Raw genomic sequence first — 142,785 nt, forward strand, 5'->3', positions numbered from 1 at the left:
CACGGTTTCGGGAGATCTGCCAGGTTCGAGAGAACGAAGAAGAAGGTCTGGCGAACCGGATACTGCAAGGGACCCGGCAGACGGCAGCTATGAAGAGGGGGCTCGAATTGGAGGCAGATGCAATTTGGGAATATTGCCAAATGAAAAGGGTCAACCACTACCCCTGTGGATTGGTAATTCACCCTGATGCTCCTTGGCTGGGTGCATCACCAGACGGGTTAATCTTTGACCCTTCAGAGCAATGTCAGTTTGGGCTGGTTGAGATTAAATGCCCAAATGTTAAAAGCTATGTCGACTGCCCACATCTGAAAATGAAGGCAGGCAAATTGGAGCTAAAACCAACACATGCTTACTACTGGCAAATACAGGGGCAGATGTTATTAACAGGGATGATTTGGTGTGATTTTGTTGTTTCAGCCGAGGAAGACATACTCATCCAAAGAATTTACAGAGACAATGATGTCTTGGATGTGATCAGAGAGAAAGTAGACAGGTTTTATTTCTATGTCTACATACAGAAATGTCTGCTTCAGGAGTAGGACTTCAACTAATGTTTTTTTTTGTTTAGTGTTTCCTTTTAAATGTTTTATGCTTTGTGTTATTATTAAAATTTAAAATTAAAGATGTTTTTATGATTAATAAAAGTATGTTAACACTGAGCACCCCAAGAAAAAGACTAGTCATTTATCACCATTGTACTAAAGGCAGATGTCTCTGGCACTACAACCGTCTTTAACAGCAAATGATTGTAAATGATTACATGACCATGCCTGTGATTTTTAGGTGTTTATTATGTTCCACCTTCAAGGTAATATGAAAGTTTACAAAAATATTTACAAATTATATCTGAGAAAACTTACAAAATGAGTTATTCTTATGAATTTGTTAAACAAATAGTTAATATAAATCTCTTTAAAATATGGCAACAGTATCTCACAAATGTATAAACATATTTACTAATTATATCAGAGGCAATTTACAAAATGATAAAATTATTATTTTGTGAACACAAGTAGTTAACATCAACCTCTTTAGAAAATGGCTACAGTATCTCACTTCATAATCTCCATTTCTTGACCAAAGGTCCATTTTGGTAGTTTGAGAGGAGACAAGCAACTGTAAAGATTTGATTTATGCTCCCTGCAATAGAGAGAGGGATAGTAGTGTCAAAGAGTTTTTTCTCTTTAACTCTTCTGATTAACCTTTCGAGGTGTACTCTCAAACGGGCAATGGACTGCGTCTTCAGAACATCAACCTCAGACATTTGGGCCTTCTTGGAGAGGAAGGCAGGACGATGAACAGGCCCAGGTACAAGGTCATCCACCAAGAATCCCTTGTCCACCATGATGGCCATGTCAGGTGTTAAGAGTGATGTAATCCCTGACTGACGAAACACCTCTCTGTCACTCATGGAACCCTCAAAGAGTGCTGACACAAAAGTCAGGGCTCCGTGAGGGGGACATGCCCACCATAGCCTTAAAGGTGCAATGGGACTTGTAGTTTGAAAAAACTTCGCTCTGAAGGAGCAGGGATGAAGGTGTTTGACACCGTAGCTCTGCACAATCAAGCACTACTTGTGTGTTGCTGTAGCTGCCATCAAAGTCCCGAGGAAGACTGGCCTTCACAGCTGCAGGAGACATCCATATACAGACTGAGCCCAGTAAGCTGTAGAGGAAGTTGGCCCAGGTCACAATGATTCGGCTGACTGTTGCTCTGTGGATGTTAAATCTGTGAGCCAACTCTCTCTGAGTACAGCCAGTGGACAGGTATGTGAGGAAAAGGAAAAGCTCATCTATCGGCAGCAGTTTCTGGGAAGAGATGAGTTTAATGAGTAGGGGTGTACAAAGATAATGCAATACAAACATGTAACAATATGTATCATGGATGGTAACAATCTTTATTGTGTATAATACAGATTGTCACCCAAAAAGAAAATTACTGTGATAGAAAAAAAAAGTTTACAGAGTGAACTTAATTTTAGTGTCAGTACTACATGTATCTCTCATATTGGTGTGTGTGTGTGTGTGTGTGTGTGTGTGTGTGTGTGTGTGTGTGTGTGTGTGTGTGTGTGTGTGTGTGTGTGTGTGTGTGTGTGTGTGTGTGTGTGTGTGATTGAGAGAGAGAGAGAGAGAAAACTTACAGTTGGTCTGGATGTAGGGCTTTCAATTGATGTGCTAGTGGCATAGGGTTTCTTTGCCCTGGTGACCCTAACCATTTTTGCTGTTGCTGTCTCGATCAGGTTCCAGAACGCCATCAGATGCTCGTATGAGGGGAATCTAAAATACAGTATTACAATCAAAATTAGTTGTTGTCGTCATACAAGCTCAAGAATATGATTAAGATGACAGTGAAAAACAATTACTTGGTCAGTTAGTCAATCAGTAAAATGTTATGAGATGATGTTGATATTACAACTGTCTTACCTGGTGTAAAATCTGATGTCTTCGGGCGACGAAGCAAACCGTTTAAGTCCAAATGAGTGATGAAGGTGAACTGTTTGGAGCTTCTCCCTCAGTGCCTCGATTTCCCTCAACGCATCTTCATACTGCTTTCGGTCTACACATACAGTACGACTGGTAGCGTAGTCGTGGTCTACAACCATCGGAACCATGGCGGGATGCTCAATGTCTTCCTCAGGTCTCGGCGGGTCAGGTTCTGGACTTGGTGGTCGAGATCGGCGCTCCCAAACACCGGCCCGTGACACCTTTGTATAGTTATTCCACTCGAATAACGATGGAACAGAACCTGCTGCTAAAACCCGTCTACCCTTAGCAGAAGTGCGGATTTCATTCTCGGTGAAATGTCGACTGCATACCTTGGTATGGGTGGTAACCGAAAATCGCGCCCTCCTTATTTTGTGCAACCACTGCGCATGAAGGTTGGTGTCCTTCGGGAAGCGGTGGAAGCTCAAATGGCTGTTGTACCGACTTGAAGCCGAGCAAAGTGGCACACAGCAATGCTCCTTAGACCCACTCATGGTACTTTGAAATCTAGATGTGTCTCGCACATTATATTTCTTATTCCGTACAACAGCAGCAGCACACATCTTGTTTGTTTATAGCGGATGAAGACAGGAAGTAAACCGGAAACTGATATGCCGACTTCTGACAATAGCGGAAGTTCGTCACTGCGCTTGTGCACGTAGGCTATAGAGTGCCGAAGTCATGACGTCACTTTGTAGGCCAACCCGGAAGTTAAAGGCCCATGGGTTCCCCTCGATCAAAAGCCTATTTTCCCCATAGACTTTTGGACAATCGCAAAAAATAAGATCTGTGTTCAACAAAGAGTTATGACCCTTACATGTTTTGTCTATCAAGATAATCTTTACAAGTGAATCCAAAATGTATACCGTTTGCACAGTCGCGGATCTACGTCATCATCAAGCTTCCTCAAACTTTATTTAAAAAACACGTTTGCTCATTATGATCTGCGCTCTGTATGATCACTTATCCACTTTTTCATGAGAAATATTGACCATTCGTTTTTTCCAAAAATGTTAGAAACTAATTGAGTTTATGCGTGCCTCTCTGAGATTTGTTTTCTCGTTTGTTAATGTTTTATTTATTCGTTTATTATTTTGTTAGTATATATAAACCTTAATATTATTTTTTTGTGAGTAAGATTAGGCTATTACGCCTGATCATCGTGCGCCAAATAGAGTTTAAAGATTATCTTTCACTGTATTATGTTTGATTGTATGTTTGCTAATTCGCCAGAAAAAAACGTGTTTTTACCACCTCAGAAGCACTAACGATGTAAGCTATAACTTAGCCGTATCAATTTACAATCGTATGTCATTTTCCTTAGACGATTGATCATAATCGAGGAGAGAACCACTATAAATCTGGACATGTAGAACCATCTCGGGACAAAACAAAACACTACAGTCTCTCCACAGAAATGAAGAACTGGTAATCGGTTACCTTAATATCACAGATTTCTCTGTACAACAATATTTGGAAACACTACTATTTGAAAGGACTAAATATATAACTTTATGTATATTAACTGAAAGGTAAACGTATATTATATTAACTGAAAAATAACGTGAGGCTGAAACGCAGGCTAGTTTTTTTATTTTTTATTAAACATTTACTTACAGAATTCAAAAGTGAATGAAATGCGGGCTGGTGAGATTTCCCGCTTGTCACGATGACGTCTAAAGTGCTGGCCAAAGGATGTAGTCCCTTCTAGCAACTTGTTAGCAACCGCCGTTTTTAAGACACAATAAAGTTTAAAAAAATCACAAGCAGGTTAGAACTAGTGTGTTTTATGTCATAGATCAAAACGTGAAAATATGTAGAGGCTTTGTTAACCACAGACCTTATTTCAGGCGATTTAGCAAAAACCCATTCAAAAAACCCTTAGACTTTAGAGCGAGGGAACCGGAAGTGCTAAAATGCTAACTCACTTCCGCGTTTTGGCCTACAAAGTGACGTCATGACTTCGGCACTCTATTGGAAAAGAGCTACAACCAACCAGAGCAACAAAGGGGAAGCGGAGCTAGCTGATAGATCAAACTTTTGCTGTATCCGGTCGGCAAAACTCCGAACACATCTTCCCTTCTTAAGAATGACTTCAGTGCCTTCTTTTCTCAAAGAAAAGCTTAACTCCAAGTCTTCCAGAGTCGCGGTCAAAGCTGATTCGAAAGACCGCCGTTCGCCAGCTTCTGTGTTTACTAGAAGCACGCAAGCATTATGTTAAGCCCCGCCCACCAACTCTATACACGATGTGATTGGCCTGAGAACTATGAGGGGTGGCAACACTGAATCTTGTGGAGTCAAGTAATAATATACATATTCAGTGTATTCACACAGGGGCAAAAAATGCTTGAAAAGGCACACTGAACACAACATACCATGCGGACACCTGACACATAGGGTACTGGTGTCAAACTCTAGCTCTATCTCTCTCTTCTCTTTCAATGTCTTAGCACTCTTCCTCCCTTAGCCCTCTCTCTTCTGTTCTTCTATTCACCTCTATCTAGCTCTTTGTCATCCATTTCTATATTTCTTTCTTCCACCACTCACCTCTGCTGCCTTCCACAACTTATTTTTTTTTTCTTCTGTCTTATCTGTACCTTCCACTCCCACATTATCTGACTCTGATTTTCTTTTTCTTTTTGGTAAAAAAAAACAAAACAAAAAAATGATTGGTCTCCCAGCCTTTCGTTTCATAGTATCCTGCAAGACGTAAAAATAAGTACAAAGTTCTAGCTTTCTGTAGCTTTCTTAATGTACACTACACTAAATAATTTTAAAGTTAAAGTTTTTAAATAGTTAGTAAAACATTACGCCTGTTTCAAACATAGCCTACTCTGTCTGCAGTCCGTATGTGATGCAGGAGGCACGTGCGCTGTTGTGCTTTCACATATGCCGCGTTTGCAGTCTGCAACGGTTGTATAGCCTACCACAAACACAACCTTTATTCATTATTTTTATTTCCAATCCAAAAGTTGTTACTGAACATGATGGCTTGTCAGCATTACAATACACCCTTTTATAGATTAAACAATGTTTTATTTAATTAATTAGTTTATATTTATATTTCTATAGCCTATACTTTATATTTATATGTTGCTCACACAAGTGGCAAAACATTTAAACATAGACCAATGTTAAAAATCAAAAACATTTTACATTAAAAATTAATCAAGCAGGGACGGACTGGGGCTAAAAAACATCCCTGGATTTTCTCCCAAATAGGCTCACCATCCGACCATTCGCCGTGCACAACAGACACTGTACTATGGTGTACCATGTACTAACTACACTGTAGCCTACTTGGCCCTCTTTTCTTTAACTTTTTCCCATCCACCCCTCTCCTTATGTTTTCTGCTAGCCATTCTGCTGCAATTTGATTCCGGATTGTATTATTGCCCCTGTTGATGGCTGTTCATATTGTGTTATTAGTAGGGCTGTCAATTGATTCAAATATTTGAATTAATTTAATCACACATTTTTATCTTAATGTATCTTAAATTAATATGTTTCAAGTTTTTAATACTCTAATCAACATGGGTATGGACAAATATGCATGCTTTATGCAAATGTACGTTTATTATTAGTGAAACCATACTCCGAGCATTGTAGACTAGACATGTTGCAAAGGTCACAGATGTTTTTCAAATAACTTGTTCACTTGTTTGTGTGAAACAGGCGATAGAGGTGATCACACTATAGTTGCGTTGCGGATCACTAATAGTAGTGGGAAGTTCGGATCATTTTACTGACTCGGATCTTTGAGTCTCGTTCAGCGAAATGAACGAATCTTTTTTCGAGTCATTTCGGTCATTTCACCAAAATGACATGTTAAATAGCCCAACACATCTAGTACTTATGAAAATGTTGATTACATTTTAAAACTACATACAAATAAACTATAGGGTACAGCAACCAAAGCCAAATTATAAGAAACTGAAATGTTTAATTAATTGATTAGTTGTTGGGTCAGGCTATTGCAGTTTCTCTGTTAGTTCACCTCACGTCCTGATCCAAAACATTCTTTCTCTTGCAACTTCATATTTATCACGTTTGTTCTCCGCCTCTCGTGTCTTCGAGCTCCTCGAGACGTTAGCTGTCGACTCGTCTGTGTCTGACTCTGATCAGATCTGGGGGCTGGGCCGCCCGGACCGTGCGTGACACAGGTCCGGAAACAAAAATGATTAGTTCTTACGAGTCTTTCGGGTTTGAGTCTTTCGTCCTTCCTGTTAGTCCCATAGAGTCTATGCTTTCAATAACGGAAACAGAAAAGATTAGTTCTTTTGATCGAGTCTCGGGTTTGAGTCGTTCGTTCTTTTGTCACGTGACTTGTCACCGTATAGAACACAAGTTCACAACCTTTTTAGTAAAAAGCACGTAGTTATTTATTTTATTTTTTATATTATTCTCAGTTAATATCAGACATATACAAATATGGGAAATATATTGACTATTCAAGTCTAACATCACAAATTCAATTAGACTAATTTTGAATCAACTGTGTGTGTGTGTATATATATATATATATATATATATATATATATATATATATATATATATATATATATATATACACATATATATACATATATATATATATATATATACACATTACACACACACACACACACACACACACACACACACACACACACACACACACACACACACACACACACACACACACACACACACACAGCATGTGACTGACAGCAAGAACGAAAGACTCAAACTCGAGACTCAAAAGAACTAATCTTTTCTGTTTCCGTTACTGACAGCATAGACTCTATGGGACTAACAGGAAGAACGAAAGACTCAAACCCGAGACTAAACTCGGTAGTCCCGAGTCATAATAAAGATTCGTTCAAAATGAACGAATCGTTCATGAACGACACATCACTAATCACTAAGCAGTTCATTGAGTAATTTTTTTGGACTACACATGTTACGACCCTGCATTTTACTTGCTCACCTGCTGGTGGCGGAGTTCTTCCAGGAGATTGTGGGAGATCGCACACCCCTGTTATCTGTTTACAACTTAATTATGGAGAGGATAAAACATTGGATTCAAACACTCCTCTTCACTTCGTCAAGGGGATCGACAGCCTCTGGGGAAGTCACTAGTTTTACGAACCTTTATTTGTTTACAGCCCATACCAACCTTTTCTGCTCCAACAACTGGATTTTGATTTCTCCCCTTTGATTTTGAACCCTAGACTTCGTTATATTAAATTATTGGTATTTTTGAAGACTAATAAAATCTTGCGAGTCATTATTTCGTTGTACTTGTATACTTTATGTACGGTTGAAACAAGCTGGCCGTAACAACACAATAATAGAAAGACTTGTTTTCTTGCTATTATCTCATCACGTTGAAGCCCCGCTGATATAAATCGGTAGAGGAAAAAGCTACTGCTTAAACCTCAGGCAACATATTGATGTTCCCACACATATCAAGGGGAATATTCTTGACCTGGTCATTACTGAGTCTGCCTCACTAAGTGCACTATTTGTGTATGATCTGGGTGTATCTGACCATAGGTAATTTCCATGGAGCTGTCTTTTCTGTCTTCCTACATCAAGGACAAACGTGAAATATGTTTCAGAAACCTGAAAAATATTAACAAAGAAAACCTGAGCTTAAGCCTTCAACAACTCGATTCTACAAATATCCCATCAGTTACTGAGTCTGTGGAATTCTACAATAAGACACTGAGCAGCATTTTGGATTTCCATGCACCCATTAAAGTCAGAACAGTCACGTTTTCCCGCTCAGCTCCCTGGTTCACAAGTGACTTGTGGAAATTAAAGGCAACTGGACGTGCCCTTGAGCGATGGCATAAAAACTCAGAACTAACTGTTCACAAGCTGGCCTACCGAAACCACCAAAAAGCTTATTTGAATTCCATCAAAGAAGCACAATCACGGTATTATTCAAATATTATTCAAGATAGTCCTGGCAATTCTAAACGGCTGTTCGCCACAATGAATCAATTCCTCAAACCTCAAATTTCTCCACTCATTGGGTCAACAGAAGAACAATGTAACAATTTCATGACCTTCTTCAGAAAATGTATCATCCCTCTCCATTTTCTCCACAACATCTGTTCCAACTGCCAATCTGCAGCTTGGTATATCAAGGCTATTATGCTGCTTCCCAGAAGTTACTCAACTTGAGGTTGAGGCAACCATCAGTCGGATGTGTTCCTCCACCTGCTCCCTTGTCCCCTTCCCTACAGCTCTGGTGAAATAAAATATTACTGCCATCAGTCCCCTCATCACCATGATAATAAACCAATCCCTTCAGGTACCGTCTGTCCTGAAAACGGCTATAATTAGACCGTTACTCAAGAAACCCTCCCTCGATCCTCAAACTCTTGCTAATTATAGGCCTATATCCAACTTGCCATTTATTTCTAAGGTTTTGGAGAAGGTAGTTGCCAGGCACCTCAGGGACCATCTCAACAACAACAACATTTTTGAAAAGTTCCAATCTGGCTTCCGTTCTGGCCACAGCATGGACACTGATGCCGGGTCACCATCACTCCTTGTCCTCCTGGATCTTTCTGCAGCATTCAACATGGTTGACCATGGGATACTTCTCAAACGACTGTCTCATTCTACTGGACTTGATAACACTGTCTTGCAATGATTTGAGTCATACCTCACAGACAGATCTGAATTTGTGGCCATGGGTAGCTCAAGGTCCCTTTCACATGCGGTTGGTTGCGGAGTACCTCAGGGCTCAGTTCTAGGACCTCTCTTATTCAATCTCTACATGCTTCCTCTATGTAAAGTCATCATTCCATTGGGAATTTCTTTTAATTACTACGCTGATGATATACAATTATATCTGAAAATTGACACTCATTCATCATTATCGTCATCGTCGTCATCATTATCAACACTTTCTGCCTGTCTGGAAGAAATAATAATGACATGGATGAACTACAACTTTCTCCAGTTGAACAGCTCTAAGACAGAAGCCATCCTCATTGGTTCCCCTCATCAGATCAGATCATCCACCATAACCTGTATTACATTTTCTGGCCAGGACATTCCGCTGTCATCCATAGTCACCAATCTCGGTGTTAGGTTTGATCCACACTTAACCTTTGAGGCCCACATTAAATTTATTTTCAAAACATACTTTTGTCACCTCAGGAATATAGCCAGACTCCGTCCTTCACTTACCCTTCATGATGCTGAGAAACTCGTTCATGCCTTTGTCTCCTCAAGACTGGATTATTGTAACGCTCTTCTCTTTGGGATTCCTAGCAAGAGCATTCCGAAACTCCAGCACATACAGAACAGTGCTGCTAGGATCTTGATAAGAGTGCGTAAATATGAACACTTCACACCAATTCTTCAGTCTCTACATTGGCTTCTAATTTCCGCTCGGATCGAGTATAAAGTTTCCCTCCTCACACATCAGTCCTTCAATGTCAATGCTCCCACCTACCTTAAAGAACTACCACAAATCTCAGCATGTTCTCTTCGCTCCACAAACACACATCGACTCAATCCCCCTTGGACCCGTACCATTAGGGACAGAGCCTTCTGTGCCGCTGCTCCACGCCTGTGGAATGCCCTTCCTGAACATCTGAGGGCTCCACAAACAACTGATATTTTTAAAATGGGACTAAAAACGTACCTGTTTAGAAAGTCTTTCAATGTTTAAATTCATTAATTATTGTTATTTTTATTTTATTTATTTATTTGTTTTCCTCTCTTTGTGGCACTTTGAGATTTTCTTTAAAATGTAAAGTGCTTTATAAATAAAATGTATCACTATTATTATTATTTATTTATTTATTTATATTTTATACATTGGGAAATTGGGATACACTGCTGGGGTGGCACATGGGGTGGCAATGGTTTTTCTTAGGGTGGCAGTTGCCACCCCATGCCATCCTGGTAGATCCGCCCCTGACTCCAGTCCACTCCACAGTTCAAGATATAATTTGGATAACAGGCACAGCCATATTGAAAAGTCAATGGCAGTGTTTGAATTCTACTCACCACTGTCTTTTGCTGAAGGTGAACAGAAACAATCCATATGAAATCATACACATTAAAAGTACAGATTTCTATGACTTTCACTCACCTTCCAAGCAGTTTTAGTACAAAAAGGTTTCATTCTCTGAAGTATCTCAGCTCGTGTTTGACCACGGAAAAAAACATGGACTTGGCAACACAGTGCAGTTGAGTTCTGTTGACGTTTGACAACTAATGTAATGCGTCGCTTCATTGCTCTGATTGGTTGTAGGTCTATCCAATTGAGGTCTTTCCTGGTTTGGTTGAAACACGCCCCATAATCACAGCCCAATGGAGCAGTATCAGACTCATATTCTGACCAGAATTGAGTATGACCACGTCAGGCTATAATCAAGGCCACATACATTTTTTTTGCAAATGATTATTATTTTTTTCACATTTTGATATTGCGTTCTGTGAGCTTGCTCACTCTGTGAGGAAAACAAGTTGGGTGCTTTACAAGAGCATAACTGATTTCGTAAACACAACTCGGGTGGGAAGAAAAGGAAAGTAATTAAAAACAGAGAGGAATTTCAAAAGTCACTGGGACGATCACTGGATAAATTTGTCAATACCAATATTGCGAAGTATAGCCAGCACAACAAATGAGTTGTCCATCTCTGCTTACTGTGCTTTACAGGCCCCATGAAATTTTCTTTTTATAAAGTTTTTCAACATTAATATGAGTTCTTATAGCCTGAATATTGTCCCCAAGTGGCTAGGAATTTTTATCGCTGTAAACCTTAACTCGCTGTAAAGTCTTTCTCTGCCTTTGAGAAAATGAGAAAACGATCTGATCTTGAAAGGTGCCCTAGAATAAAAAATTTAATTAACCTTGCTATAGTGAAATAATGAGAGTTCAGTACATGGACATTACATACTGTGAGTCGACACACCATTGCCTCCTAATTCTTATTTAAATCTCGTGCATGAAAAACACCACAGAAAAATAAGTTATTCTCAATATAAGGCCAACCATGATGCAAGCGTTGTGGATCATTAATATGTACGCCCCCAACATTTGCATCTGTCCAAACATGTTCATTGTCAGGCGGAACTGATGGAGCCAAATCATCGGGACTGCGGGTAAACAAGCTTCACGCGAGGATAGCGAAAACAGCAGCTCATGGACACACGTCATGTTCCAGGCTGTGCAGGAGACGTGAGGACTTTTCTACCCTTCCCACAGATAAAAAATGTCAACAGTCATGGTTGATGTTTATAATCGGATACCAATTTAATTCAAGATTGTTTGTTTGTTCGGCCCATTTCAAGCAAGCTTTCGCTCAGCGTCTTATACTGGAGAAAGGGGCAATTCCAACTGTATTCCTACAAGTAGTAAGTAGCGATTTTATCCACTTATTGACTGTTTAAACAATTTCTGATTAAATTGAAAGTTTCTTAGATAGACAGCATTGTCTAGATAATGCAAGATGCTAGTAAAGTAACAACAGGAAACACCAAGTACCATACAAAACTAATTAACAACCATACGAAACTAACGAAACAAAGGTTAATATTATTTTGTATTAAAAAAACACAACCGTAGATCCGTTGCTTACAGATCGTTCACTCGATCCTTCTCTAGTAAACGTCACCTTTTCCACCATATAAGTTATAACGATAGTCATCTGTTTTTGCATGCTTGTATTTCAGAGTACATCACAGTCACTGCGTAGCCTACATTGTGACTAACGTTATATAAACATGCAATATCGTTGACGAAAAAAGAAGAGTCTAAATTCACTGGTTTTGGTTTTGTCTGAGGGAAGGAAGAGCATTCTTGCTTGCGGTTGCCAGATTTCAGTAATTTAAATCCCCAAATCAGAGCTTTTCTGTGAAAAGAACACGAACGGTGTTTTACCTAATTACCTAAACATCTGGCAACCATATGTACGCGAGCTCTTTCTCGCTCGCGGATGATCTGAAAACACAACAAGTAAGCTGCATTTTAGCAATCTCCATTTGAGATGTTCTGCTTAGTGTCATTCAGTTGTTCTGTGTTCTGTCTGAACACAGAACCTGGCTCATCTGCCCTCCTACGTACTTCCGCTCAATTTTCATTTTCCTTCAGTACTACATCTGGGACTGCGGTGTATTCTTAGTAGCCTAGAAATCTAGACGCACCCTAGTGGCAGCAAATCTAATCTAGAGTGTCGTCTAGCAACTCTCAATACAGTTCTGGGCTGGAAACGCCAAACTCTGGTCAGGCCAATCACATCATTTATAGAGTCGGTGGGCGGGGCTTAACATAATGACAGCAGAATTGCGCTTGCGTGCTTTTAGTAAACACAAAAGCTGGTGAACGGCGGTCTTTCAAATCAGCTTTGACCGCGACTCTGGAAGGCTTGGAGTTAAGCTTTTCTCTGAGAAAAGAACAAAGAACGGCACTGAAGTCATTCTTAAGAAGGGAAGATGTGTTCTGAGTTTCGCCGACCGGATACAGCGAAAGTTTAATCTTTCAACGAGCTCTGCTTCACCTTCATTGCTCTGGCTGGATGTAGCGCTATCCAATTGCGTGCACGCCGTGCAGTGGGAGTTTGAAAGACAACTGTTTATCCCACCCCTCGGACTGAGCCCTGTCAATGGTGAGTTTCAAAGACCAAACATCTTCATCTTCAAACATCTGGCTTGTCAGGCTATATTATTAGGTTATCTGAACAAATTTTTACTGGTCCAATCAGTGAACAGAGGGACAGGCTGAGAACGATGATGTTGATGTCTAGTTTAGTAATGGCAGCGGAGAAAGATGCGAACGATATTGCCATCATTTACAGGGGCTAGTCAGTGATTTTATTGCTGTCTGTTTTCCACCACCCGCGTAAAAATCCCCGGCTGACATACTTACTGCTTTTCACAAACACCAAGGTCGTGTTGTGAGGTAATAGCTGTCAGAATCCACATATCTGAGTTTTTAAGAATATATTACTTCAAGATTCACTGTTAAATTATTATTTTTGACCACTGCAGAGCACCGATCAGTACGGTTGCTCTTTGCTGCTATTTGGATGCATTTCTAGACTTGTATTTCTTTAAAATGCTGGCAAATATTTACAAGAGTAATATATTTTATCACCGCTCAAACTAATTAAAATAAAAGCACGTAAACATTAGAATTGGGACGATATTTATAGCAGCATTCATTATCATACCAAGCATGACATTTTATTTACAGCATACAATAATGTTACGGACCAAATCACGAAACTCTCCACCGTGAAAAAAAAACAATCCGAATGCACGAGTTTTAGGTTTTATCCTATGGTTTTATCACTGAGGTGGCCTGCACATTTATTTTGACAGATTTCCATGTGTGAAACAGGCGAAGGGCGCATGACATACGTCATGACCAAACGTTAGCGATTGGTTATGGCAGATCAAATAGTTTTAAACTTCAACAGAGTGCGGAAGTAAACGCTTGTCAATGGATTTCTAGGTATTCTTTTATAATTTCTAAATTGACATTTTTTGATGTAAACACCATACTAACAATATGTACACCTCAGGAAACATGAAATAAAAAAAAATCCATGCCATGGGACCTTTAAAGTCAGCTGGACAGCGTCGGGGCACCAACAGGTAACTGACACGAAGGCAGTTGATATTTTTATTATGGCCGGGACTCGATTAAAAAAATTAATCTAATTAATTAGAGGCTTTGTAAGTAATTAATCGAAATTACTCGCATTTTAATTGCATATAAATATTTGACCTGAGAACAATGAGAAATAATTTTTCACATGGATTTTTAGTATACCATTGAATAATGACTGAATACATAAGCTTAATCAACAAAATATTGTTTATTTATTTCAGTCCAGCAGACCAGTGCAATGTTTGCCATTAAGTTAAGCAAAAGCATATTTGTGATATTTGAGGCTCAATGTGCTGCGGTGATACGCAAATTCCTTGTTGTATAGCTTGCACACAACCATGCTCTTGTCGACGTTTCCATCCTTTCGTTTTTTAAAACAAAATTTCCCATCCACGGGGCCAAGCAAAGCAGTCTCATCAGCTTCTTCGTTCATGTCATAGGCCCTGTCCACACGAACATGGGCATTTTCAAAACCACAGCTTTTTCTACACGGTTTGGCTCTTCGTCCACACGCAAATGCTGTATCCGGTTACTGAAACCGGACTTTTTTGAAAACTCCGGCCAGGGTGAAGATTTTTAGAAACTCCGGTTACAGCGTTGTCGTGTAGAGGGTGAAACCGGAGAATTCGGCTTTTTAAGCCGAAGTGCGCGCCGTTCTCTCCTTTGTTTGACGTCAGATTTTCCACGTTATCTCCTTTTGATTTACGTAAGTCGAGTCTATGCAGCTATGCAGTGGACTCTACTAACAGCGCTTATCACATGTATATCCTACAGATACATGTTCAGTTATTTCATTGTATTGCAGAACAAAGGCGCCAGAATGCAATAATACAAAATAGTAAAGGAAGGTGTGTGAAGCTATTACAGTCCACTTCGGCCCTGCACCTGTGTAACAGTTACCCGTCACTGAGTCCAAAGTAAAGGAACTTGTAGAAGGGTTTCACTTGAGCCCATGGCATCCCTCAGTCAGTGCAATGTGCATCGGTGCCGTGGATGGGACCCATGTGGAAATCAGGCAGCCAATCATAGCGTAGTTTTGCGTTCTCATGTGGACAGATTTTTTTTAAAAACCGTGCTCGTGTGGACGCGATTGTTTTTTAAAACGGAGGAGGAAAAACTCCGGTAATAAAAATACCCGTGTACGTGTGGACTAGGCCATAGACAGTAAAAGGTTCATGTTCACTATGGTTTGTTGTTGTCGTGACTTGTGAACGCTAGTTGGTGTTCCAGTATAATCGAATTATACTGGAACTATAAAACGTTCCGTGGTGCAAAAATAAGTGTGGTTAAAATTGTTATTTATTTTTCGCGTAATTAATCTTAATTAGCGCGTTAAATTCCCGGCCCTAATTTTTATGAACATAAAGCGAATTCTTCCCATATACATGTGTTGGCAATAGGGGACATCTAGGGAATAAGAAACATTTTTCCAGTTAACCAGGTGTGATCTCTCAAGAATACACGTTTCTAATCAATTCTCATCAAAAAACTTAATGTCACCCTTTTCCAGGTAACCCACAATTAAATATTGCATTAATATTTCTTCAGTTAACATAAAATCAGAAATCAGTGTTGCAATGCATCATGATCTTGGCATCTGTAATAGTAAAAGTTTTTTAAACAACTTATTTCATACACATATTACTCAATATTCACAAATGTCTCAATCATTTAAACCAGAGTGCTAAAACCAGGCTAGAACATGACCTTCTTTGTATAAATGATGACAGGTTTGATGTACATGAAGATACAGAAATACAGCTGAAATTAGTGATTGAAAATGTACAGGGCAAAATATGTATTACAAGACATTAGCAGAATGTTTTCTTATTGTACAGTCCCTGACAAAAGTCTTGTCGCTATTTTCTAGATTTCTAGAGGAAATGCAAAGCTTGAAAGACATTCGCAAGGCCACCATGTCTGTGGAAACTGTCAGTGTTAATGAAAAGACTCAGCTATTTTCTAGAAATACCTGATATTAACCTGACTTTTAATTAACTCACTGGTGTTAGAAATAGCTCAAATGAAAAGCTAAAACCCTCCCAAATGATGTTTAATGCACTGAAATAAATAATTTTCACAGAAAAAATATTTATCATTTAATCAAGACAGAAAGGTCAAATTTTGGCAAGACAAAAGTTTTGTCGCCTATACAGAAATTGAACAAATTTGCTGCAAATACAAAAATATGTCAGCAAATTAAGTTGTGGTGCTGTGAGATCCAAATGTAATATCTTGTATGACTTTCATGAGCTTGAAGGACTGCATCCATGCGGTTTGGCAAGGATTCATACAATTTATTGATGAAGTCATCAGGAATAGCTAAGAAAGCAGTCTTGCATGCCTCCCAGAGTTCATCAATATTCTTTGGTTTCGTCTTCCATGCGTCCTCTTTCATCCTACCCCACATATGCTCAATGATGTTCATGTCTGGTGTCTGGGCTGGCCAATCTTGGAGCATCTTGATCTTCTTCGCCTTGAGGAACTTTGATGTGGAGATGGAAGTATGCGATGGAGCACCGTCCTGCTGCAGAATTTGGCCTCTTTTATGGTTGGGAATATAAGAGGTAGCTAAGATTTCTTGGTATTTTAGACTATTGATGTTGCCTTCCACCCTGCAGATCTCTCGCACACCCCCATACTGGATGTAACCCCAGACCATGATTTTTCCACCACACTTCACTGTTTTCTGGGTGAATCTCGGATCCAGTCGGGCACCAGTAGGTCTCCTGCAATATTTGCGGCGACTGTGGTGTAATTCAACAGAAGATTCATCTGAAAAATCCACCTTCAGCCACTTTTCCTGCGTCCATCCTTTTAGCAGGCTGTGGGCCTTGGTAAATGCCACACGGTTTTTCAATTGTCTTTTGTTTAGTGCTGGCTTCTGGGCACTGATTCGACCATGGAGGCCATTTCGAGACAGAATCCGACAAACTGTTCTGGTTGACACAGGGACTTCAGGTGACCAGGTCTCGTGGAGCTCTGCTGCAGTGGAAAACGGGCTGGCCTTGGATTTTCGAGCCAACAAACGGTCCTCTCGAGCAGTTGTCTTGTGGGGTCTGCCTGACCTGGGCTTGTGTTTCTCAATAAAGAGGAACGCCTGCCCGAAAGATATACCCAAGCTCTCCTGGTCTTCACTTCTGAGTTTCCAACACACATCAGCAGTGGATCTGGTCTTCAGCCTCTTGATAATCAAAACTTTAGTCTCAGGGTGAATCTTAGGCATGTTTGCAGAGGTCTAGTTGCAGTTGATGTGAAGGTCTAGCGTACTGGGGTTCTTTTTATACACACTTGAGACCTAATTGATCCAATATTAGTCACAGGGGAAGCTCATATGACAAGGTGACAACACTTATGTCTTTGCAAAAATTGACTCAATGGGCTTTACCAAGCTGTGAATATTAAAATACTTTTTGAAAGTTTGGTTTTTCACTGAAACATTATCACAAAAGCTGGTGGGATTAAAATGAACCATTTCTTGTAAAAAAATCTTGATTAGAAATATATTTCAGCGGCACTTTAGGTCAATTTGTACACAAGCGACAAGACTTTTGATCTTATTTCCTTTAAAAAGTTAGTGAAGGTGATTTGAATCAGTCCATCTTGAGAAAAACTAGTGCTTACAAGACTTTTGATACAGACAGTGCTTGCTTGAAATAACTAGAAAAGTGAGTGATAAAATTATTATTATATAACTTTCAATGTAAACAGCAATTGAAAATGGACTGTATCTCTAGTAACAAAGCCCCGTTGAGGCTTGTGCTGCCTGTCTTTGAGAGACATTCAGGGAGAAATCAAAACAAATGAGCAGGACTATGTATATGACTGTGTCATTTGCGATATAGGGACATATGACATTTATTACATTTCCGTATGGGGAGGGTGAGTAATTAATGACAGAATTTTCATTTTTGGGAGAACTAACCCTTTAAGGTCATAATTTTAAGTTATTATGTGCAGATCCGCCCTGATGGACAACAATGTCGCACCTTGGAGCCATATTGGGAAGCCAGTGAATCTTTGAGCAAACACCTCAACGAGAGTGAAGAGACACTAGAAGGGGCATGTTTACTGTAAAATCCTAGAAAGGGGTACACAAAAATGAATGATTCAGGCAGTATTTGAGCCTTTAGATTATTTTAATTTCTTATACATTATTTCATTTAATTAAAATTAATTTACTGTTGTGATAATGTTCCTTTTCTGTGTATGAAATGTGCAATTTAAACTTGCCCCTCCTTGCCTTGCCTTGCCTTGCCTAAAGCATTTTCACTGGAAGACAAACTTTCACATAAATGTATTTTGTTAAATGGTGTATTGCTCAACAAGAGGGTAATTACCTGGCTCTGATTACCATCTATAAATCTTTCAGACTACTCCACTCCTGCTTGTGTTGCCTGAGGTTATCTAATCTTGTTTTTCAGAGTCTTATTTGGCCTTGTATTAAAACAAGTTTGGTCAAGTGTGCTATTAGTATACTTTTAAACTAAAAACAAGTATACTTTTTATGCACTTGTGGTAGTTGAGGCCAAGAACAGGCAGGACAGATAGTAGAAAAATTGGAAGTTTATTGCTTCCAACACAAAAAACAAAAATTATATACAGGGGCAGATTCTAGGGATGGCTGACGCGAACCTGACGTTTCGATGCTGTGTCGAGATCCCGAAGTGCAATGTTTCGAAACACTGCTCCTAGCTGTGATTCGACACACCCATGTCACGTGACTACAGCTAAACGAAGCACTGAAGTGTTTCATCAGCTGCTGAAACTACTTTTATTTGATTAAAAGGGGCGGGAACAAACCACACAGTCCCACATCTGAATGAACCTCATTCCCCACAGTTTAAAAGTGAAGTTAATCCATCTTCACCTCATGGGTTTTGTGAGAGAAGATACATTTTGTGATATAAGTGAGATTTATAGTGCACTTTGGTTAGTTATATTTAGGCTAGATTTAAATTAGATATAGGGACTGATAGGTATAGACAGCGACAGATAGTTAGGATAGATATAGGCTAGTGACACATTCATATAGGCTAAGTTATAATTATAGATATATAATATAGAATATATAAATATAGAAGATATTCTTAAGTGATATATATAGATAGATATGGAGGCTCCACATAAGAGATGTCACATAACATCTACATCTGGTGTGGGAGTGTTTCCATTTGGAAACACCACATAAAGTGAGATGTGTGTAGTGTGTATTGTATTGGCCCAGAATGCATGATCCATTAACTTAATTTTCAGTAATTTCCCTCATTTGTATGTACTTGCTAAAAAATATTTATGCATGCCATCAACAAGTGTCCCGCCTTGTGAGAGATTTTTTTCAAAGGCTGGAGAAATTATATATATAGATAAGTCGACTAAGTCCTTCACCAGCAGAGCAATTCATACTTTTGAATAAAAATGTTATGTAACAAATGACGCATTGTGGCTTTATTACTTTTAATAATCTTAATTTTTCATGACAAAAACAAAAACAAAAGACTAAAGTTATTTACAATGAGGAGGCTACAGGTTACAAAACCAAGTAGTTGTGAGCCAGATGTTAAAAACATGTTTTTTGTTTTGTTTTTAACATACAGTAGTAGATCACTGTCAAGGTTATTTCAGATAAATACATGCAAGTGTCCACTAGATGGCGTCATGGAGACGGGTGTCTGGTGTTGTTTTGAAGCTTCGGCACATTTGCTTCAACTGTTTCAGTGCTTCACGAAGCCTCGGTCTGCCCATACTAGCAGATTCCAACAAAAGTCATACAAAATCAAAAACTTGAGATGTATGTAGTGATGTTACGTCTGATACCGATGCTCCGAAGCTTGCTTCAAACTCGAACGGTCCTTGCAATGAACCACTGCTTCGGAGCTTGTATCATTACGTCACTAGTCACGTGAAAATGCCTTCTGAAGCAAACAAACTGCTTCACTCCTGTAGTGAACCACCTGACTGCTTTGACAGCCCAATCAGTGTTGTCAAGTTTGAAACCTGCCGGCTGTATTTCTTATGTGCTTTCACACATGATACCGCCATGCTAAAAAATAAATAAATATATCAATAAACCAGAGCTACCAACTCTCACGCATTGGCCGTGAGACACACGCATTTGATTGGTTTCACACGCTCACACGCCACACTCTTGATTTCTCACGCTGAAGTGTCAACCCTGTCGGTCAAATGCCTGAAAGACAAGTTTATCTATAGATCTACCTGATGAGCCACTCGTAATCGATTATTTATGCTTTCGTTGAGGGGGTTCAAGATAAATGTGCAACTAAATAAGTGTAGTGCAACTAAATAAGTGTAGCGCGACCAAAAGCTACATTCCGTTTTGAGTTCTGACGAGAAGCGAACTTCTCTAGTCTCTAGCTCTAGCTAACTATGGTCGCAAGTTCCATCATTAACGTTAAACGAGTCGGTGTTTCCCGAAACATTGTTCCAACAAACGTTTGCAAACTGCATCATAAAGTTGGTTGGAATGACAGCTCTCGACCTGTGATTAGAAGCAGAGTTTCTTGGTTTCATGACGTGGACTTAAATGTCCATTTTTTAACGAAACAATTCGTAACGAAAATAAATAGTCAAGCAATGCGCACGCGAGCAGCTCATGACTGGAGTCTCAGAGCGGTTATGTTCGCGCTTCATCACTGCATGTGCTGTGAGTAACCTGCATTAGCCTAATCCTGACTCCTGACTATCTCATTTAAGTTGCATACATTTTGTTCTTGGACTGATGTTAAATTTGTAGCCATTTTGCACTTTGACAGCCAGTTTGAGATATAGTCTATATTTCAGAATTTTGTGCAATAATTCTGACAGTTTTTCCCATTGAAATGACTGGGAAAAAGTGTTCCAATAAACCCGAATTCACCCCATGCATACTCTGAAATCATAATTACATTGCATTATGTTGCTTGGAACCCAAATATTACAACATTCTTCATTAACAGTTATTCAGTTATTTGTAACAATCTCATTGTAAAAAAAGAAGAATAAAGTAGTTTCAATATAGCTAGCTAGTTTTTGAAAGTAGTGTAGCTACTTTTTCAAAAGGGTAGCTTGAATGTAACTTAACTACTTAAAGTAGTTTTACTACAAACATTTTTTTTAGATCACCCACAGCAAAAAAAGAGCCGCACAACAGACAGGACAGACAGATTTTTTCCTTTTTCTTCCCAGTATAAAGTATGCTGTAGGTTGATGATGTATAATCAATTTGTTCTATTTAGAGAAAATCATGCCTCTAGTCAGGGGGCGTAACTTCAGTGCAACCCTACCCACATCGCAAACGGGCCACTGGCGACAAAGTGACTCCACATGATATTGTGACACTCACATTTCAAATGAAATGCACTGGTTTCAGATTCGAAAATCACACGGCATTCGCACTCTCCCGCCGCCACGCTTAGGATACGGACCACCTTTTCATCAGAGCATGTGAGCGAAGCAGACTGGTGTGATGCTGCGCTAGATATTCCGTTGTTTGCCAATGCGCTCCACTTACACTTCCCTCTAAAATGTGAATTGTTTGATTTAAAAGTAGCAATTTCAAGCTTTCTTTAGACGTATGTTTCATGTTTATGTCATGTGATAAGTATTCAGTGAGTTTCAGATTCTCTAACAGACAGAAAGTGCACCGTTTTTATTTTACAAAAGCACAAAGTTTTGTTGTTATTGTAAGTTTATTATAAATTATGTCTCACATTTATCTGTATGACCAAAAATGATATCCGCTATCATGACTAGTGAGGGAAAAAAAACATCAGAACTCGCCGGCGCGATTGACGTGCGTAACGAAACCTCTTGCCTGTTTCCGGGGCCTTCCAGTAAAGCTGAAATGATAGGCTAAGTGTCCGTTTTTAATACATTTCTTGAATACATGTTTTAATTAGGCCTATAGATAGTTATTATATGTGTGCCTTTAAAGCAATAGGCTATGCTATATTTTATAAAGTGTAATAGATGTAACTTGTCTGGAGTGCTATATTGCAGAGCTGGTGCAAACGTATCCATATTGATATGATCAGATCAGACGCTTTCTCTTTAAAATGTCGAATTTGTTGTTGTTTTTTTATTGTTGTTTTTTTAATAATAATTGCACAGCACATATTCACATATAGGCGATTCATCTAAACGGTGTCGGGATGTTCATTAACCGTATAACGCTGTGAAGTTAGCCAGTTTTTTTTAACCCCAAAGCAAAGTATGATCAAGAATACGAGCGTGTGTGTTGGAGAGAGATGCACGCAAAAATAACTATACCAAACTAAGCTACTGATTTTAGTTGGTCTAAATCATGGGCGGCCAACTAAAATGGTCTAAATCAATTCCATTTGTAGCCTTAAATTAAATAGCTCAGTATTTTTTTCTGCCTGTATTGGGCATAAGATTAGTAGCCTAATGAATGTGTGCATATTGTGAATTAATTTAATAAACATAATTACCTTTCTCAGTAGCCTTCAATAAATTAACGTGTCTGCGAAAATGATTCATAAAACATAAATATCAGTTAACCAGATTTACTTTCTTCACTGACGAAAATTGTCCCTGACATGGTTTTTAAGCTATTTTTATCTAATTTTTTTGGTCTTCAGAACATATTAAAATGCACATATGTAGATCATAGAAATCAAAATTTTCTCGGGGGTGCATGCCCCCGAACCCCCCTAACTAACTCACATTTGGAATCTCAGTGTTTATAAAACCGTGCCTTTATTATGATTAAGGGATGTAGGTCCTATACAAAATAAGGCCTTAATATTTGATTTATAAGTAGCAATAAACAGCCAATATCGCAATATAGAATTGGACGCTAAAGTGTTACCATTTTTGTCATACCCTCACTGGCCTCACTTGGCCCGTCATTACTAAGTTACGCCACTGTCTCTAGTGCTTTAAAATGTGTGTGTCTATAGGATGTATATACAAACCGTCATATAGATGCAAAAAACAAACAAACAATAGTACCCCATTCAAATGCTGATGCATATATAGAGAGCGCTATTATTAATATTATTTATTTTTGCAATTTATTTTTGCAATTTCTGCTTTGTACGGCAACATTTTGGTTGGCACCACCAAATCTCACTCTAAGTTTTTTTGAAAAGTTGGCAGCTCTGATAAACACTAGGCCTATAGAAACCATTACTGAAATTCTATTGCATTTAATGGTTTTCATGGGAATTGTATTGGTTGTAAATATGTGTTGGGTTCTATTGGTGGGGGCATCACATCCTAATGGAATATGTCCCACACACGAAAAAAATAATAAAAATAAAAATCTGCCGTGGTTTAAATGGTAAAAGCCAACGGTTCCAATTGTTCCTATTTTAATAGAAACCATTAGCATTTCTGTGATGAATTCCAACTTTTTAAAGCTGCTCTGATCTTCTGTCCTTGTCTAAAGAAATAATTACACACACAGATCATGCTTAATGTTTTATTATCAAGGTGAACACATGAAATTCGTCAGTAGCTGTAAAATGCAATGAGTTTCACAGCACTAACACTGTTTCAGCTTTGATCGCCTCGGTAAACACGTAATTAAAGGGGGCGTGAACATAAGCTTATACTTAAATTTTATGGTTGTCAGCTTTGTTGCATTACATTTACTTCACCAGGATATGGTGCTGCAATTTCTATCTGAATGAAGCTTCGAGTAACGAACCATTTTCGACACAATTGTATCAGAAAGCAATAATGCTTCGAAACGCTTCATTTGGCCATCACTAGATGTATGTTAACTGAAACTAACAAAAATCAAACAGGCCTAAAAATAAATTTCCCCTGTAAACAAATCAAAATCAAAAGACAGCAGGTCAGGTCATATATATATATATATATATATATATATATATATATATATATATATATATATATATATATACCCATTTAGCCTCTACCAAACAAAAATAAGGAAAATATCAAAATAATACATTTTCCAAATAAACTCAAAACAAGAAACATTTACAACACAATATCATCACACCTAACATAATACAATCATATAACAATATATATGAAAAGAAAATACTCAAATCAAACCAAAGGATAACTGAATAAAACAAATTCAAAAGATCCCCTCTAAATCAAAATAGAATGGTACAGTCCAATTTCCTCTGGAACAGCATAAGTTTGCAGGCTGATGCCCCGCTTCTTCCTTTGTCTGCTGCCACATGGAATGCGGCCGTCACTCCATGGACCAGAAGGGTTAGCAAAGGGCTAACAAACATTAAATTAAACTCCAAAATAACTCCACATTTTTGGTAAAAGCAAAAATAGGTGAGGTGGGCTACACACCCGTCATAGCATTTCTCAAAAATATACTAAAAAGATTCACATGACACATCAAGATGGATGCCAGAGTAGTTTAGCACCGCTTTTAGCGGCACAGTTTATTTATCCTTTCTTATAATCCTAAAATGCTAACTCAAAAACCTTTTTTTTAAAGAGTTCGAAAGTGTTTCATACAACAGGAAAAATGGATTGTGGGAAGAAAACAGTGCAATCGAGCATAAAAAAAGGCCCTGAGAGTTGGCGATACAACCCCAAATGTCGAGGGAGATGACAGCATAGTAGTTTCTCTGATGGACACTGACAAACCCCTGAAGGGGAATGTTTCAGAGGACATCGCAAGCATCTTTAACACACTAAAACAAATGTCAGAGGAAATGCAAAGCTTGAAAGACATTCGCAAGGCCACCATGTCTGTGGAAACTGTCAGTGTTAATGAAAAGACTCAGCAATGTCAAAGTAAGAGTGGAATATTTGGAGGCAAATCAAATGGATCTGCGATCCAATCTATCCCATCGCCACACTTGGAAGGCCAAAATTGAAACAGACTTATTTGAGATTTGTTGGAATACTAGCCACCTCAGATACTAGATATACTAACTTCATTACAGGGTTGGGAAATTGAACGCACATCAGAGCACTGGCCCCTAGACCCAGACCTGCAAACTGAGAAGTGGTGAAAAAGGTGACATGTTTCCGAATTAAATACTTTTAGGGGGATCTGTCCTGAGCCCAACATTTTTGTGATTTTAACATGTAAACGAAGCATTTTGGTGCACTCTGACAAGAAAATAAAGGTAAAAGATAACATTTGCTTCAAGTAAAAAACATTTACACTATAGCACTGGACATTGTCACAAATTTCGCAATTTGATTTGATTTATTTCAGGCCTATCAGGTATTAATATATTGATTCTGAAGTAATATTCTCATCACTGGTTACCACTCCCTGTCCACATCAAGTTCAGAAATCATGGAGGGGTCTGAAATTGTCATCATAGTTGCATGTCTACTGTGAGAGACATAATCTAAATTAAAAAAAATCCAGAAATCAAAATGTGTGATTTTTTTTTAACTATTTATTTGTTTGATACAGCTGCAAATAAGTATGTGAACATCTGTCTATCAGCTAGAATTCTGACCCTCAAAGACCTCTTGGTCTGCTTTTAAAATGTCCACCTCCAATCCATTTATTATCCTAAATTACATGCACCTGTTTCAGGTCGTTAGCTGCATAAAGACACCTGTCCATCCCATACAATCAGTAAGAATCCAACTTCTAACATGGCCAAGACCAAAGAGCTGTCCAAAGACACTAGAGACAAAATTGTACACCTCTACAAGGCTGGAAAGGGCTACAGGGAAATTGCCAAGCAGCTTGGTGAAAAAAGGTCCACTGTTGGAGCAATCATTAGAAAATGGAAGAAGCTAAACATGACTGTCAAGCTCCCACGGACTGGGGCTCCATGCAAGATCTTACCTCGTGGGGTCTCAATGATCTTAAGAAAGGTAAGAAATCAGCCCAGAAATACACGAGAGGAGCTGGTCAATGACCTGAAAAGAGCTGGGACCACCGTTTCCAAGGTTACTGTTGGTAATACGCTAAGGCCGGGGACACACTGCAAGCGTGCCGTGAGCGGCTCGGCTGCGTGGCGTGTCCGTTTTTATTTCGGCTCCCATGTTAACCGGTTAGAGCTTGCATACTGCCTGCGTCACACACGCGGTCCGAGACGCGCAGAAAACGCGTGCGTGCTTCAAATAGAAGAGACGCCTATTTTTCACGCGACACGCGAGCGTGTTGTAAGCGTTTCTAGGCAAAATAGCATAGGAAAAGATGTTTATATGCCATTTTGACACAAATACATATTAATAAATGACATTTTCATGGTTGAAAGTCTGGAGGTTAACATAAATGCAGATATAGGCCTAATTGTAATAATAAAAAACAACATAATTATCGATTTTGAAATATTAAACCTGTCAATACAGAACAAAATATTCTATAGCCTATTTTGCCGTCAATACCCTAGATATGTATGGCCAATAGGCTACTGCTGACGTTGTACAATAATATAGCAGCAGCAGCCCCGCGTCAGACACGCAACAGAAACGCCACGCTCACACAACGCTTGCAGTGTGTCTTCAGCCTAAGACGTCATGGTTTGAAATCATGCATGGCACGGAAGGTTCCCCTGCTTAAACCAGCACATGTCCAGGCCCGTCTTAAGTTTGCCAATGTCCATTTGGATGATCCAGAGGAGTCATGGGAGAAAGTTATGTGGTCAGATGAGACCAAAATAGAACATTTTGGTCATAATTACACTAAACATGTTTGGAGGAAGAAGAATGATGAGTGCCATCCCAAGAACACCATCCCTACTGTGAAGCATGGGGGTGATATCATCATGCTTTGGGGGTATTTTTCTGCGCATGGGACAGGGCAACTGCACTATATTATGGAGAGGATGACCGGGGCCATGTATTGCGAGATTTTGGGGAACAACCTTCTTCCCTCAGTTAGAGCATTGAAGATGGGTCGAGGCTGGGTCTTCCAACATGACAATGACCCAAAGCACACAGCCAGAATAACCAAGGAGTGGCTCTGTAAGAAGCCTATCAAGGTTCAGGCGTAGCCTAGCCAGTCTCCAGACCTAAACCCAATAGAGAATCTTTGGAGGGAGCTCAAACTTTGTTTCTCAGCGACAGGTTAGAAACCTGACAGATCTAGAGAAGATCTGTGCGGAGGAGTGGGCCAAAATCCCTCCTGCAGTGTGTGCAAATCTGGTAAAAAACTACAGGAAACCTTGACCTCTTTATATATATATATTAGGGATGCAACAATACAGTTAGTCCACGGATCAATACATACCTCAGGGTTTTTTTTTTTGCTATTCTATTCTTAGGCGACAGGAACAGAAAAGTTTTAAGGAGATTTTCTTTATTTAACCTAAAAGAATTAAACCCTTATTTAAACTTAACTTTATTTACAAAACCCTTGTACACATTCCCAGTGTATTGTATCAAGATTTACAGTGGCAGCTCAGAGATGTACAATAGCAATAAAGTATGAAATTAAATGAATAAATGTAGGCTAAAATTAAAACTACATAGTCTTCAATATACAACATTGATTAAAAGCTAATGTATTAAAGGTCTGTTTTTTTTAATCAACATCATTTTAGAGGTGAACTGTCCCTTTTAGGACAAGCGGTTCACTAGGCTGCGCTGATGTCAATTGAAGACCTCCTCACATCTCATAATACAGACACGATTTTACTTTTACTTTAGACATAACCGACTGTGTTTATATGTTAAACTTTTGTGTATTTGACAGTATTAGCGCAGTAAGACTGTCCAGTTATCACGTGTATTTGACAGACGTTTAGTGTGCACGCTCAATCCAAAATAGTGCATAAGCATGCAAATTAAATGTTTAACCTGCAAGGCTTAAAAAAAGATAAACCCCCCTTAACTTTAGTGCATATTATTGGATATATGCTCATATCAGCGTGTAGACTCACAGGCACACTCAGAGAGCCGAAAAGAGGTGAAATAAACTAAGAGAAATATTTAAAACGTAGAGAAATGGAAATAATTAATTAAATGCAAAACCGAGAAAAAAAAACAACGCAATCCACCAGCGCGTATTGAAACTTGAATGTCGTACCGAACATATGGAAGGCCAAAATTGTATTGTGGCATCCCTATTATATATATATATATATATATATATATATATATATATATATATATATATATATATATATATATATATATATATATATATATATATATAATATACACTCACCTAAAAGATTATTAGGAACACCTGTTCAATTTCTTAATGCAATTTACTAATCAACCAATCACATGGCGGTTGCTTCAATGCATTTAGGGGTGTGGTCCTGGTCAAGACAATCTTCTGAACTCCAAACTGAATGTCAGAATGGGAAAGAAAGGTGATTTAAGTAATTTTGAGCGTGGCATGGTTGTTGGTGCCAGACGGGCCGGTCTGAGTATTTTACAATCTGCTCAGTTACTGGGATTTTCACACACAACCATTTCTAGGGTTTACAAAGAATGGTGTGAAAAGGGAGAAACATCCAGTATCTGGCAGTCCTGTGGGCGAAAATGCTCTGTTGATACTACAGGTCAGAGGAGAATGGGCGGCCTGATTCAAGCTGATAGAAGAGCAACTTTGACAGAAATAACCACTCGTTACAACCGAGGTATGCAGCAAAGCATTTGTGAAGCAACAACACGCACAAGCTTGAGGCGGATGGGCTACAACAGCAGAAGAGCCCACCGGGTACCACTCATCTCCACTGCAAATAGGAAAAAGAGACACAAGCTGGACAGCTGAAGACTGGAAAAATTTTGCCTGGTCTGTTGAGTCTCTATTTCTGTTAAGACATTCAGATGGTAGAGTCAGAATTTGGCATAAACAGAATGAGAACATGGATCTATCATACCTTGTTAGCACTGTGCAGGCTGGTGGTGGTGGTGTAATGGTGTGGGGGATGTTTTCTTGGCACACTTTAGGCCCCTTAGTGCCAATTAGGCATCGCTTAAATGCCACGGCCTACTTGAGCATTGTTTCTGACCATGTCCATCCCTTTATGACCACCATGTACCGATTCTCTGATTGCTACTTCCAGCAGGATAATGCACCATGCCACAAAGCTTGAATCATTTCAAATTGGTTTTAAAATAATTTAAAGACATAAATGCACTTAATTTCCAGTCTTTCTGCAGCATGTTCCAAGCAAAACGAGCCGAGTGGAGAAAGGCTTTCTTCCCCAGCTGTACGGGCGAACGGAACAGAGAGCAACAGCTGATCGTCTGATTGCAGGGAGTAAGAGTCAACACTTCTCTGAGTGAGTAAAGCACTGATGTACGAAGGCAATAATCCTAACACAGTCTTGTAAATAAAAGTGTACCAAATATCCCGCCTTCTAGTGGCCAGAGAAGGCCATTGCACACGTGTACAAATCACAGTGATGTGTCATGGCTCTACAGTTAGTAATGAACCTCAGAGAAGCATGATAAACCAAATCCACCATTTGAAGACATGTAGATGAAGCATTCATATAAAAAGATCACCATAATCTAGCACAAATAAAAAAGTAGCAGTGACAAGGCGCTTTTTCACTTCAAAAGAAAAACAATTTATTACGGAAGAAAAAACACAGTTTAGGTTTTAATTTCTTCATAAGTTTTTCTATGTGTGGTTTAAAAGTGAGGGAGTCGTCAATGAAGACTCTGCTCTGATAATCCAAGGCTAAGTAGTCTTTTTTTTTTAAAACAGCATGGTCGATGCCGGTGTCAAAAGCTTTTGACAGATCAATAAAAAGTGATGCACAGTGCTGTTTCCTATCAAGTGCCACAATAATTTAATTTACCACCTTCATAGTATCAGTGATTGTACTGTGCTTTTTCTAAAGTCTGACTGAAATTTGGAGAGGAGGTCATTAGAGTACAAGAATTCTTTCAACTGATCGCAAACAAGAGATTCCAAAATTTTTGAAAGAACACATATATTTGATATTTTGCCTATAATTAGTCAGAACTGCTGGATCACCTCCCTTTAATAAAGGTAAAACAAAAGCTGATTTCCAAACTGATGGGTTTTCTTTAGTTATGACTGAAATATTACAAAGAATTGAAAGTGGCTCTGCTGCAAAATCTGCTGCCAACTTTAAAAAAATAAGGCTCCATAAAATCTGGTCCAGGGGGGTTTCTGTGATCTAATGTTTTTAGAGCCTTACACACTTCATCTACAGTAAAAGGTGTAAAATAAAAAGAGTCTCAAGAAAACATTGTGCATTCTGTGCAGGGATTCATCGAGGCAGTTCGTGAAGAGTCAAAAAAGGAACCAGATGATAAAAAGTGCTCATTAAAGCAATTCAAGACTTCAGTTCTGTCATAAACTGGAACTGAGTCTTTAAAAACAAATGTAAGAAGAGCCTGAGAGATTTTGTTCATAGAAAGAGACTAAATCACTTTCCAGAATTTCTGTGGATCATTGAGGTTCTCACTTGTGATGGGCAGACTGAGGCTTGAAACAGTTGAAGCAAATGTGCCGAAGCTTCGAAACAACACCCGACACCCGTTTCCATGACGCCATCTAGTGGACACTTGCGTGTATTGATCTGAAATAACCTTGACAGTGATCTATGTAAAAAAAAGAAAGAAAAAAAACGCCTTTTAACATCAGTTTTTAACAATAGTTTTTTACTTGATTTTGTAACCTGTAGCCTCCTCGTTGTGAATAACTACGTTTTTTTTGGTCACAGTAGTTACGTAACATTTTTATTAAAAAAATATGAATTGCTCTGCAGTTGAAGGAGTTAACCGCGTGGTGTCTTCGGTGTTTGTTGGTTGTGCAGTATTTGATGTTTTCCGCAGTTTTCCTAGGAGTGGTCCATCTGTCTTGGTGAGCCTGTCCTGTGTCAGGTGCTTCAGTGTCTGTGAAGTGTTATTTTCAAAGGATGTTGAAGGAATTGTTTTTTTTACATGTAGCTTGGCACAGGTATTCATCACTGCTGTGTTGTTCTGCGGTGCCTTATGTTTGGGTACTGCTGGGTTTGGACAGCTTTGTAATTTGATGTTCATCAGTGTAGTGTATTGTCAAAGGTCCTGCCATTATGAGGAATTCTTCAATGTCTTGTGCGTCCATGGTTGTTACGTTGTTTTGCTGAGTTATAAATTTGTGGAGAATGGAATTGGTAATGGACAATCCAATTTCCTTATGGTTGATGCAGACAGTAAGTATGCCGTTGCATTTAGTGAGGTAGCTGGCTGTCTTTCTTAGCATTTTGCAGCTGAGGAATCGGTGGAATGGAGTTTTGAGGTTGAAATCCTTTTGTGGGGTGTGGTATTTTGGGCAGTTTCATGACATTAATTATAGCACCTTCTATCTCTCCAGTCAGATCTGTTGTACTTTTGTCTCCTGTGTTGCTGTTGTTGTTGCATCCGGTGGGTGAAATGAGATTGGCTTGTCTAGAGGAGTTATAGTTGTTTGGCGGGTACTGGTTAATGTAGGCTTGCCTCTCGTAACTAGTTGTGATGTTGGTGAAGGTGTAGGAAAAGTGAGTTTGAACAATATCGATGTGTCTGTCCCAGAGAGGGAGAGAGTTCAATGGTGGATGTGGGGGTCAGTAACAAAGCAGGTTCGGACCTTGCATTCTTTGTATCTGAAGGTCACTGTGGAGCTGGATGGGTCAACTTTGTACACTGCAGCTTCTAATTTGGGGACCTGCAGGGGATAAAATAAGTTCATTAATATGTTGAGATGTGTAGTTATTCTGACTTTAGTATGATGACGTGTAGTTTGTGTAGGATGTCTGTTTCATAAGATACACTTGTTCCAAGTCTTGCAATGCTTGATTATGAGTTAGTGTGATGAGCTGATGAACTGTGTTAGATGAGGGAGGTATTGGAAATGTGCTGTGGTGGTGCAAAGTCAGGACAGCTTTGAGGAGCATTGATCTAGAGGACTGTGTGTCAATTGCAGTCTTGGGGATGTTAGAGTGGTTGCTATAATTGTGTAGGCATTGTAATGGGGTAAGGTGCGTGTATTATTTGTGCTGTCACATAAATTGACTGTGCATACTTCACACCAGGTAGGAGTTATTATGAGTAACATTTCTACTCAACATATGACGGCCCAGCGTCGCTCGGGCTATGAGGCTATATTATTAGCTACTGCTAATTTGATTTTGAAACCCATTTCTGTTATTCATGGTCCTACTGTACATTTGCACAGTTTGCTGATGCAAGGTGAATTTGAGTATGACGAACACGAGTGCCTGGCCAGAATTCAGACATCAAGGTCCTGCAGGCCAGATGTTTCTACATCTGTCCTGGAGGAGGGGCTACATTGGTATATTGACGGGTCCTGGCATCAATATACCAATTGGTTAAATTCAAATTATGCCTCTTCTCTTTTTCCTCTATATTCCCAAACTCGTTGGTCAATAAATTTGAAGTTTTTCCTTCCCTCAGATCTGAGCATGTGTTATTTGCACCCACCAAAGAAGACAATTTGGCAAATCTGTCACCAAGGAAAAAACTATGGAAAATCCCTGCTTCATACCATCGTGTGACGTTAGAAACCACGAAATGGAGATATTCTCTGATTCCTATCTGTGAAGACAAACATCATTTCAAACTACACAATCCTAAGATTAAACTAAAATAGAAAATATAAATATTAAAACATAAAATGACAAAATAAATAAATGATAAATCAAATAGCTATTCAAATGATTATACATTTAATTATTAAAACAAAGAAAATAAATTATTAATTTATTTTACTCTCAATGTGAACTGTATTATTAACTTACCTTTGTGTTAGTTAATGTATTCCACCAATACGTTCAACTCTGAATGTTGTCATTTTTTCTACGTAAATGTCTATGCACATTTGTTATTTTTGACTCAGCAGAAGGGGAACGGGACTTTTATTTTGTTTTTGATATATGATGTCATAAGGCCGCACCGCGCTCCTGCATCTGTTGTGATTCGGCTGAAGGAAGGTTTGTGTTTTAAGCGTTTAAAGTGATAAAACAGCTTAAAGAGACTCATAATGAATAATGCATTGTTAAGTGCAACTTTTATTAGCGTTGTGCGAGAAAAGTAACATCATAAACTCATAACTAACAGAAGGAGTGTCTCGTTTCGCTCTTTATCGTGAATCAGTTCAAACATTAATTCAGTCTCTGGCAAGTGACGAGATAACCGGAGCTTTGGACTCTCCGAGTGAATTGAGCCGATTGATTCATAAATGATTCAGTGATTCTAGCGCTCCATTTCTAAATCTCGATTTCTACAAATCGTTAAATATCTAAACTGAAAATTTTGAATTCAACAACTGACCATGTAATAATATACTCAAACCCAATGTGTGTATTATTCCAAATGAAAAAGGAGTGATGAGAGAAGAAATTTTTAAAAACCAAACGGCGTTATAAGGAATTGCCTGTGAAAATCAGGGCCCGTATTTATCAAGCTTCTCAAAGTGCTATTTTAGTCTTAAGTGCTGAGAATTCATGCAATTTACTCCTACTTTCAAACTTAAGTATAAAAGCAAGTTATTAAATTTCTTAAAGCTAAGAATCACTCTTACTCTCCCAGTTATTTAAGACAGCTCGAGAGGTCTCTCAAGTGGTTAGGGGTAGTCAGTAGGGGCTTGAGATGGCGCTGAGGAGACGTGCGCAAACCTTCAATAGAGGGAGAATGTGTTCGAAATGTTTGACGACAAATAGTTAATCAAACAGTATTGTTTGAACAGAGCAGACATCATCTTTTTCAGCGCTGGTAATGTTGGGTTTTATTAAAAAATAATAATTATAAAAAAATACTGAGTAATTCAGCAAGCAGTGATCGCTTCTTCCTCCTGCCATGTCGGGTTTCTTTTGGAATCCATGGTGGCTGATTATATATATTTAAAAAAATCTAGGCTATATATAGGCAGGTCATTTAACAGCACACCAGTTTAAAAAAATTAATTAAATGGATGAAAACATGTTTATCTTTCATTTAAAATGTGTATATTATAATGTATTCTCTTGAAAACTCTTTATTGTCAAATGTGTATTGGATGTAAACTCCTCTTAGGAATTTCACAATTCAATGTGAATTTATCTGAAGATATTCTTAAATAAGGACATCTATTCAGTGATTGGTTCATGCCTATGACATCATCCAAAATTCCATTTGTGGCACAGCAAAGTGTCATAATTCAACTCTAAGACTGACACTTAAGATTTAGTCCTACAGTTTACTTAAAGTATGATTGGGACGCTTGATAACTAACTTTTAAGCGCAGCTTTGAGCCAAGAATTTTTTTACTCTTAAGTCAATTCTTAGCAGTGTTCTTGTGAGTAATTCTAAGATGTTTAAAAAATACGGGCCCCGATAATCACATAGGTGTTTAGTTCATATCAAAACTGCATCTAAGAAAGAAATTGATATCAGCAAGTTGTTTAAATAAATGGTTAATGAAATATTCTACAGAGCAATTATTTTGAATAATTAAAAGTCTCCAAACTTTTGTTTTTTAGATAAACTTGATTGAATTAATGATAAATGCAGTGACCAATCTATTAGATCTCTTTGTTTAAATCTCCTCTCCTTCATCTAAATTAGTTTGAGTTAATATGTTTCCCTCATTTGAGTGGGAAGATTTTTTCGGTTTTCTCATTGAGTATTGTAACAAATAAAACCAAAAACTAAGTGTCATTTAACATTGTTCACAGAATATATCCTGAGATGTCTCAATTTCTAAGTGTTAAAAGGAATCGAAACCTCGTCTTAAATGTGTTTTACTTCATTCTAATTAATATGACTAGATTTGTTTGTTTTTGTCAACTCAAAACTAATCCTTACCCAGAGTTTGTTAAACTACCATTATGGTACAGGCTCTAGTTTTACTTTATTCGAATGAATATGACTTTTCCCAAATAAAAATAGATATTGATTTGTTTTTGGGAAAAAATTATATTCATCAAACTAAATGGAGTAATTTTAAACCCAGTGTTTGTCATGCCCTTTACATTTTATTTCTAAGTTTTTTTTTTCAATTGTTTTTTCTATTTATACCTACAAAATGTGTCAAGAAACTCATTGTTGAATTCTGTCATTTTTAATGTTCACCAAAGCAAATATTACTCTCTTAAAAGTGTACTAAACTAATGAACTTGGAGAGATTTAGTTTGGAGAGATTTATTTTTCATTTGTTAATTATTCTTATCTTAAACAGGACAAACAGGAAAAACTCTTGGTGAAGCGACTGAGATCCACCACGTGACACTATTATAAAGATGGAGTTTATTAAAGAGGAGAGTGAAGATGTGAAGATTGAAGAAACACTGAGAGTGAAAGATGAAGAAATTGAGGAGCAAACAGGTTGGTTTCATTTTTGCAAAATATTTTGTCATACAGAATACCATTTCTATTCATTTCTCACTGAATTATTAGATCTAAAGGAGCTAAAACATGCACTTAGCTCTCTCTGGGTCTCGTCTTAATGATATGCATCAGATATCAGTCATCAGGCGTTCATTTGCTCACCGAGCTGCCAATAATATGACATGCTCATCACTGTGCTCCGCATGACACTCTTCTGTGTGGACACTTCCTCATTCTGGCTCTTTGAAGAACGACCCTATTCTTCATTTCTACGCGTGAACTAAAGCCGCGTTTCCACCGCAGGAACTTTACCCAGGAACCAGGAACTTTGGGTGGTACTCGGTGTGTTTTGACCACAGGAACCAGGGTCTAAATGAAGTTCCAGGGTACGAAGTTCCAAACGGCCCTGCTCGCGAGGTAGTACTTTTTCAAAGTTCAGGAGCTTTCGAGGGCGGGACTTGGGCCCTGAACATGCTGATTGGTTTAGCATTTTATTTCAACGGGCATTTTTAAAAGTCTTTTGCGAGGTTCGGTCTACGTTCAGTAAATATCAGTCTTGCTCTCTGTCTGATGGTGCGCGTTCGTCTCAGCCATCTCACGTTCAATGTCCGTAATAGCTGATAATAATATACATATTGTCATTTTAAATCTAGCTTTACAAGCTTTCTGAATATGCTGCTGAATCTGCATATTAGTGCTCTTTTCTGTCGTTGGTAATTACCTCTTTAGTAAACCTATACATAACCAGCAAAAGCAGCACAGCTTGAATCTCTTCCATACTCATTATTAATTTTTTTACAGTCTATTTTTCACCATGTAAACAACCTGACCTTACTTTTAAGTGTGCGTCCTTATACTACATCCACATAATATTTTTATACATGAAGAAAAATGTCTAATATTTGAAAAAAAATCATTTTTGTGTTTAAGCCTATATATCTCTATATTAATAACTGTCTGAGTAATTCTGAGTATTCAGCTGTAAACTCTCAAGTGTTGGCTTTCTAAATATATATTGGTTATGTGTATATTCAGAATACTGTACGAGCAGCTGTCTTTATACTATGAGTATGTCTAAATGCTCCATTTGCCAAATCGGGAGATAACAGGTAAGGGGTTAAAAGCAATGCCTAGTAAATACTGCATCGAGACATGGTCTAAGTGGGACAAAGATGTTTTTTTGCTTTTATTCTCAATCTGTGAAAGACTGAGAGTCTCTCAGGTTCAGCCCATCAGAGCTGGTCTTTGGCCATGCTGTGAGAGGACCACTGAAAGTTTAGAAAGAGAGAATGTTGGGCATTGAGGACTCTTAAAAAAACAAAACAAAAAACATGATCTGCTTCAAAAAAAACCTCCCATTGTGATGCCCATGGGAATAGGATCTAGTTGTATGTTGGTTTTGATACTTTACATGTCTAAATGTTTTTTGTCTGTTGCTTTGTACCATTAAACTGGTGTTAATTTGCATTTGTCTCTCTTTGCCTTAGACCTGATGGGGCTAAAAAAGGAGAGTGAAGTACTGAATGAAACGGAAGAGAAAGATCAATTTAAGAATAATTATTTCATAACGAGAGAAAATATGTTCCGTTGCTCACAGGCTGAAAATACTTTATCTAAAAATAAGGGAACTAGAAGTAATTTCACTTGCCAAAAGATTGGAATCGGATTCACTCTAAAAAGATGCCTTAACGGGCACATGAGAGCTGGAGAGAAGCCTTACGCCTGCCAACAGTGTGGAAAGAGATTTACTCAAAAACAACACCTTGTAGACCACATAAGGATTCACACTGGAGAGAAGCCATTCACCTGCCAGCAGTGTGGAAAAAGTTTCAACCGAAAAGGAACCCTTAACAGGCACATGATAACTCACACTGGAGAGAAGCCTTACGCCTGCCCACAGTGTGGAAAGAGATTCACTAAAAAACAACACATTGTTGACCACATAATGATTCACACTGGAGAGAAGCCATTCACCTGCAAACAATGTGGAAAAAGTTTCAACCGAAAATGTAGTCTTAGCAAGCACTGGATGATTCACACTGGAGAGAAGCCTTATGTGTGCCTTCAGTGTGGAAAGAGAATTGCTCTAAAAGGAAATTTTAACCGGCACATCAGAACTCACAATGGAGGGAAGCCTTACACATGCCAACAGTGTGGAAAGACTTTTGCTGTAAAAAAAAGCCTTGATAGGCACATGCAAATTCACACTGGAGAGAAACTGTTTACATGCCAACACTGTGGAATAAGTTTCGCTCAAAAACAACACTTTGAAGTCCACATGAGGATTCACACTGGAGAGCAGACATACACATGCCCTCAGTGTGGAAAAAGTTTCACTCAAAAACAAAACCTTAGCAGACACATAAGAGTTCACACTGGGGAGCAACTCTAAACATGCCCTTAGTGTGGAGAGAGTTTCAACCATAAAGAAAGACTTAATAGACACATGAGATTTCACACTGGATAGAAGCCGTTTACATGTCGTCACTGTGGGAAAAGTTTTAGGTATAAAAAATTGCTGGACTACTGGATTGCTGGGAAATTGCTTTATGTCATCAGTGTGGAATGAATTTCACAGACAGGAAACACCTCATGTTTAAGAGACTAAATAATGTGCTGATTATTGTGACATTAGTAAAGTGTATGAGTGCGTTTACATGCACACCAGTAAGCTGATAGCACACAAATATCAGCTTGTAACCAGTTTTCCCCATTTACATGCATGCAAGTAAACCGTATTTTCATGACTTCATTAATAAACCGGGTTATTTCCTTGTAGTGACGTCAAAAATGAATCTGTTTCAGAGGATTCCTAATGTTATGTCCATTGTGATGTAAAAAAAGAAGAAGCTTGCAACGTGTTAACGGGAGATTTACGGCTCTTATCCCTCATGCAGTTACAAATGCAGCGTTATGACTGAACCTCTTCTACTTCTGCTGCATGAGATGAAAAGACATTGTTCAAATTTTGTGGGTCTTAAAAAGAGTGCGTTTGTGATATGTCCTTCTTTCATGCAAAACACTCTTTCTGTCTGGATGCGTTTAAATCTGCTGTAAGTTTGCGTTTTTGTCACCTATCACACATGCGCACTTCAATAAGCCGACAGAAAGCAGGTTAATGCGTTTACATTGAGCGCAAAATTGGGGTAAGAGGAAAAATACTACCTGTCCCGACCGGTTTATGCTTACGCCGTTTATGACCTTATTCCGATAAAAGAAAACGGGTTTCCGTGTTTACATGACCATGTTCATTGTCGTCTTATTAAGCATACAGGTCCTTCTAAAAAAATTTGCATATTGTGATAAAGTTCATTATTTTCCATAATGTAATGATAAAAATTTAACTTTCATATATTTTAGATTCATTGCACACCAACTGAAATATTTCAGGTCTTTTATTGTTTTAATACTGATAATTTTGGCATACAGCTCATGAAAACCCAAAATTCCTATCTCAAAAAATTTGCATATTTCATCTGACCAATAAAAGAAAAGTGGTTTTTAATACAAAAAAAGTCAACCTTCAAATAATTATGTTCAGTTATGCACTCAATACTCGGTCGGGAATCCTTTTGCAGAAATGACTGCTTCAATGCGGCGTGGCATGGAGGCGATCAGCCTGTGGCACTGCTGAGGTGTTATGGAGGCCCAGGATGCTTCGATAGCGGCCTTAAGCTCATCCAGAGTGTTGGGTCTTGCGTCTCTCAACTTTCTCTTCACAATATCCCACAGATTCTCTATGGGGTTCAGGTCAGGAGAGTTGGCAGGCCAATTGAGCACAGTAATACCATGGTCAGTAAACCATTTAACAGTGGTTTTGGCACTGTGAGCAGGTGCCAGGTCGTGCTGAAAAACGAAATCTTCATCTCCATAAAGCTTTTAAGCAGATGGAAGCATGAAGTGCTCCAAAATCTCCTGATAGCTGCATTGCTCCTGCATTGACCCTGCCCTTGATAAAACACAGTGGACCAACACCAACAGCTGACATAGCACCCCAGACCATCACTGACTGTGGGTACTTGACACTGGACTTCAGGCATTTTGGCATTTCCTTCTCCCCAGTCCCCCTCCAAACTCTGGCACCTTGATTTCGAATTGACATGCAAAATTTGCTTTCATCCGAAAAAATTACTTTGGACCACTGAGCAACAGTGCAGTGCTGCTTCTCTGTAGCCCAAAAGTGGCTTGACCTGGGGAATGCGGCACCTGTAGCCCATTTCCTGCACACGCCTGTGCACGGTGGCTCTGGATGTTTCTACTCCAGACTCAGTCCACTGCTTCCGCAAGTCCCCCAAGGTCTGGAATCGGTCCTTCTCCACAATCTTCCTCAGGGTCCAGTCACCTCTTCTCGTTGTGCAGCGTTTTTTGCCACACTTTTTCCTTCCCACAGACTTCCCACTGAGGTAGGGATGGCTGACGTGAACCTGACGTTTCGACGCTGTGTCGAGATCCCGAAGCGCAGATGCTTCGAAACACTGCTCCGAGCTGTGATTCGACACACCCATGTCACGTGACTACAGCTAACCGAAGCACTGAAGTGTTTCATCAGGTGCACCTGTCGAAACTGCTTTGATTAAAAGGGGCGGGAACAAACCACACAGTCACACATCTGAATGAACCTCAGTCATTCCCCACAGTTTAAAAGTGAATTTAATCCATCTTCACCTCATGGGTTTTGTAAGAGAAGATACATTTTGTGATATAAGTGAGATTTATAGTCCACTTTGGTTAGTTATATTTAGACTTGGCTCCATTTGGAAACACCACATAAAGTGTGTGTATTGTGTTGGCCCAGAATGCATGATCCATTAACTTAATTTTCAGTAATTTTCTCTCATTTGTATGTACTTGCTAAAACATATTTGTGCACGCCAGCAACAAGTGTCCCACCTTGTGAGAGAATTTTTTCAAAGGCTGGAGAAATTATAAGTTGACTAAGTCCTTCACCAGCAGAGCAATTAAAATTTTTGAATAAAAATGTGATGTAACAAATGACACATTGTGGCTTTATTTCTTTTAATAATCTTAATTTTTCATGACAAAGAAACAAAAACAAAAGACTAAAGTTATTTACAATGAGGAGGCTACTGGTTACAAAACCATGTAGTTGTCAGACAGATGATGATAACGTGTTTTTTACACAGTAGATCACTGTCAAGGTTATTTCAGATCAATACACGCAAGTGTCCACTAGATGGCGTCATGGAGACGGGTGTTGAGTGTTGTTTCGAAGCGTCGGCACTGGCAAAGATATAAATTAATTACAAACAGGATACAAATGATAAATGAACAGCATAGAAAATACATAAATAAATAAAAATAAACGAGAAAATAACTATGGTAATCTCAGCCAATCGGAACGAGGGGAGAAAAAGAGAAACGGGAAAAAAGAGATCCAGTGTTGGAATGAGACGCGGCGGGCGAGCTCTGCCGAAACTCCCGAGCTGGACGCGAGAAAAAGTGCACAGACTTTAAACATCATCAGATCCTGGAGTGGAAGCCGGTGAGCACTTTATTGATTAACTTTGCATCTGTAAATGAAGCAAAATAATGCTGGTTTAGCGGCAGATGGCGTTTATAGTGGATGACGCAGCAAACTTATCCGGGCTCGGCGCGGGGAGTTTCGTGACCTAATTTAGCTGTTCAATACATGGATGTTTAAAAGCTAAATGCAGTTTATGTTGTAAAGTTTAATGGTATTGTATTACTATTGTGGTGATTTGTGTATGTGGGTGTATTTTGGCTTAATCACGGGAGAATGTGATGTAAATTATTTCTTCAGTCCACACGTGACGAAACAATTCGCTAAAATAACAAAATAGTGTGAGAAATATAATTTCACATGCACATTGTGATTGTAAGTGATTTAAGTTCATTTTCTGGAATTTACAATGTAGTAATTAAGTTTATTAAGATGATTAATAATATTTGAGAGTGCTTTATGTAAAAAAATTACACAGACTCAATAATGAAACCGTTTAATAAGCTTTATTTTCAATTCATTTACATTTTCTGTATTTTTTGTCTTTGTCAAAGGTTTTTCACCTTTCTTCTGGTTTAATAAAAAGAAAAGATGAGTGGAATCCAGTTGGCCTCCGTTGATGATGTCGTTCTCTCTTTCAAGCGGGGAAATTGTGCACGCACAAAATAAGCTTGACAGTGAAAAACCGGGAAGCCAGTAGCAGCTGGAAACCTGTGGAACTTAAAGAGACAAGAGACACTGATTGAAGAATAATAAATTCTTTTCCCAACATTAACAAAAGTTAAAATGGCAGAGCAAGCGACTGGGAAATCACTCGAACAGCTGAAAGCTGAAAGGACAGTGGAGAAAAGAGCATTCACACGACTAATCAACACCATAACCAGAGCTTATCAAGAGATGACAGAAGAGGATCTTCAGGACAGTTTAAATAAACTCACAAAGCAAGCAGAAAAAGTCATGGAAGCAAATGATGATCTTGAAGCGGGCATCGAATTAGAGGCGGAGCTGGACACGGATGAGTCACCTGTGTTAACAGAACAGCAGAAAGCCGACCTTGATAAAACAGCGAGCGAATGTGAGTTAAAACTGAAAGAAGTTAAATGTCTTCTCCAAGAAACTCTCTGGGCCAAGTTTGGAGATATTGAACTGTCCATAGCATTGCAGGTTGCTGTAGCTGAGAGTGAACGTGTCGCAGCAGTAGTTCCAGATGGCAATCAAGAAGCATACGAGTTCATGCTCAGTCACCTTCAAAATTTGGTAAAGACCGCAAAAGACCTGCACAGCCGGTGGCAGCGGTGCATTCCCCAAGGTGATCAAAATAACTTCCGCCAGGGCCTGAGAAGTCTCGAGCTCAATGTTACCAGATTAGTTTCGAGAAAAGCTGATTTCATTCGTGCAAGACGAGAGGAGGAGGCAGAGAAGTTAACACCGCCACCAACGATCTCTAGCTACCCTGTGGCAACGATTAAGTTAAAGCCAACGTCCCTCCCAAAGTTCACTGGTAACAAACGTGACTTTCACAGATGGAAGAGAGACTGGGAAGCGCTTCAGAAGCAGGGCGAACCTACCGGCTCCAAGGAGGTTAAAAAGATCCAGGTTCTTGACAGTCTCGAAGAGAAGATTGTAAGAGATCTTCGCCTCACTACCTATAATACAGCAGATGACATTTTCCGTGTCTTGGAAAACCGCTATGGAAACGTGACAGCTATTGCTATTGAAATATAATGGAGGACTTGCAAAAGCTCCCTGCTATCAGAAGTCACCAGCCACGGAAAATAGTTGAATTAATCCAAACAGTAGAAAAGGCACTTGGAGATTTATGTGACCTTGGAAACACTGGCGCTATCAAAAATCCTTTAGTAACAAAGTCAATTGAAGGAAAGCTACCTTTCTGACCAGCAGAGCTCCGTTACGCCAGAAAATCGGTTTGATAATCTGTTAGCATTCCTCAAAAAGCAAGAGAGCATTTATGAGCAGCTTGAACAGCTAAGGGATGAGGAACCAAGCAGAAGGGAGTCAAGAACTGAGCCAAGATGGGCAAGAACAAAGTCCACAAAATCAAGCAACGACCAATCAGGGTGTGTAGTCTGTGATGACGTTAAACACAAAAGGAAGCTCTACTTCTGCAAACAGTTTCGTTCACTGAAGCTAACGGACAAAAAGGCCGCAGTAAGAAAACTGGGAGCTTGTAAAAGGTGTCTTGAAGTCCACGAGGACCATTCATTCTGCAAACCCAACTTTCTCTGCAAAATCCAAGCCTGCAAAGAAGAGAACGTTCCTGAGCATCACTATTATTTATGCCCAAATGCTGAAAGGAGAGAGAGCAGTGCTATACAGAAAAAGAGCAAGCTTCATCCTGAAGGAGGAAGAGGCCAGAGGGATTACACAAAAGATCAAGAGGACTTCCTCAGTAAACTCCCATCAGACTTAGCACAGCAATGCCGAAGTGTGTTCTCAAACACAGCATCAAGGGCGTTTAATATGACAAAAGAACACCCAAGTTTGCTAGCAGAAGGTGGGTTGCTGGAACTGCCAGTAATCATGATGCTTCTCAATGTGACCGCTAATGCCGGACAGAAAATTGGGACACTAATTGATTTGGCATCAGACACTAATTACATAACACACAGTGCTGCAAATCGTCTGAACCTGAGAGGTGAGAGAATCACTCTTGTCATCCATGGAGTCGGAGGGATGAAAGTTCGTGTAAGAACCAAACGTTATCTTCTTAAGATCAGAGTAAAAACCTTCCAGGGCACTCTCAGGTCACATCAGTTGGCTTGCTATGGATTAGAAAGCATTGCAGAGATTCAAAAAACAGTGTCACCTGAGCGATTGCAAAATTTCTTTCCCGATGTTCCCTTAACCGAACTGGCAAGGCCTAAAGTAGTTGAAATGCTTATAAGCCACCGAGAAGGTCAGTTAGCCCCGCAGAGGGTCAGAGTGGTTGGAGACCTTGTTCTATGGGATGGACCACTGGGAAAGACGGTTGGAGGAACTCATCCTGAGCTTTTTGAGGAGGTGGCTGTATCGGCTCACAGGTCCAAAACGCATTTCGCAAGGTCGATGAGAATGGCTGCTGTAAAGTATGAGGAAGTAATGGAGTTCTGTCCACCAAACAAGCCAGTAGCCAAATTTCATGAATCAAGCGCATCATCCAGCACCCGAGATTTTCTGGAGTGGTGGAAGTGGGATTCCATCGGCGCAGCGTGTGAGCCTAAATGTGGTGGGTGCCGCTGTGGAAATTGCCAACCAGGTGGGAAGGAAATGACTCTTGCTGAGGAGAGGGAACTCGAAATAGTATGAGAAGGCCTCACTTACGTTATGGAGGACAACCACAGCAAGGAGCCACATTGGCATGCCAAGTATCCATGGTTGGAAGATCCAGCTTCCTTACCAAACAACCGGAAGGCGGTTGAGGCTACTTTCTTGAGGATGGAGAAACAGCTAGCCAAAGAACCTGAATGGAAGGCTCCCTATAGCGCTCAAGTGCAGGATATGCTTGACAGAGGGGCTGCAGTAAAGTTATCTGAAGAGACAATCACAAACTGGACTGGCCCTGTGTGGTATGTAAGCCATCTTATTGCTCCTAACCCTCACTCAGTCACAACACCAGTGAGGCTTGTTTGGAACAGCAGCCAAAGGTTCAAAGGTGTTAGCATGAACGATTTGTTAGTGAAAGGACCAGACTTTCTTAACCAGATACGTGCTGTCCTGCTGAGGTTCAGGAGTGGAGTGTATGCGGCATTAGGAGACATCAGGAAAATGTACAATTCCGTTTGGTTGGAAGACCGTGAAATGAATCTACACAGATTCCTTTGGAGAAACTCTGAAGACGAGGAGCTGGAGGAATACGCGGTCACACGAGTCAACATTGGAGACAAGCCAGCAGGGTGCATCGCGCAGCTGGCAATGCGTGAAACTGCTAATTTACCATCCTTTGCTCACCTCGAGGAAGAGCGAAGAGTGCTCCATCAAGACAGCTATGTTGACGACATTCTCACGTCCCACAATGACTTTAACCAGCTGAAGTCCATCGTAGCAAATGTGGAGCTAATCTTAAAAGCAGGAGGATTTCTTCTTAAACCATGGGTCTTCTCAGATCAAAGTGAGAGGGGTGAGTCTGAATATGAGCCCTCTGGAACCAAAGAAAATATCATGGTTCTACCAAACCAAAAGCATGATGATGAAAACAAAGCACTTGGCCTGGGCTATGATGTGGAAGATGACAAGCTCCGTGTGATGACATCAATTAATTTCTCAAAGAGAAAAAGGAAAATGCGACTTGGTCAGAATCTTTTGCAAGAGCAAGTCAGAACCCAAACACCAAATCCACTGACACGGAGGGAGCTGTTGAGTCAGATATCAGGGGTGTATGATCCAGTAGGCCTAGTGACTCCTGCCAAGCAGAAAGGGGCAATTTTGGTCCGCAGAGCTTTCCAAGAGGCAAAAGATGGAAGGGTTCCAGTCAGTGAAAGTTGGGACACCGCCCTCTCAGATGGTCTTAGGGAAGATGCGGTTAAGCTCTTTGAGGAGTATGTCCAGCTTGGCCAGATTAAGTTCACTAGAGCTTTGACTCCCCCAAATTCCAGTGATAAACCCTGGGCGATAACCTTTTCAGATGGAATTGAAAATGCTTATGGTGCGGTAATGTACCTCAGATGGAATTCTGATCAGGGCTCAATCATCAAGCTTGTGGAGTCCAAAGCAAAACTGACTCGTTAGATCACAAAGGAGACGCTGTCAAAGCAGAAATGTGTGGAGCAGTGTTTGCTTCGCGACTGCGAAAGTACTTTGAGCAGCATAGCCGAATTCGAGTTGGAAAGTGGTATCACTTGGTTGATAGCCAAACTGTCCTTGGTGCTATACAGCGAGAGAGCTATGGCTATAAAACATTTTTCGCTAACAGAATTGGAGAAATCCAAGAAATTACTAAGGCGCAAGAATGGTGGTGGATACCAGGTCCACAGAACATTGCAGATGTGATCACAAGGGGGGCTAATCCTCAAAGTCTTGATGAAAATTCAGAGTGGCAAAATGGGCCAAAGTTCCTTAGCTTACCAGTAGATGAGTGGCCAATAAAGTCAGCAAAGGATATAGCAGCTACAGCCCGAGAAAGCATCAGTAAGCTTCAAAAGAAGGCATTTGCAGCTGCACTGACAAGGTCTAAATCAAAACAACAGGGACCAGCTGAATTGTCAAGGCAAAATGAGGATCTCATCCAAGTCCAAACAGAACCCAGGAGACCACCTGCAGGATCAGCTGTCCAAAACTTATTAATTATGAAGCAGTTCAGTGAGCTATCCAGACTAGTTAACACAGTAGCGTGGGTTTGGAGGGCAGTGAAAAAGTTCCTTGGCAGAAATCGAACTGTAAATAACCCAAAGTGGGAGGCAGTCTCTTCAACAGGAACCATCTCCGTGAGAGAAAGACAAGATGCCCTTAGAGACATTTTTCTAGCTGCGCAAGAAGGTATAACCTTCCCGAACACCACCAGGGACAGGTTAGTTGTGTACGAGGATCCAGACTCTGGGCTGTTGGTTTGTGGTGGAAGAGTGCAGGTCTTTAAAGAAGATCAAGTTAGCGTCCCGATCCTTCCCTACAATGCATGGGTGTCCACATTGCTAGCCCGAGAATCTCACAGAGAAAGCCATGGAGGTTTGGCTGAAACTTTACTTAGGATGAGGAGGAAGGCTTGGGTCATCAGGGGTAGAAGAATAGCCCAAAAGGTTGTGGACAGCTGTGTTCAATGCCGGAGGACCAAAGCAAAGAAGTGTCAACAAGTTATGGGTGATTTGCCACCAGAGAGATCTCAGCCCGCTGTACCTTTCAAGTTTACAACAGTGGATCTCTTTGGGCCCTACCTTGTGAAAGATGATGTTAAGAAGAGAGCTTCCATGAAGGTCTGGGGTGTTGTCTTTTGCTGTATGTCAAGCAGAGCAATCCACGCAGAGTTGGCAAACACCCAATCAACTGAAAGTTTCTTAATGGCCTTCCAAAGATTTGCTGCAATTAGGGGCTTTCCTAAAAAGATCTATTCAGATCCTGGCACCAATTTCATCGGTGCAAGACCGGTTCTACAGGAGCTTTACAAGTTCCTGGAGGGCATCGACAAGTCTGCTCTAGAAGAAACAGCTGCACGAAATGGAACGGAATGGATGTGGAAAATTCATCCAGCCGATTCTCCACACAGGAATGGAGCTGCGGAGGCTGCAGTGCGCATTCTAAAAAGGGCACTCCAAAACTGTGGAGTCGAGTCTAGTCTCACTTACAGTGAATTCCAAACAGTACTTCAAATGGCAGCCAATCTTGCGAACGAGCGGCCTATCGATGCCAGAGCGCAAGCCCAGGAAGACTGTATCCAGTATGTAACTCCAAATGCACTACTGCTGGGGCGAGCATCCCAAAGCGGTGATGTCAAAACATTCGACTTTTCCAGTTACCCATTTAAACGCCTCCAAGCAATGCAGGTGATGGTGGATAAATTCTGGAGACACTGGAGCCAGCTTGCAGGTCCAAATTTATTCTTAAGGACCAAGTGGTATACCATGCATAGGAATGTTGCAATTGGAGACATCGTCTGGATAGCGGATCAAAATGCACTGAGAGGGCAATTTAAACTTGGCAGAGTAATCAGTGTCAATCAGGACAACAAGGGTGTTGTAAGGGACGTCAATGTTCGAACATTCCCGAGTTACCCTGTTCCTATTACAAAGCCCTCAAAAGCAACAACTAAGAACCACCCAGTGTCAAAGGAACGCAAAGAGAAGATCCCAAGTACTGTTCTTCACAGAGATGTGAGACGACTGGTGGTCCTTCTACCAATTGAAGAGCAAGTAACCAAGTAGTTTGGTGGAACATTCTAACTTGTCTGTAATTAGAAGTGTCAAGCAGTTTGCCTTCTAAGCATTGCGATTTCCTCGTGTATCCAAGGAAAATCGAGTGGGAGGTGTCAAGTCAAACTGGCAAAGATATAAATTAATTACAAACAGGATACAAATGATAAATGAACAGCATAGAAAATACATAAATAAATAAAAATAAACGAGAAAATAACTATGGTAATCTCCGCCAATCGGAACGAGGGGAGAAAAAGAGAAACGGGAAAAAAGAGATCCAGTGTTGGAATGAGACGCGGCGGGCGAGCTCTGCCGAAACTCCCGAGCTGGACGCGAGAAAAAGTGCACAGACTTTAAACATCATCAGATCCTGGAGTGGAAGCCGGTGAGCACTTTATTGATTAACTTTGCATCTGTAAATGAAGCAAAATGATGCTGGTTTAGCGGCAGATGGCGTTTATAGTGGATGACGCAGCAAACTTATCCGGGCTCGGCGCGGGGAGTTTCGTGACCTAATTTAGCTGTTCAATACATGGATGTTTAAAAGCTAAATGCAGTTTATGTTGTAAAGTTTAATGGTATTGTGTTACTATTGTGGTGATTTGTGTATGTGGGTGTATTTTGGCTTAATCACGGGAGAATGTGATGTAAATTATTTCTTCAGTCCACACGTGACGAAACAATTCGCTAAAATAACAAAATAGTGTGAGAAATATAATTTCACATGCACATTGTGATTGTAAGTGATTTAAGTTCATTTTCTGGAATTTACAATGTAGTAATTAAGTTTATTAAGATGATTAATAATATTTGAGAGTGCTTTATGTTAAAAAATTACACAGACTCAATAATGAAACCGTTTAATAAGCTTTATTTTCAATTCATTTACATTTTCTGTATTTTTTGTCTTTGTCAAAGGTTTTTCACCTTTCTTCTGGTTTAATAAAAAGAAAAGATGAGTGGAATCCAGTTGGCCTCCGTTGATGATGTCGTTCTCTCTTTCAAGCGGGGAAATTGTGCACGCACAAAATAAGCTTGACAGGCACATTTGCTTCAACTGTTTCAGTGCTTCAAGAAGCCTCGGTCTGCCCATCACTACACTGAGGTGCCTTGATACAACACTCTGGGAACAGCCTATTTGTTCAGAAATTTCTTTCTGTGTCTTACCCTCTCTCTTGAGGGTGTCAATGATGGCCTTCTGGACAGCAGTCAGGTCGGCAGTCTTGCCCATGATTGCGGTTTTGAGTAATGAACCAGACTGGGAGTTTTTAAAAGCCTCAGGAATCTTTTGCAGGTGTTTAGAGCTAATTAGTTGATTAAGATGATTAGGTTAATAGCTTGTTTAGAGAACCTTTTCATGATATGCTAATTGTTTGAGATAGGAATTTGGGGTTTTCATGAGCAGTATGCCAAAATCATCAGTTTTTAAAACAATAAAAGACCTGAAATATTTCAGTTGGGGTGCAATGAATCTAAAATATATGAAAGTTTAATTTTTATCATTACATTATGGAAAATATTAAACTTTATCACAATATGCAAAATTTTTGAGAAGGACCTGAATTTTCTGCTTATTTATCTAGGCAATCGATATTGATTCAAATTAAGATACAATTTCAACAAAACTAAATTCTAGATTAAATTAAAAGTATAACTTTATAATGTTGAAAATAAATGAGTGGAACACGGATTCATAGAGTAGATTATTGCTCTGGTCTCATTTTACCGGTGAACGGTTTATGCGTGAGGCGCGCCTGCATGATTATTGAGCTGAGCGTCACATCGACCCGCTTCACTAGTTAAGCGGTAATTTCAAGTGTAAATAAGTTGATACACGTAAAGCAGTTTTGAAAAGATTTAAATAAAAACAATGCCAATTCAGACATTTATTTATGATATGATGCCATATCAGCGGCAATCAGCAGTATCACTTCAATACATTGTTTACAATAATTTAACAATTTTATCTTAAAAAACAATCACTATACAAAAATCAGGCATACATATCAATAACAACAATAGTCATAGTAACAACAATTACATAGAATCTTTCAATTGAATATTTGACAGAAAAATCTAAAATTACTCCAGGAGAAACCTTTTTAAAAATATCAATTAATATGTTTTCTGAATAAAACCATTGTCTAATATTATTTATAAAAGGACATTCTATTAAAATATGTTTTATACTCGTGAAATTCTTACACAAATCACAAACCGGTTTCTCTTCCCCCTTCAATAAATATGAATGAGTGAGTCTTGAATGTCCAATTCGGCATCTCGTATACAACCTGGTCATATCTATTTTCAAAATAATAACTAATAACTCCTTGATTTAAAACTGGATTCACCTCATATAATTTGTTATTTACACATTCGTTCCATTCCATTTGCCATTTGTTATAAATGTACAGGTATAATATGGGTTTAACGTCAGATGCTGGTATTTTACATTCTGTCATTTCCAACTGAAGTGCTTCCTTTGCTGCTTTATCTGCTTGTTCATTACCAGTCAATCCCATATGACCTGGTATCCAACAAAAACAATATTAACATCTTGTTTCTTTAAAGAGTCCACTTTCCCTATTATGCTAATTATTATAGGATGTTCAATTTTCAAAGAATAAAGTGCTTGTAGACAGGATTTAGAATCTGTGCAAATTAAAAAATTACTTTGTTGTTCCTTTTCAGTTTGTTCAAGAGCTAGAAGTAATGCACAAGCTTCAGCTGTGAAGATTGAACTTTGTCCAGAAATGCATTTTCCATAGCGTTTTGACCCAATCACTACTGCAGCCGATACCCGACTGTCTGATCCATCTGTTTGCACAGGTACATGAGTTGGTAAGCTGTGTCTTATATCCAAGAATTTCTCCTGATAGACATTTGGATGATTTATCGCTTTTTTATACTGAGACAGGTTCATGATAATGATAGGTTTTTTAATATTCCACGGCGGTATAGGACACAGATGCAGCGATGTTAGAATATCCAGATTAATGTCCATATTTTCCAAGTGTGGTTTTATTTGAATTCCCAAAGGGCTTATGTATCTGGGTCTGGCTTCATACAAATGTGAGTACTGAGGATGAAAAACTGAAGGATATGCTGGATTACTTTCATTAGCTTTTAGCTTATCTACATAGTTGAGAGCCAATTTCAGCCTTCTGTTATATAATGATGGTTCTCTTGCTTCTGTATACAAGCTCTGAATTGGGGAAGTCCTAAAAGCTCCTAAAGCAAGTCTCAGTCCTGTATGATGTACTGTGTCCAGCATTTTAATGTATGACTTCCTAGCAGTCCATTTTTGATCGAACAAGTGTCCTATAAAGTCTCAAGAGAACTTCACAACCGGCGCCAATTCAGACATGACGAATAAACCACATAAACACATCAAAAGTACATAATCATGCCTGGTTGAGAGGGAAACATCAAGCAGCACAGAATGCTGCATTTCAAAGCGATATGGAGGAGATTATGATGGTAAACAGTTGTTAGAGGAAACTGGCTTTACCAAACAGAGAAAGGTCCACTCTTGCGCTCTAGTCAACTGGATATTAAAGATACGCTATTGGCTGTTTCAAAAAAGGGGAGGAGCTGCCAACAGCTGAAGCCGTTTCAGGGGAAATTACGTTAACACATTGAATAATGCGGCGTGTTTCAGGGCACTTCAGTGGACCTTTAAGTGCACACACACTGGGCACATGATTACATCTTTTCAACTTTCTGGATTCAAGATTGCTTCTAAAGCTCTGCAATGACATTTCCACTGTTTCTCTGAATTGCACTGTTTGATGAGCATCTGTTCTTAGTCTTGCCAATAAATATCAATCACAGGCTACACATAAATGTGTCTTTATACCAACTCAAAATGGCTTTCCTTTTAAAACTTTCTTTGTGACCAGAGTTTTTATTTTTTAGACAAATTAGACAATTTCTAGTTTAATTGTTATTATTATTTTTATTTTTTATGTTCACAGTGTCCCTGTCCCTGAAAGAGGGCTCAGATCCCTTTTGGTCCCCTTTAGTAGGAATGTGGTCTCAGAACCCTTTGTGTTCATACTGTTCCTTTTTGGATCTAGTCCAGTTCAGTGTTTGATGGCTGACCCTGGCATTCAACATTTGATCTCATTCACTTATATTGTTTGTTCCTCAGTAACCAAGATATTTGTTTGTAAAGATTATTATTACTTTATGACTGTACAAATGCTGTTGTATTAGGTAGTTTATCTTTAAAAGGTTGTTTATATATATATATATATGCACTAGCTATTTTATACATCCACCTTTGTAACTAACATTTGAATTGTTTTCCTTGATTCATGTTTATTTTATTGCAGGAGGCAATGATAACATTAGCATACACAATATAACCAACACAATAAAATAATAAAAGAAAGATGCAAATTAGGCCCTAAATAAACTGCTTTAAATTTTCCAGATAAAGTATAGATATGCCTAAAAGCAGCATTGAATTAAGAAATGGAATAATCACATGAAGAAAAAAAACTGCGTACGGTATTCTTCACTGTATGAAGAACTGCATATTCTCCACTGATTCTTTTATTAGGCTAATAATGCAGATGTTTACATCCACTTAAAGGGGTACTTCAGTGCTGGGAAGATGAATCTGTATTTAAACTGGGTCATTAATGTAGTAGAAAAGTTAAATTATTTTTGAATTTGGTGCTTTCTAGACTGAGAAAAGACAGAAAATGTATTTTTGTCTTATGGGGATGAAAGACTACAATTCCCACCAATGCTTCGCTGTCCTGTGAGGCCATTCCCAAAGCCACAACTACTGAAACGCGTCCGGCAGTAGTTCTCATCGCATGTTCAGTATGGCATGTTTTCAGTTCATGCCTTTGGAAAATTAACTTTCATAGGAATTAACTTGAGAAGATAAAATACTCACTTTGCTCCGCCTGCCGCACCATTTCCATGAATGCCTTAGCCGAGCTGAGCTGTGAGTGCGACCCCATCCCCCATATGTGAGTTGAAAACGTGGAAATAGCTCCCTCTGCTGGCTGTAGTCTTTAGCGTCTGGCCAAACATTTTACAGATGACGCAAATCGACGATATTTGCGGCACTGGAGTAATTTTTATGTGCATGCGCTAGGTGTGTGTGTGCTCTTAAACACCATTTTAAGCTGGCAAGGCGCTCAGCCGCGTCTCACACAGTTCGGAAGCGGTTGAAAGTGCAATAAACAAGGGTATGTTGTGAAACAATAATTTGTAGAGATTTGTCAGAAGAATCAGCGGCGATGAACAGCCAATTTGTACGGAGGCATTTGCTGACCAAACTACGTTGGAATTCGCGAACAGAAAAAACAGTAAGCCCAGAGCGGTTTGTGTTCAGACTGCATGTTTTTAGCGAACCGTAGCATAAGATGAGATCGAACCATACCCAGACCACCTCCCATGATGGTCTCGGCTCGATTCGCTTTAAAGGGGTCTGAGATCGTTAGCAGTGTTCACATATGGGCCAAAAATCATGCAAACCGTGCTCAGACCCCTGGAAAAGGACCAAGTGTGAAAACACCCTAATTAAAGCCAATGTTGTTGCTAATCTTTGACATGCCCAAGACTGTAATAATTTTTTTTTAAATCCAGTCCACAATCACTTTTTATATAGAACATAGTAATTTTGTGTTTTCCCCCCCAAATCCGTGACATCATTTATGTCATAACTCAGTTTTTTTATAATTTGGAAATTAAAGAGTAAAAATCCTGGATTTTTTTAAACATTTAGTAGTTTTGATCAGGACTGAGGTTGATTAATAGATTTATGCACCAAAAAAAAAAGTTGTTTTCATCCATGAGGGTAACGAAAGAGCAGTGAATTTGCCTATGTGGTTGCTAGGGCAGTTGGGGTGGTTTCTTGGGTACTCAGATGGTTGCTATGGTGTTTGCTATGTGGTTGCTAGGGCATGTTGGGTGGTTTCTAGGGTACTTGAGTGGTTGCTATGGTGCTCTGGGTGGTTGCTATGAGAGAGATAGATAGATAGATAGATAGATAGATAGATAGATAGATAGATAGATAGATAGATAGATAGATAGATAGATATCAAATAAATTAGACTCAAATACGACTTATTTAGTATTTTTGTTTAGTCTAAATATCTAATCAATCTTAAATCAAGACACTTTTACTAGAGAAGTAAAATTACATGAGATATTTTTTCTTGTTTTCTTGAAAATAAAATCTAAATGAGGTGATTTTTGCCAATGGGGGATGAAAAATGTTTGAGACAGAAACAAGATTTCAAATAAGAGCCTCATGACGAGTCTCACTGTCACTGATTTATCTTGAGCTCTTATGGGTCAGTCTATTCTGATTCATCCACACAGTTTCATTGATGATCCAGACCCATGAACCCTAAACCCAGGATAGAGAGTGTGAGTGAATGTGGTCTGGACTGTGTGGATGTGGCTCATTGTGTCTCCAGAGACGCTGTAGAAGGACAGAGTTCCTGCTCTGGGATCCACATACAATCCTACTCTATGATCTCTACGGATGATGGGCTCTAGATCAGTGTGCATGTTATTGTGAACGAATGAGTAACTGCTGGGAAAGGGACATGGTTTACTGTTGGAAGAGCAGAGCAAACCCCAGGACTGATCATTACATCCAGACACACACTCAGTACCCCGTCCCTTCCTGCTAATGTTCTTATATGTCACTGATATATGCACACTCTGAATCCACTCAATCTCCCAGTAACAGCGTCCACACACACTCTCTCTACACAACACCTGAGGAAAATGATCAAATCTGTCTGGATGATCAGGATACGGCTGGACTGTGTCAGTGAATGTAATCCCTCTGTTCTCCTCAGACAGATGGAGGTGTTCATTCACCGTGTTAAGATCCAGACTCAACTTTTGGGAATCTGATGAATAGAAAACACATCACAATCAGGAATTATGAATCTGATCTTATAATGAACACTGGAAAACAAATTCTTACAGAAACGTTCTTGAGTTCAGATCTGACAATTTTCACAAATTAATATTCCAGCAATCTGAGCCTGATTTATGATTCTTATCCTGTCTATAATCTCATCTGTAGTTCGATGTTCAACTCTCAGGTCTGTTGCCAAACAACCAAGAATATCAAAATGTTTTACAGAATGGCATTTCTTTTGAAAATATTCATAAATTCATAAATGAGGTTCTGACTGAAATCACCATGGTTACCAAACAGATCAGATAGGATCATAAAGTTAAGTGTGTGTGTGGTGGTGGTGGGGGGGGGATCTGCTTTGTTGGTGGATGTGCCTTGTTGCCGAATTTTTCTCTCTTTTTTAAATTAGGCTACTACAAAACTACTAAAGTTGGATTATTATACTTTTCTTCATAAGCTCACGGTTTTGTTGACAGATTTGAACTAAAATGAAGACAGTTTGCCTTTTTTAATTTAATTTTTCTAAATGCCTTTGCCATCCATCGGGTCCGGAATTAACCCAATATGCTTATGATGAATGAGAACATGCAGCTATTCGGTTTCCTTTATTGGATGGTTTAATTTTTTTTTTATAAGGCAACATGAGGTTTATACACACATTTAACTTCAAGTGAAAACACTGTTTTCATGGCCTTTGGAACTTCGAGTTTCACTGTTTTCTACAACTTAAACGCGGTGTTTCCTTCCACTTGTTCTTGCAGTCTCACTTATTTTTGTGGATCACTTTTCACTTTCGTTCTGTCATTGTCTATAGTTACACTAAATGCCAGGGGCTTAAGACAGCATATTAAACGGAAAGCTTTATTCTTATTTGCTAAACAACATAGGACAGATTTTTGCTTTTCAAGAATTTTCAAGAATCTCAATCGATTCCTGACGATGTGTGTTTTTGGAGGACTCAATGGGGTAACGACATCTGGTGTGCGCATGGATCCGAGTGCTCCGCCGGTGTCGTCACTTTAAAGAACAGATTTAGGGGCGGCAGTGGCTCAGTGGTTCATGTAGGTTGTCTACAAACCAGAAGGTTGGTGGTTCAATCCCCGGTTCCACCTGACCAAGTGTTGAGGTGTCCTTGAGCAAGACACCTAACCCCAGCTGCTCCCGACGAGCTGGATGGTGCCTTACATGGCTGACATCGCCGTCGGTGTATGAATGGGTGAATGTGAGGCAAAAATGTAAAGCGCTTTGGATGGCCATAGGGTCTGTTAAAAGCACTACATAAATGAAAGATGTAGTCAAGAGAACAATATTTCAAAATGAGCTACCCTCTCCTCAAAATCATGTCCAAATAAAGACGAACAAGCAGAGTTAGTCACTCTATAACTGGAGTTGGAACAATTATATAAAAATAAGGCAGAAGAAGCCTTCGTTAGGTCAAGAAAGCGATGGTTGGAGAAAGGGGAACAAAACTCAGCATATTTTTTTGGGTTTGGAGAAATTTCATTTTAGAAATAATACAATTGAACAACTTAAAATAGATGGGGATATTACAGATGACCAAGTTAAACAAGTTTGTACAGAATTTTACAATGGATTATATTCATCCAAATTTTGTGATCAGTCAGCTTCACTATTTCCAAACTCTATTTTGGGAATTAAGTCTGTCGACTTACAGTACAAAAAAAAAGCTCTTTGATAGTTTAATTACGGTTGAAGAAGTTTTAAACGCTATTGCACATATTAAGGTTAACAAATCTCCTGGGGTTGATGGCCTCACAGCCCACTTTTATGAAACCTTTTCTGATCTTATTGCCCCCTTTTTTTTTTTTTTTTTTTTTTTTTTTTTTTATTGAAGGAGTAAATCAACATACAGTAAAACACTGAAAGTTACATTTTTTTTTTTTCTTCTTCCTTCTATTTTTACTTTTACTGTAATAACACCCCCCATCCCACCCCCCACCCCCAGGCAGCGTAGGTATAACAAAATACCATCTGGTTACAAAGGCAAAATAAAACAATTATGTCAATACACCTTTTACAAGCATGGACCCCTGCATATAAATATCTAAATAATGAAGATAATAATAATAATAGTATGATTATAACAGTTATAATATTACAGTATAAATACATATATTTAAAGAGAGGAGGAGAAAGGAAAAAAAAAGAAAAAGAAAAACTTTAGCCATTCCGCCAGACAAAACATCATATACAACATCACAACATGAATGTGAGCAAAACAAAGATACATGTATGAAAAGTTAGCAACTAGGTAATTCTTTCAGATTTTTAAAATATGCCAGAATGGGTTCCCATTTTGAATAAAACCTGTCCACAGATCCCCTTAGTGTAAATTTTATCTTTTCTAATTTTAAGAAAAACATCACATCTTCCAACCAAGCTGCTGCAGAAGGAGAGGTAGGGGATTTCCAACTCAACAAAATTCTTCTGCGGGCCAATAAAGAAGTATAAGCAATAACGTCCGTTTGGGTTGCAGTTAAAGTAATGGTCATGGTGTCACTGGGCGTTCCGAAAATAGCTATTTAAGAACATGGCTGCAATGACACCCCAAGGGTTTCACTGATAGTTTTAAAAACCACTGCCCAGTAGTTATTTAGAGAGGTGCAAGACCAAAACATGTGTGTCAAACTGGCTGGGGAAAAAGAGCATCTATTACAGGTTGCATCTAACCCAGGATATATAACAGCTAACCATGCCTTGCTCAAGTGGACCCTGTGTATCACTTTGAACTGTATGAGCCCTAACCTAACAGAGGAAGATGATGAGTGAACCTTTTTAAGTGCCTCCTTCCAAAAAGCCTCAGAAAATTTTATATCTAGTTCGTCTTCCCATCTGGATTTAATTTTATCCACGTTGTATGCTTTCAAAGACATGAGCTGGGAGTACAATCTTGAAATTAATCCTTTATTATTAAAGTTGAGAGTAAGACTATCTAAGGGCGAAGTAGGAGGAAGGTCAGGGAAGAGTGGAAATTTGTTCTCAACAAAATTGCGAATCTGAAGATATCTAAAAAAGTGGTTTTGTGGAAGGTCATACAGTCTACAGAGGTCCTTGAAGCTGTTAAATAAACCTTCAGTATATAAATCCCTGATGCATATCAACCCGGAAGTTCCCCACTGTCTAAATGATGAGTCCAGTGTAGAGGGGGGGAATAAATGATTTTTGTAAATAGGACCTAAAACCGATGCTGATGTGAATTTATAGTGACAACGGAACTGATTAAAAATCTTGAGGGTGGAAAGTACCACAGGGTTGGATGTAAATCGCGAAGCTTTCAAAGGTAAGGAAGAATACACTAAAGCAGGGAGAGAAGAAGAGTGACATGTTTGTGCTTCAATTAAACACCAATTCGTTTCTGGGCCATGAAGCCAAAATAATATCTTCTGAATATTTGATGCCCAGTAATAGTGAGTAAAACTTGGAAGGCCTAAACCACCTGCATCACGAGTTCTCTGAAGAATATGTTTGTTAACCCTGGGGATCTTATTTTCCCAAATGAAACGGGATATAGATTGATCCATTAAACGGAAAAAGGATTTGGGCAAAAAAACTGGCAAAGACTGAAACAAATAAAGGAACTTGGGAAGAATGGTCATTTTCACTGAATTTATTCTTCCAGCTAAAGTAAGGGGAAGACTACGCCACCGTTCCAACTCTGCCTTTACTTCTGTTAACTTAACTTTATAATTGGCTTCAAACAAAGAAGAGAAGGAGCGCGTCATATGAATTCCAAGATATTTAAAGCCATTTGGAGAGAAACGAAAGGGTAATAATTCTTGACAAATTTGTAAGGCCAAATTATTAATGGGGAAGCATTCACTTTTTTGGAAATTTAATTTATATCCAGAAAAAGTACCAAACCGGCATAATAATGATATAATTAAAGGACAACTAGATATGGGGTCACTGATGTAAAGCAAGAGGTCGTCGGCGTATAAAGACACGCGTTGTTCAATACCCCCTCTCATAATACCCTGAAATGCTGTGGTTGTTCTCAAAGCTATTGAAAGAGGCTCAATCACAATGGCAAAAAGGAGCGGGGACAGTGGGCATCCCTGACGGGTCCCTCGAGTTAATGGGAAAAATTCGGATCGGGAATAATTGGTCCGAATGGACGCCGAAGGGGAATGATATATTAATTTAACCCAAGACAAGAAATTTTGGCCAAAACCAAACCTTTTTAAGACTTCAAACAAATATGGCCATTCAATTCGATCAAACGCCTTTTCCGCATCCAAGGATATGACTACCTCCGGGTGCGGAGAAGGATCAGAAATATACATTATGTTGGCGAGTCTACGAATATTAGAGAAAGATTGGCGCTCTTTAATAAATCCTGTTTGATCATCTGAAATTATTGAGGGAAGGACGTGTTCTAAACGAAATGCTAACACTTTTGCTAAAATTTTAATGTCAGTGTTTAAAAGAGATATAGGACGATAAGATCCACACAGTGTAGGGTCTTTGTCTTTTTTAAGAAGGAGTGAAATGGATGCTTGTGAAAAGGTTGGAGGCAGGGAACCTACGGCCAAACATTCTTTAAAAACTTCAAGAAGAATTGGCGCAAGTTTCTCCTTAAATTTCTTATAAAAATCAATAGGATACCCATCAAGGCCCGGAGACTTGCCACTCTTCATTGCCATAATGGCCCTATTAATTTCTGCAATCTCCAGATCATGTTCTAAATCCATCACTGCATCCAATTGCAATGTAGGAATATCTAAATTATTTAAGAAATGTTCCATATCTGTTGGATCTGGTGGGAATTCCGAAGTATATAATGAGGAGTAAAAGGTTTTGAAAATATTATTAATTTCTTTTGGGTTGCTAGTTAAAATTTGATTTGAGTTTTTTATCTGAGAAATAAGACGGGAGGCAGTTTGGCGTTTTAACTGGTGAGCCAAGAGTCGACTTGATTTGTCTCCATACTCATAGTAAAGACCACGTGTCCTCATTATTAAATGTTCTGCCTGAGTAGTGGTTAAAAAATTAAACTTTGTCTGCAAGTCAACTCTTTTTTTTTTTAATTCAGCAGTAGGTGATTCAGAATATTGTCTGTCTACATCTAATATGGATTGTGAGAGTGCTTGCAATTCCTTCTTACGTTCTTTATTAGCATATGATGTATAAGATAGTATTTGCCCCCTCAAATAAGCCTTTAAAGTCTCCCAAAGTAATGAGTAAGACACTGTATCCGTTTTATTGAATTCCAGAAAATTGTCTATATTAGTTGAAACAAAGTTACAAAATGTATCATTAGATAGCAGTAATGGATTGAATGACCAGAGTGGTCTTTCCCTGATGTTCAAAGGGAAGTGCAGGTCCAAAACCACTGGGGCATGATCGGATACCACTATAGCTGAGTAGTCAACTTTCTTAACCATTGATATAAAAATATTGTCTATAAAAAAATAATCTAGTCTCGAAAAGGAATGATGGACATGAGAATAAAAGGAAAATTGTTTAGTCAATGGGTTTAAGAATCTCCAAGGATCCACACAGCCATTCTGTAACATAAATTGAGAAAAGGCCTTTGCCATATCAGATACATTACTACTAGTGCTAGACCTATCAAGCTGAGGATCGAAAACACAGTTCAAATCGCCAGCAAATAACAGATGATGCGTATTTAACTTAGGAATTATTGATAGGAGACTATTTGCAAAGTGAACATCGTCCCAGTTGGGAGCATAAACGTTAACTAAAACCACCGGGACTTGAAAGAGTGATCCAGAGACAATAATGTAACGACCATTAGGATCGCAGATTGTGTCAGAAGGTATAAACTGTACCCTCTTATTAATTAAAATTGCCACTCCTCTTGATCTGCTATTAAACTTTGAATGAAAAATTTGACTAACCCATATCTTACGGATTCTATTGTGATCATCCAGTCTTAAATGTGTTTCTTGTAAAAACAATAAATCGGGTTTGAATGATTTAAGATGGGAGAAGACTTTAGCTCTTTTAACAGGGCCATTTAATCCTCTGACATTCCATGTCATCAGCCTCACAGGATGACCTTTATCATCATCACCTATAATACCTGTATAATATACAAATTAGAAAATATGCAGGGGTTCCTGAGTAAAATAAATTGTAGCCATAAATTGTGAATGACAAAAATATGGTGAAATGCCAGATTCCAGAGGTAAACAATGCTGCCGACCACCCACCAAGAAAGAAGAGAAAAAACAAAACAAAAAAAAACAAATTAAATAAACAAAACATTACAATTCCTAGATCTAAATCCCCAACAGAGGATGATCGCAGGTAAATCATAACGAAACACTTCCACAGTATGTAAACTAACATCAAAGGAAGTATCATACAATGAGTTTAGCCCCCCTAAAAAGGTGGTTCAGAAACAACAAATGGTGTCAAAAACGGTGTAGGTTATCTGGCTTCTGAAAATCGAGTGTACGGTGGCCAAAAGTCCTGCGCCACCTCGGGTTTCGCACATAGTTACGATATGACAACTTTTTTTTTTTTTTTTTTCCTTACCCGAGGGGGCAAAAGGGACGTCCTTGCACATTATTCTTCACTCCAATTGGAACGGTAAAACTCGTTGGCTTCCTCTGGCGTGTCGAAAAGGTGCGTTTTCCCTTCGTGAAAAACACGGAGCCTTGCAGGGTAGAAGAGACCGAATCTGACTCCCTTTTCGTAGAGCTGAGACTTCACATCCTTAAACGCCGCTCGCTTTTTCCCCAACTCAGCGCTAAAATCCTCGTGGAAAAACACCCTGTGTCCGCGAAAGGATAATTCACGCTGCTGCCTGCTGAATCTGAGGATGCGATGCTTGTCCTGGAAGAAGTGAAAAAGAACCAGAAACACTCTGGGTTTGGTCTGCTTGGCCCTTGCATTGGATGGGATGGGTCCGATTCGATGGGCACGAGAAAGAACAAGAGGACTCGTGAAGAATTCCTTCCCCAGTACTTCCTCAAAAAATTCAGACATAAATTTAATCGGGTCTGATCCTTCCAACTTTTCAGGGATGCCCACCACTCTCATATTAGATCTCCGTGAGCGATTTTCGAGGTCATCCAGCTTTTCCTTCAGAAACACATTCTCTTTCCGTAGCGCATCCATTGAAGCTTCGACATTCACCAGCCTATCACTGTAGTCATTAAGTCCATCTTCAACTTCGCGGAGTCGTTCGTCATGTGCTTCGTAATAGGATTTCACTTGTTCCAATGTCGCATTCACGGGTGAAAGTGCGCCGGCCAGTTCTGTTTTTAAAAGAGAGTGAACTACTTGCGTCATGTCAGAAAGAAGCGCTGACCGGAGTTTTTCGAGATCTTCTGGTAAAGCCGTTATGCCTTCAGGGGCTGGCGCCATGTCATCGGCCTTGGTCGATGCTTCGCCGTCTCTGTCGCCAGTTTTATTTCGAAGTTGTTTTCTACTTGCCATTTTGCTCCACCGTGACTTCAAGTAATAACTGTTGCCAGATAATCGATTGTAGAGAGCGTGTAGTAGAAAGATTAACACCAAATAAACGAATGAGATCGGGAGCTACACTCGTGTGCGTCTACTCACGCCATGCTTAAACCGCTATTGCCCCCTTTTAAAAGTTTTTATAGAAAGTATAGTAAAGCAATGTCTTCCACCTACTTTAACTCAAGGATTAATTACGCTGATTCCAAAACCAAAAAAAGACCCATTGCTGTTAGATAATTGGAGACCAATTTCTCACTTAAACTATGATTATAAGATTTTTGACTTAATCTTTGCAAAGAGAATCAAATCAGTCATGGATCCACTTATAGATGAGGCTCAATCTGGCTTCCTAAAGAGAAGACATATTTCAAATAATATAAGATTAGTAGTCCTAGATGTGTCGGACTATTCGCATTTAAGTACTGATGATGGATTTATCCTTTTTTTTTTTTTTTTTTTATAAAGCATTCGATACGGTGGAGCATGCTTTTATTTTTAGGTCTTTACAAAAATTTGGCTTTGGAGACCTTTTCTGTAAAGCCATAAAAACAATGTATAGGAACGCAAACTGTTCTATTAAACTTAAATGTTGTTCGTCCTCTAGATTTGATTTAAATTATGGTTTAAGGCAAGGTTGCCCCATCTCTCCTTATCTCTTCTTGTTTTGCACTCAGCTTATGAATATTTATATTAAATCAAGCCAATTAAAAGGTATATCCATTGCTGGCAGAAATATTATCAAATCCCAGTTTGCAGACGATACTGCACTATTTCTGAAAGATCAACATCAGGTCCCAGTAGCTCTTAAAGTAATCAATGCCTTTTCTAAAGCTTTTTTTTTTCTAAAGAACTCTTATATGTAAAAGACTGTCAATTACAACAAATTGCTAATATCCCAGTGAAGGAATCAGTGACATATTTGGGAATTGTTATTTCGAAAGACCAAAAATCTAGATGCAAGATAAACTGAACCCATTCTTCAGAAGACTAAAGTAAAGCTGAATCACTGGCTTTTAAGGGATTTATCATCAAAAGGTAGATTCTTGTTAAGTAAAGCTGAGGGACTGTCGAGATTAGTCTACACTGCGACTTTACTCGCTGTTTCTAAAGACGTGTAAAGCTATTGAAACTGCCTTTTTCTTTGAAGAAACAAAACTCATTATATTTGGAAGTCTATAATAATGAATACTTATGAAAAGGTGGTTTGAACTTCCTTGATTTAAGTACTTTAAATACTTTTTTTTTTTTTTAAATAAATTGGATCAGACACTTCTTTTTAAATCCATATTCTCTTTGGAATTTCATTCCAAACCTTGTTTTCTCCAGAGAAGGTAGTCTTGATTTTCTCTTGATTTGCAATTATAAAATTGAGAAAATCCCTCTGAACTTATCTTCTTTTCACAAACAAATGTTGTTTGCTTGGTCCCTGTTATATAAGATGAGAGCCACACGGGTCTTGGCATTATTCAGAGCTAATACCCAAACCAGTATTGCTCCCCTTTCTTCCTTTGATTTATTTGATACTGTAATCGAAAAATTTGTTTTGCCACCGGAGGCGTAAATGTTAATAAAACTATTCGTTCATTATTTCAAAAAAATATTGTCACCAGGCCAAACTGTATTGCTTATTGGAATAGACTGGTCGAAGGTTTGCTATGGAAGGCCATCTGGACCTTACCAAACAAATATTTATTGGTAAATAAAATAAAGGAAGTAAGTTTCAAAATCTTACACAGGTACTACCCAGTAAATAATTTTCTTGTTAAATTTAAAACTGAATATTGATCTGAACTGTTCTTTATGCAATTCATTGGCTGAAACCTTGTTTCATTTATTTTGGCATTGCACTCATGTAAGAAAATTTTGGAAAGATTTGTCCAGATTTATAATTGACCACACAGACCCCACTTTTTCTTTGTGTTTAGAAAACGTTGTTTTTGGTTTTAATAATATTCCAACAAATAAAAGGAAAGAATACTATATTATACATTTAATTACAATTTTTGCTAAATTCCACATCCATAAATGTAAGTACAATAAAACCAAATCTTTATTTTTGGTTCTTGAAAAAGAATGCAGACATATATCAATACTATCCTTCATTCCCACAATAAGAAAGAAATTAAAACGGTCTCTGTTTGTGAATCCTTTGATATTTTTATATTATGTTTAGCCTCCCCCCGCCTGACTGTTTTGTTTTTCTATTTGTATGTTTTGCAGTTCTGACTGTACAATGACTTTGTTTATTTGAAGTGCAATAAAAAAACAAAAACATTTTATATATATATATAAAAGGAGACAGTCGCAAATGAACATGGAGGGCGCTGCCTACGCAAAGTTTCCTGTTACTAACAGATCACACGGCGAGCACATGCTCGCCTCGTACGCGCTCAGTGTTGCCACATTGGGTGTGTTCTGGGTCGCGCTGTATCCATCATTTTTAGCAATGATGAAAAAACCCTCTTCACTAAGACACCGCTAAGCACTGTAAGTTGAAATGTGGTATCTGACTTGTGTTGAACAATGATGGATAACTGCATATTTCTCTTGTTGAATAATTAACCAGTTTTGCTGAAGACACCTACTTTGAGCGTTTCGACAGTGTAGCGTTGTGACGTAGTGTCACCACCATTTCTGTGTTCTGCATTGGAGTTGCTTTTTGACAAATGATGTAACAAAAAGTCATTTTTATACTCTCCCATTTATTGAAAATATATAAATAAAAATGCTCCAGCCAACTGCATGCATGTAAAACATTTTAGTAAAACATGATTTAAGGGAGTAATATTCGCTACATTTTGACATTTTTATTTATTTTATTTTTCCAGCAATTTCATTTGGGGTCAAAAAGACCCAGATAGCTTACATAAATAACATTTTAAGCCAATTAAGCAAAAATTATAAATAAAATTGAAGATAAAACCATCAGTTAGACAAAAACTGGTAAAGGCCTAACACTTGACATTCTGTCCCCCTCACTTCTGAAATGATGGCTGAGCCACTGTTTGTCATAGCTGTCAACCCTCCCGTTTTTCCCGGGTTTCTTACGTATTTTAGCTCTTTTCCCGCTGTCTTCCCGTTTTAGTATTTTCCCGTAAAATATCCCGTTTTTTACGCTCTGATTGTGTTAACTCAGAACACGCAACTACATCTATGTCTGAAGCTTTTAACGGTCTATGCTGTGTGAAGTGGCTTTTGCACTTGGGTTGCTAGACCTCTAGTCAAGCAGGTGGCAGTATACAGACAGTAGCTTACTATCGAAGAAGAAGACAGTTGCAGCGGCGGGCGGGAGAAAGAGGGAAAAGGTAAGTAGTGAGAAAAAAAAATCAGTATTTTTTTTACAATCTAAGGCGGGAAAACTTCAAGTTAGAGTAGTAGAGTGAATAAATGAGTGTGATGATGATGGATCAGGAGGACGCAGACGGCCAAGATCACAGGTTTAACCAACCAAAACCAAAACCGAGGACATTGTGTCGCTATTTAACTAAATGGGAGACCACCTTCCACTACCTGAAAAGCAGCCATATAGGCCCAAACTATGCATTCTGCAAAATTTGTCGTTGCAATTTCAGTGTTAGTCATGGGGGGAAAAATGACGTTTCACAGCACGACAAATCAATAAAACACAAGCGTGCGAGTGAGTCAGCTAGACACACAACGTCGTTATCATCATTCATGGTGAACCGTGCGTCGTCTGAAGCTGACCAAATATTGAAAGCTGAGGTTAAAATGTCGATGCTAATTGCCAAAAATAACGTCGCGTTCAGTTTTTTAGACGACTTCAACCGCAGTGTTGCTGACATGTTCCCGGATTCTGCGATTGAGAAGAAATACGCTCTGGGGAAAACGAAGGCTACACAAATCATTAAAGGTAAGACTAACGTTACATACTTTTCATGGAGTCAATGGATAAGCTCTTCTAACGTTAACTTTACTACGGGCACACCATATGAGGGGTTTTCACAAATCAATCACAACTTCCTTAGGCTGCCCATACATCAGAAGTCTGACAAGATTTCGGAAAGTTTCTTGAAAGATTGCAGTCTTTTAACTAATGTCCCACATTCACGCTTTACTCAAAAGACTACAATATTTCAAGAATCTTTCCCAAATCTTATCAAAGTCTTCTGGTGTAAGGGTGGCTTTAGTTGACATTAAGTCAATGTAAGTTTATGTTAACTTCACATTTTTGCTGCACAGGTGCCATAGCTCTGGACATGGATGAAGATGTGACGTCAATCTGTAAATCCCAGCCTTTCTCAATTTTATGTGATGAGTCCAATAACAGAAACACTGATAAGCAATTTGTCATACTTGCAAGGGTATACAATGAGGAAAACCTGGAAGTAGCTACAAAGTTTCTAGACATGCCCACATGCAATATTGGTAATGCAGAAAACTTGTTCAACAAGCTGGACATAACACTAAGGTCAGTCTCACTCACTCACTCACTCACTCACTCACTCACTCACTCACTCACTCACTCACTCACTCACTCACTCACTCACTCACTCACTCTCTCTCTCACTCACACACTCACTCTCTCACTCTGTTTCTCCCTCACACCCTCAAAGTTTACATACAGTATCAAAGACATTGTGGCTCCATTTTAATTTTCTTTCCTGGTTTTAGGAATCGTGGCATTCCCTGGAAAAATCTGATTGCGTTCAATTCCGATAACGCAAGTGTCATGAAAGGCAGGCACAACTCAGTAATAAGTAGGGTTAAAACAAACCAGCCTAATGTGCAAGATCTCGGCTGCATCTGCCACCTAGTGCAGCTTGCCACTGGTTGTGGCATGAAGGCTGCAAAGCTGCCTGTGGAAGACATACTGGTGGGCATTTACACCCACTTCGACAAAAGGTAAAACTCATACATGTAGACATGCACTTTTTTCTCTCACTCACCTGTATAACTATTATCGTGTTAACTGACACTTTCAGAACTCATATGTGTTTGTTTTCAGTGCAAAGAGATGTGAACTCTACAAGGAATTTGTAGAGTTCACGGATTCTGACAGCCTGAAACTGCTTAGATATTGCAGCAGCAGATGGCTCAGTTTGCTGAGCTGTATAGAGAGGGTTCTCAACCAGTGGGCTGCTCTACAGGTAGAGTTTGTAATAGTATTGTGTATGCCACTCCTATTTTTTTTTTTTTTTACATAACTCTTGTGTGATGATAATGATGATAAACTATGTAAAAAAAAAAAAAGCCATTACAACACTTTTAAATCTCTCTCTCTCTCTCTCTCTCTCTCTCTCTCTCTCTCTCTCTCTCTCTCTCTCTCTCTATATATATATATATATATATATATATATATATATATATATATATATATATATATAATATGTAAACCTAAAATTATATTTTATAATGGTATTTACTTTTACCATATATTCCTATATATAGGCATATTTTAACAGTCACGAGGGGGTGGAGACGAACACCAAAATTAGGGATCTATCAAAACATCTCAACGATCCATTGATTAAGGCGTACTTCAAGTTTCTCAGTGTTGCCCTTAAGCCTCTATCAGACTTTAATATTGCCTTTCAGGTTGGTATAGTCATCATATCCTAGTTGTCACAATAATAAATTGATAACCACAGATCATAATCCTCATCATTTCACTATTATTTACTATCTTACAGTCAGAGCAGGTACAGATACACAAGCTGGACAAAGAGATGACCAGGCTTATCAAGCGGATGCTGGGGTGCCTTGTTCCAGCAAAGGGGATTATGGATGTCCCTCTCAAAGAAGTGAACTTTGGAGAGGGACATCAATTGGCAGACGAGGACCTCTTTATTGGAGAGGACACAAAGGCGTTCATTAGAACTGCAGAGTTCCCTGTTCCAACTAAGAACAAATTCTTTCAGTAAGTGATTTATTTTGTACAATATAATTATAATGTTCATCTTCTGTTCTAACCCACATTGAAATGTCTAAAGGCGGGCGTACACGGTGCGATTTTTGCTGTCGTACGAACTCGCAGACGATTTTTTTTTTCTCGGGAGAAATCGCGTGGACATCGTGGATGCTCGTATGGTCGCGGCTCGCACCGTAAATACGAGACGAGCCGGGCACGTTAAGAGCACCTCCCGACCTTACGATCATTTTTAAACATGTTTAAAAAGTTCGGGGAGTCGGCCCGATTTTTACCAGCATATGGCTGTCGCCAAATCATGCACAAGCACGTCACATACGCTCAATCTATGACTATTATTAGCTCAGTGGCTGCCACCATAGACTGTAGGCTGCCACATACTGCGTACACACACACACACACACACACGTTCTCTCTCTCACGTGCACTCTTCTCTCTCCCTCTGGTTGTTTCGGTTAAAAGGAATGGCTTTTCTCTGCTTTTCAACTAATCATTTTCACACCTTTTTTCTTTATTTTTTGTATCTGAAGCTATAGCAGCAACATTGAAAGCTCCGGTGTCTGTGTTTAACACGAAAGCTCATGTGATCGCGGCCGGCTCGCGGTGCAAACAGTCGTGCCGTGTACCAGCTGATGTGATGCGATAATCAAATTAAAATGACTCGTAGCGTCTGCAATATCTCACGACCTTCCGAGTGTCCGAATTCGCACAGTGTACGCCCGCCTTAACACAAATCCATGTTTTTTTATCCATTTCATGTAGAACCGTGAGAGCTTTCTACGAAGCAGTTTTACACAAGATGTTTGCCTGCTTTCCAATTGATTCCCAGCTACTGAAGGACTTGAGGATACTAGACCCTGGATCTCGAATGGAGATAAGTCCAGACACTGGTAGGGATAACATCAGTGTTTCCCACACATAGACTAATTTGCGGCGGTCCGCCACAGAATCAACACCGGTCGCCACATATTGCTTCGTCATTCATTTTTGTACGCTATTTAAAATACTTTGTTCAACGCATGACCCGTCATTTTCGCCGTCATCACCTGGGTATATTCGCCAGAAGACGCGAATGAGAAGTCTCGCGCGCTGTGAGAAGATCTGTCTCTGTGCACTCATCCCAAAGCGCGCAGACATCACACTCTTTATTTGTACTGCTGCTTGCATTTACGTTATTTGTTCTTATTTTCTTTATTTTTATTTGACAGTAGTCCTTTTTCCCCTGAACATAGCAAATACCAAACCGTACTGAAACCGTGAACCTAAAACAGCGAGACAAAGCGAACCGTGAGCAATCTTTACTGTTACACCCCTAGCGTAACTTATGCGAGGGGGTGCCACAAAATTGATTGATTATCACATCAACCGCATTTAAATAGAGAATTCCAATGCAAAGAGGCAAATTAGAATCATTTTGTGGCCAGAAAATTTATAATTTTCATTTGTAATGCCATTACCCACAAAGTACCTGATATGGCTCTTTAATAAATACTATTTATTAAAGAGCCCCAAACCCCCACCCCCCAAATGACAAATATTTATTAAAGAGCCCCAAACCCCCATATGGCTCTTTAATAAATAATATTTATTAAAGAGCCCCCCCGGCCCGCCCGCACACCCACCACCACCGCCGCACATTGCTTTCGAATCTGTATTTTGTATGGTAAATTTGTGATGAGTGAAGGAAGGACAATTTCTGAATGTTTTTAACTAAGAAATCAGAGAAAGTAAGCTGGCAGGATCTACCTTTAGGGTTATGATAAATTAATTTGTTTTCTTTCTCAGTGTCGAGGCTAGGTGCCCTGTTCCCACAGTTTCTCATGAATGAGGATAGGCTCAGAGAGGAGCTAATTGATTTCCAAGTCACTGATAGCAAAGATCTCCCACAAGAACCAAGAATAGACAGGTTCTGGGGCCTTGTAGGAAAGAATGACAGCTTCACTAAATTGGCGAGACTAGCAAAGACACTGTTATGTATACCATACAGTAACGCAAGCTCAGAAAGGGCGTTTAGCATGGTGAGCAAGATTGTTACAGCCAACCGAATGGCACTGGATTCCAGCACTGTGTGTGCATTGCTATCTTGTAAAATAAATCACACTGGTCAGGTTCACCTATACACTCCCTCACAGAAAGTTTTGAGAAATGCAAAATCAGTCACATATGTTTACAATAGGGCTCATGCTTCACACCAGGAAGGGTGACAAGGTTGTCTTTCCTGTCTCTAATCACATTCATTCATTCTTTCTGTCTCTTTCTTACAGTTGCCCAGTAGTGCAGCCGTACTAAATTAAACCACAACACAACGGAAATGCTCCCGACCACTAGGGGGCTCTCAGAGTGCGGTAAAGTTAGTTTTCCCTGCCATTGTTCTATAGATTGGCCAGTCTTACAAAGATATAAACACTATGATCAGTTTCAAGTGTGTAACCATTGTATATCGACATGAAATATCAATTCAAAATCACACACATGAATTATAGCTGCATATGTATACTCGAAAACGCTTTTACTCGCTATCACGGCGCTTGATGCCCAAGAAAACGTCCGCCAATTCCAAGTGGTTGAAACGTATAATTTTATGAATTGAAATTGCTTTTGTTTAAATGTTCAAATTCCAATGTTGTGCATTTTTGAGTCAGTTTTTTTTACAATACAACCAAGCTGTGGAATTTTAACATGTCTGTTTTTAAATGTTAAAGTAATTTTAATTCATACAAATATGTTTCAACTGCATGGTGGAATTGGCAGACGTTCCCTTGGGCATCAAGCGCCTGACAGCGTGTAAAAGCGTTCACGAGTATAAATATGCAGCTATAATGCCTGTAGGTGATTTTGAATTGATATTTCATGTCAATATACACACTTGAAACTGATCGTAGTGTTTATATCTTTGTAAGACTGGCCAATCTATAGAACAATGGCAGGGAAAACTAACTTTACCGCACTCTGAGAGCCCCCTAGTGGTCGGGAGCATTTCCGTTGTGCTGTGGTTTAATTTGGTACGGCTGCACTACTGGGCCACCATACTTTCTCATTCTGTCCCCCAACATTAAGCTAAAACATGTAGCAAATGAAAATGTGTAAGTAATGTTAATTTGTTCCTAAATAAAGCACTTCAAACATATACATTGGTCTGTCATTCTTTAATAGATATTGTGTAGTTATAAACTCTAGACTGTTAATGATTAGTGCTTTTTTTAGTTTTTTAGTCTTTTTTTAGTTTGTGGGATCATGTATAAGAATCATGTATAAAAAAAGCTATACTCTTTACTGGTAAATATTACAGTAAACAAACATCACAGACAATAGACCAAGGCAGCTCTGGCATAATGTCAATAACATTATGCTTAATATATATTGTGTAGTTATAAACTCTTTAGACTGTTATGATTAGTGCTTCTTTTTTTTTCTTCTTTTTTTTAGTTTGTGGACAAGAATCGTGTAAAAAAAAAATCCCTTATTTTGGGGATGGATTCCGGGAAATCTCCCTTATTTTTAATGTTCAATGTTGACAGCAATGCTGTTTGGACGTTAGGAGTTGATAAAAATCAATAATCGGAAGCACTCAAATATTATTGAAGAAATGTAAAAAGCCTTTATTTCAACATGGCTTTAATATTTTTAAAACAGGTGACAAGTACTGGACAACTATACGTGTTGTGGCTAATGTGCCTTTGTCAGGGTGTGAGCCACAAACACAAACTGAGTTCACTAAATTTATTAATTATAATATTAATCATCACCTGGTCACACTGTACAGGACAAGGAGGACTATCAAATAGAAGAGAATTTATCTCACCCATTATATTGACCTAATTTCAGTTACATTTCCATTTTAGGTTATGTAGTTTTAAATTATTTATTTTTAATTTTTATTATATTAAAAGGTTAGTTCGCCCAAAAATTACATTTAAATCATTAATGCCTCACCCTAATGTCATTCCACATCCGTAAGACCTCTGTTCATCTTCGGAACACAGTTTAAGATATTTCATATTTAATCTGAGATCATATGTAAGTGTATGCACACTACACTGTCCATGTCCAGAAAGGGAATAAAAACATCATCAAAGTAGTCCATATGTGACATCAGTTAGTAAATTAGAACCTCTTGAAGCGTCGAAAATGCATTTTGGTCCAAAAAATAACAAAAACTAAGACTTTATTCAGCATTGTCTTCTCCTCCGTGTTTGTTTTCAAACCTCAAATAAAGATTAGAACGGTTATGAATCCGCGTATTGATTCATGATTCGGATCACCGATGTCACGTGATTTCAGCAGTTTGACACATGATCCAAATCATGAATCAATACGCTGATTCATAACCGTTCAAATCTTTATTTGAGGATTGAAAACAAACATGGAGAAGACAATGCTGAATAAAGTCGTAGTTTTGGTGATATATGTATTTTCGATGCTTCAAGAGATTCTAATTAACCCACAGATGTCACATATGGACTACTTTGATGATGTTTTTATTCCCTTTCTGGACATGGTCAGTATAGTGTGCCTACAATTAGATACGCTCTCGGACTAAATATAAAATATCTTAAACTGTGTGTGAAGATGGAACTGTGTTCTGTGTGTGAAGATGAACTGTGTGTAGCGTAGCCGTAAGGGAATAACATAGTTTAATATGAAAAAGTAGTTAAGTATTCCAAGCAAGCTGCTGATAGTTTTCGACTACAGTCCTTAAAGCTAATGGTAAGTAAACAAACCTTCAGCCAGCTGTAGCGTTATGCCAGTTCCCGACGGTACTATGCTATTAGTTTTTTCTTTCACTAAGTAAAGCAACACTTAATAGCTTGCTTGTAATAAATTGTAAATATATGGCCATAGGACTTTGAATCAGCTAATGCCGATATATAAAAAAATGACAAATATCGGCCCGATATATCTGTGAATCGCTAGGGTGTGTTGTGTGTGTGTGTGACAGAGTGTGAGTGTGTGTGAGTTAACGTGTGTGTGTTTGTGTGTGTGTGTGTGAGAGAGTAAGTGAGAGAAAGCAATAGAGTGTGAGTGTGTGTGTGTGTGAGAGTGAGTGAGATAAAGCAATAGAGTGTGAGTGTGTGTGTGTTAGATAGTGTGTGTGTTGTGAGTGAGTGTGTGTGTATTTAGACATACATTTGTGTAGTCCTGCAGTAATCCTGATCTCTCCTCCATGATCCACACTACAAAACACACACAATGAAAGTTAATCAGTAAACACATACACATATAAACACACACACACACACACACACACACACATTGGTCTATATGGTTTACAGGGACTCTGCATAGGCGTAATGGTTATTATACTGTACAAACCATATTTTCTTTCCCCTTACACTGCCCCTGCCCCTAAACCTACCCATCACACACACATACACCCATCACAGGAAACATTCTGCATTTCTACTTTCTCAACAAAAAAAAAAAAACATTTAGTATGTTTTAAAAGCTATTTAAATTATCAGGACATTTGAAATGTCCTCATAAACCACATTTATTGTGCAATAGCAGTGTAATTCCCATGTAGTTATACAAATTTGTGTCCTCATAAACACACACACACACCAATCACTCAGACAACAGCATTCCATGCTCTGCCCCGCAGTGCGGGTATAAATAGGAAGTGGAATGGCAAATCAATGCTTTTTTCTGCTGAGGAGCCAACTAGTGACTGTGCTCCTAGCGGAAGCACAGCACCTGGCAACGGGACGTATGTCTCTGTTCTCTCTTTCAGAGAACGAGGGTTACATATGTAACTGAGACGTTCCCTTTCAATCAGTCACGTTCGACATCTAAGCCTAACCCTATCCCACCAGAGCGCTACTCGCGTAAATTAGCCTCCGGACGGCCACCGTTCGGAGATGAAAGGTCGCACCGCCCCGAGTTTGAGGATTCCGACTCTGCGGGGGCCCCCGACTCATGGCATCAAAGCGTGAAAAGCTAGGTCCTCCTGGAAAAAAGCTGGCCGCTCGCAACTAAGTATCTCTCAAAAACATCTGAAGTCACAAGAGAGTGAGAGGACCTTGTAAGAAAATGGACTTAAAGGCTCAATTTGGTCCTGCTCCGCTCTAGAGCCAAGCACTGTTAGTATGTCGCTCGGGGGGCCCCCCAGCAGCCACTGTGCGAAATCTGGGGCCTGTGGGACCCCTGTAGCAAAATCAAACTCGGCTATTTTCCCAATACGTTTGCCAAAGCTGTTTCACGGACTGCGCTTCGAAAGGTCCGATCGGCCGGGGGGCGGCGTTTTTCTTCTCGCCGCGGCCCCCCGAGTCAGGGAACAAGCAAATGTTTTTGGAATATTCTGTGAATATTTTAGCTGATTTTTTAAAAGGCACTTCCCAAAACTCTAGGAATTTGTAACTTTGACAGGTGGTACTCGAGCACCACCACGTACCAGCATTAGACGGTACTATCGACTCAGGGCCTTTCGGTATGAACGTTGCCTTTTCACATTTACGTTGGGGCAGTCAGATAGCGGTCTACCATACACTGCCTTTTCTATGCAAATTAAGGAATTTTGGGACATTTTTGGAATGGAAACACGTCCGGCTTAGTGCGCTGAGTGCGGTCGAAGCTTCAAGGGCCTCTAACGAACGCGCTCTCTCCTGATGCCCTGGGCCACGCAGTTCGGGAGTCACGGGCGGTTAAAGTTTTAGATTGTCGGGCCTATATCTCGAGAACGCAAAGGCCCCGGGCCTTGTGTGAAGCCTCGTTGGAAAGGTCTCGAGGGCCTCTAACGAATGAGCCCTGGGTTCCTGAGCCCCGTGGTTCGGGAGTAACGGGTGGTTAAAAATGTTGGATTCTCTGCCTTATTTCTCCTGAACGCAGGGGCCGTGGGAGGTCTCGACGTCCTCTAACAAACGCGAAGGTCCTGGGTCTCTTGGTTCCGGAGCTAGAGCCCTCGGAATTTCAAATTCGCGTTCCGCCAGGGGGCGCCCCGGAGGCCCGCGGCTGTCACATTCAGGTCGTGGGGCAGAGGGGAGTTTTTGACGTAAATTTGAGCCCGTTTGGGCATCGCGTTCCCGAGCAATGAGCCAAAGTCGGACAACGGCATGGTCACCGACATTTTGAAAAGCGCCATATGCTTTTTGCCGCGTTTCTCCACGGGGACACGGCAGATCTTCCTGAAACTCGGCTAGACGGTTTAAACAAGATGACTGCTGCCAGAATCGCTATATGGAGTCCAGAGTTACGGTCCTTTAACTTTAACGATTAATATCTCGGAACCGGGATGTCCCAGGAGCTGGGGACGGTGGGGTTGGAAGGGCCCCTAGAGCTCCTCCCAGCACCAGCATTTTGGAGCTCCAACTCGGTTTGGTTTCCAAAAAACGGCCCCTCAAAGCTGGACCGGAAGTGACCGTATCTCGGAAACCTCCCAGTTCCCGGAGTTTGGAGCTCGGAGCTCAAACTCAGCTTGCCTTCCGAGTTAACCCCAATTATACATAAGGGACTTTTGGACAAAAGGGCCTCTATCTCGGTAAGGAAAGGTCCCAGTGGCTTGTCCTTAGGGGTGGTGCGGGGTCTCCAGGGGCCCTCTCGGACCCTAGAGCCACAAGCCTCTGGGACCCTTCGTTCTGAAGCGGACCCTTTCCTGTTTCCCCCGAGGTCAAGGGCCTGCCGGGTCTGAAGCTAGAAATCACGCAAGTTCTGGATACTGCCATGCTTTGACATATGTGGTAAAATCCACCCAAATATTGGCCAAAATCCACCCAAATGTTTACCAAGAGTTCAGCTATTCTGCGAATACAGCAGTGCAATTTTAAAGTCATTCGGGTTCTCCCGCTATGAACGGGACCAGGAAACCCCAAAACATACCTGCTCTCATTTATGTAGAGGCCCCCAAATAACGGGTCTACGGGCCTTCCTTTTCTATGCAAATTAAGCACTCAAATCACCTGAAAGTTAGATGAGTGATTTTTTTTGAGTGTACCCTGTACAGTAGAGGGGTTTTCATCCATAAAATGTATATTAAATGTGAAATATCATCTATAAACACTGTTTCCAGGAGTCAATTATTTGGCGGCCATTACGTAATTGGGAATCTGTACGACTTTGTGTTTTTGACTTCCGTTCGGCAACAGAAGGCCCTAGGGCCACCAGGCTTGCGCTCCTATCTACGTCTCAGCGACCCCGATTGGAATCCAGAGTTTCGAGAAGATCAGAGAAACTTGATTTTCCACCCCAAAAAATCTATAAGGCGTTTTGTGTTTTTTGGAGGGAAATTTTCAAGTTTCTCCAATCTTCTCGGAACTTTGGATTCCGATAGGGGCTGCTGTGACGTAGAGAGGAGCGTTGGTTTGGGGGCCCTGGAGCCTTCCATAGCTGGACTGGGCTTGTGCTCTGGCATCGATAGGCCACTCGTTCGCAAGATTGGCTGCCATTTGAAATACTGTTTGGAATACTAGACTCAACTCCACAGTTTTGGAGTGCCCTTTTTAGAATGCATACTGCAGCCTCCGCAGCTCCATTCCTGTGTGGAGAATCGGCTGGATGAATTTTCCACATCCATTCCGTTCAATTTCATGTGTTTGAACTATTCCTGTTTCTTCTAGAGCAGACTTGTCGATGCCCTCCAGGAACTTGTAAAGCTCCTGTAGAACCGGTCTTGCACCGATGAAATTGGTGCCAGGATAGGAATAGATCTTTTTAGGAAAGCCCCTAATTGCAGCAAATCTTTGGAAGGCCATTAAAAAACATTCAGTTTATTGGGTGTTTGACAACTCTGCGTGGATTGCTCTGCTTGACATACAGCAAAAGACAACACCCCAGACCTTCATGGAAGCTCTTTTCTTAACTTTTTCTTTTCTTTATCAACTTTCACATGGTAGGGCCCAAAGAGATCTACTGTTGTAAACTTGTAAGGTTCAGCAGGCTGAGATCTCTCTGGTGGCAAATCACCCATAAATTGTTGACACTTCTTTGCTTTGGTCCTTCGGCATTGAACGCAGCTGTCGACAACATTTTGGGCTATTCTTCTACACCTGATGACCCAAGCCTTCCTCCTCATCCTAAGTAAAGTTTCGTCCAAACCTCCATGGCTTTCTCTGTGAGATTCTCGGGCTAGCAATGTGAACACCCATTCATTGTAGGGAAGGAATGGGACGTTAACTTGATTGTAATGAAGTTCGTTCATGGGAAGGAAGGAGGCGGGAACCGGCGAACGTTTCACAAACATTTATTAACTCAAAATAAAATAAACAAAACGAAAGTAAAACCGCGGACAGCCCCTCACGGACGACTGCCCGCAAACACACACAAAATAAAACGTGGGCAGCCCCTCACGGACGACTGCCCACAAACACATAAACAAAACATAACATAAAATTCCAGGCCTGGTCCTCTCTCGTCTTCCGCAGCTCTTGCTCCTCCTTATATGCTCCCGTCACATGGCCGCGAGACGAGACCGGTGTGCCACGCAGCTGGCACTCATGAACGTTAATCACCGGCCCGCTCTCGCGGTCCCTCGCCCCGCTGCCTGTCACACCACATTGATCTTCTTTAAAGACCTGCACTCTTCCACCACAAACCAATAGCCCAGAGTCTGGATCCTCATACACAACCAACCTGTCCCTGGTAGTGTTCGGGAAGGTTATACCTTCTTGCACAGCGAGAAAAATGTCTCTCAGGGCATCTTGTCTTTCTCTCACGGAGATGGTTCCTGTTGAAGAGACTGCCTCCCACTTTGGGTTATTTAGGGGTTGATTCCTGCCAATTAACTTTTTTTACTGCTCTCCAAACCCACGCCACTGTATTAACTAGTCTGGATAGATCACTGGGGGGGGGGAGAAACACTCAGTTTCAGTCAATCTCATGTCAACCTTGAGTACCTATAGAGTAGTATTGCATCCTTCATATCTCCGAAAAGTCTTTAGTTTTATTATATTTATAAAAGAAATATAGGCTGTACCGAGTCTTTCCGGAAAAAAACGAGCGCCTGGAGGCGTATCGAGTGGGCGGAGCTAAAGAATGACGAGTGCGCAGCTACTGCACAAGAGCTTCTGAAAGCTGACATCCTCAAGCATGGAGATGAAAACGTTACCCTAAATAAACCATGGCTATCAGATTCAACTAATAGATATATGATCAAGAATCAGATCCGGAGGCTGAAATAAATTGAACAGGGGAAGCAACAACAGCAGGACGTCCATCTCTGTGGTATGTACTGTATTTAGTGGCCTGTCAACATTTGTGTGTTTACTCTCAGTTTATGATGACATGATTTGGTTTATGGACTTTTGTATGCGACTAAACCTTAGCAGTAGCAAGCAAAACGGTTTTGCACGTCAGACTAGTGTAACGTTATACATAGAGCAACAATGGAGTAACCGTTAGTGCATTTGAATGACGAAGGACGCTTTTTTGAGAACGCAATTTTTATGTTTGGGTGGTTTTCCAATAAACAAAGTGACACTTATATTGGTCAACTAAACAAATGTAATTAAACACACACCATAGATCGCATGCTCCATTGATAAATTAACTAACATTATACACGATCGTGTTGTTTACCGATGTTTACTTACGCGACGATAGCCGACAACAGACATTTGAAGCAGTTTTACTCACCGCCTGTTTCCAAAGCAAGACCATGAACCTTTATCGTTGGGACCGCTCCGTCAAAAACACACTTCTTTGGTAAGTTAACTATTGATTTCGTGAAGTCCTGACAGCAGAGACCGCCAACAACAGACATTTGAAGCAGTTTTACTCACCGGCTGTTTCCAAAGCAGGACCGTGAACCTTTATCGTTGGGACCGCTCCGTCAAAAACACACTTCTTTGGTAAGTTAACTGTTGATTTCGTGAAGTCCTGACAGCAGAGACCGTGGAGATCCACTTTTGCGACCGAAGCGTATGTTGTGACGCTTCCGGTCATTTCTGCATTCAAATCGGTTCAAATGCAGCACTGCCTTCCCGGAATGCTGTGCTGAAGCGTTGAAGTCGCTTGATGTCACCCATAGGAATAAAGTGGGGCGCGGCGCGGCAGACGTGTTGGACGGACTAGTGGATCTGCTGCACCTGAGATTATTGTTTATGGGCTTGAGTGCATCTAGTCACGCGCGCAAGCAACTTTCCGGGAGAAGAGCCCGTACGGCCCATAATAGGACCTTCCGCTCTATATATAGGACGTCAAGCCGACCTATACTCGAAAAAAACTTTATTTTTCTCAAACTAAACTTTGTCTATGTTTAGGATAGGAATCCAAGTCTTTAACAGTGTAAAAAGCTCAGTATGCATGAAACAGCATTTGGTCTGTTTGGACTTGGATTAGATCCTCATTTTGCCTTGACAATTCAGCTGGTCCCTGTTGTTTTGATTTAGACCTTGTCAGTGCAGCTGCAAATGCCTTCTTTTGAAGCTTACTGATGCTTTCTCAGGCAGTAGCTGCTATATCCTTTGCTGACTTGATTGGCCATTCATCTACTGGTAAGCTAAGGAACTTTGGCCCATTTTGTCACTGAATTTTCATCAAGACTTTGAGGATTAGCCCCTCTTGTGATCACATCTGCAATGTTCTGTGGACCTGGTATACACCACCATTCTTACGCCTTCGAAATTTCTTGGATTTCTCCAATTCTGTTAGCGAAAAATGTTTTATAGCCATATCTCTCTCGCTGTATAGCACCAAGGACAGTTTGGCTATCAACCAAATGATACCACTTTCCAACTCAAATTCGGCTATGCTGCTCAAAGTACTTTTGCAGCCGTGAAGCAAACACTGCTCCACACATCTCTGCTTTGACAGCGTCTCCTTTGTGATCTAATGGTGTCAGTTTTGCTTTGGACTCCACAAGCTTGACGATTGAGCCCTGATCAGAATTCCATATGAGGTACATTACCGCACCATAAGCATTTTCACTTCCATCTGAAAAGGTTATCGCCCAGGGTTTATCGCTGGAATTTGGGGGAGTCAAAGCTTTAGTGAACTTAATCTGGCCAAGCTGGACATACTGTGTCCCAACTTTCACTGACTGGAACCCTTCCATCTTTTGCCTCTTGGAAAGCTCTACAGACCAAAATTGCCACTTTCAGCTTGGCAGGATTCACTAGGTCTACTGGACAATACATACCTGATATCTGTCTCAACAGCTCCCTCTGTGTCAGTGGTTTTGGTGTTTGGGTTCTGACTTGCTCTTGCAAAAGATTCTTACTCTCAAAAGACTCACCTCTCTCACTTTGATCTGAGAAGACCCATGGACCATTAAGACAAAATCCTCCTGCCTTTAAGATCAGCTCCACATTTGCTATGATGGACTTCAGCTGGTTAAAGTCATTGTGGGACATGAGAATGTCGTCAACATAGCTGTCTTGATGGAGCACTCTGCACTCTTCCTCAAAGTGAGCAAAGGATGGTAAATTAGCATTTTCACGCATTGCCAGCTGCATGATGCACCCTGCTGGCTTGTCTCCAATGTTGACTCGTGTGACTGCGTATTCCTCCAGCTCCTCGTCTTCAGAGTTTCTCCAAAGGAATCTGTGTAGATTCATTTCACAGTCTTCCAAACAAATGGAATTGTTAATTTTCCTGATGTATCCTAACGCCCGTTTCACACATACTCCGTCTGTTGTGCTTTCACATATGCTGCGTTTGCAGTCCGCAACTGATCCGCTGTTGCATATCACAAACACAGCATTTATTCATTATTTTTTATTTAAAATCCAAAAGTTGTTACTGAACATGCCTCGTCAGAATTGCAATTCTCTTTTTTTTACTCTTTCATAGAAGTCAGGTTAACGTAGGCCTACTACATTTAAACAACATTTTATTCAATTCATTAATCTTATATATTTCTATAGCCTAGTACTTTAGATTTAGCTCACACAAGTGGCGAAACATTTAAACATAGGTTATAGCCTAAAATCACAAACATTTTAAATTAGAAACTTACAATAGGCTATTCAAAAACAGCTGACTCTCGTCTTTTCTTTCGTTTTTTAAACTCTTTTAAAAGAAATCCTGCAGGTCATAAAGAACTTTGTTTTCCACCTCTAAGAAAGGACGAGTGCTCTCCATTATAGCATTTTGTTTAACCTAAATGCCAGGTAAGGTGTTGTTTTGTTGCTTTACTTGAGAAAAAAAGCTATGTTGACTTTGAAACAAGAGTATATTTTAAATTATATGCATCTGTGGTGATATTACTAGATTTTCGCCTCAGTACAGGTTTATTTTAATGCGAACAATGTTCCATCACTGCAGTGCAGCACAGCAAAAGATAGACGCGGTATGAAAACTCGGTACGAAAACGATCGTCACACTGCTGCAGACGCAACTCTCCTGTAACAGACTGACGGACAGCATCCGCATGAAGTGAGAAAGCTGTAATCCCTTTACATGGGTACGGAAAAAAATATGCACCGCACTGCAGACGGAATATGTGTGAAACAGGCGTTATCCCTCCGACTCCATGGATAACAAGAGTGATTCTCTTACCTCTCAGGTTCAGACGATTTGCAGCACTGAGTGTTATGTAATTAGTGTCTGATGCCAAGTCAATTAGTGTCCCAATTTTCTGTCCGGTATTAGCGGTCACATTGAGAAGCATCATGATTATTGGCAATTCCAGCAACCCACCTTCTGCTAGCAAACTTGCGTGTTCTTTTGTCACATTAAACGCCCTTAATGCTGTGTTTGAGAACACACTTCGGCATTGCTGTGCTAAGTCTGATGGGAGTTTACTGAGGAAGTCCTCTTGATCTTTTGTGTAATCCCTCTGGCCTCATCCTCCTTCAGGATGAAGCTTGCTCTTTTTCTGTATAGCACTGCTCTCCTTTCAGCATTTTGGCATAAATAATAGTGATGCTCAGGAACGTTCTCTTCTTTGCAGGCTTGGATTTTGCAGAGAAAGTTGGGTTTGCAGAATGAATGGTCCTCGTGGACTTCAAGACACCTTTTACAAGCTCCCAGTTTTTTACTGCAGCCTTTTTGTACGTTAGCTTTAATGAATGGAACTGTTTGCAGAAGTAGAGCTTCCTTTTGTGTTTAACGTCATCACAGACTACACACCCTGATTGGTCGTTGCTTGATTTTGTGGACTTTGTTCTTGTCCTTCGGCTCAATTCTTGACTTCCTTCTGCTTGGTTCCTCATCCCTTAGGTGTTCGAGCTGCTCATAAATGCTCTCTTGGTTTTTGAGGAATGCTAACAGATTATCAAACAGATGTTCTGAAGCACTTCCCAGACTCTCTTCCACCTGTGAAAGTCACGTTTGTTGCCAGTGAACTTTGGGAGGGATGTGGGCTTTAACTTAATTGTTGCCACAGGGTAGCTAGAGATCGTTGGTGGTGGTGTTAACTTCTCTGCCCCCTCCTCTCGTCTCGCACAAATGAAATCAGCTTTTCTCGAAACTAATCTGGTAACATTGAGCTCATGACTTCTCAGGCCCTGGCGGAAGTTATTTTGATCACCTTGGGGAATGCACCACTGCCACCGGCTGTCCAGGTCTTTTGCGGTCTTTACCAAATTTTGAAGGTAACTGAGCATGAAGTTGTATGCTTCTTGATTGCCATCTGGAACTACTGCTGCGACACGTTCACTTTCAGCTACAGCAACCTGCAATGCTATGGACAGTTCAATATCTCCAAACTTAGCCCAGAGAGTTTCTTGGAGAAGAACATTCGCTCGCTGTTTTATCAATGTCTGCTTTCTGCTGTTCTGTTAACACAGGTGACTTGTCAGTGTCCAGCTCCACCTCTAATTCAATGCCCGCTTCAAGATCATCATTTGCTTCCATGATTTTTTCTGCTTGCTTTGTGAGTTTATTTAAACTATCCTGAAGATCCTCTTCTGTCATCTCTTGATAAGCTCTGGTTATGGTGCTGATTAGTTGTGTGAATGCTCTTTTCTCCACTGTCCTTTCAGCTTTCAGCTGTTCGAGTGATTTCCCGGTCGCTTGCTCTGCCATTTTAATTTTTCTGTTAATGTTGGGAAAATAATTTATTATTCTTCAAACAGTGTCTCTTGTCTCTTTAAGTTTCACAAGTTTCCAGCTGCTACTAGTTTCCCAGTTTTTCACTGTCACGCTTATTTTGTGCGTGCACAATTTGCCCGCTTGAAAGGGAGAACGACATCATTAACGGAGGCCAACTGGATTCCACTCTTCTTTTTTTCATTTTATTAAAACAGGAGAAAGGTGAAAAACCTTTGACAGAGACAAAAAATACAGAAAATGTAAATGAATTGAAAATAAAGCTTATTAACCTGTTTCATTATTGAGTTTGTGTATTTTTTAACATAAAGCACTCTCAAATTATATGATTAACCAGCTTAATAAACTTAAACTTAACTTTAAAAAAAAGAGTGGAATCCAGTTGGCCTCCGTTGATGTTGTCGTTCTCCCTTTAAAGCGGGGAAATTGTGCACGCACAAAATAAGCTTGACATGCAGTCTTTGTGAGATCGCAATAATCTGAGATCCTATCTTTTTTGGGAATTATGAAGGGAGCGCACTTTGCGCATATTCTACCACGCCAACCCACGCTTGCTTTTACGTTAAATTACTTGGAATAGTGTTAAGGACGTACAGAAAAAACTATTTATACTTTTATGCGGACGGGAGCGGGAGAAGGTAACACATGAAAAATCCACCACAGTGGAGCAGTGCTCATGCTGAATGGCACGAAATGTTGGTTATTACTGACTATTTAAACTGAGCTGTGTAACTGTCACTGGAAACAAGCATAGATGTGAATGCATATGAATTAATAGACCTATATTTTAAACTTGGACTTCAGTACAAAGAGATGGATTCTGTTTTTCATTTCAATCCTATTGGTGTAGAACGCAGGAAAGCCCGATGTCTCCATCGGCGCAACTATTTCGCAAATTACATTTGCCACTTTGATTCTTATGACAAACTAAAGCCATATGGTATTTGCATAAATGGCTGTACTGACAGCTTTTCAAGAAAGATAATTTGGCTGAATGTGTGATGCCCACTAATGTGTTATCACATTTGTGGTAATTTCTGTAATTTTATAATAAATGATTTTGAATGTTGTTCAGGGGTAATGAACCTGGCGCCACCATCCTTTCACTAAAATATTTCAGATCAGGAGTTTTAGTTAATTTTAGTAATTGAGATTGTAATTGTGGACTTCGCATGCAGGGGGTAGCGTGGTGCTTATTTGCTCCAGGGCTTTACGTCAGTTTGGTCTGCTTTGCGGTAGTCCTCTTTCTGCTGCGCAAGATGAAAAACAGACACATCGTTTGCCCTGTCTCATTTATTTCTCCTGTTTCCAGAGAGAGCATATAAGATGTTAATGTGGTGCCAGCCGGTACCTGTAAGCAATGCATACACCACAAGCAGTGGCCCGAAGAACATCTTTGTACCTTGATTGATCATTACTGTGACACATGAAACAAGAAACACTACTTGTAATTAGAAAAAAAGGAACAGCTTCAGTAATTTTCAGAAGCGAAATAATTGCCGTACTCTAAAACTGCATTTTGGACACAACCACGGAAAAAGATGACAAAATCATATGATTTTTGGCAGATCCATCAAGGTTTGCGTGCTGAACGTGCTGTCATAGCTTGAAATGCAAATGTAGTCAGGGCTCTGAGAAAATCGCTTTGTTACTTTCGTCCCGGTTCTTCCCTACTTTAGCACAGACAATGCACTGCTATTTTCTAAATTGAAAAACGTCAACCAATAAAAGACAGTGCAGTGCGCCTCACCTTTTTTCGAACCTGAAAAGCACGTTCTGTGTGATCCTAAGTGTTCAACAAAGTCCTAAGTGTGACTTTTAGCTTTAAGAAATTTGATAACTTGCTTTTATTCTTAAGTTTTAAAGTAGCAGTAAATGTCATGAATTCTCAGCACTTAAGACTAAAATGGCACTTTGAGAAGCTTGATAACTCAGATCACCAAATTTCGGTTTTAATACCTTGTACGAATGTTAAATCTATAGGCCGTTATGTCTGCTCCATAAGATCTTCAACAGCCAGTAAGTTTTCTAAGGCTTATACACCATCTCCAGTAGTGTTTAACTCAGGGTCTCTATCTTCTGACCTGGGTTTAGATGATTTAGTGTCAATGTTTAACTCCACCTGTAATGACATCAATTGTGCTCTTTTAAAAAATCTAGGTTTAAAATCCAAACCACAGGGATGGCTTCAAGATGGGGTAAGTGCTTTCTGGTAACTGTTGTTGATATTTCGAAACACGCCCCTATTTTGATAGCCCCGCCCCACAAATGCGTAACCCAGGCAATGACTATGGCAGAATCTGTGTTACTATGCTAATCCAGGTTGAATGTTCAATGAAAAAGTAATCCCTTCCATGCCAAAAACACAAACCGTTCTCATGAACAACTCGACAGCACGAGCATGACAGTCCAACTAATGAATATATTACAATTATGACCAGATTAGAGTTTTAGCAATCATAAAAACACAAACCGCTCTCATGACAACTCTATAGCACACAAGCAGGACAGCCCAACTAACGACATACTACAATTATGACCAGGGCCCATATTTATCAAACATCTTAGAATTACTCACAAGAACACTGCTAAGAATTGACTTAAGAGTAAAAAAATTCTTGGCTCAAAGCTGCAATTAAAAAGTTAGTCATCACGCATCCTAATCATACTTTAAGTAAAGTGTAGGACTAAATCTTAAAGCTACAATGTGTAACTTTTTAAGTTTAATCTGAGCTAAAAACAATTCCAAAAATATGTGCTCATCAATGTATATTTACTTTTTTCAAGTAATAAAGTATTCTCGTAAGTCTATAATATGCCATTGAAAATACATACGGCTGAGGGGTTCAAATGCCGGACGCCATGTTGCTCCTCCATCTTGAAAGTACATTAGCCAAAGAGGGACATACCCATAAATTCAAGCTTCGCCTTTAACGTTTTAACACTCGATGGCACCGTGTCGAATGTGAAGAGGGGGATTGCCATGTTAATCTTGGACTAAATCGGCCACCGTAGGAGTTAAAACGAAATCGGAATTGAGAGGAACTGAAACTAATATTCACTGGATGGTCATATACCTTTACACCGCTAGATGGGGGAAAATATCACACAGTTTTGCTTTAAGTGTCAGTCTTAGAGTAGATTCACGACACTTTGCTGTGTCACAAACGGGATTTTGGATGATGTCATAGGCATGAACCAATCACTGAATAGATGTCCTTATTTAAGAATATTCTCAAATAAATTCACATTGAATGGTGAAATTCCTAAGAGGAGTTTACATTCAATACACATTTGACAATAATTTTTTTTCAAGAGAATACATTATAATATACACATTTTAAATGAAAGATATGTTTTCATCCATGTTTTAATTACAATTTTTAAACTGGTGTGCTGTTAACTGATCTGCCTATATACAGCCTACATTTTTTTATATAATCAGCCACCATGGATTCCAAAAGAAAACCGAACTGGCAGGAGGAAGAAGCGATTGCTACTGTTTTCTGAATTATTATTCAAACAGCATTTTTTAATTTTTTATAAAGCCCAACATTAACCAGCGCTGAAAAAGATGATGCCTGCTCCGTCTAAACGATACCGTTTGATAAACTGCTTGTCGTCAAACATTTCGAACACATTCTCCCTCTCTTGAAAATTTTTGCGTATGTCTCTGCAGATCTCACAATTTTTTTATTTATTCTATTTTTTTTATATATTTTTTTTACAAAATACGTGTATGTATGTTCGATTACCACATGCTGTTTTAATAAAGTTGAATTAGTTAACCTTGTATGTCATTTTTACTCTTCAAAATGTTGCAGGTGTTGATTATAATTAATTTACTGTTAGGCCCATAAATAATAGAATAAACAAAAGACCTATATAAAACGTATAATTTCTGACATTAAAAATGAACCACAAAACATGCTAAATGGGGAATATCTATATCTAGCATAAAATAAGTTGTCAGAACGTTGTCTTGCAGTTGCTGAATGTTGTGCAACAACGTTGCTTCAGCCCTGTCGCGTCTTACAATTCTACGTTGTTACAATGTTGCGAGCACGTAGACAGCGACGTTGCCATAGTAGAAATGCAACGTGCCACAAAGTAAACGTGTTTGCTGGGTGTCTCCTCAGTGCCGTCACAAGCCTCAACTGGTAACTCCTAACCACTTGAGAGACCTCTCGAGTTGTCTTAAATAACTGGGAGAGTAAGAGTGAATCTTAGCTTTAAGAAATTTTATAACTTGAAAGTAGGAGTAATATTCATGAATTCTCAGCACTTAAGACTAAAATAGCACTTTGAGAAGCTTGATAAATACGGCCCTGATTAGAGTTATAGCATTCACAAAAACACAAACCGTTCTCATGAACAACTCAATAGTACACAAGCACGAGTCCAACTAACAACATACTACAATTATGACCAGATTAGAGTTATAGCAATCACAAAAACACAAACCGTTCTCATGAACAACTCAATAGTACACAAGCGAGCTCTTAACACATTATACTCCATCACGTCTATTGCGGTCTCACAAATCTGGCCAGTTGATAATTCCTAGGATATCAAAATCAACAGGTGGTCGATCCTTTTCCTATTTAGCACCTAAACTCTGGAACAATCTTCCTAGCATTGTTCGGGAAGCAGACACACTCTGTCATTTTAAATCTAGACTAAAAACACATCTCTTTACTATGGCATACACATAGAACATTATCAATTTCTGTTATTCAAATCAGTTACATGATTGTTTGGCTGCAATAACTAGGTCAGCCGGAACCGGGAACACTTCCCATAACACCTGTTGTACTCGTTACATCATAAAAAGATGTGTCTGCGTTTATCCCAAGGTTTATTGAACCTACAGCGAACCTCTCACTCGTGCACTCGCTCTCTGTTTTCAATATACAGTTTAACGTGGCGCATTCGGACAATTTTTTCCTTGAATCACCGCTGGGTGTTAATTACGCTCAAAAAACAGTGTATTTGACTCTTCTTTGACCAGCTGACATAAATCATACTTTCAATAAACAGGAAACAAATACTATCCAATTATGAAGTGTTTTCTTTGTTGACAAATGTTCTGCGATGTTCTAACAGACGGGATTCGCACACAACGCATCTGCCAATGTCCGATTTGCGACCGAACGACTTTGAATCATGAAACAGCGAATCATTTTAACGACTGATCTGTCCAACAGTAAACTCACGAATCAGGCACACAGACAAACTCCTGTCAGAGACAAACTCCGTGATCCCCTCCTCTGACCACCGAAGGGAGCTCTAACCCGAGTATTGACTCTCACTTACACTGACACACTGATGCTGCGTCCCAATTCGTCTACTTATACTATGTCCTAAAAGTATGTACTCTTTTTGTGAAGAAAAAGTATATACTTTTGAGTGTGTAGCAGAAAAGTATGCAAGCTTCGGGACATACTACTTCGCCATCTTTAACGGACTCTGTCGCTTAGTTACGTGCATCCCATCACCGTTTAACTGCCCTGTAAGGCATTGTCAGATTCGTCAGTGTTAAAATTCCTCCACATTCAGTTTAATCTCCTACCGTATCGGAAAGAAATGTAGCCGCACGTTGATCTGCCAATTGTGTGTCTTTAATGCAGAGACTCTCAATGTGTTTGCAGTTTAAATATAATGATGCATTTAAAAGTTAATGGCCAAACGTGTCATTACAAAAGTTCACAATGCTGCTGCAGGTGAAATATAATGTGGACAACACTGAATAAATATATTTTTGTCAGCTTTAAAAATTGATAGTTGAAACCCCTAAATCTAAATTTCTCTACTTAACCGTCGGACTCGCACATCTGTCATGTTTGTAGTTTTTTAACGCTTTTAATCCGCGTTTGTAGTTCTAATCGAATCCTCGTCTAACTCGCAATGGGTTGTGGGCAATATCAGCCGTTAGAGTGCCCATCGATCAGTACTTCAAATTCGGACCGGAAATAGTAAACCATCCAGGATCTTTGGAATACTCTTTTCAACATACTACGATTTGAGACATAATGATTCTATTTTCGAATACTATTTATTATGGAATACTATTTACTATTAATATTTATCATTGGGACGCAGGGTAAATTTCCCACAAAGCCTGTGCCTTGGACTGATTATCTTGCAGGTGTTTCTCATCACCTGGCCCTTTAAAGGGTGTACTCACACTAGCCAGTTTGAACCGTGCCCGAGTGCGTTTGACCACCAAAGCGTGGTTCGTTTGACTAGTGTGAGTGCTCCGATACGTGCCCGGCTCGATTAGCTTCCTGGCCCGCTTGGAAGAGCACGGTTCAGTGCCAGAGCACGGTTCAGTTGGAATCGGGCGCGGTTCGCATGCAGTGTGAGCGCTAACCGTGCTGGAGTCCGTAATCAAAGCTGCAAAGTCCTTGCTGCACTTCAGCTGGTACCTTGCAAACCTCCTCATACGAGCAGCACGATTACGTGAAAATTTTCGCGCCACTAAGGCGACACATCAGTTTAACAACAGGCTGTGAGAGGGCTGTGGACCACCGTGGACCAAACGACACAAAATCATCCACAAAGAAAACAGAGCGATGGACTCCATTGTGTTCAGAGAGCGCCGCTCTTCCTGTTTATCCCGAAACCGTCGCACCATAATGACGTAAGCGTGCTCCGGCACAAATGCTGAAACCCGAAACCGTCGCACCATAATGACGTAAGCGTGCTCCGGCACGAATGCTGAAACCCTATGTGAGTGCAGGCCAGAGGGGGGAGTGGGGAGGGGGGACAATCGTACTCGGGCTCGGTTCATGGCAACCGTGCCTAGTGTGAGTACACCCTAAGAACTCTCTTCTCCCTCCACTCAGTGCGAAGTCTTGTATTGCTGTTGTGAACATTTCTGAGCGGTTTTCCGTATTCTGACTACCTGTTAATGATCCTGTTTTGCCATCGTCATCGACCCTTTGCTGCCTGCCTCTGACTCCTGCCTGTTATACTGAGCTGTGAGTGTTATCTGCCTGCCCTGACCTTCTGCCTTTCTACTGTTTACGATTCTGCCTGATCCTGTCATATCTATTTGCTCCTGTCTGACCCTGCCTGTACGACTATTTCTCAATAAAGCATGCAAATGGATTTCTACCAGTGTGATGAATCATTACAACATTACAATTCTGAAACATACCATATTTTCTGTTTAACTTTTATTAAACAGAAAAGTGTGTTTTTACACTGAGCACATTCTCTGCAGTTCAAGCCCAAGCGCGATGGGCGAATACACTGCAAGCTCACTCTCGTTCATATCTGAGGAAAATCATTATCACATCACCACTTACAGTACATGGGCCCTATCTTGCACCCAGCGCAATTGACTTTGTACACCGACGCATGTGTCATTCCTATTTTGCACCCGCGCAAAGCGCGCTTTTCCCTCCACAGAAGCACGTCGCTAAACTAGTGAATGAACTTGCGCTCCCTGGGCGGTTCAGCGCAAAAAAGGAGGCGTGTTCCGGCGCAAACAATCCCTGGTGCTATTTTGCTGTTCCATTAAACAGTTGCGCCACTGACCAGAAAAAACCTAGTCTAAAGTCAGTGGCGCGTTGCGCGTTGTTCATTATGCTATTTTAAGGGCGCATGCTTGACCATAATGTATAGCGTGCACAACGCGCATACACTTTGCTCATGAAATCTACAGAGATGCAACAGTTATTTTTGCAAATCATAAATTGTTACACTAAAAAAAAATATTAACACATTGTGGTGTGCCACGAAGATGTGAAAAAATAGGCATAAATCTAGCTTACAAATTATTCAGGCTTATTGTAGTAATTAAGGATCAGACCTGTTTGCCCAGTAGTGGCAAGACATTATATATATATATATATATATATATATATATATATATATATATATATATATATATATATATATATATATATATATATATATATATGGACATCTGACAAATTGGTTTGTCCGTCAAGAACCAGGAAAAAAAATCGACTGAAAAAATAAAAAAACTGTTTAACCGAAGCTAGTTTGGGTGGGTTTCTCCCATCCCCATTCAACACAACTTCTTTGTCTTTCACTCCCTTACGAAAGGAAAATATATTTACCAATATATTAGTTGAAATATATTTTAAAATATTGTAAAAATATGGAATAATATATTGATGGTATTATAAAATATATTATATATTCATGTAATATATTGCAAAATATACAAATGATTGGCGCTTTTAATATATTGCAATATATTGAAAGATATAAATATTAATTCCCATATATGTTAATATATTTCCTAATGTATTGCATGAAATTTTCCAATATACTGCAATATATTTTTGTTTCGTAAGGGCTGCTCTTACAAGAACATCAGTCACGTCGGCTGTGAACCGCTCATGGCGTGCGCCTGGTAAATACGCCATAATAATAGCAATCCATAAGGGAACTTGTGCACCTGCTTTTTAAGGGAATGTTGGATGCCGCTCTGATTGGTTTATTCACGTTACGCCCAAACCACACCTATGAATAATGAAGCTACTTCAGACCAACCCATTTTAGATTTGCGCCGGGCGCAAGAGCCATTTATCCCGCCGGGAAAATAACAACAGCGCCGAGACCCGCCCACAAAGTTACTTGCGCTCCGCTCTTTGACACTTGCGTTTCAGATCGTTAAAATAGGGCCCCATGTGTTTTATTGAGATTCTACATTACAATCGGTTAAAATAAATACGCAGGTTACTTTTCTGAACAAGAGCGTTCCCGAGTCCGTCACACTGTTATCGTAAATTGCGGCACAGTTCGAGTGCAACCGAACTCAGAGCACCTTGTATCCATAGACTGTAACACGTTGTGACTGGATGAAAAAAAACAAGGATAGTTCACTTAACTGGCGTTAATACAAATACTGAGGCGATTGACATTTAACAGCTCGTACTTCATTCCCCGTAAAACTCTCACAATAGTGCGTCACAAACTCCATTCCGTCCACAGCGTTACAAAAAAACTAAATATGAGCAACAAAAAAAACTAAATAATCCGCACACATGGGAGTGCTTGAGCCGCAGGGCTTGCACAAAAAATACAGTGCAGCTCTTAAAGGCGCCACGCTATATTGAAAGGGAGATTCTGGAATCCACTGCCGCTTCAATATACCTGTAAATATCCTAATTAAAGGGTTACTTCAGCGATTAGCATATGGCTTTGTATCAGTAGAAACCCTGAAGTATATTCAAATGATTGTGCAATATTCTGTGTTACAGATCAGTGTTGAGAATGGACGTTCTAAGAGATGGGTGACTTGTTGTTCTGGGCAAGCTGGCGCCTGCTCCAGATCTGGAAGGTCATTACGGGCCTAATTCCGGAGTAAAAGTGTCAACAAGTGACATGTCTATGGAGACGTGCATCAGATTAAATGACAATGTGTGGAAATTTACCATGACTGTGCATTTCGATGCCGACGATGCTCATTCATTAATTTATTTGTGCTCGCGAAGCAGCAGAGCAAGAGAGAATGAGACCACTAACTAATCTATGAACACTGAACAGTCAAATCCTTATACTGAGCAACTTTATAAAGCTATACTTTACAGTACTATACATTTTTTTCTTTTTTACAATCCCTATTTTAGTCATAGTGTCATTGTGCACAGGAGACTAGGTGCATATGATGATTAATAATTGCTTGATCATTTAATTATCTAATTAGCTTCAACACTGTTGTAGTATTACTTTTTTACTCTGTAAATTGGACTTATAGACACAGAGCAAGTGTTAATTTAACACTGACACTTTTACTGTGCTCTTTTTCAGCTGTGCACTTTTCTCATTTATTTATTTATATTATTATTATTAGTATTAGTATTATTATATACTGCATACATGTTTATTCAATTTCAGTGAGTTATAGAAGTGCACTACAACATAGTAGAACTTATTAAACACTCTTCCTGCTCAACATACTTGAGTTTTTCCAGCCTGCAGTTTGGGTGGTTGACTGTATCATAGAGTATCTTTACTCCTGAATCTCCGGGGTGATTGTAGCTCAGATCCAGTGCTCTCAGGTGTGAGGGGTTTGACCTCAGAGCTGAAGACACATACCCACAGCCTTCCTCTGTCACCATACAGCCAGACAACCTACAAACACACACAGCAATATCACATTAGTTTGGCAGTCAGACGTCACTAACAGTCATTTGGGTGGTAGCTGTTGGGTGGTATTTTCTGTAGTTTCAGTCTCAAAAGTAACAAAAGTGAAGTCAACAGAAACATTTATACGCCAGTAAAGTAGAACTATACTTAAGAACAGGAACAAAGTATTTCTGCATTGTCAGTAAACACCAGGGGTCGAAACTTGAAGTGCCATTTTTAATTGATCTCACTGTCGTTTCATAAAATATTTTTTTGTGGTCAATTATTATTATCCGAAAGAAATAAATATTCCCCTTCAAAACCTTTCACATTATATCTTGAACTTAAATTAAAAGTAAATAATGGATTTGATCCCACACATACAACAGTGGTGCAATACTTCCCCTGAAATCTTAGTGAAAGAAAGAATATAAATCGAACATTTAAAAACAAAATGTCAAACTTTGTTACTAAAATAAAGTAGGAAGCTGCTTGCAGATTCTCACAATTGTAAACTATGGCTGTCAAAGTTAACGTTAATAACGCGTTAACGCATATTCATTTTAACGGCACAAAATTTATTAACGAGCATTAAGGCAGCGCACATTTTCTGTTTAATCCGTGGCATAGCCCGTAGTTGGAGAAATCGAGATAAGCCATAGACGTAATGCAGCAGCAAACATTAATAGGGAAAGAAAATGGTTAACATTAATATTCTAATCCAAAAGTGCAGTTATTGCCTATAAGCTACCATATTATTCTGTTTAACCATATTAGACACCAGGTCGGAAGAAAAGTCTGTTTACATTGAGCACATTCTCTGCAGTCCGAGCGCGATGCGCGAATACACTGAAGCTCACTCTCGCTCATATCTGAGGTAAATCATTGACTCATCACCACTTACAGTACATGTGTTATATTGAAATAAATGCATTACAATCATCTAAAACGAATGCACAGGTAACAAGAGTGCTCCCAAGTCCGTGTTTCTCACACTGTTCGCGTGAATCACGGCACAATTCGGCGTGCACACAACATACCGGCAGTTCAATAGAGAGCGCGCGTCTCTTAAAGGGGCCGGACTATATTCCTAATCGTGGAATATGGACCTCCCCCGGGTATGGTGTGTTACTGCTGTGCTCCCAGGTCCACAAGACAGCTTTTACATCACCAATGTTTCACATGAACTTTGCCCTGTTCTGAACTAAACAGTCAGTAATACTACCTTTATTTATATTCTTAAAATGAGAGAAATCCCTGCTTATACTGGATTTTTAAGCTTAGGCTTAAGAGATAGGAGCAAGTTCTTTGATAAACATCTATGGCCTTTGATACATGTGTAGTCTTCATGCTGTATTATTGATTATTATTGAATAAGTATTGTTTCACTAATAATAAACATACATTTGCATAAAGCATGCATATTTGTCCATATACCCATGTTGATTAGAGTATTAAAAACTGAATTCAAACTTAATTTAAGATACATTTACAACATATTAAAATCTGCGATTAATTGCTTTGTTAACTCATTGTTAACTCATGACAACCATGCGAATAATAACAATTAAATATCTTAATCGTTTGACAGCCCTATTGTAAACACTACACTAAAATCCTCCCTTCCAGGTCAAGAAGTTCTCAATCAAAAACGTATTAGTCAATGATAATCATTTGCTGCTTGCCCCGCCTACACAAGGGTTTGTGCCAGAATGGCACAGACTTATTTTTTCCAGTTTCAAAGAGTTTTTTTCTATAGTGTTTAATTCATATTTTTATTAGTTTATTGAAAAGATACATTCGGCACAAATCTAATTCCATATTAGTCAAGTATGGTCAATCTGAGTGCAGTTGAGAAGCAGCGACTTTACAGACACTGCCAAAAAAAGGAAACAAAAATTACCTCAGTATCTCCAGCTTCCAGCTCTTCAGTCCATCAAAAATAATCTTCACTCCAGAATCCTGCAGGTCATTGTTACTGAGGTCCAGCTCTCTCAGGACAGAGTTTGAGGATTGTAAAACTGATGACAAACTCTCACAACACTGAGCAGTGAGATTACATATGGTCAATCTGAACAAGAAAAACAGTAATTGCATACTGAATAAATTCAACAGAGTGATTTTTAGTAATTAGCTTAATGGGAAAAAACATTGAAAGTATTTGAAACTCAAACCTTAATATATCCAGCTTACAGCTCTTTAGTCCATCACAAAGAAGCTTCACTCCTGAATCCTGCAGGTCATTGTTACTCAGGTCCAGCTCTCTTGGGACACAGGCTGATGATTGTAGAGCTGAAGACAAACTTTCACAGGACTGAGCAGTGAAATTACATCCACATAGCCTGTGTAGAGAACAAAACAAACAGTGATATCAATGTGTTTATTAGGTAGGGTTTATAATATGGGGTCTGATGTATAAACATTGCATGCACACAAAATGTATCCGGATTTATAAAAAATGAACTAGGTGTAAATCTGTGCGCACCATACGGACACTCTAGACCAGTGGTCTCCAAACTCAGTCCTGGAGTGCGGCTGTCATTGCTAGGGCCTTGTAAAGCTGGGCATACACAGATTTTCGTCTGATTCCGAGCTGAATTCTGATTAATCCAACTCTTTTTTAGATTGGGGCAATTTTCAGCTTTGTCGTGCATCGCTTGTCGGTAGGTGTTTGGGCAGTGTACAGGGGGAAACAAGAGGCAACAAACCTCTCCTTATCTGCAATCCGAATGAATTTGGAATTCTGGAATGTCAGAAATTCTGGTCGCCCCTCATGAGGGTATCGCACAGCTGAAGCAGAGCTATGAACTGTTTGCCCTATTTCCCCTCACTGTGTATGCGCAAAAGCAGAAGCTAAACCATTTCATTTTTAATGCAGCAAGAAAGAAAACAAAAAGAGGCAGATCTTTATGTTCTATAGGAAGCTATCAAACTTGCAGCAATTTATCAAACTATTGCATGCCTCCAGTTTGTGTTGTAAAATGGATAATCCAAGTCTTCCAAACCACCGTGTAGCCTATCCAGTCAGTGCCTCTTTTAATATTTCAGCTACTCGATTGTTAATTTACTTGTTTCACTTCATTTACTAATTTATCTAACATTTACTTAATGTTATTATCATGGGAAATGTGAATCGTTGTCCATCATTTGACAATTGGTGATAAAGAAAAATGTCACATCGCAATATTGAAATACATTGTTCTGTTTTAAATCATGAAGGTGAGTCAGTGGATTCACTACATAAAGTGAAAGTAAAATCTGGAAGGCTTTCGGAGAGAGAGATAAACTACTCCAACATATGCTGAAAAATGTTAAACTGTCTTTATTTATTTTCTTAATATTTCTGACCTAGGCCTATATCGTGTTTAACAAGTTGTTTTTGAAATAAAACTGCTCTTAGTTTTCATTGAGATTGATATTATTGCACAGGAACGTGCAGAGAGTTATTTAGGGGCAGGGGCTCAAATGTAAGGGGCAATATGTAAAAAAAAAAAAAAAAAAAATTTGGATACCATTTTATTTTTTTGCTATAAGTCTCTTATGCTCATCAAGCCTGCATTTATTTAATCAAAAATCAAAAGTAGTTGCCTAATATTGTGCAATATTTTTAAATGATGTTCTTTTAAACTTTTAAGTCATCAAAACAATCCTGAAAAGATTAACACAACAGGTTATAAAAAATATTAAGCAGCACAACTGTTTCCAACATTAACATTAAATCATCATTTTAGAATGATTTCTGAAGGATTATGTGACACTGAAGACTGGAGTAATGATGATAAATTTAGCTTTGATCACAGGAATAAATTGTATTTTAAAGTCTATTAATATAGAAAAACATTAATTTAATAATATTTCACAATATTGCTGTTTTTGATCAAATAAATTTAAGCTTAATGAGCATAAGAGACTTCTTTCATAATGCTGCATAACTATCAAAAATGGTAATATAATAAAGTCCTTTCATGTCACCATTTCGCCAGACTACACTTCACATACTAGGCTAGGTGCCACTGGAACTTGGGCTTCATACCGTAATTCCTCAAATAAAGACCGGGGCCTTTATTTACCTGAACTGCCGATGGGAACCGGCTTTTATTTGAAGCAGGCTTTTATTAGGGGTAGGCCTGTATTTCTAATTCCATCTGTTTGAAATATAATTGCTTGATGTTTTCAATTTAAAGTGATCATTCCAGTGGACAAATATCATTGATTTTTTTAAGAAAAATGTGCAAAAATATCACCATACAACAAAATAATGCGCTTTTTTGTAATTCCGCCCGCAGCTCCGCATCCGAAGATGAACGAGTTCTCAGCGAATTTAGCCGAGCATGACATCTCATCAAACCGGCACCAGTTTGCACATACAAATTAGGTGCATGAGCCTACAAAAGCAGAAATAAGCCATTTTAAATAAAGATCCAGGTTTAAGCAAATAAATAAATAAATCACGTCATTAAAGTTTAGTGAAATTAGGAAATATTTAAGAGATCGTTAATTTAGTGGATATTTTGTTCTCATGTCACAGGTAATAATATCAAGCCAAGGTTTACTGAGTTTTACACGATTCTTTTGTTGTTTTTGGTGAAATGTACTAAAATAAATATCATCACCTCTGTAAAAGGTGCCCACTTCTTCTCGACGCGTTGGTTTATAAAACAATTACTCCGTATCGCCCTCTGTCGTTTTTCAAAGAATAGCACAACGGCGAGCGCGTCAAGTATAAACGCCTCGTGCGTTTGGGGAGGAGCGCGCGCAGTCAGTGGAGACAGGCGAAAGTATAAACAAAGGCTTGAGATGCGGTGTTGCGCGGAGCTGAGCTTCGAGGCTTGGGTGCAACACCATTAAGACATAAAAGAGATGAGAGGACTCCCTGATCAGTGCCCTGACTACTGACGGAGAAGATTGAGACGCACGCAATGTGAAGATCGATATTTGTAGCCTGCCTGACACGGCATTTTCAAAGACGTCGCATCTCTAATAGACTACAGTAGCCTATTTAAAATGGCACATGTATCCGTTATATTCTCAATTTCATTTACAAAGCAATCCCTGTAAAGTTTTTAGGTTAACTACAAAAGAGACCAGGATTATAGTGTGTGTTGCACTGCTGGCATGACTCGCATCGGGGCGCGTACGTGGCATCAGGATGGATTCGCATTAAATTAACGGCATTTAGGAGATTATCCACTCCCCCGGCCTTTATTTGAGACCGGCCTTTATTTGTTCGTGTTGACCACGCCCCCGGCCACTATCAGAGGCCCAGTGTTTATTTGACTACAGGCTTTTATTTGAGGAAATATGATAAATACAAGTAACACTTTACCCTTAATGCGACTTTTGGTGCTGCATGGTTTTGTGCAGTTCTTTTTTGTTTGTCAGATAACATCCTGTCAGCGATGTAATTTGATTTATTTTCAACCAATTTGTTTCAACTTGTTTTGCCAGATCATGATTGGTTGGTGTAACATTATTATACATGAGAAACAGGCATTTTGGGTTTTTGGTTTAATTTTTCCCTGTAAAGCCACAGAACTCTTAAAAAAAACATATATGGCTCGAGTCGAGAGCAGTTTCCGAATATACTGTGGAAAATCAGCCAGTAAAACGCACGCAACCCATAGCAACGCGTTATGGCAACGCCTCAGACCGACAAAAAAAATAAAATAAACAGACATTTTCTGACTTTTGAGCCATTCGTTACTATTGTACACATTGTCAAGTCAAATTTATTTTGTTTTATTGACCACAAATATTATCATTGGTATTTGTCTGAGAGGGGCACTTTTGATTTATTTTGAAAAAGGGCAGGGGCTCGAGCACCCAAAGCTCGCCTCTCTGCATGTGCCTGTTATTGCAGTGTTCTGAGATATTAAAGACCATTAATCATTTTAATTAAAGGCCTATAATTCATTGTATAATCGGCCTAAATGTTTTTAAATAATTAAATTTAAAAGAGGACGAGTAAGCTAATCTATCTAATCTTTTATTATGCAGCGTGTCAGTTATGCATTGATGCATTATGAAATTGTTGCGGGGCAAATACAATGTAATATCAACAGAATAATACATTTAGGCCTATAATAATATTAATAATAATTTAATACATAAATTGGAAATACTAAATCCTTTTGATATCAGTAGCTCATGCATTTGACCATAGGCTATCTTACACCATATAATTTGCTCTCTGTTTATCACGCATATTTCACACGTATTAGTCACGCTCGACGATCCGTACACCGTACAGTGTGAGCACATAAACTGTGAGCTTTGGCTATTTGTACATTGTAAGTAGGTAACCTTGCTGAAATCGTCCAGTGTATGCCCGTCTTAAGTCACTGATTGGCTGGTTCAGGTGTGTTTATTTGGGGTTGGAAATATTATATTAGGAATTTGGAGACCTCTGCTCTAAATTGTGTGTACACACTCTTTTACTGGAGTGAGTGAAGTACTGAAGTAAATGGAATGATTTAAACTCTGTTTTACATCTGATATACACATTTAGATGAAATATGTCACTCATTCATGGAGTTCAGCACTGAAACTACATTAAATACAAAAAAAAAAATCATTTTTGGGTATCACTTTAACCATCTGGACTTGAAGAATGCGCCCGCGCGTTTTGCTGTATTTTTCCTCATGACAGTGTAAAACAACTTAAAATACTCCGTTATTTTTGGTCTCACAGACATGAACGATGTCTTTACAAAGCTTAAAGGGTTACTTCAGCAATTAGCATGCTTTGTATTAGTAGAAACCCTGAAGTATAATTAAATGATTGTTCTTCCCCCCCTCATATCCTCCTGAGACGAGAGATTTATGCATTTTATTTCTGGAAAAATTCCTCCCGTGACGCAAAATGACGATATTTGCTTCATCTTTGGAATGTTTGGCCAGAGGCTAAAGACTACAGCCAGCAGAGAGAGCCATTTCCACATGTTTTCAACTTGCACATGGGGGATGGGAGATCACACTCACAGCACAGCTCGGCATTAATTTAAACGGATGCTAAGTAATGTAAGTGTTTTAACTTCTCAAATTAATTTCTATGAAAGTTGAACTGAAAACGCGCCAGACTGAACATGCGTTGTGAATGTATGCTACGAATGTGGTCTCGATTACATCATGAGAGCTCATTAGCTCATTTATGACGTTAAATGTAATCTGACTCCTAATCTGAGTTAGTGCTGGGAGACTCACGCGGCATCTCGATCGTAATATTGAACAGACACGTTCAGTATTTAATTGTAGTGTCTGTTTTCTAACTCAGTCACAGTAATCCAGTAGCGGTGGCTTTGGGAATGGCCTCACAGGGCAGCGAAGCATTCTGTGAATTGTAGTCTTTCATCCCCATGAGTCTTTTCTCAGTCTAGAAGGCACCAAATTCAAAAATAATTTCACATTTCTACTACATTAATGGCCCAGTATAAATACAGATTCATCTTTCCAGCGCTGAAGTACCCCTTTAAAGTGTCTACATTTTTATGTACAGTCAAAATAAAATCTAAATGTTGTGCTTTTCGCTAAATTAAGAAAACAAACAGGATGCACGGTCTTCTGTCTGTCTCCCTGTGAAGTCAGAGAAAACTTGCCACAGAGACACGACAGATATTTCTTTATAAAGCTTGGAATGTCTACTTTTAAATTATTATTTTTTATATATATATATATATATATATATATAAAAAATCTCTGCTTATGTAATCTGTATGAAAACAGCGAGAGGTCCAGTTTCTCCAGCACAGCCTCATTAACTTTTTTTAAGTCATCCAAAAATATTTTTAATGATATTCGGGTCGCGATGAGTCGGGTCATTTGAAATAATGATGCCAATTAAACCTTTGTAATTTATATAGTAGGCCTACTAGACACAATTTACTATGAAATACATTGGCAAGGAGTATCCTCTGCATTCCACCATAACTACAGCCAGTGAGCGCAAATTCAGCACCGCAGGTCAAGTAATAGAGGCGAGAAGAAATTGGCTCAACTCAGGGACAGTTGATTCAATATTATTTCTATTAGGGCTGCACGATTAATCGAAATCGAACCGCAATTGCGATTTGGCTTGTGTGCGATTATGAAATCACAAAGGCTACGATTTTAATTAAATAAATAAATGCCAAGTGTGTTAGCGAAGATCGGCTCTGTGATAAACGCTGCTCCGTCTGAAAGACTACGAGTTTGAGTTGCTTATAAACGTGCGTTTGAAAAAGCAACAAAAATCTTCACAAACTAGTGAAGCGTTCATAAACCTTTTCAACAAAAGGCAACGTTTAATAACATGTTTTACCTCACTTTATATCGTCAGTCGAGTGTGTGTGAGCTGATGTGGCTTCTCATCAGAGTGAGGCAGACGAGGCGTTATTTTATAGTATTCTATGTCTATCAGCACTGCATTATTATACACTTTATTATTATGAAAATACCCTTGACGGCTTGAAGAACTCAAATACACCATATTTTGCTGCAGTCGTTTTTATTGTCGTCATGTTTAATCAAAGCGTCTCTATCTTCTGTTTACAGCGTTAGCTTCAAATCATGGATTTCCTGAAAACTAACGTCAATTACTTCTCTGAGGCAAATGTGCCGTTTTCCGCTCGAGGGCGCCCTCTGGCTTTCAGTATGAATTAAAAACTTTTGGGTAATGAATAATAAGAAATGAATGCTTAATACATTTTAAAACTTAATAAACTTAAAAAATTATATATTTGTTGGACAATCCATGTTTTTCTTCAATGTACAGGAGTTTTTCCCCCCACAGTGGATGCAGGTTCTTATTTCATATTAAAGACAGACTTTAAGAATAACTCCTTAGGCTTAGACCTTTCTAATGTTTTTTAGTCATAGGCTGTCTGCATATTAATAGGTAACCCAGCAGTTTTTTTTCTTTTTTGTAATATAAGTTTTCTGTAAAATATTACAAAAATAATAATAATAATTAGTATTAGTATTATATTGTTATATTTATTCTGACATATTCTTTTTTTATTTGTAATTATGAAAATGTTATTGTAATGGTAATATTTCTTATTTTTAAAAATATTTTTTGCAGTAATAATAATCATAATACTTATTATTAGTCACATTAAAATAAAAACAGAAAATGTTATATACACATACTTTTCATTTGTAAAAAAAATTATAATAACAATAATCGCATTTTAAATTTTAAAATTTTACCCAGAATAATCGCAATTATATATTTTCCCCAAATCGTGCAGCCCTAATTTCTATTATTATTTCTAGCGCGAGGAAAGCTAAAAATAAGTAGGCTAATCTTCTGATTTAGGCCACCAATGGCACCTTATAGCCCTTTATTTAACCCCTTTCCTGATGCAGGACAAAATGCCCGATGAACTGAGCAATGCCATTGTACAGGGCTGCCCCCAAATAGTCGACTAAACGTTAGTCGATATGAAGAGGGCTTGGTCGAATACATTTTCATTAGGTGGTTAGTCGCAAAAAAAAATCACGTGAAAATTTATGCAATCAGGGGCTGCGCAGTCACGCCCGTTTCACACATAGGCTACTCCGTCTGCAGTGCATATTTTTTCTTCTATAAAAGAGTAAACAAAGAGAATTGCAATTCTGACGAGCCACGTTCAGTAACAACTTTTGGATTTTAAATAAAAAATAATGAATAAATGCTGTTTGTGGTTTGCAACAGCAGATCAGTTGCGGATTGCAAACGCAGCATATGTGAAAGCATAACAGGGCGTGCGGATCCTGTACCGCATATGCATAATCAACGCAACAAGCACCGCACACACTGCAGACGGAGTATGACATGACATCAAAGCAACGAGAGATCAATGAGACCAAAAGCGCACTTGTGGGAGAGGTGTCTGGCTGATGCTAATAATTATGTCAGGAAACAAGTCCAAAGTGTGGGATCATTTTTAAAAGTCAAAGGACGACCCTAAAAAGGCTGTTTGCAAACTCTGCAGGCAAACATTTGCTTACCACATGACAGCAATCACGTGCGTTTCGTGTTTATTCTGAATCCTTATGCTACACTAATGTTCACAAATCATATATTTATTACAGGAAAACCTCTTTTCATGATGTCACGATGTTATATTGTCATACTTATCAAACTAAAACTGATCAAAACTGTATACCACTGTGGCTACAACCACACTTCATTGATATTGTATGTTTATATGTTGAACTTCTTGTTTTTCTTGTCCAAACAGACGCTTTATTAAGCAGTACATAAAGTATTGAATGGAAATGTCTTCTTAATGTATAATGTGTATTTGAGAAATATTAGATTTATTTAACTTCAGCTGTGATAAAGTATGCTAATATAGTGCAAGGGTCACTGCGGGAAGCAGAAAGTGTCTGTCTTCATGTCTCAGTTTGCAGCTCCGCCTGCACGCGGCAACTCTCACCGATCGGATGCATCCAGCCACAGCCGATGTCCAACACACCGATTGTCTTTGATACTCTGCTCTGTTTGTCACTGGTTCATTGTTTGATTGTTCACAGGTGTCCCTTGTTTGCTTATTAGTCTTGTGTGTATAAATAGCCCTCATGTTTCCACTGTCTCTTGTCTAGAATTGTTTGTGTAATTCTTTCATTGGTAAGTATATGTGTTTCAGTCAAGTTAAGTCCAAGTCCAATTTGGAGGTAGAGTTACAAGCGGTGGAGAGCACCTTTCTTCTCGGGCAGAGTGTGCACTTCACCGTCAAGTTATTTTCCTTCTGTTGAACATATTCAAAATAATTACTGAATCTCCACCCATCGAAACTAGCTTTTTGTTGTTGGGAACCTTCCTCTGAAAAAGAGCTTGCTGTTGTTGACACTTCCATTTTTCCCCATCTGTCTTTGAGGGTGCCGCTCTGCTGCTGGCTGCCAGGTGTCAACCAATCGGTGATGGTAAATGATACCTCGTGACAAACCCTGACCAAATCACTGTTCTGTTCACGCCCTCCTCCCCCTCCCTTCTGTTCTCTGTGTTGTGTGCCTTGTGTGTGATGAAGGTGCTACTGGCAAATGTAACGCAAGTAACTAGCTCGGGAAAACTGTAATAATATTACCATTTTCTATCTAGAAATCTAGACGCACCCTAGCGGCAGCAAATTTAATCTGCCCGCAAGTGTCGTCTAGGAACTCTCAATACCCTTCTGAGCTGTATTCCTCTCAATCTGGACAGGCCAATCACATCGTGTATAGAGTCGGCGGGCGGGGCCATAATGACGACGGCCGAGTTGCGTTTGCATGCTTCTAGTAAACACAGAAACTGCCGAACGGCGGCAGTCTTTCGAATTTTGAAGGCTTTCAGGTCAGTTGAATAATAGTTTACTTGTACTTATTTGCAAATGTATAAGTTAATGAATTGTTTAATTTGATTGCATTAACCCTCTGATGGTCTTTATTTATGTCTACACGTGTTTTTTGGGGTCTCCAGAGACCCCAGACAATAACATTTAATTTTGTAACAAGATAATCGTTTTTTTTTTTTTTTTTTTTTTTTTTTACAAATTTAATTTTATTCTGTTTGTTAATGTTTTTACTCAACAATTGTGCCGTTTTTGGAGAATTCAGAATTGTTTATAGATTGGAGAATCTATAAATAAATAAATATTTAAATAAGCTTTTTACAAAAAATTAACTTTATAAAAGACCCAGATTTCTAACTTTCATTTATGGGGATAACATGGATTATTTTAAATAGTTTAATGTAACATTTATGCCCATTTTTTAAAAAAAAGTTTAAAAAAAATAAAAAAATCACTTTAACCACTAGATGGCTAATAGAGCTCCACTATGCTATTAGCTATTTGACTACCTGCAAGATATATTTTCACAAGTTGGATTCATATCTAAATATAAAATCACAATTATAACAAAAATAAAATTTGAATTGAATAGGCCACACATTATATATATATATATTTTTTTCTTGTACTTCTCACATTCAAGGAGTATGAGCCCAAGCCAGCAGCAGCAGCAGCAGCAGCAGCAGCAGCATCCGATTCAGAGGACGAGGGATCAGGGGAGGATGAAGAAGTGTCATTTACCGATGTACAAGAAGTACTCTCCACGGAACAAGAAGACCCAGGACACTTTACTCTCCCCCCTCACTTAAGATGTGCCTCGCACACACTTAATTTGATATCAACTGTTGATATTGAAAAATGGTTGACGGTGACAAACAAAACAATTTACAGAAGTGCCACTGCAAATTGCTCTGCCCTCTGGACTAAGGCCAGCCGGTCTACAGTAGCTGCAGAGCTAGTGGAAAGCCTTTGTGAAAAAAGCTCATGATGCCTACAGTGACGAGATGGAACTCTTTCCACAATGCAGTTGCACGAATAACTGAGACATCCAGACCACAGTTGACACCTCTCTGCAGTCAGTTAGGTGTACGAGCCTTTGCCGAGTAAACCTGTGGCTTCTTCCCTTTCCTTTTTTTGAATGTTAAACATTTGAATCAAACAAGTAAGTCATTCATTGATTCATATTCATTAATTCCAGGGGAAAATGATTGTTATTATGGCAATCTATTACCGACACTGTAGTCTCTAATGTCAAAGACCTTGGCATTGCGTCCCGGTCTCTCCGAGATGATGGCAAATCTGCCTGATGTCATAGTGCAGGTAGGCTGTGAGTGTGTATTTAAGACTTACTGACTGTAACTTTGTGTAATATGAGAGAAGCCTGTCATATGCACAATTGCACATCCCTCCACTATCACAGATGCTTCCATTATCGCAGTCTTCTAAATTTCACACTGAAATAGGCTCGTAAGAATGCAAGAACTGTATACTGGTACTGTGTTTCTGAAGACCTGGTATAGTCAATATGCCTGTTGCATCATTTACATGTCAACTCCTTCCACAGGAAGCTATGTTTTTCCTCTTTAAGAGAAATATCTAATTTTAGAAATCTCTTTCTTACAGACCAACAAACAATTTTGCTTCTGTTTTGGACAGTAGGGAGGGTCTCCTGAATGCTGTCACTCTGCCGAAGTTCAAGATGAGGTGGTTGAGGGAAGAGGGTAGGAGAGAGGCCCTAAAGAATCTGCTGATAATAGAGTGTCGTGCTTCACCCCTGGCTGCCACCCACAATGAGGAGCATGAGGTCAGGCCTCCACAGATTAGTCTAGCATCCAGCAGTAGTGAGGATGACTTTTTTGTGTTTGAGGAAGAGCGGGATTCAGGATCTTTTGGCCCAGACAGGGAGGTGATGGAGTACCTGAAGTGTGGGTCATAGATGGGGGTCCTAGACAACTTCCCCAGAATTAAGAACTTATCTTTAAAATACAATACAGCACCAGCATCCAGTGCTCCAGTGGAGAGGCTATTCAGCCTGGGAAGCCTTGTTCTCACTCCCAGGAGGAACAGGTTAGGAGACAAGTGCTTTGAGAGACTCCTTCTTATGAGGTATAACCACTACTTTGATAAATAAGCTGACACATTCAGAAGCTCATATTTTCCACCAGAAAAATGCATTACAGTAAATGCCAACTGTATTTTTGCTTTTATTTAGTCCTCTGTATTTGCTTTAACTCATTTCAACAACCTACCTCTCCTCTGCACTGTGTTTTGCTTTTTAACAATTTACCTCTCCTCTACACAGTGCTGGCAAGGCCAGTCTTTTTTATTTATGGATATATATTTTTGAGTAAATTAACTTTTTTTTTTTTGTACTTGTTAATCGACAATCAAATTGATTGTTTGCACTAGACAGTGTTTGTTAAACATTGAGGAAGTTAATATATGTTTGGACTTGTTATAAATTGACAATCAAATGTATTGATTGTTTTTACCAGACGGTGTTTGTTAAACATTGAGGAAGTTAATACTTGTTTGTACTTGATTGCATAAGTACAGTTGTTTGTAGTTATTTGTGCTAGACAGTGCCAGTCTGTTGTTGGCGTAATAAAGACCCTAAAGAACACTCCTCCTTTGTATGTTCTCCCTCCATCTGATGCATCTCAGGCAATTATAGAGTAATTAAGAAAAGAAAAAAACTAGCAATATAACTAGTTACTTTCTCCCAGGAGTAATAAATCATCAAATACACAAGGAAACGGAACATGTATTAAAAATGTTATTATGGGATTAAACAATGTTCATTGAAACAGACTGTAAGAATTATTTAATGAAAACAGGAAATTTGGATATTATTTTACTGGAAATAATTGGAATTGGAAGGAGAAACATCCAGAAGAACAACTATCTCTGCAGCACTTCACAGGGCGATTAAATGTATATTATATTTCCCTCAAATCATGAATGTGCATACTGATTTCACCTTGTGCTACAAGATACACTCATAGTGCAGCTCTTCTGTCAGAAGTTGATTCAAAATTGAGCTTGCGTGTATATAATGTGTTCGTCTGGTGGCGGTGTGAGATCCTGAGACGTGGCACTGAGCTTCGCGTACGGTGTGAGACCCCCTTTAGGCACAATCAGCTTAAGAATGTGCATGTAAACGCACTCAACGTGTTCTTTTCCTCTCTAGGCAGGTATTTTTTTTAGGTTTATTTATCAAAATGTTCTTTTATATATTATGTGATATTCTGTATTTCGATCGTGGCTTTAAAATGTTATGAGAAAATTGTTTATGAATGTTTATCCACCACATTACCTTTTATTTAAACCTAAATAAGAAAGCCATTATAGGTTTGTATGTCAGTTGGCAGGCAGTTTTGGTCGCTTTTTAAAAGTTGTTGCTGTGTGCAGTGTGTAAATAAAAATAGTTTTACCCTCCTGCTGACTAGTGTCGTACCCCTCCCGACCCATTCACACACACGATGATTACACTATCAGTTGACCATAGAGAGATTAGAAAATTCTGATTCCAATGTCTAAATCCTGGCTTTCCTGTAGCTCAACCAGTAGAGCGTGGCGCTAGCAACGCCAAGGTCATGGGTTTCGATTCCCAGGGAAAACAAGAACTGACAATAATGTAAAATGTGTACCTCGGATGCAATGTTAGTCTCTTTGGATAAAAGCGTCTGCCAAATGCATAAATGTAAATGTAAATCCTCAGTCGGGGACACCCCTTGTATCAAGCGAAGGCTGTGAATACTTATGTATATGTTAAAAAAAATGTTTTTTTGTGATTTAAAAAATATATAACTTATTTAATAATACATTTAATACATTTTTAAATGTCAAACAAACTTCTTTCATGTTGTCATTATGAGTTATTGTTTGTTGAAATGAGGTAAAAAATAATGAATTTAATCCATTTTGGAATAAGGCTGTGGAATAAGTGAAGCTCTGTGAATACTTTCCGGATGCACTGTAACTGAAAATGCTCACTCAGCTCTGTGCCATTGGACACATTTTGTGAAACACTTTACTTTCGATTTTAAATAAGCAGCAATTGCTTGAATGGTGGGTTAATAATTATTCTTAACAACAACTAGAAAAACAAAACTAATCCTTTGCATGTTCCCTATTAGCATGGGGTTTAAATCCAAAATATTGCGGAATAGGTACATTTTACATCTTGCTTTGAAACCAGATCTTCCACCATCGTCTAGCGCAAGTAATGTTCTTAGATCTTTTCTGTGGTTTATTGTGCTTAATAAATGGAGTTTGAGTGATCGAATGGAATTCAAGCGTAGTTCAGGCAGACAACTGATCGCTAAACGTTATCAGCTGATGCTCAGCTGATTTGTTACTCCACCTACTCTAATCAATTATAGTATTTAAGCTCATTCAAACTCATGTTCCTCAGTCTGTCGCACAGACATTTACACATTGACAGGTTCTCAGCATTGCCTTTGATTCAATACTTCTCAGCTCGAAGCTCACGTAAGCTTATAAACACAGGGCTCGACACAGTAAGTACTACCATCTTGCTAGCATTTTCAACTAAGGGCATTTTCACAACTGAAGTCTGCCCCAACGTCCGAACCGAAGTTCATGTTTGATTTGATACATTCGGTAAGATTGTTGGTTTCACATTGCAATCATGTAAGCCGCTAGGCTAGCGCACTAAAACATTTCACATGGATACTTGTGTCCTGTAAGTTACATTCATCTATTTGGGCTGCATCTCAACATTGTTTGGCTCAACTGACATGCGTCTGATGTCAGCGTGTTGTCATTCGGCGGGTAACTTTGACAAGAATGAATGAACAGATACATATTGGTGCCACTAATGAACGTTGCACATTGCTTCCCATTACATTTCTTATCTTTTGGATTGGAAGAGGACATTTTAAGCTTCTATGCAATTTCTCATGTTGTGAGGCAAGTAGCCTGCTGAATTTTGGTTATTCATGAGACATACTGAGCAATGTAAACATGAACATTGGCATAAACAGGAACTTCCCGTAAATGGTCTGAAAGTCCAAGGGATATTATGTTCGTACTCGAATGAATCACTTTCACATGGTCTATTGACTCATATTTTGTTCACTGAAAATCCTTCCTCCACAAACAGCATGGAGCTATTGGTAAGGAGCGCATGCGCAGCTCCGTGGACTGTTGCATTCTGTCAAAGATTGAGAAACCTTGAGCCAATAGCGTTCAAGTATGAGATGTGACTGATCATGTGATTGTTGAATCAGTGAATGAATACGCCCTTTACGGACCGAGATGCTTTGAGTCTGTCTCTGAATGGGAGATCTTGTTAACGAACGAATTGAACAAATTGGTGCATATTGTTTGCGAAATGAGGAAGTGAACCAGTTGTTGAACGTTAGCGAACAGGTGGAGCTCGGCTTGTGTAGGTGGCATATTGCAAAAAACACCCACCTCCACCCCTTCACCTCCTAGTATCTTCATTATCGAGTATCGGATTCTGTGTAGAACTCTTATTGTTACCATTCATATTTTTCTGTTATATATGCTAAGAAACTGTTGGTTATTATGAAGGCTGGGGGGATTCTGTTTCAAGGATGCATCTCGAGCTGCCTAGTATGGCAGCTCGAGCATCTTTTGAGCCTAAGCCTTTCACCAAATCAAAGATTGTCAATTAATTTCATTCTCAAAGTGGTCCTGACTGAACTCTCTTTAAAAGCAGGGATGTCCCACATTCATGCATGGTTTTTTTTTTTTTTTTTTTTTTTGTGAAAAATGAAACCGGCTTGTCTGCCTTGTTCTTGGAGAAAATGTCACTGATGCATTCATACTACAATATAGACTGGAGAAATTATCTGCTAGTCAGTTATGAAATGGCTATTCATACACATATTTGAACATAGTAAAAGAGTAAATGTCAAACCTCAGTATGTTCAGTTGACAGTGCGCAGTCTTCAGTCCATCAGAGAGCAGCTTCACTCCTGAATCCTTCAGGTTATTGCTACTCAGTTCTAACTCTCTCAGATGGGAGTTTGATGATTGTAGAGCTGACGATATAGTTTCACAGCATGTTTCATCAAGAACACAACCGTCAAGTCTGCCAAAACAGAACATTGACCCAAATTATTTTGTGATGTTCAGTGTTTCGCATAATCAGACAGATATTTCACAGAGTATTTTGACATTCAGTTGTTTAGCGATGTAGAGTTAAACTTTTGATTAAACAGTGATCAGTGAAATTACTCACAGGGCTTTTCTGCAGCATCTCGCAGCTGGAAGGAGTTTTTTGTAGCCAGTGTCTAATGACGTGAACCTCTTTGGGTTGAACTCGTCCAGCACCTTCTCTGACATCAGCAGTACATAGGCCAGTACTTCGCACATTGAAGATGAGAGCTTCATTCCTGGATGTGCATCTGAACTGAGGTATCTCTGGATTTCCTCATATAATGAATGATCCTTGAGCTCAATTAAGCAGTAGAATAGGTTGACTGAAGCTTCATCTGAGATGGCCCAGTGTAGTTTTTGTTTAATGTATTCAGTTGTTTTTGTGATACTCTCTCTGGTGTCTTCAATGTGTGTGAAGAGGCCTTTGAGCAAGTTTTGACTGGATTTCAATGTAATTCCCATCAGAAACCGCAGGAACAGGTCCAGATGTCCTCTCTGACTCTTCATGGCTTTATCAACAGCCTTCTCTAGTAGCTCCTGTAATGTGATGTTTTGTTTGGGCTCATCAAAGAAAAACTGAAGCTCCTGCATGTTCTTTTTCAGGTAGCAGAGGAACACATGCACTGCAGCGAGGAACTCTTGAGCACTCAGATGCACAAAGCAGAAGACCTTTTCTTCATGAAGTCCATCTTCCTTCTTAAAGATCTCAGCAATCATTCCTGTGAATTCAGTGTCTTTACTCACATCAATACCACATGCTTCCAGATCTTCCTCATCAAACACAATGTTTTCCTTCTTCAGCTGTTCAAACGCTAGCTTGGCTAACATCAATATACTTTCTCTGTTTGACTGTAAGAGCTTTTTACGTTGTCTTTCTGCTTTTCCGTCAAATTTCTGGCTCTTCATTTTCATCTGTATCAGCAGGAAGTGGATGTACATTTCTGTGAGTGTTGTGCTGATGTTCTCTGCATTGTTCTTGATGAGAATATTCTGAAGTACTGTGGCTGTGATCCAGCAGAACACGGGAATGTGGCACATGATGTAGAGACTACGAGACGTCTTAATGTGTGAGATGATTCTGGAGGCCTGTGTCTCATCTGTGAATCTCTTTCTGAAGTACTCCTCCTTCTGTTGATCAGTGAATCCTCGCACCTCTGTGAACAAACCTACATACTCAGGAGGGATCTGATTGGCTGCTGCTGGTCGTGAGGTCACCCAGACAAGAGCTGATGGAAGCAGCTTCCCTTTGACCAGACTTGTGAAAAGCACATCTACAGATGATCTTTCCTCAACATTGTCCAATATCCCGCTTTTAAAATTCAAAGGCAGGCGACTCTCATCAAGTCCATCAAATATAAAGGCATGTTTATATTCCTCATATAACTTTTTTCCAAGTTCTCCAGATTTTTCCAGGTCCTTCATTTGGGGATAAAATTTCAGCAGAAACTCATGGAGATTGAACTCTCTGTCTTTAATGCTGTTAATCTCTCGGAATGGAAGCAGGAACACACAGTCTATATCCTGATTGGCTGTTTCTTCTGCCCAGTCCAGGATGAATTTGTGCACAGAGACAGTTTTTCCGATGCCAGCGACCCCCTTAGTCAGCACAATCTTTTCCTCATTGTTTTTCTTTAATAATGTAAATATATCATTGCATTGGATTGGTTTGTCCTGTTTTTGTTTGTTCTTGAAAGAATCATCAATCTTCAGAATCTCATGTTCTTGATTGACATCTTTCATATCTCCCTCTGTGATGAACAGATCTGTGTACACAGCTTTGAGATGCACTTCATTTTCTTTCTTGCACTCAAAAATACGCTCTGCTTTCTTCTTCATGTTGGTTTTGTGAGTTTCCAAGAATTTTTTCAGAATCAAATCCTCTGTTATGAAAGATTGGTGTAAGTAAATAAATGACAAACTTTCACATCAGCATCATCTGATTATCTGAAAATTGATTCAGCATATTGTAATTAAATTACTGTTGAAAGCATTACAGCCCCAAGGCCTCAGATCTTCCATATCATTTACCATATCTTGATAAATATATTACACTAATTAAAGGGAATACCTTTAAGCATTAAAATCAGAATTTTATTCTGCGAAATTTGCAAACTCTTTACAGAAGACATGGTTCGAGGAACAACTAGCAGTGAATCCTCTAGTTCTTGTATGTAAGGTTTACCTATGTTCTAATATTAATGCCCATTAACTCTGTACATTAGGCCCCTAGACTGGTGTCCAAATTCAAAATACTTCCAACCTGTTTAAATCACTTCTCAAATACTTTAACAGACGGACACTGAGCAATCATCAGATCATGTTCCTGACAAATAGTGAATAAAGATAACGGGTAAAAATAAACAGACCAACAGTAACAGATGTGTAACAGAATAGAAGCGCTCATAATGGCGCTCATGTCCATTGGTGTCAACACTGTTGTGAAATGTACCTTGCTCTTCTGTTAGTTTCTCTGCTGTCTCTGGGAGAGAGGAGAGAGAAAAAAAAATGAGAACCATATACAGAAACACAAAAGAAAATACTGAAGCTAAAGCATGTTTGCCTATGAAAAACGTGACCATAAAATGAATAGTGAGCTTTAGCGGCCTCATACAGCCCTCCCTTTAATTCTCTTGAGTGTAATATAAGTCACCATTAACTTCATTATGTTCAGTCACCATAGAGAATATGTATGATTGAAATGTCACATAGCCTCTTTTGAATTTTTCCATAACTGCTGTAAAAACAACTCATTGTATGTTTCTTTTCCTCTTATTTCTAGCCAGCTTGTTCCTGTTTTTCTTGGTTCAAGGTTATATTTCATATTTGCTATTTCCAACTGTGAAATAATTTTCACATTAACATTATTTTGGACTTATGTTTTGTCATCACCTGCCTACATCACACATTTGTTGTCACGATTCCTTCTATGGTTTTATATTTGCACGCCCTCTGAAGGCAACATCTGGGATGTGGGTGTCACTTTTTTATAAGTATGAATTGTGTAAACTGCTCAATAAAGACTGAAGATTTGGCATGCAGACCATAGACGACTGAGAGGAAGTACTGAAATTAGACATATATATATATATATATATATATATATATGTGTGTGTGTATGTATGTATGTATGTATGTATATATATATATATATATATATATATATATATACACATACATATATGTGTGTGTGTATATATATATATATATATATATATATATATATATATATATATATATAATATATGCGTGTGTGTATATATATATATATATATATATATATATATATGTATGTATGTATGTATGTATGTATGTATGTATGTATGTATGTATGTATATATATGTATGTATGTATGTATATAGATAATATATATATACTTCCACACTTTTCATACTTCTATTTTAGAACACGACAATTATCTAATCAAAATATGTTACAGTGACGATAAAACTGAAATAGAATCAAAGACTTTATATAAAGGGACTCTGATCGAATGCGTTTCTGATGTACGTTTCTGTCAGCTGCATACAGTTTGTGTTCTCATGTCACAAGCTTTAAATATCCAGCTGGATCTAAACTAATCCAAATAGATGGTAAAAACATGACAATAAACATTTAGATCTGGCTTGCTTGTGTTTTTGTCACTGTTTTAACAGCTTGAGGAACTAATGTTGGCATCCTCTCAGTTTTGACAGCATTAATGTAGCATCTAGTCAACAGATTAATTACTTTATAGTGATAGGAAAACTGTCACCGGTTTATGGCTTAGAAAGCACACGATAACGGAGACATTGATAGATGCAAAGTCTTTAATCAAAATAACAAAATCAGAAAGTTCACAACTACATTCACACAAACAATAACCGACGAGAACTGACCAGAATGAGGAGTATAAGTACACACAGTAACTGAGGACACTAAACAGGAACAGCTGGGCAGACATTAACTAATAGCAACTAATGAGATCTAATATAGATATGACGGAAACTGAAAAAAAATAGAACAGAATTCTAACAAAAACTGTAGTGTATAGCACACCGGTTTGTTGTCTATAATTTAAATTTGTTTTTGAAATATCTGCTCTGTGCAGCACAAAGCCTCAAGTGTCAGCCGCTACACACTGTAAAAATGTTTTGTTGATTTAACTTTAAAAAGTAAGTAACCTGGTTGCCTTAAAAAGTTGATACAATGAAGGAAATTGGTTCAATAAATAGAAACTCAAAATATGATTGTATCTGAACCACATAAAAAATTTGATAAATCATGAAAATAGCACAATTTGGCATGTTTCACTGTGTGATCACTAATAAAACACAATTATCCAATATGCTTACAAAATCTTTTGATAATATTTGAAAAAAGGCTGTTGATTCTCAAAAATTTTCATTGTATTTTTTATTTAAATGAACTCAGCAATCTAAGGCAACCAGCTAACTTTTTTGTTTGTTTTATTTATTTTACAGTGCAGCAACGGACAATGAAATCAATGCGCAAGCACATGCTTGCTTGCAGTCTGTTCTTCCAACTTTATTTTATAGTAAGTAATGTATATGCTTTAAGAAAATGTATCAGAGTTAAAGTATATATTATATTTAGGAAATGTAGTGGAGTAAAAGTAAAAGTTAACTTAAATATAAAAACTCAAGTAAAGTACAGCTTCTACTGAGAAAGCACCACCTAAGGAGACACTGTTTTTCTGAAGCTTATATCTTTTTATATCTGTATATTCTTACAACACAAATGTCCTAAGCATGTAAATTGTTATTCTTTTAAAGTCAGGAATTTCTCCTGCTTATTAAAAAGTTAGGTTCATATTCATTATAGTAGATTCATTATAATCAGCTCAGCAGGTGGACAATACACGTCAGTGTATGTGTTACAAATGTAAAAGCATGCATTTTGAAATCAGAATAAAGATTTATGCCTTGAAACCTGAATTCTTGTAACCTCAAATAGATTCTCCAAAAAATACTAATACAGAGTATTATTACTGTTACATTATACCACTGAAGCACAGCTATATTGACAGTACCTTTTCCTGCAGCGTTGTAGTTGAAGATCACGGAGCCTGTGATGATGTTTCCAGTGAGTACAGGAGCATTTATAGTCGCTCCCGTCTGAGCATTCACATCAACACAGACTCCAGTGTGAGCCCTGCTGCTCATCTCCACTGGAATAGAGACAGAAATTAATCACATTTCCTAAATGCCAACTTTAACATTACTGATATTCTTTCCTTCATTACCTTTCTTGTCTTCTTCCAGCTCATCCAGTGTGTCACGATGCTGATCAGCAGATGCCATCGTCCTTCACTGACTCACCGCTGCTGGTGATGCTGCTTAGCTCCGCTGTTACCAGGCACTTTATAAAAATAAATATTTGAAAATAAACAAGTAAATAAAATATAGTCGCAAGCGCCAATTATTAACTATATGACAAGTTATTTAATGCTTCTGTATAGATGTATTATATCAAAAGGTCTCATCTACTGTCATGTACAACCTTTCCTTTCGCTACTCTCTTCTAACATGACTCTCTACAGACACGCTCTCACCTGAGATTCTCAAGCAATGTGAAGTGTGCCATTCTCAAAACCAGTTAAAACACTATAAACACGTATTATAACATGTCTTATAATATTTTGGAATATTCAGTTCTTTGACAATCACTTGCTGGGATTAAGGTCACCAAATGACTCTTGATTATTTCCCAGAAGAAATGTTCACATGTCAGTTTTATTAAGAATCTGTTTCTTTGACGTATGATCGTCACATCAACAACATAATGAGAGGAGGACCTCTAGTGGACACATGAGTGTCTGCGTCTGTGTGATTCTGCAGCTGCATTGGACTTCAGTGACTGCAGTTTAACAGCATTTCATTTGTGAAGAACAGCTGCTCTACAGAGTGAAAAGAAGAAGAAATGATCCATGAATATGTTCTTACTGATTCTGATTTTATTTATGAGGGAAGATGAATGATTTACTGTGATAGTTACTAGCTGGTGATTTTCTAACATTGCAAAATGTGTTCATCTTCAGAACAAGTTTGACCATGGGCCATTTCAGGAAAACACATCAAACCGGTTATAATGGTTTGTGCTGATAGTCAGTTTACAGCTGGAGAGTTTCCAGAAAGCAGCTTTATGTCTCTGAATCGTGTCTTATCATGTTTAAACACCTCTGAGCTTCAGCAGTTATGCTGTTTTCAAGTCATGTCAGAAATAATTATGTACGAGTTAAAATGCAAATGAACATCAGCACAAATTTCCTAAGACTTCCTAAGGAACCTGACGGTGAGTGACGGTTTCTGCCCAAGTGCAAAAAACAACAACAACAACTATATGTATTTAAAATAGGCCTATATTTATTTCATACTAACTATACTATAGCTTTACCTTCATGTTTAACTATAGCTTTTAAGTAATAATTTTACCATATTTGCTGCTTTTTTTTCTTCTTTTTTTGTATCACTGTGATTGTTCATTATGGAGTTGTGTTTTATGTATTGTTGTAACGCTTTGAGTGTAAGAAAGGTGCAATACAAATAAAATGTATTATTATTACTACAAACCCATTAATATATTTACTGACATATCGCTTGAGATTTACTGATATACATATTATAATTCAACTTTAGAGCTCTTCTTTATTGCACAATGTATATTTCTTAATATTAAGCATAATATATTATGCTTAATATTATACTTAATAATAAGCATTATAAGGGATTATGCTTAATATTAAGGGATTATGCTTAATATTAAGCATAATCCCAATGTTAGGGATCGCGTGGAGTCTTATTTCCAACTCAACGACTCCCGGCGGATGTGGCAGGGACTGAGGACCATCTGTGCTTTTGGAACGAAATCCTCTGCAGAAGTGAGAGCTGATCCGTTGCTTGTGAACGAGTTAGGGTGTACTCACACTAGGCACGGTTGCCATGAACTGGGCCCGAAAACGAATGTCCCCCCTCCCCACTCCCCCACTGGCCTGCACTCACATAGGGTTTCAGCATTCGTGCCGGAGCACGCTTACGTCATTATGGTGCGACGGTTTCGGGTTTCAGCATTCGTGCCGGAGCACGCTTACGTCATTATGGTGCGACGGTTTCGGGTTTCAGCATTCGTGCCGGAGCACGCTTACGTCATTATGGTGCGACGGTTTCGGGTTTCAGCATTCGTGCCGGAGCACGCTTACGTCATTATGGTGCGACGGTTTCGGGTTTCAGCATTCGTGCCGGAGCACGCTTACGTCATTATGGTGCGACGGTTTCGGGTTTCAGCATTCGTGCCGGAGCACGCTTACGTCATTATGGTGCGACGGTTTCGGGTTTCAGCATTCGTGCCGGAGCACGCTTACGTCATTATGGTGCGACGGTTTCGGGATAAACAGAAAGAGCGGCGCTCTCTGAACACAATGGAATCCATCGCTCTGTTTTCTTTGTGGATAATTTTGTGTCGTTTGGTCCACGGTGGTCCACAGCCCTCTCACAGCCTGTTGTTAAACAGATGTGTCGCCTTAGTGGCGCGAAAATGTTCACGTAATCGTGCTGCTCGTATTATGAGGTTTGCAAGGTACCAGCTGAAGTGCAGCTAGGACTTTGCAGCTTTGAATACGGACTCCAGCACGGTTAGCGCTCACACTGCATGCGAACCGCGCTCGAGTCCAACTGAATCGCGCTCTGGCCCACCTCTTCCAAGCGGGCCAGGGCCGGCTAATCGAGCCGCGCCCGGGCATGGTTCGGAGCACTCACACTAGTCAAACGAACCGCGCTTTGGTAGTCAAACGCACTCGGGCACGGTTCAAACTGGCTAGTGTGAGTACACCCTTAAACTCTTTCTACGCTCGCTTTGATGGCAATCGCGGCAGCGCGACACCGCCGAGTGACGCGTCAGACAGAATCACTCAGAGCTGCAACAATCACGTGATCTCTGTCACGGAGGATGAAGTTCGTAGGACACTCAAACGTGTGGATGTTAGGAAAGCTGTTGGTCCGGATGGCGTTTCAGGTCGTGTCTTGAGGTCCTGTGCTGATCAGCTCGCTGGACTCCTCACATCCATCTTCAATGAGTCCCTTGCTACATCTGTGGTCCCAACCTCATTCAAAAAATCCACCATCATCCCTGTCCCTAAGAACAGTAAACCCTCTTGCCTAAATGACTATCGCCCAGTGGCTCTCACGTCTTTAGTCATGAAGGTCTTTGAGAGACTCATCAAAAACAACATTTGCTCCTCCATCCCTGACACCTTGGACCCTTCAGTTCGCCTATTCTTCAGTTCGCCTATCGTCCCAATAGATCGACTGAAGATGCCATCTCTCACGTCCTCCACTCCTCCCTCACACACATCGACAGCAAGAATGGGAACTATGTAAGACTGCTATTTATTGACTATAGTTCAGCCTTTAACACCATAGTTCCCATTAAGCTAACTAACAAACTCCTGGATCTCGGTCTGAACTCTTCTCTCTGTCACTGGATTGAAGATTTCCTCACTGGCAGACCTCAAGTGGTGAGAGTAGGACAGTTCACCTCCACCTCCATCACCGTGAGTGTGGGAGCTCCACAGGGCTGTGTCCTCAGTCCCCTGCTCTACTCTCTCTACACGCATGACTGTTTGTCCACACACAGCTCCACCTCTGTCATCAAGTTTGCGGATGATACTGTTGTCCTGGGCCTCATTTCCAACAACAATGAGACCGCATATTTGGATGAGGTGGAGCAACTGACATCATGGTGCCAAGACAACTGTCTCCTTCTGAATGTGAACAAGACCAAAGAACTTATTGTGGACTTCAGGAAGAGACAGCAACGGTCATATTCCCCTCTCATGATCAGCGGGACACCAGTAGAGAGAGTGAGCAGCTTCAAATACCTGGGTGTGAACATCTCATAACATTTTAGCACTTTGAGATTTTGTTTAATATAAAGTGCATTATAAATAAAATGTATTATTATTATCTCCGAGGACCTGACCTGGACTGCACATATCCAGTCTCAGGTGAAAAAGGCCAGGCAAAGACTGTACCACCTGCGCCAGCTGAGGAAATTCCGGGTCTCACCAGCTATCCTGAAAACTTTCTATTCAGGGGCGATAGAAAGTTTACTGACTCAGTGCATCACAGCATGGTATGGTAACAGCACCAGTCACGACTGCAAAGCCCTGCAAAGAGTGGTGCGCTTGTCCGAGCGCATCTCAGGGTCAGCTCTCCCGTCTCTGCAGGACATCTACATCAAACGATGCAGAGGTAGAGCTAGAAAAATCATCAAGGACATTAATCACCCGGCCAACCCCCACTTCACCCGGCTGCCTTCTGGTAAGCGCTTCCGTAGCCTGATGGCCAAAACTGAGAGACTCAGGAGGAGTTTCTTCCCACAGGCCATCAGACTCCTGAACGCTGTCACTTAACAACATGTGACTTCACCTCACTCAGTACTAACAACTCACATACTGATATTGCACTGCACTTTATTCTTGTGTTCCATGTAACTTCTCATTATAATGCTGTTTGCACATTACACTCCTGCACTTGTTATCCACATATTTATTTTTATAGTCTCCAGTTTACTTTATCTCACTTATTTTATTCCACATCTCATTTCTTTTACTTGATTTATTCATAATTCTACATATGTATATATATAGCACCTTATCCTATTCCTATTTTATCCTATCCCTATTTTATAATGTATTGTGCTTTTTTTTGTTGTTAATTGTTATTTGCTGTCCATGGAGCGGACCTGTTTACATTTCACTGCCGGTTGTATTCTGTATAACTGTGTATGTGACAAATAAAACTCTTGAACTTGAACTTGAATATGTGTTTAATATCACTATTACTAAGGATAGTATATAATCACTATATAATTTAAGTGCTAGATATTTTAAGTGTATATAAAAGTATACTTTCAATAGTTGCACTTTAGCACAATCAAATATACTTGAGTATATCTTTAGTCAGACCTCAACACTATTTCCAAAAAAAATTCATAATATTTCCAAAACTAAAAATGGAGAAGAAGACTTGTGGCTAGAAGGGGTATAGCAGTGGTCGGAGATGAGGCAAAATCTCACAATAAAATAACAATAAATACATTTGCTACTTAACAGATGTGTTTTATTAATGCCTACACCTACCCCAACCCAAAATATACCCTTACAATAATGCAGATACGTTAATTAAATGATGCGATATTGATGTGCGCATGCCCAGTGCCCATAGTTGTATCCCTTAACTCTTTCACCGTGCTGGACCTAGTGTGATGACATCACCGTCTGAGTGTTAAACAATAGTCTTGATCTGATACTGACACTATTGTATGTGAACTGAACTGAGCAGGACAATGACATCACTGTTTTCTGCAGAAATGCTTTATAGATTAAATTAAATAGTTGAATAGTTGATGATCTTTACAACAGAACTGAATCAACACTGACTTCAGATGAACAATGACACTGTTTTCTCTTAGAGATTCTACACAGCCAGCAATAACTCTGTTTGCATAATTATCACTGTAAATCTGCTTAAAAAAAAATCTCTGTTGAATAAAGCATGTGCAGTGTCAAACCCTCACTGTGGTATCAGTACTTCAAGAGTTAACAGAACAGAGATGCCAACAATATTCAAAACAGATGTGTACAAATTAAATAAGATATTTTACAAGGAATAATAATGTTGTTTAAAACTACAAGTCTAGTGTAGTTTACAAGTGTTCATCTGTTCTCTACTGAGGATGGTCCAGTGTAATCAAACTGATTTCATAGACTGAATGAAACGTGGACTGTACAGATAAAAAGCATTTGAAAGGTTTTGCAGTTTTTCCTTGTATGTGAAACATGATGGACAGTAAAATGGAACGAATGAATGAATACATGAATATGTTCTTACTAAAACAAATGCTTCTGATATTAGTATTTACTTATTACAGTTAATAATTTGAAACAACTGCAAAAAACATGTTGATCTTTAAAACCGGTTTAACCAGGACCATTTAAAACACGCGGGCACACGCATATGCACACACACGTTTCCAGCTGGACAGGTGCCCAAAAAAAAGGTTTATGTCTCAAAGAAGATTTTTCACGGTTAGTTTACTTCAAATAAATGTCTCTTAGCTTTATTTTTTCAGCATGTGTGAAAGCACAGAGTATGTGTCGCCTCATAAATCATTATTATTCAATTCAATCTCACATTTCACCTCAGCCCATCAACCAGTCAGCTCGGCCATGACTCCTCCTTCTCTTTCTACGTCATCTTTACATGGTTAATTGAACCATAACGTGGCAAACAGTAAAATTATTTGATTTGATTTGATTTGTAAAGCCTTCAGTGATTCACTTACAAACACACACTTGGTCATTTGTCAGATCATGACATAAAGAGGTTTAAATAAAATCATCAAAATAACTTAAGCACAGCATTAAAGACTCAGAAGCACCAATGACACATCATAAGACGACAAGAAAACACTAAATAAAGATGAAACACTCACCATAAATCATGTTTGTAGAGGTTTCTTCTCATTGCTCTGAGCTGTTGTGTTGAAGTCTGTTAAATGTGTGTCACTTTTCACACAAAAAACGTTTGAGGCTTGAGAATGAGAAGAATGTCACTCAGACACGTAAGCAGTAGTCTCTCTGATCTGATTGGTTATTCAGAGAGACTCAGAAACTGGGCTGAAGTTTTATAGTGTTGTTTTACAAGTTTGTGAAAATGTGCTTTGGAAAAAAAGTCTGTCATGTATAGGGTTGGGAACCGAGAACAGGTTCTTATGCAGAACCGATACTCATTTTTGAAAAATACCGGAACCACGCGAAATTCCTGAGTGTCGGTTCCGAAAACGGTTCTGGTGCAATGTGTGTGCGAAGCGCTGGGAGCATAGCCGCGAGCCGCGCTCCCGCTCTCTCTGTTTCTCTCTCTCTCTCTCTCTTTCTCTCTCTCTCTCTCTCTCTCTCTCTCTCTCTCTCTCTCTCTCTCTCTCTCTCTCTCTCTCTCTCTCTCTCTCTCTCAATTCAATTCAATTCAATTCAATTCAATTCAGCTTTATTGGCATGACTGTCGGATAGTACAATGTTGCCAAAGCATAAAACATGTAACAAGTTATACAGGTATAGATATCTAAATACAAAATATAATTAAAGAAGAAAAAAAAAGAAAAAAAACATACATGCTATATTGTAAATATATTATGACATAAGTCAATCGGTTGTAAAATACAGGGTAAATGGTTACAGAGAGCAGTGAGGAGACTAAAGAGGGTTCAGCCTTTGTCCCTCATGATATGGCAGGAGGACACATACTGTGTTGCAAAGTGGATACATTTCTCTTTTTCTCCTAAGATATAACACAGTTTGTCGATGTCACTTGCTTGCTGGAATTCGGGGAACATTTGAGTGATTTGGGTGAAGTACGTTTCTCTGGTGTTGTTATATTTGCTGCACTGTGTGAGGAAGTGCAGCTCGTCCTCTACGACTCCATCAGGGCAGTGTGAGCACAGTCTGAGCTCTCTGGCTCTCCAGCTCTGCTTGTGTCGGCCCGTCTCCACACTCAGACTGTGCTCACTTAAACGATACTTCGTCAGGAGTTTTCTCTGACGATAGTCTTTAGTTTGGATCAGGTAAGGTGCCAATTGATAATCAGTCTTTATTCTACAGAAGTACTTCAATTTGTTTATTTGTGCTATTTTGATTTGCCAGTCGTTGATGTAGTCTTCTTGTTTTTTTTTCCCTATTTCTTTAATTTTTGTGAGTTTTGACCGAATGGTTGGATTGAGTTGGTGTGTTTCCACTAAATAATGCAAGGGGTCATTCTCTGGGTGTCCTGCCCTGTATGTGAGCGCACAGTGATGGTAGGCGTCTGTCAGCGAGTCTGAGAGATGGAACCAGAACTTCGCCGCTCTCTTCTGGATCTCAGATAAGAGAGGGAATCTGCCCAGTTCTGCTCTGCAGCCCAAACTAGGGGCATTTTTGTGAAGTCCCAGGATGTTCTTACAGAACTCAAGGTGGGGTGGTTTTTATCCCATAATTTATAGTTTGTTTTAAATTTAGGTCCCCAGATTTCACAGCCATAAAGAAGAATGGGCTTGATGATGCTATCAAAAATCTTCATCCACAGTTTTATAGGTGGTTAAATTTGAACAGTGATTTTCTTATACAGTAATAAGCCCTGCGTGCCTTATCAGTCAGATCTTTGATTGCCATCTCAAATTTTCCAGAAGCAGAGATTGTGAGACCCAAATAATTATAATATGTGATGTGATTAAGAAGTGTTCCCCCGATTGTAAAATGGTATTTTTTATCAGTAAGGCGAGGTTTTTTCTGGAAGATCATGATTTTGGACTTGGACATGTTGATTGGTAGAGCCCAGTCACTGCTGTACTGCTCCAGAACCGAGAGGCTTTGGTGCAGTCCCTCTTCATGAGGCGACAGCAGCAGAAGGTCGTCCGCGTACAGGAGGCATTTGATTGGTCTGCCCTCGAGGGTCAGCCCAGGACTAGAGGACTTCTCAAGTACTGATGCCAACTCATTGATAAAGATGTTAAAGAGAGTCGGGCTGAGGCTGCAGCCTTGACGGACTCCTTTATTCTGACTGAAATAATCAGTCCGTCTGTCGTTGATCTTGACACAGCACTTGTTCCCGTTATAAATATCCTTTATGATATCATAAGTCCTTCCTCCTATTCCACTTTGTATAAGTTTTAGAAAAAGTCCATTATGCCATACTGAGTCAAAGGCTTTTTTAAAATCAATGAAGCAGCCAAATATTTTCCCTTGTTTTTTTTTGATGAACATGTTTTTGGATAAGTGTGTGGAGTGTGTAGATGTGGTTTGAGGTTCTCTGATTGGGCATAAATCCAATTTGACAGTTCTTTAAAATCTTGTGTTCTTGAATGAACTGTACTAATCTGTCATTAATAATGGAGCAGAACAGTTTTCCCAGGTTACTGCTCACTGTAATGCCCCTATAATTATTTGGGTCGTACTTCTCGCCTTGTTTAAAAACTGGAGTAATCAAATTTTCTTTCCATATCTCAGGAAAGTGTCCTGATTTTAATGTGAGATTGAATAATTTTAGAATAGCATCTTTCAGTTTGGGGCTGCTGTGTTTCAGCATCTCATTTGATATTCCATCCACGCCGCAGGATTTTCAGTTTTTTAGGGATTTCATCTTGTCTGTCAGTTCATGTAATGCTATGGACTGGTCTAAATGGTTTAGCTGGTCTTTTATAGTGCGCTCCAGGTGATGTAATTGGGAGGTTAGATGTTTTTGGGTGAGGGTCGGTTTATCTGGTGAATAGAGATTTTCAAAATATTCATTCCAGATTTTTGGGTCATTGATGGGAAGCTGTCTGGCTTTTTTGGAAATGTCTAAATTGTTCCATAATTCCCAAAAATAATTTTGATCGACTGCCTCCTCGATCTTGTTTAGTTTTATTTTCATGTGATCAGTTTTTTTCTGTATTAATAGTGATTTGTATATTTTAAGGGTTTGCTGATATGTGGCTCGTATTTGTTGGTTTGCCGGGTCTCTATGTTTTTTATTTGATAACGACCGTAGATCTTTTCTTACTTTTTGGCATTCTTTATCAAACCAGCCAGCGTTAGCCATTTCTTTTTTGCATCTGTATTTTTTTCTTTTCCTCAGGGCTTTTTTGGACACTGAAGAAAAGATTTCAGTTAGCTGTTCAGTTGCTAGATTGGTGGCTTTCTTCTCTTCACTAAATTTGGTCAATAGAAATGAGTCTATCATGTTCTGAACACGAGTGCTGTCGAGCGCGGCTTCATACAGGGCAGGACTCTCTTTACTCCATATATATTTTGGGGGGAGTGGGTACAGTTTAACCTTCTGATCTGAAGGTGGCAGAAGATTCACTGCCCTGTTCAGACTGAGGACTGTGTGACTGTGGTCTGATAAAGGTAGCTGTGGCATCACAGTGAAATAATTAATTTTATTCTGGTCTAAATCTGTGATGGCGTAATCTACTGTGCTGCCGCCTAGATGTGAGCAGTAGGTAAATCGGCCCAGAGAATCACCCCTTGTTCTGCCGTTAACTATGTAAAGGCCGAGGCTTTTGCAGAGCTGCAGGACCTGTTTTCCATGTCTGTTAATTGTGTTGTCGTAATTCTGCCGTGGTTTACTAAACCATTTTTGTTGGTTAAGTGAACCATTTATATATTTGTCTCCATCTGAGCTGATGAAGTCCAGTTCCTTTGCCGTTCTAGCGTTCAGATCCCCCATTAACAGAACTGATCCGAGAGACTGGAAGTAAATGATCTCAGACTGTAGGGTTGAGAAGATGTCATCATCATAATAAGGAGACTCGTATGGGGGGGATGTATGTGGCACACAGGTACAGGTCCTCATCTAAACACAAAAGCTCTTTCTGAAGGTTTAGCCAAATATGCGTTTTTCCTTTTTTTACCAGCTGAATATAATGCCACAGATGGTCTTTGAGCCAAACTATAATTCCTGCCGAGTCTCTTCCATTTTTAACGTTAGGCTGTTTGATTGAGGGGACACATAGCTCTCTGTAGTTTGAAGGGGTGCGGGATTTGGAGTCTAAACAACTCCATGTCTCAAGTAAAATAATTACATCTGAACTATATACAGTATTTACAAAATCAGGATTAGTAATTTTCTCTCCAAAAGCTGAAGAGAACATCCCTTGAATATTATAACATGTTATTTTAAACGATGACATTGAGGAATATTTTATACCAGAAAAATGTATGAATTCATGACCAAATTATGTTTTAAAATATAGATTAATCAATTAAAAAGGTAATATATATGATATATAGAAATATAGGGAGTGAATAAATTTTACAATAAAAAAAAAAAAAAAAAAAAAATGAATTAAGTAATTCTGATTCTTGTCTACAGACACACTGTGAGAACTTAAGTTAACAGGTTATCACATATGATTTTCAGCATGTGTTTTATCTGGGTGAGGTCGCTGGTGTCTGCGCTACCTCGTCCTGCCACTACAGCGGCGTAGCTCTGTCTGCCTGACCTCGAGGTCAGGATGGGTTCTCTGAGGGCTTCTCAGAGCTGAGTCCTTGATGGTTTTCGCGAACAGTCTCATGCCCTCTCGATGAATGTGGATGTAGTCATACAGATGCTTGAGTGTGATGTGCTGATGGTCGGCTATGTGGACATTTGGTATTGGAGCACAGACTCTAGCTATCTCTGCGTTGATGTTGTTGATGGTCCTTTGCGGCACGTCTCTGGGAGGTAGAAGATTTGAGATGATGACCTTGGCTCTGGGGTAGATCCTCCTGGCGGTTCTCACCACATTGGACAGGGCTTTAGTGACGTCCGTACTTCTAGCACTGAGGTCGTTCGTTCCAGTGTGAATAATGATGTGTGTTGGCTCGCCCAGTGCACCCTCTCGCAGCAGTCTCAAAGCAGAGTGTGAGGTGGGACACCAGAGCTTCTTCACAGATCTCTGCGGAAACAGTCGTCTGTGGTCAAGATGGTGGCCGTTGGAGTCACAGAGGATGACGATGTTCAAGTTCAAGTTCAAGTTCAATTTTATTTATATAGCACATTTCCCACAGCCCCCAGGCTGACCAAAGTGCTTTACAGAAGGTCAAGAATAGCATACATACATAAAAATAAAACCGGAAGAGAGTAAAAAATAAAAAGCACAACTTTTAAAAGTCAAACACATCAGGGTAATCAGTACGCTAAAGTAAATAGAAAAGTTTTTAACAGTGACTTAAAAATAGACAGGGTAGGGGCCAGCCTGATCTCTAAAGGCAGGGTATTCCAGAGTCGTGGCCCTGCTACCGCAAATGCACGCTCACCTCTACGCTTCAGTCTAGCGCGTGGAACTACCAGCAAAGCATGATCACAAGAACGGAGTCTTCTGGAAGGAGTATAGGAGTGAAGGAGTTCAGATAGATAGACAGGCGCTATGTTATGAAGGGATTTATAGACGAAGAGGAGAATTTTAAAATCTATTCTCTGACAAATCGGCAGCCAATGAAGTGATCTAAGAATAGGAGTGACATGTTCATATTTACGACACTTTAAAAGAAATCTGGCAGCAGCATTTTGGACAAGCTAAAGTCGTGCAATTTGAGATTTAGATATACCGCAATATACAGAATTGCAGTAATCTAGACGCGATGTAACAAACGCATGAACAGCCATTTCTAGAGTTTTCGGGGAGAGAAAGTTTTTAATTTTAGACAGAAGACGAAGCTGATAAAAACTAGAACCAATGACGGAGGAGATATGTCTGTCAAATTTTAAATGCTGGTCAAAAATAATACCTAGGTTCTGGACCCTTGTTGATCTAAAAGCGGATAAACTTTCTAGCTCAGGGCTTATATGCTGAGTGTTGTCATTGGGACTGAATACAATGACCTCAGTTTTGTCCTCGTTTAAGAAGAGGAAGTTTTGGGCTAGCCATAATTTAACCTCCTCTAAACAATGGAGAAGAGAGGTGATCGCAGTTGAATTATTTTTCTTGACAGGAAGATAGATTTGAGTGTCATCTGCGTAGAAATGAAAGGACACACCATGCTTTCTTAAAATATAGCCCAGAGGCAGCATGTACAGAGAAAATAAAGAGGGTGCTAAAATAGAGCCTTGAGGGAGGCCACAGGTCAGAGGGGTGGGGGAGGAGGAAAAATTGTTGTCTTTACTGTTCTGTTCTCTGCTGGTGCTTTTGTGTGATGCTGTTGTTAATGGTGGGTGGCTCTGTGTGGTGCTGCGGTTCTCAATTCTCTTGAGGCTCTGGGGAGGTTGACGGACTGTATAAATAAAGGAGCTCTGAGGTTGTGTGTTGACACACTGTTGATGGTGAGAAGAGTTTGGGATGGGATCAGGAGTAAAGGAGCTCTGAGGTTGTGTGTTGACACACTGCTGATGGTGAGAAGAGTTTGGGATGGGATCAGGAGTAAAGGAGCTCTGAGGTTGTGTGTTGACACACTGCTGATGGTGAGGAGAGTTTGGGATGGGATCAGGAGTAAAGGATCTCTGAGGTTGTGTGTTGACACACTGCTGATGGTGAGGAGAGTTTGGGATGGGATCAGGAGTAAAGGATCTCTGAGGTTGTGTGTTGACACACTGCTGATGGTGAGGAGAGTTTGGGATGGGATCAGGAGTGGACGTGTTGTGTGTTTGTGTGTTGACACACTGTTGATGTTGAATTGTGTGCAGCTGGTTTCTGGTCTCCTCCAGCAGTCTCTCCAGGGTGTGGCCGTGTTGTTCTCTACGAGCCAGTTCCTCTCTCACCCTCCTCAGCTCCTGTCGCAGCTCCTGATTGCCCTCCTCCAGGTGTCTCACAGCAGAGCAGAGCTGTTGAAGTTGTTCATTGCTGTCATGGCTGGTCAGGTTCAGGAGCTGGTGGAGGTTGTTGGCAGTTTCCTCTTTAAACAGGAAGAACTCCTGCTCCAAATTGGCAATGTTGTCCTTCAAGGCCTTTATCTTTGGAGATGAAGGAGTGCTAATGGGTCTCTCTGATAGAGGGGTTCTTGGGCTGGGGTTCATGTTGGTGCAGAGTGCATCTTCTGTGATTCTCCTCACTTCAGGATCTTTTTTAATCTTCTGAACCTCCGATTTAAGGTCTTTAAAGTTGCTCTGTAATTCTTTAAGGCTGGACTCTGGTCCCTGGATCATGACTGTACCATTGTGATAGAGGTTCACTGTTAGCTTTGTGTCGTTGTCTCCTTCCAGAGTGAGTTGTCTGCCTTTGCTAATGCCTCCTTTCCTTCTACATGTCATGGCAGAGCAGAGGATGGTGTGCCAGACGGATGGATATTCAGTGAAGAAGAGCAGGTTACATCGGACTCTGTCTTCTGCTCCGCTGTAGTCAGACAGCAGTATCTCTGGGTTCTCTCTCGTGATAATTTCTTTAATCTTTTTCTTATCTTTGATAGATTTAACTTCAGCTGGGTATATTATCTCCAACTCCTCTTCATTTTTGAAAAATGCCTCAGCTTTGTGCAGGCCCATGTTGTTCTCAACTGAATTAACTGCCACGGAATGTTAGCTTGGCTAGCAGTTAGCTTGATATGTTGAGTTTACAAGCAGTTTTTTGGAGATTACAAGTTGATAAAATATTTTTCAGAGGTCTTACCTCAAAAATCTTCTGCCTCAATTGTTCATAATTAAGTATTCAATTATTGAACTACTGTTTGAGTCATAAAAAACATACATTTTCTGGTAAAAAGATGCTGATATCAGGAGCTGATATTTTTGTTGCAAGCTGCCATCGTAACCATGGGAACACTCTCTCTCTCTCTCTCTCTCTCTCTCTCACACACACACACACACACACACACACACACTCACTCTGTCTTACGCCCGTTTCACACATACTCCGTCTGCAGTGCGTGTGCGTTGCATATTTTTTTCCGTACCCATGTTAACGGATTACAGCTTTCACACTGCACGCGGATGCAGTCCGTCAGTCCGTTCCAGGAGCGTTGCGTCTGCAGCAGTGCACGGATCGTTTTCGTACCGAGTCTATTTTTTGCTGCGTTGCGTTGCTGCATTAAAGTGATAGAACATTGTTCGCATTAAAATAAACATGTACTGACGCGAAAATCTAGTAATTTCAACACGGATGCATATCATTTAAAATATACTCTTGTTTCAAAGTCAACACATGGCTTTTTTTCTCAAGTAAAGCAACAAAACGACACCTTACCTGGCATTTAGGTAAAAAAAAGTGTGCCATAATGGAGAGCACTCGTACTTTCTTGGAGGTGAAATGCAAAGTTATTTTTGACCTGCAGGATTTCTTTTAAACGGGTTTAAAAACGAAAGAAAAGACGAGAGTCGGCTGTTTTTGAATAGCCTATTCTAAGTTTCTAATTTAAAATGTTTATGATTTTAGGCTATAACCTATGTTTAAATGTTTTGCCTTTTGTGTGCGCTAAATCTAAAGTATATTAATATATAAATATGAATTAATGAATTGAAAAAAATGTTGTTTAAATGTAGGCTTGTAGCCTACGTTAACCTGTCTACTCAGAAAGATTAAACAAAGAGAATTGCAATTCTGATGAGCCAAGATCAGTAACAACTTCTGGATTTTAAATAAAAAATCATTAATAAATGCTGTGTTTGTGGTATGTAAAAGCGGATCAGTTGCGGACTGCAAACGCAGCATATGTGAAAGGACTACAGGGTGTGGGGCTCCTGCAACGCACACGCAACGCAACACGCACCGCACACGCACTGCAGACGGAGTATGTGTGAAACGGGCGTTAGCGCTGCCGCCTCCCTTCCTCTCACGTCACTTTTTTAAAATCCCCCACAGCGTGAGTCCCGCAAACGCGGCGCCGAGGAGCTTGTTTGTAATCCGAGGACCATGGCTCATTAGTTTCGAAATGGTTTGGGTACAAGCTGATCGCGTTGAAAATAAAGGCATTTGTCTAGCGTTATGAGCTCATTTGAAACATTGCCGCGGCTCATTTAAGAAAATGACAGCTCTGAAGAGACGCCGCTTTAGTTCGAGGTAAGTTAGTGCTAACAATAATAAAGAAAGACGATCAACACCTTATGTGTTACCACTGAAATGTAGATGTAATAAGTTATATTTCCAAATGTAAGCCCATCTTAAGCGAAATGCACGCTTCATACTGTCGTCTGCTCTGGCTCTAACCTCGAGTGTTTTAGCCTGTTTACTTTTTGCAAACCTCGCGCGCAAATGCTGCGACCTCGCCCCAAATGTTTTTAATGGTTTATTAAGTACAAACAGGAGAGTTATGAAAAATTGAGTGCGAGGGATATGTTCACTTCACACAAAAAGATTTTGGAATGATACTGCTAACTGTAGTAGCGTTTAGTCCACTGTCTATAATAGCCTAATTTAGAGATCCCTTTTTTTTTTAACCGACAACTTTGATCGGTTAACGTTGATACGGTCAACCATGGGTCAAACGGTCATCGGTTAACATCCCTAAAACAGAGAGAGAAAATGTAATAAGACAATTTCAGAGGTGTAAATTTGAACATGTTTATTTTAATTTCCATAAATTCCATATGGCTCGATTAATCCTGTAATAAATGTATAGTACAGGACTTTTTTTTTACATTGCCAACCTGTAAATTCATTTGAGAGGAATCGGAACCGGAAAATTTCTCACGATTCCCGACCCTAGTCATGTAGGTCAGTGTATCACGTATCAGTGTATGTTTTCTAAGTTTGCTTTTCAATTGGAAATAAGCAGAGAAAAGAAAACTGCAGTTAATTTGTATTGTCAGGTGTAACACAGTTATGGGAAGAAGGAGGCGGGAATCGGCAAACGTATGGAGTACCAAACTTGCATAAATTAAAAATAAATCAATAAATGAACGGATAAGTAAATAAATCATTAAATATACACATATGTAAATTAATAAATAGATAAATAAATGTGATATTAGGAAAATAAATAACAGAATAAACTACTTACATTTTTTTTTTTATCAAATACAATTTTGTATTATCTTTCCCATAATTAATGATTTTCTGCTTTTATAAAAAAAAATACATTTTTAACTTTCATTTATTTGTTAAATAATTTTAAAAAAATTTTAAATTTATTTATTTATGCGATCATTTATTTTTTACATTTATTTATTCCTACATGTATTTATTTTTACATTTATTGATCGATTGCTTCATTTATTTATTTTTTTATGTGTGCAACATGGAAATGAGGAGGGCGGTCCTTGTGTAGCTTCAGCGCATCATTGGCTGAGAGCTCACCACAGTCTGGAGCTCACTCACGCACAGAATTGTCAGACCAGCTGAAGAGAGTTATCAGTGAATGACGGCTGGTGCTGCATTCCAGTTCGTTTTTATTATGCCCTTCCCTCCTGAACTTCCCTCCTTCTCATTCACTCGGATGTGCGTCATTGCTTACATTGCATGAGTGCCCACTACTGTCCGAACCTTTCCAATGGCCTGAACTGGAACGCCCTAAGTAAGGAACGCCCCTTGATGTGGGTATTATCTTGCACACATGGCCCAGATATGACATTTCAGTCTAAAGACATGATAATCTCCTATCAATGGCCATAACATTACACACATTACAACAGCTAAATATAATAGTCGGGTAGGTCAAGCATACACACACACGATCGCTGCAGAGATCCGATATGATGTGATTATTCTGAACTGACGCACAACCCCCGTAAAATGAACAAAACAATAGATTGTATGTATACAGCTGTAAAGTAACGAGCATCTGTGAAAGCAGCGGTCTGATGGAGGCTCCACTGGACAAGCATGATGTCAGAGGCCTCATGATGTCACAGGCCCCATGATGTCACAGGCCCTATGATGTCACAGGGCTCATGAAGTCACAGGCCTCATGATGGCACAAGCCTCATGAAGTCACAGTGCTACATTCCGAGTTCCACCTTGGTATAACAATCAGTTCAGCGAGAATAAGAGCAGCAGTGAAGACTCTCACAAGCAGCCAAACAATCTGTTTTTACCGCTTCACTGTGAACATTAGAGCACTGTCTCCTACTGTAGCAGCTATGAAGAACAGCTCAACCGGTCAATATATCTCTACTCAGAACAAACATGTTGTAAAGTGTTCCGTCAGTTCAGCGAGAATCAGACCAACAGTGAAGACTTTCACGAGCAGCCAAACGCTGGAAATCTGTTTGCCACTTCACTTTGAACATTACAGCACATATATCTCATATTCGTAACAAACATGTTGTAAAGTGTTTTCATTTTCTAGATATTATTTTCACACATAAGGCTAAACACAAGACATATATAGCCATACATGGCCTTATGGTGTCTCAGGCCCTGTGATGTTACAGGCCCCATGATATCACAGACCTCATGAAGTCACAGTGCTACATTCCGAGTTCCACCTCAGTATAACAGTCAGTTCAGCGAGAATCAGAGCAGCAGTGAAGATTTTCACGAGCAGCCAAACACTGGAAATCTGTTTTTACCGCTTCACTGTGAACATTAGAGCACTGTCTCCTACTGTAGCAGCTATGAAGAACAGCTCAACCGGTCAATATATCTCTACTCAGAACAAACATGTTGTAAAGTGTTTTCATTTTCTAGATATTTTCACACATAAGGTTTCAAACACAAGACAAAGTCGCAATATTTGCTATTAATGACCTAATAAAACCATAATATAATCTCAAAAATGTTACATTAGGGAGATGAAAACATTAAACTTGGTCAAGTATTTAACTGACAAAATGTATTTTGCAAAAAAGGCAACCTACAGCTTAGCAATATAGGTTTTATTAGCTTAGCAATTAGGAGCATGAAGAGACTGGACCACATTGCTAGTTTGGCACCCCCACACAGATGTGTATTATCATTCCCAGTACATTTAAATGTTAAAGGTGCACTATGTAGTATTTTTGCAGTGAAATATACAAAAACCACTAGGCCAGTGTTATATATTTTGTTCAGTTGAGTACTTACAATATCCCAAATGTTTCCAATTTTGTAAATTGTGAGAAAATTGCTATTTTAACCACTGAACCGGGACATGTCAGCATTGCGTTTGAGGTAGTCGCCTGTCAATTGTGTCATATCTGCGTTACCCTAGGTTTTATTCTGCAGAAGCGCTTTACTCTTAGCAGTGTGAACATGTCACAGCAGCGAGTAACGTCATAACATAATTTTAAACACACTTAAATGTATCTAATATGATAAACAGAGCTGCTTTACGTCATGACCGGAAAAGCAGGCGCCCGACGACTGTATCCCGTCATAATAAAAGCCTCGTTGCTCGTGAGCCGTGTGTGTGTAACAATCGCTCCAGCGGCCATGCTCAGCTCCACAACACTCGGTCCTGCTCTGCTTCATATTACAGTAACGTTAATAACCGCATTCATGAACATGATTTCTGCCCGAGTCCTATTTTCCACCGGCTGTGAGGTGAAGACCACATGTCCCAAGATACTGCGCTCAAACGTGGCATTTGTTCTAAGCATCAAACTACGCATTTGTTTGTAATAGGTGCCCTCTAGTGGATGGAAAGTTGCATAGTGCCCCTTTAATATGAAATATGCTGTTGTGTTTTTACTTTTTAAGTTATAATGACCATAAATTCAAATTGTTCCATTTACATGAAATTAAGTGTTAATAGTTTTTAAAGTGTGGTTATGTAATTTACATACCTTTTGTAATGCATTTTATTGTGATATTCTTGTAATGGGTATATGATTGTGTTAAAAAAAATTAAGTTGAAACGTTCCAAATAAAAAGGTTCTTTAAATGTTGTATTGTTAATCCAATTTAGTTGGAAAGAACAATATGCTAACCTTAAGAAAATGTTCCAGGAACATAATACTAACCTTAAGATAATGTTTCAGAAACGTAATGCCTTAAAAGGACTATGCAACTCTCAAAAACCTAAACTTACAGAAATGTGGACTGGTGATTTATCCGAATGCACTTTGGCTGGGTGCGTCTCCTGATTGGCTGGTTTAGGACCCGCTTGAGAGACCTTATCACGGCACGGGTTTGATGGTGTGACTGCTGTCTGTGCCCATGATGACATGTTTGTGAAGAGCATTTACAAAGACACTTCTGTGTTAAGAACTCTGAAACAGACGTCTGATTTATTTTTCTTTTATATATATATCTGCCAAAATAACTCTCTATGCACAAGTAAATGAAGAATAGAATGTATGCATGATATTACACATTTTTTTATCAATGTTAAAAAAAAAGTGTCAGGTCATCTAATTAAAGTATTTATTTCACAGTTCTATCTTTGTTGACAATGTCCTTTCAGGTTATTGCAAATTAAATGAAGCACTCATAAAAGATTTCAGGTGATTAGAGAAAACATTTCTGTGCACTTGTGTGGTTTTATACAACATGACTTTTATTTTGGTGTGTTGCTGCGACGTCATAAGACCTCGCCTCTCTCGTGCAGCTTTTGTGATTCAACTGAAAAAGGTTTGTCTTTTAAGTGTTCAAAACGAAGCAGAATGAATGATGCCTTGTTAAAAGCAACATTGCATTGCTTTATCTAACACTTACCAGCGTTGTGTGAGTAAAGTAATATAAACTCACGAGTAACAGAAGGAGCGTCTCATTTTGCTCTTTATCGTGAATCAGTTCAAAATTCAGTTTCTGGCGAGTGACGAGAGAACCGGATCTTTACGCTGCGTTTCAATTCGCCTACTTATACTACGTCCTAAAAGTATGTACTCTTCTTGTGAAGAAAAAGTATATACTTTTGAGTGTGTAGCAGAAAAGTATGAAGCTTCGGGACTCTGTCGCTTAGTTACGTGCATCCCGTCACCGTTTAACTGCCCTGTCAATCATCGTCAGATTTGTCACAGTTCAAATCCTCCACATTCAGATTAATCTCCTACCGTATCAGAGAGAAATTTAGCCGCACGTTGATCTGCCATTTGTGTGTCTTTAATGCAGACTCCCCTCATGTGTTAGCAGTTTTTATAATAATGCATTTAAAAGTTAATGTACAAACGTGTCATTACAAAAGTTCACAATGCTGCTGCAGGTGAAATATAATGAGGACAAATATGTATATATAAATAAATAATAATAAAAAAAAAAGTATAAAAGTACTTATGTCAAGTTAAATATTGATAGTTGGTCACTCAAACGACCCCTTTATCTAAACTTCTCTACTTAACCGTCGGACTCGCACATCCGTCATGTTTGTAGTTTTTAAACGCTTTTTATCCGCGTTTGTAGTTCTAATCGAATCCTCGTCCAACTCGCAATGGGTTGTGGACATTATCAGCCGTTAGAGTGCTCAGATCCATACTTCGAATTCGGACCGGAAATATTAAACCATCCTGTGGAATCTTTGGAATACTCTTTTCAACATACTACGATTTGAGACATATGTACTAATTCTATTTTCGAATACTATTTAGTATGGATAGTATGCGAATTGGGACGCAGGGTTAGACTCTCTGAGTCAATTGAACCGATTGATTCACAACAAATTATTCCATGATTCAAAGCGCTCTATTCACATTTCTCGATTTCTACAAATCATTAAATAACTAAACAGACTAATATATAAGGGTCTGTATAATTTGCATTATATTATTAATCTGCAGTGTTATGTTTAGATTAATCGGGTGATTTAAGTCTTAACTCTCTCTTACCATTGACTGAGCTAAAACTGATTAAGACTTAATTTGTTCTAGTTCAGATTTAATTTCAGAGTTCGGAGATTAAATGTGGATTTATTTTTCTTTCTGTTAATTATTCTCATCTAAAACAGGAAAAACACACTGAAAAATTCCTGGTGAAGTCATTGAGATCCACGTGACGCTATTATAAAGATGGAGTTTATTAAAGTGGAGAGTGAAGATGTGAAGATTGAAGAAACATTGAGAGTGAAACATGAAGAAACTGAGGAACAAACAGGTTGGTTTCATTCAGTGTTTAATTGGCTTTTGCAAGGAGGGAGAGCCCTTATTTACGGTGAATTAGCGCTGGGCGATATGGCCTAAAAATTATCACAATATAATTTTCCATATCAGTCGATATCGATAAAAAGCACGATAAATGTAAAATCTTTAATTCTTTAAAGTTTTTTTGCTCCTGAGTAAAAGATGTAGAAAACAGACAGTTAACTGTGGTTTTAAACTATCCTTTATTGTCAAAACATGACACACACTTTCCACACAGGTGAACAATTAAAACTGAGGCAGATTTATTTATTACTATTAAAAGCTAGCCTGACGTGGTCATACTAGTCTGAAACTGCTCCATTGGGCTGTGATTATGGCGCGTGTTTCAACCGAACCAGGAAAGACATCAATTGGATAGACCCACAACCAATCAGAGCAACGAAGCGACGCATTGTCAAATGTCAACAGAGTTCAACTGCACTGTGTTGCCAAGTCTGCGTTTTTCCCCCAGCTGGTTGTTTTCTATGTCTGCGGGTTGAAGTGACTATTATGTGATATATAGACCCATGAGTGCGAACTTTAGCAGGCAACCTTGCCAGAATAACACACATTTTACCCTATAATTACTATTAATTATAATTACAATAATTACTCCTCTATGGAGCAAGGCCAGACCGAACTGCCTGACCTAAAAATGTTGTGGGCGGTGCTAAGTTCGGCTGGCATCCAGGCTAATTAAAAGCAATATTAAAGCAGCACTTGGTAACTTTTGCTCTCAGGGTCCCCCTACAGTTGGGAAAAATTAACTACCGTCGTAAGCTGTCATCCTACAACAGGGGATGCCATCGCGCGTGCATTTGTTGACATGACAACCCTGGTAGCCCTGAACTAGTGATGCGCGGGTCGTCTTATAACCCGCCAACCCCGTATGTCTATTTAATGGTCGCGGGTGCGGGGCGGGTTGTAAAAATATATACAGTGGTGCGGGGCGGGCCAAATAACTTCATAAAAGCAGCCCGCGGGTTGGTGCAGCACTAACAGTTCCCCTGAACACTGCAGGAGGAGTTCACATGCAGGAACACACATGTTCTTCTGGCGGCGCGTGTGAAATGTCTTCATCCCAGGTACAGTCAGTGGCATATGTTTCAGCATGTCATATGAATATAATTTCATGGGTTTTATTTTTTTCAAACGCCAAATAATTGCGATGCTCACGTTTACAAGCCAGCGTCATTATAGTAGTCTATTGGTTACCGTTTTACAGAATCTATATGATACTTAAATTCAATGTTTGAGTGGTAGGTAATCACCTTAACAAGCAGGACAGCATCGGTTGGGCACGCCTCCTTCAGCTCACGCCGACGAGCAAACGCTGGTCCAATGTTGATCCTCATCCTGCCTTTAATCCCATCACTTTTTCGTTTCCTCTTATTGCTTTCCTCCAACAAAACCTTTTCTTTCTTATTTGTCTCTGCTGTTTCGGACATGACTAAATTATCCGACGAACAAAGTTGGGCTCGCACGTTCGAATGTAAGGAAGTGTGTGTGTTGGTGGAAGTGACGTATATGCCGTAAAGCAGACGAATTTTGTAGTTCTTTTTGTTCTCGGGTTACTACCCGAAACCCGAAGTTTAAAAGTACGATTAAAAACGATACAGACCCCATCAAGCTATGGCAGACGTGTCATTCAACCTATTGTAAGTCGATGTATCATCACAAGAGTCTTGAAAATATATTATGAAGGTTGAAAAGCTACCTAGTGCTGTTTAATAGAGAATATTATTAATATAAAAATAATTTATAAAATAAATCTAATTAGTAAAATCTATAATTGAACTGAAATGATATAACATTTGCCTCTGCTGATTAAAGATAATGTTTGTCCAGAAACAAAAATATAATAATTAAATAAAATCTTTCTGGTAAGCATGCCAAACCTTATAAATCCTTATATAACCTCTCTGAGGTCGTTAAAAATCCCAGGATGTCTTTCGATAAAGAGTAGGGGTGTAACCCCGGTGTCATGACAAATCTTGTCCGGTGGTAGTGGTTTTAAATGCCTGATCAAAAGTTGTTATATATGGTTCTGGACAAGCAATTGTTTAAAAATAAACTATGAATTCATTGCCATACTAAGTACACACATACACACGCAACACATTTATTTGAAATCAGTGATGGAGTACTCGAGTCCTGGACTCGGACTCGAGTCCTTATTCTCTGGACTCGAGACTCCGTTCTCTGGACTCGTGACTCGACTTGGACTCGCGGACTGATGACTCGTACTTGGACTCGAGTCTCAAGGATATAAAATCGAACTTGAGGATTCATCAAATTAATTACGTTTTTTCTGACTAAATAGGTTATAAAATTTGATATAAGATGTTACAGTTTTCCTGTTTCGGGCTCCAAGACCAGCCGCGACCGTGATCTTTTTTTTCCCTCACAGACACTGCTACCGCTCGCTCTCCTTGCTTAACCACACACTCACTGCCATCACACACTTTACGTTGCATTTTCCTGCATTATTCGCGGTCTAAATGTTGTCATTAGGAAAATGCAGAAACTATTATTGACTAATGCATACATGATAATAAACAGAGGAAGCTAGGGTTGGGCGATGTCTGCCTATTTGGCATCAGACGTCGACGATGTCTACGTACAGGGAAGCAAATGTACAGCGACGGGACATAACTGCCAGATTCAAACTATGCTTTCTGCAAAGGCTGGCGCTGAGCCAAAGACGAACACGCTCAGCGCTTAATCCCGTTTATGTTTATTTTAGATTTCATTCAGATATTTAAATACATATAATTTATAGCAAAATAATACATTTATAGTTTGTAAAATACACAAATGTGTCTATGGAAGCAGCAATAAACAATCCTTTCAAATGTATTTGCCTACATACAGTACAGGCTAAAGGTTTGGACACATTACTGTATTGTTTTTGAAAGAAGTTTCTTTGCTCATCAAGCCTGCATTTATTTGACAAAAATACAGAAAAAAATGTAATATTGTGATATATTTTTTACAATTTAAAATATTTTGTTTTCAATTTATTATACTTTAAATGATCATTTATTTCTGTGATCAAAGCTGAATTTTCAGGATCATTCCTCCAGTCTTCAGTGATCATGATCCTTCAGAAATCATTCTCATATGAGGATTTAATATGAATGTTGCAAACAGTTCTGCTGCCTAATATATTCGATGAATAAAAGGTTCAAAAGAATTATTCAAAATAAAAACATATTTTCAAATAATATAAATCTCCTTCACTGTCACTTTTAATCAATTTAACACATCCTTGCTGAATAAAATTATTGATTTATTTCAAAAAAAGAAAGAAAAAAAACTGGAGGAATGATACTAAAAATTCAGCTTTGCATCACATAAATAAATGATAATTTAAAGTATAATTAATTGGACCCGAACATGGGACTCGAGCCTCGACTCGGACTCGAAATCAGGTAATGGTGACTCGACTCGGACTCGAAATTTCCGGGAGAAATTACAAAACAGCAGGGGGGCGGGCGATGGGTGTGAAATACGAGAGACTCCCGGCAAAAACGGGAGCGTTGACAGGTATAACACACACACACCTCACTGACAGTGGGCTGGCCGGGAGAGAGACAAAGTTCAGTAGACGTGGAAATCTAGTAAAGGCTGTAAAGTCTATTTTATTCATTTTAAACATCGGATGAAATTATTTATCTTTTGATACAGGCAATGCTGAGTTGTTAATACATAACCTGAGTCATTAATACATGCTGAGTCATTAATACATCACCAAAGACAAACAATTATGATACTGATATATTTTTCAATAAGTCCGATGTTTTAGTGATTATAGTTTGGTAATGTTAGCTACAACTAACAAGGTGATAAGCCTATGCGTGAACTGATATTAGTCTTATGTAGATTTACAGCTGTGTTGGGCTCAATTCTATATGGAAGAACTTTGAAAAAGCAAGATAATTTAATAATTATATTCCATGTGGTGAACCTATGATAAGCAGTGCACGTACGTCGCTTTATGTTGGATAGCCAAAATATCTCCAAACCACTGAAGTTGAACAAACTTTTTTGTCAACAATATCTGTGTCTTCTAAGCTGGTTGTAAGGGCTGAATTTCTTCATTTTTTGCTCTATTTTTTCCCTCTCGCTCCACTTCACTCCGATCCTCCAAGCCTGTCAGCCACTGTGACTCTAAACAACACCACGTGCTGCACCAAGAAGTGCATAGTGCGTAAGCATTAGATCAAGAATTTATTGAACTGTTATTATCATTTTATCGAGGAAAATTATTTAGCAATCATTATCGTTATCGTTTTTTCGCCCAGCCCTACAGTGAATGGTTATCATTCAAAATCACACCATAAAGCGTTTTTACATCAAAGGGGCTCTTTTTCCAGTATTAATGTGTAAGGTAGGGTTGAGTATAAGGCTTCACGATTTGGGGAATATATCTAATTGCTATTATTCTGGTTAAAATTGCGATTTAAAATGTAAAAAAAACGGCTGGGTTATCTGTTAATATGCAAACTTCATATGAATAAAAATCAATAGAAAGGTCTAAGGATTTATTGTAAAAAAAAAAAAAAAAATGTTTTTTAAATTTAATTAAGAAGTATTTTTTTTCCATAATAATTTCATTCATACTGGATGCCAGAGGGCGCCCTTGAGTAGAAAGTCCACATTTTCCTCAGAGAAGTAATTGGGTGCGTCTCAATCAGCTCCCTAGTTCAGTTGTCAGGGCACTGATCAGGGAGTCAGCCCTTTGACTTATGTCCTGATCAGTGCCCTGACTATTGAACTAGGGAGCTGATTGAGACGCAGGTGTAGTTTTCAGGAAATCGCCATAGACAGAAAAAGAATCGCATTGGTTATGATGCAATCGTTAGCCTATTTTTACAAAAACAGCTTCTACAAGGTAATGGAGCCTTTTATGCATTGTCGTGTTTCTTTATAAATGAACAATGGACAAATAGAGTCTTTAAATGCCTCAGATGTAAAGTTATTCACTGTCAAAGTGACTCAAAAATGAATGAGAGTCAATGGGATGCTAACAGCAGGTGATGGCTTGGTTAGCAATGGTCCCCTATGGGTGGAACGCTTTCCGAGTGCTAGATTACCCCTCATAGACCGTAAAAAATTATGGACGACTCGACATCATCCTTTTCCGCTTGCCATATTTGAAGCTTTCAGGCGGCCTGCACGGCGCTGACATCTTGGGACCGAGTCTGCGTAGTAGAGATTTTGGGACCGGAGTTCCGCAGTAGAGCGAAGGAAGTAGAGCAGGAAGCACAGTCGCAATATCAAAAGCCCGCCCACACTCTCGCAGATGCAGAACAATTAATTCTGTTGGTGTGAAATAAACAGTTATGGAAATGTAGAAATTAAAGCTAAAGCACCAATCTGCTCCCAAAAATTCAGAAAAAAGTCTGTTAGTGCCTCAGTGACGACTTCATTCAGAGAAGCCATCAATCTTAGCTGTCAATCATGACGTCACACCCCCCGTTTTAAAAGCATCAGATAACTAATTAAAACTAAACTTATTTTAAAAACGAACACTTGAAATGAAATCATTGTGATGATAACTTTGAACAATCATTGTGATGGAAAATATTTGAAGTGTAATTTTATTGTTTAGTTTGCCTCGCGTCCATTAGAAAACACAGAGGGGCGGCTATACTGGGACCGGTCACCGGGGGGCGATCGAGGTGCGCAAGCTTCAGTATCTGAGAGGGAGACTGCAGGCTTGTTACCCCCCTTGGAAATCGCTAATGTGAAACTAGCGTTGTAGGCCGAAAAAAAGAAGATAGAAACACTATGACTGATTAAACATGAAGGCATGTTTACGTGTTAACACGTTAAACATGTGACTGCATTAGTATATGGTGTATTTGAGTTCTTCAAGCCGTCTCGGGAATATTCATAATAATAAAGTATATTATAATGCAGTGCTGATTGACATATTGTATTGGATTTATAATAAATATAGAATAAATATTCTTTATTGTCCACCAAGGTGGAAGTGTGTCTTTGGCTAACCA

At 39.2% G+C, this 142,785-nt stretch overlaps 5 protein-coding genes across 9 annotated transcripts in view; 3 read left to right on the forward strand and 2 right to left on the reverse strand.

Moving 5' to 3' along the window:
- LOC137049038 (uncharacterized) overlaps positions 1 to 539 on the forward strand; it is a 1,367-nt gene extending 828 nt beyond the window's left edge. The window contains exon 3 of the mRNA XM_067427433.1: positions 1 to 539. This exon is cut by the window's left edge and continues 373 nt beyond it. Coding sequence (XP_067283534.1) covers positions 1 to 539 — 539 coding nt within the window.
- An 879-nt stretch (positions 540 to 1,418) lies between these two features.
- On the reverse strand, positions 1,419 to 3,151 carry LOC137049039 (uncharacterized). Its single transcript, XM_067427434.1, has 3 exons — positions 2,424 to 3,151; positions 2,141 to 2,276; positions 1,419 to 1,808 (listed from the first exon to the last, which is right to left on the reverse strand). Exons 1-3 carry the CDS (start codon positions 3,044 to 3,046, stop codon positions 1,419 to 1,421), a joined length of 1,149 nt encoding a protein of 382 aa, XP_067283535.1. The 5' UTR covers positions 3,047 to 3,151.
- Positions 3,152 to 32,917: 29,766 nt separating this feature from the next.
- LOC137049333 (gastrula zinc finger protein XlCGF57.1-like) lies at positions 32,918 to 38,799 on the forward strand. 2 transcript variants are annotated; one of them, XM_067427852.1, is made up of 3 exons: positions 32,918 to 32,957; positions 35,183 to 35,328; positions 36,819 to 38,799. In XM_067427852.1, the coding sequence occupies exons 2-3, from the start codon at positions 35,244 to 35,246 to the stop codon at positions 37,721 to 37,723; spliced, it is 990 nt and encodes a 329-aa protein (XP_067283953.1). In that variant the 5' UTR covers positions 32,918 to 32,957; positions 35,183 to 35,243; the 3' UTR covers positions 37,724 to 38,799. The 2 variants fall into 2 exon arrangements, with proteins under 2 accessions (XP_067283953.1, XP_067283954.1); XM_067427853.1 differs by lacking the exon at positions 32,918 to 32,957 and adding an exon at positions 35,635 to 35,748 and having other exon boundaries at positions 35,192 to 35,328.
- Positions 38,800 to 52,058: 13,259 nt separating this feature from the next.
- LOC137049040 (NACHT, LRR and PYD domains-containing protein 12-like) lies at positions 52,059 to 115,678 on the reverse strand. The gene is made up of 10 exons (XM_067427435.1): positions 115,621 to 115,678; positions 115,408 to 115,545; positions 112,827 to 112,856; positions 110,460 to 112,257; positions 110,136 to 110,309; positions 95,108 to 95,275; positions 94,837 to 95,004; positions 92,766 to 92,939; positions 73,029 to 73,075; positions 52,059 to 54,542 (listed from the first exon to the last, which is right to left on the reverse strand). Exons 1-10 carry the CDS (start codon positions 115,676 to 115,678, stop codon positions 53,989 to 53,991), a joined length of 3,309 nt encoding a protein of 1,102 aa, XP_067283536.1. The 3' UTR covers positions 52,059 to 53,988.
- A 19,558-nt stretch (positions 115,679 to 135,236) lies between these two features.
- The window catches only part of LOC137049244 (zinc finger protein 569-like), a 10,146-nt gene continuing 2,597 nt past the window's right edge, over positions 135,237 to 142,785 (forward strand). Inside the window, exons 1-2 of one of the 4 annotated variants that reach the window (XM_067427732.1) lie at positions 135,237 to 135,284; positions 136,594 to 136,739. In XM_067427732.1, the coding sequence (XP_067283833.1) occupies positions 136,655 to 136,739 (85 nt within the window). In that variant the 5' untranslated portion in view covers positions 135,237 to 135,284; positions 136,594 to 136,654. Of the gene's footprint in view, positions 135,285 to 135,339; positions 135,378 to 136,096; positions 136,208 to 136,593; positions 136,740 to 140,919; positions 140,975 to 142,785 lie in introns of those variants that run through there. The other 3 variants (XM_067427733.1, XM_067427734.1, XM_067427735.1) reach the window with 3 other exon arrangements.

This window comes from Pseudorasbora parva, chromosome 20 (assembly GCF_024679245.1).
Source record: "Pseudorasbora parva isolate DD20220531a chromosome 20, ASM2467924v1, whole genome shotgun sequence".
Taxonomy (NCBI): domain Eukaryota; kingdom Metazoa; phylum Chordata; class Actinopteri; order Cypriniformes; family Gobionidae; genus Pseudorasbora; species Pseudorasbora parva.

What these genes read in the sequence shown, in the direction of transcription:
- LOC137049333 (XM_067427852.1), top strand. Translation starts at nt 35,244, where the DNA reads ATGGAGTTTATTAAAGAGGAGAGTGAAGATGTGAAGATTGAAGAAACA. An exon ending in AGAAATTGAGGAGCAAACAG is followed by an intron (nt 35,329 to 36,818) that starts GTTGGTTTCATT and finishes TCTTTGCCTTAG; the next exon opens with ACCTGATGGGGCTAAAAAAG.
- LOC137049039 (XM_067427434.1), bottom strand. Translation starts at nt 3,046, where the DNA reads ATGTGTGCTGCTGCTGTTGTACGGAATAAGAAATATAATGTGCGAGAC. An exon ending in GACATCAGATTTTACACCAG is followed by an intron (nt 2,277 to 2,423) that starts GTAAGACAGTTG and finishes ACTGTATTTTAG; the next exon opens with ATTCCCCTCATACGAGCATC. An exon ending in GCCCTACATCCAGACCAACT is followed by an intron (nt 1,809 to 2,140) that starts GTAAGTTTTCTC and finishes ATCTCTTCCCAG; the next exon opens with AAACTGCTGCCGATAGATGA.
- LOC137049040 (XM_067427435.1), bottom strand. Translation starts at nt 115,678, where the DNA reads ATGGCATCTGCTGATCAGCATCGTGACACACTGGATGAGCTGGAAGAA. An exon ending in AGATGCTGCAGAAAAGCCCT is followed by an intron (nt 110,310 to 110,459) that starts GTGAGTAATTTC and finishes CTGTTTTGGCAG; the next exon opens with ACTTGACGGTTGTGTTCTTG. An exon ending in TGTAAGCTGGATATATTAAG is followed by an intron (nt 95,005 to 95,107) that starts GTTTGAGTTTCA and finishes TTTCTTGTTCAG; the next exon opens with ATTGACCATATGTAATCTCA.